The sequence below is a fragment of the Bufo bufo genome, chromosome 6, assembly GCF_905171765.1.
Source record: "Bufo bufo chromosome 6, aBufBuf1.1, whole genome shotgun sequence".
NCBI lineage: Eukaryota > Metazoa > Chordata > Amphibia > Anura > Bufonidae > Bufo > Bufo bufo.
Genome location: NC_053394.1, coordinates 95,044,779 through 95,186,683, shown reverse-complemented (window position 1 = coordinate 95,186,683; position 141,905 = coordinate 95,044,779). Strand labels below are relative to the sequence as shown.

At 44.5% G+C, this 141,905-nt stretch overlaps 1 protein-coding gene across 1 annotated transcript; it reads left to right on the top strand.

Moving 5' to 3' along the window:
- The first annotated feature begins 36,150 nt into the window (after positions 1–36,150).
- On the top strand, positions 36,151–113,955 carry LOC121005551 (protein FAM13A-like). The gene is made up of 6 exons (XM_040438325.1): positions 36,151–36,260; positions 42,461–42,638; positions 50,401–50,610; positions 55,128–55,311; positions 76,403–76,523; positions 113,911–113,955. The coding sequence occupies exons 1-6, from the start codon at positions 36,231–36,233 to the stop codon at positions 113,953–113,955; spliced, it is 768 nt and encodes a 255-aa protein (XP_040294259.1). The 5' UTR covers positions 36,151–36,230.
- Positions 113,956–141,905: the final 27,950 nt, after the last annotated feature.

Below are 141,905 nucleotides of genomic sequence, written 5' to 3'. Positions count from 1 at the left end.
TTGCCAGAAAACACCAAGATTGGCAAATTCGCCACTGGCGCCCTGTGCTCTTCACAGATGAAAGCAGGTTCACACTGAGCACATGTGACAGACGTGTCTGGAGACGCCGTGGAGAACGTTCTGCTGCCTGCAACATCCTCCAGCATGACCGGTTTGGCATTAGGTCAGTAATGGTGTGGGGTGGCATTTCTTTGGAGGGCCGCACAGCCCTCCATGTGCTCGCCAGAGGTAGCCTGACTGCCATTAGGTACCGAGATGAGATCCTCAGACCCCTTGTGAGACCATATGCTGGTGCGGTTGGCCCTGGGTTCCTCCTAATGCAAGACAATGCTAGACCTCATGTGGCTGGAGTGTGTCAGCAGTTCCTGCAAGATGAAGGCATTGATGCTATAGACTGGCCCGCCCGTTCCCCAGACCTGAATCCAATTGAGCACATTTGGGACATCACGTCTCACTCTATCCACCAACGTCACGTTGCACCACAGACTGTCCAGGAGTTGGCAGATGCTTTAGTCCAGGTCTGGGAGGAGATCCCTCAGGAGACCATCCGCCACCTCATCAGGAGCATGCACAGGCGTTGTAGGGAGGTCATACAGGCACGTGGAGGCCACACACACTACTGAGCCTCATTTTGACTTGTTTTAAGGACATTACATCAAAGTTGGATCAGCCTGTAGTGTGTTTTTCCACTTTCATTTTGAGGGTGACTCCAAATCCAGACCTCCATGGGTTAAAAAATTTGATTTCCATTTTTTTTTTCAACTATGTAAAGAACAAAGTATTTCAGAAGACTATTTAATTAATTCAGATCTAGGATGTGTTATTTTTGTGTTCCCTTTATTTTTTTGAGCAGTGTATAACCACTACCCATTCCCTGCAAGCCATGGTCTCACATTTCCATGGATTATATTTCTGATCTGGCCCCCTTCTGAGGGGAAATCAGTGGTGTGGGTAGTGGTTGACCATTTTAGCAAGATGGTGCACTTTGTTCCTTTAATTAAACTCCCTGATGCGAAGACCTTAGCATCCTTGTTCATTGAACATGTGGTACGTCTGCATGGTGTCCCTGAGAATATCGTCTCTGATAGAGGCGTTCAGTTTGTTTCTGGTTTCTGGAGGGCTTTTTGTCGAAGATGCAACATCTCTTTATCCTTTTCGTCTGCTTTCCATCCACAGACCAATGGGCAGACGGAACGGTTAAATCAGGCAGTGGAGCTTTCTCTAAGGTTCTATGTATCACATAACCAACTCTTATGGGTGAGATCAAGAAGTTTCATGATGAGCATCCTGGGAGATTTTTACCCAAGGGCTTGGGTCCGATGGCCCCTCGTAATAAGGGGGGTACTGTAACGGGGTGCTGAAGGCGCACTCGGTCTCCCATCAGCCGCAGACCTGCTGCTTAGCTTCGGGAGCAAGGATCTGTGTTCAGCCTCGTTCCCAGGGCGGCTTTTGCTAGATGGGAGGCTCCCTGCTCCTAGGTCTGCCTTGAGCGCCGAGCTGATCACTCGGTGCTCGACTTGTTTGTCTGTCGGTCATGTGACGCTGGCCACGTCACATGACCCTCACTCCCCACTATAAATACAGGCAACCTGCTGGCTACAGGTTGCCTGTGATTTTAGTCCCTTAGGCTGTGTATTATTATTGTTATTTAGCTTACCTTTGGATTTGACGCTTGATCTGCTTTCTGACACCTCTTCTGCCTGCTCCCTGAACCTTGATGATACCTCTCGGATTTTGACCTCGGCTTGCTTTTGGATTTTGTCTTTGCCTCGTCTCTTGTACTGACGTGACCTCCTGGACTGACCCCGGCTAGTTGACCCGCCTCTCCCTTCCGTTTTTTGGTGGTACTTTGCTTGTTCCACCTCTCTGTCTGCTCTAGTGCTACCTCTCATTGGATGTCCGCTTCCCTGCTGTCTCTATCTCTCTGCTTGCACTTACTCAGGTCAGGGACTGTCGCCCAGTTGCGCCCCGTCACCTAGGGCGGGTGGTGCAAGTAGGCAGGGAGAGGGGACCGGGTGGCAGCTCAGGGGGTGCACATCCGCCCTATCTTTATACCCGCGACTCTACCCCGTGACAGTGTCCACATCGGCCGTTAACCCGATGTAGTCAAACACCTGTCGGTCTAGGCATTCCCTGAGGCTGGATACGGCGGGCGGCTGTCGATGGGTTGGCTGCAAGAATGATCTCATATTCAAAGTGACTAACACATCTTTAAACCGCCCTCTTCTTGCATGCGCGGTGGGATTGGTACCCACAACTGCTTCTCTGTGGGTGGAAATTGCTCTGCCAGCGCCCGCAACAGCAGAATGCAGCATCTCTCGCAGCAAGGCCTGGAAATGCTGCATTCTGACAGCCCTCTGTGATGCTGGTAACATGTCCGCTATTTTGTGTTTGTACCGGGGGTCTAAGTACTTTGCCACCCAGTACTGGTCCTTGCCCTTTATGTTTTTTATATGGGGGTCCCTCTTCAAACACTGGAGCATGAAGGCCCCCATTTGCACTAAATTGGAAGCGGTGGAGCCCCTGGCTCCTACTCATCGCCCAGGAGAATGTCGTCCTCGGTCTCCTCCCCCATTCATAGACAACCCCAGAGATCCCCGAAAAGTTTAAAGCCTGCTCTTCTTGCTCCTCCTCCTCCCCCCAGGCACCATTCTCTGACTCCTCTTCATGCTCCTGCTGACTTGTCTCAGATGGAGTAGCCCCCCCTGGGAATTCATTCAGCATTGCAACTTCCTCATCTTCCAGCTTCTGCTCCTCCAAGGCTTGATCAATGACACGACACAATGCACGCTCCAGAAAGAAGGTGTAAGGTACGATGTCACTGATGGCGCCCTGGCTGCGACTGACCAGTTTGGTGATCTCATCAAATGGCCACAGAAGTCTGCATGTGTCGCAAATGAGCAGCCACTGGTGCAGTGAAAAGAAACCAAGCTCCCAGAACCTGTCCTGTTCAGTTCGTACAGGTAGTCGTTAACGGCATGTTGCTGCTGGAGCAGCCTATCAAGCATATACAAGGTGGAGTTCAAGCGCGTCAGGCAGTCTCAAATCAGACGTCTGACGGGCAGGTGGTGTCGCCGCTGAACCCCGGGGTATTTGGCAACAAATCACTGCACGTGTTCAAGACGTGTGCTATGGACGGCACGTGTGTCATTTTGCTCTGTTTCAGCGCGCTCAGAACATTGGCACTGTTGTCACACACCACTTTACCAACTGTCAAATTGAGCGAGGTTAGCCACTGATCAGCCTGTGACCGCAGAGCTGAAAGCAGTGCAGGACCAGTGTGGCTCATGGCTTCCAGGCACAACAGCCGCAGCACAGCATGGCAACGTCTCACCTGGCACACCGAATAGGTTCTGGGGAGCTTGGGGGGTGCAGTGGAAGAGGCGGTAGCAGTGGAAAAGGAGGAGTCAGCTGAGGAGGAGACAGAGGATGGAGTAGGAGGAGGAGAAGAAAAGGCAGGCCTGCATGCAATCCATGGCGGTAACACCAAATCCACACGGGTGCCACGGCTTGCATGCTTGACAGCCGTCAGAAGGTTCACCCAGTGGGCAGTAAAGGTTATGTACTTTCCCTGCCCATGTTTGCTAGACCACTTGTCTGTGGTCAGATGTATCTTGGCACCGACACTGTGTGCCAGAGATACATTCACTTGCCACTAAACGTGGCCATATAGCTCTGGGATGCCCTTCTGGGAGAAATATTTCCTTTCGGGGACCTTCCATTGCGGTGTGCCAATGGCCGCAAATTTTTGAAAGGCCTCCGAGTCAACCAGTTTATATGGCAGTAGTTGGCGGGCTAGCAGTCCCAACAAGCCAGCGGTCAGCCGTTGGGCAAGAGGGTTATCCGGCGTCATCAACTTTTTACGTTCGAACATTTGGGCCATGGAGGCCTGCCTTTTGCCAGATGAACGCGACGACGGCACAGTGGAAGGTGGAGTGGAGGACAGATGGGAGGAGAGAGGAGAAGGAGAAGAGGCAGAATGTGGAGCGCCGGGAGTGTGGCTTTGTGGGTTCTGACAGTGTTGCTCCCACTGAGCTCGGTGATGGGAGGCCAGGTGCCTTCTTAAGGCGGTCGTCCCTAGGTGAGGGTTGGGCTTACCGCGACTTATGCGTTGAAAGCAGAGGCTGCAGATGGCAACACTATTGTCAGCAGCTGACACATTAAAAAAAGCCCGCACTGCGGAGCCATGTGCCGGCGTCCTGGGAGCGCCAGATGTGACCGTGCATGGTGGATGGCTTCCTCCAGATAAATTTGTAGTCTGTTTTTTGCCTCCTGTGCACTGCGAGTTTTGGCTGCTTCTCCTCCTTCTACCCCCTATCTGCTGCTCTGACTCTCCCTCTGAACTCCCCTCCTCTTCCTCTCTTGTGGGCACCCACGTGACATCCATCGACACGTCATCATCGTCACCTTCACCACCACTGAAATTTGAGATCTCGGAGTAGGCAGAAACAGCGGGGATCTCCGTCCTTGGGCTGATCTGGGTACTGTCGTCAGACCGCTGGGTGGCGGCCGTAGCTACCTCCTCTTCCTGATCCGATGCTAAGAATGGCTGCGCATCAGTAAGGTCTGGGAGTGGATTGGAAAATTATTCCTCTGACTCGAGTGGAGGGCTATGGTGGTGGTGGTGTCTTTGGGGGTGCACACAGCAGAGCGTGAGGAGGGTGCAGATACAGAGGATGAGGAGGGTTCAGCTTCGAGCAAATATTGAGTATTTGCTGGAAGCTGGTATATCAAACCCCTTAATCAATATTTGGTGGAAGGTGTTGTATCACAGACCTCAATCAATATTTGGTGGAAGCTGATATATCAATTCCCTCTATCAGTATTTTGTGGAAACAGGTATATAGAACCCCTTAATGAGTATTTTATGGAAGCCGGTATATCAAACCCCTTAATATTTGGTGGAAGCTGCTGTATAGCAGGCCTCAATCAATATTTGGTGGAAGCCGGTATATCTATCCCCTCTATCAGTATTTTGTGGAAACCGGTATATAGAACCCCTTAATGAGTATTTGCTGGAAGCCGGTATATCACACCCCTCAATCATTATTTTGTGGAATCTGGTATATCAAACCCCTTAATCAGTATTTTGTGGAAGCAGGTATATCGGACCCCTTAATCAGTTTTTTTGGGGGAGTAACAGGTATATCACACCAGTTGCAATTAGTTATTCCAATAGTGTTTGTCCCTCTATCTAGCTGCGGTATCTTAGCAGAACCGCACACAACTGCTGCACAATACAAATGCACTATAATATACTTTCTATGTTGGAAGGTATATTATAGGTATATTACACCCGTCAATCAGTTTTATTTTGGGGGGGCAACAGGTATATCACACCAGTTGCAATTAGTTATTCCAATACCGTTTGTCCCTCTATATAGCTGCGGTATCTCAGCAGAACCGCACACAAATACTGCACAATACAAATGCACTATAATGTACTTTCTATGTTAGAAAGTATATTATATCACACCCCTCAGTATATCACATCTATCGATAGCACACCTATACCAGTCCTTAAAAGGACTTTTGTGGCCCTATTAGCTAGCGTTTGGTGTCACTAACAGCCTGTCCCTGCTCCTCACAGCAACCTCTCCCTACACTGGCAAAAAACTGAATGTAAAATGGCTGCCAGATCGGGTTTATTTATAGGGTAGGGTGTGTGTCCATGTGCTGAAATGTCTCAATTTGCTGTTCTGTCCCACCTGATGGAAGTGTCATGGATCAAAGTTCGGCACGATGCAAAAGAATATGGTGCTGGCGGACATCGCCATATGTTCGCTTGTTCGGCGAACCGCGAACGAGCAAATTTAGCCGCGAAACGACTGCCGGGCGAACCGCAAGGTCATCTCTAATAAAACTTCTTATGCCACTGCTTACCTTTAGGGCCACTTAGAGACTAAACTCTTCCTTCCAGTGTCTCCAGGCATGTGACAGATTGAAAGAAGTGACATCCAGTCAACTCTCCATAATGTAGTAATGGCAGGGGCTCTGTACATAGAGTTGCTGTGATTCTCTGTACAGTCTTTCAGGATTTGCAGACGGCAGACTTGTTATACAGATCCTGTGCCCAGCTGCCTCATTTATTATGACTCCCTACGCCAGTCTTTGGTGTAAAACAAAAATGTACATGTCCCCATTTTGCAACTTTTTAAATGCTTGTGCGCCTGAATTTAGGAAAAGGTGGCATTTTTACAACACCCTCGAAACTTGGTACAATGGTGGGGCAGTATGGTGGCGTGGTGTTGCTAGGGTTATCATCAACCCATGCAAGTTCGCAGACATTTACACCAGTTTCCTGGCATAAATGACATTTGAAATCTCAGTCAGTAGCTGGAGTAGATTTCAGTATCTCAGCAGAACCGCACACAACTGCTGCACAATGTAAGACCATGCGACTGCTATGCGGCCCAGGGCAATAGGGGGCCCAGTCTTACTTAGGATTATTTCCTCTTCTACTGGATGTGAAAACTTGGTCAGGACTCTACCCTCTAAAGGAACAACTTTTAGCAAATGAGGCAGTGGATAAAATGGCCCAAGAGTTAATGAAAGGGGTTTAGACCAGTGATGAGCGGCAGGGGCAACATTCGAATTCGCGATATTTGACGAATATTTGGGCGAATATTCGTCATATTTTAGCGAATTCGAGATTTTGTGATCTCGTCATTATTATCTTGAATGCAAAAATCGGCAGTCGGAAAATTCGCAATAAAAATTCGCGATACGAAAATTTGCGATCAACAGTACTCCTAAAGTCAAAGATATTGCAGCCTTCTCATTAGTTCACAAGCAAGAAGCAGTGAGGGATCATGGGTACTGATGTAAAAAAATCTAGAATATTCGCGATTACGAAGATATAGCACTATATTCTAGATATTCGTGAATTCTCGAAGTGCCAATATTCATGATAACAATTCGCGATTAGAATATTCGCGATCAACACTAGTTTAGACGGAAACCCTTCTGTCCTGTATGGAGGGCCTGGTTTGATACTTGCTATACGGCCCTTACTTCTCTATGTACGCCACTGTTGAGATATATACAAATGTCAACACCGGATCTCCTGCTACAACTGTATTTGTTATCAGGTCATCCTAGGTTGATCACAGGCAGCTTCATATCGAGGGAAGAAATTAGCTATGAGACAAATGACTCATATCATATCTATTAAACTGTGAGAGGGTGGACTTTGGCAATTGAAACAAGATGAACAGGGAACCGGTACTTTCCCTGGATGCATAAATACTGTACAGTTACCAAATAATGCCATTGAGCAAGATGCAATGAATGTACACAAGTGGGCAAAACTGATGGTACCCTTCCGTTAAAGAAAGAAAAACACACAATGGTCACTAAAATAACCTGAAACTGACAAAAGTAATAATAAAAAGCTAATGAAAATCAGACATTGCTTTTGAATTGTGGTTCAACAGAATATTTTATAAAACATACTAATGAAACTGGCGTTGACAAAAATGAAGGTTGCACAACCTGTTGAGACAAACACTGCAATCAGGTGATTTCTGTAACTCTCAATGAGACTTCTGCACCTGTCCACAGGTATTTTGGCCTGAGGGCACCTGTGCAAAGAATTTGGCCCCCCCCTCCCCCCAAGCCAAATTCTAAACCTAACCTATTTTGTCCTAACATTACATATAGTAATACGAAACGGTCAGAGTAAGGCTACTTTCACATCTGCAGCGCTACAATTCGGCGACCAGATCCGGCAGAGAATGCAAGGAATTGGCCGGACACAAACCACAGCATGCAGCAGTTTGTGTCCCGCCGATTCTCTGCCAGATTGTGGCCGGATCTCTGCTGGACCCCATTATAGTTAATGGGGTCGGCGGGCATTCCGTCTGCATCCAGTGGTGCCGGAGACGGTGAATTACGGCAGGCTGTTCTCAGATGGAACAACCTGCCGGAATCACTAACTCAGATGTGAAGATAGACTTATACAGCGCCACATACCTCTTACATTCGGTGATGTCTCCTTTGACGTAGATGTTTTCTGTTCTCATCTTCTCCTTTCAGACCAGACCACCATGATGATTTCTTTCAGACATCTCTTCTCTCTGCAGAGTTTGACAGACAGACATCTTAGTTTCCTAGTTTTCCATCATCCTCCCACCTTTTGAACACTCCACCCTGCCACCCCTAATACTGTGCCTGCTGTACTCCCCAATACTATACTGCAGAAAAAGTCCCCCTGAAAATACTAGTTACACACAGATAGCACTGCCTTCAGTAATTATTGGCACAGTGCCCTGAAAAATAACTGCGCCCAGGAAATAGTGCCCCTTGTACTAACAGTGTAAACATGATGTTCCCCAAACATAATTATACTAAGCTCATACTGTGCCAGGGTGCCCCAAACCCACAGTAATAGTGTTCCCCAAAGTCCCACCAATAGAAATAACTATCTGCCAGAGTGCATGTAGTAGTAACAGTAGAAAAATGCCCCCTTATAATGTGTCCCAGTACATAAAAATGCCCTGTTGTGTGGCATGTGCCCCCAGTAGAGCCAATGTCCCCATAGTGCCCTCATAATGTGTGCCAATACCCCCTGCTGTGTGCCCAAAAAACCCTCTTAGTGCCCCCAGTTGAGCTCAGGTCCCCATAGTGCTCTATAATTTGCGCCAGTATAAAATACTCCTATATAATGCCCCCATAGTGCTCCTCCCCTCGTTCCCATAGTGCCTGACATAATGTACCAGTATAAAATGCCCCCATAATGCTCCTCTCGCCCTTCTCCATAGTGCATCCATAATGTGTGCCAGTATAATGCCGCTATATAATGCCCCAATAGTTCTACTCTCCCCCACTTCTCCATAGTGCCCCCCCATGTGTGCCAGTATATAATACACCCCAGTAGAGGCCCCCATAGTGCTCCACTCCCCCACATCTCCATAGTGCCCCCGATGTGTTCCAGTATATAACGCCCCCCAGTAGATGCGCCATAATGCTCCCCTAGCCCCTTCTCCATAGTGCCCCCCATATGTGGCAGTATATAATACACCCCAGTAGATACCCCCATAGTGTTCCTCTCCCCCACCCCCTCCATAGTGCCCCCATGAGTGCTAGTATATAAGATGGAGCCCCCAGTAGATGCCCCCATAGTGCTCCTCCCCTCCACAGTGCCCCCAATGTGTGCCAGTATATAAGATAGGGCCCCATGCTCCCCCCATAGTGCCAGTATATAAGATACAGCCCCCGCGTAGCGTAAATTAAAAAAATAAACACATATACTTACCTCCATGCCGCTTTCAGCGATTCGATGCAGGCTTCTTCCGGCCTGTATCCCGTGCTGTGTGGCTCAGGCGGCGCAATGTCATTGCGCCCCGCCTGCACCGGCCTCTGATAGGCTACAGGCATCAGGCCTGTAGCCTATCAGAGGAACGGGAAAGGGAGAAGTCTCTCCCCTGCCCCGCTACAGCATCCATCTGTATCGCTGTCCTGAGGACGGCAATACAGATAAATATATATATGAGTGCTTCCACAATGGAATCGCTCATTTCCCGCTGCCCTGCTACAGAGGCTGCACATGGGCCCCCCTCCCGCACTGGGCCCCTGTGCAGCCGAACCAGCTGCACAAGTGGTATGTCCGCCCCTGTTTTGGCCCACTCCTTATAAGCAAATTGCTCCAGCTGTCTCAGGATTGAAGGGTGCCTTCTCCCGACTACATCTTTCATCTCCTTCCACAGATGTTCAATAGGATTTAGATCAGAGCTCATAGATGACCACTTCAAAATAATCCAGTGCTTTGCTCTTAGCAATTCTTGGATGTTTTTAGCTGTGTGTTTTGGGTCATTATCCTGTTGCAGCTATTTGACACGGCGCTCCAGAATGACTTGATACCTTTGAGATATCATTGTACTCTGCACAGAAGTGTTTGTTGCCAGATGCAGTAAAGTAGCCCCAAAACATAATCAAGCTCCTCCATGTTTCACAGTAGGTACAATGTTCTTTTCTATTTACTGTATGCGTCATTTTTGCATTTGTGAACATAGAGCTGATGTGACTTCTCAAAAAGCTCTAGTTTTGTCTCATCTGTACAAAGAACATTCGCCCAGAAGCTTTGTGGCTTATCAATATGCATTCTGGAAAATTCCCATATCGTGTTTATGATTTGCTTTCAACAGTGGTTTCCTCCTCAGATGTCATCCATTAAGTCCACTTTGCTAAAACAGTGACAGATGGTGTGATCTGACACTGATATACCTTGACCTTGGAGTTCACCTCTAATCTCTTTGGAAGTTGTTCTGGGCTCTTTGGATACCATTCGTATTATGCATCTCTTCAATTTGTCATCAATTTTCCTCTTGCCGCCAAGTCCAGGGAGGTTGGCTACAGTCCAGTAGACCTTAAACTTCAGAATAATATGTGCAACTGTAGTAACAGGAACATCAAGATGTTTGGAGATGGTCTTAGAACCTTTACCTTTAACATGTTTGTCTGTAATGTTCTTTCTAATCTACTGAGACAACTCTCTACTTAGTTTTCTTTGGTCCATGTACAGTGTGGTGCACACCATGATACCAAACAGCACACTGACTACTTTTCATCTTTTAAATAGGCCGACTGACTGATTACAAATTTGAAGACACCTGTGATGCCAATAACAGGACACATCTTAGTTTAACATGTCGCTGTGATCAAATTACAGTATTTTTTATCTTTTCTAGGGGAACCCTCATTTTTGGCCAGACCAGTTTTATTAGTTTGTTTTTATAATTATTCTGTTGAACCACAATTCAAAAGCAATGTCTGATTTTCATTACTTGATTTTCAGTAATTTTTTTTATTATTACTTTTGTCAGTTTCAAGTTATTTCAGTGACCATTGGGGATTTTTCTTTCTTTAAAGGAAGGGTACCAACAATTTTGTCAACGAGTATTAACAAGGACAGGCCTTTTAATGCATTTTTTTTGCATCTTTGACTCTCTGTATACCAGGAGCTCATAGCAGTGTGTAGAGTAAATTATAGTAAATCTATTATGGTGTGGGAAGCCAAATCCCCTTTTGTGAGTCACATCCACTCAGGGCCGGATTAAGAGCATCATGGGCCTGGTGCTGAGGATTTTGCTGGGCCTTTTTATGGAACTGCACTCAGTGTCTTAATTACACTTAATTAAAGTATTTTGTTCCTGCAACTACCCCTTCATTTGGCGTCTATCTTGGCAACATGGAGGGGGACCACGGGAGGGGGACCCTGAGGGTGGGGGCACCCTCAGGGCACTATAGTGTCAGGAAAACTGCTTTGTTTTCCTGACACTATAGTGATCATTTAACATGACTATGAAGATTACTGTTTTCTAGCTGCTGTGGACTGTGGACAACAGCAGCTAGAAACAGTAATTTTCATAGAGCTGTGTTATGATTTATGGACACAGCACTCAGCATGCTTAGCCAGCCTTCTATCTGGCTGTGCTTCTTGAGAGTCACAGTCCTCAGGCTCAGAAACAGCCAGATAGAAGGCTGGCTAAGCATGCTGAGAGCTGTGTCCATAAATCATAACAGCACTATGATTGCCCTCCCTTCCAACTGGATGAGTTTATCTGATACCTGCCCTGCTCCAGAAGCTCCTGCTGTCTCGCGGGCTGGTGTGGCTGAGCGCTGTGGGCCATGTGCTGGTCGAAACTGCTGAGCAGGTTGTACACAGCGCAGCGTGCAGGAGGGATAACCGCGGGCGCACTGAGGTCATATCCGGCGGACCGGCATTACAGGAACTGCACCAGCTGCTCTGACGTCCTACCGCCGGATATCCTGTGACGTGTATCCGCAGCAGGACGTCAGAGCAGCTGGTGCTGTTCCTGTAATGCCGCGGCCCGCCGGATATGACCTCAGTAGTGATGGGAAGTTCGGATCTTTCAAATGAACCGATTCATGAATCGGATCTTCGGTTCACTTGCTGAGTCACTGACTGCTGAGCTGACTCGCAAGTGAACCGAAGACTCTAGGTGCCGATGCGCATGCGCAGATGCTATCCATTCGATTCGCTTGCTGCTGCTGACTCAGTCGGCTCTTCAGCTCTCTAATGAGTGAGTCAGGATCAGGAAGAGTGATTGATTATAGTCAGGGCCGGCGCTACCAGTAAGGCGAACTAGGCAGTCGCCTAGGGCGCCATTTTGCAGGGGGCGCCCGTTGCGGCTTAAAAAAAACCCCAAAAAACGTTGGTTATAATTTAAGTTCGGGCGGCCGGCCGGCGGCGCCCCTCATGCTGCGCTGCGCCGTCTGAGGGTGAGCACTTTGCAGCTCTAAAGAATCTCCGGCCGGGCGGCTCACAGTCACTGCTGTCGTCTGAGTCTGACTCCTACTAGTGAGTAGTGAGTCAGTGACTAACTGCAGTCTGCGAGGCTGCGCCTGCTGTGCACAGTGCTAGCTTACCTTACCTGGCTCTGGCTGGCTGCTGAGGGTGGAACGGAGGCGGAGCTCTGCCGCTCTCCCATGCTCCCTGAATGATCTTGAATCGATCTGAACAACCCTGACCCCTCCCACCCTTGAGCACGTCATGTGACACAGAGAATGAGAGGGGTGGAGGCGGAGCGAAGGAGGGAGAGAAGGCTGCACACTGAGCAGCAGCCCAGCAGCCACCAGCAATTTGCCTTCCCCGACCCCCAGTGCGGCAGCAGCGGCGGCAGTGCCTAAAGTCCTAGACAGTTCTTCTGGGACAGAACAGAAGTGGGCTCCAGTCCAGACCATCCTCCCTGGATTGGAGTGCAGCAGGACAGGTGCAGCTGCTTTCTTCTTCCCCAGGATGGACGGATGGACCCCAGGGCGACATTGGTGAATTACTACTTACCGTGTGTTTGTCTCCAGGAGGACCAGTCCCCAGAGCCAGACTGCAGGCGAGACCAGCTCATCTTATTGTCCTGGACTGGTAAGTAGTCAGTAGACAATGCAATATGTTTATTATTTACTGTATTTTTTGCCTTATAAGACGCACTCCCCCCCCCCCCCAAAAGTGGGGGGAAAATGGCTGTGCGTCTTATAAAGCGGATTGCTGATACTTCGCTGGCCGCTATGCTGCACAGCGCGGCCAGCGAAGTATCAGTGTGGAGGGAGGAGGCGGGGACACTCATGGCGGGGCCCGGTGCAGTGACTCTACTCTAATACACCGGGCCCCGCAGCTGAGGAGGGTGCTGCCGGTCTGCGCCGTCTTAATGCTATACATACGTTACTACAGTAAGTACAGTACAGTAATTGCAGACCCATTCGGATTGAATGTACTTAACAGCTGCGGTGGGGCCCGGTGTATTAGAGTAGAATCACTGCATCGGGCCCCACCATGAGTGTCTCCGCCTCCTCCCTCCACACTGATGCATCTGATGGGGGATCTGTGGATGACATAAGTGTCATCCACAGATCCTCCCATAACAGTGCGTCATCCACAGATCCCCCCATAACAGTGCGTCATCCACAGATCCCCCCCATAACAGTGCGTCACCCACAGATCCCCCCCATAACAGTGCGTCACCCACAGATCCCCCCCATAACAGTGCGTCACCCACAAATCCCCCCCATAACAGTGCGTCACCCACAGATCCCCCCCATAACAGTGCGTCACCCACAGATCCTCCCATAACAGTGCGTCACCCACAGATCCCCCCCATAACAGTGCGTCACCCACAAATCCCCCCATAACAGTGCGTCACCCACAGATCCCCCCATAACAGTGCGTCACCCACAGATCCCCCATAACAGTGCGTCACCCACAGATCCCCCCCCATAACAGTGCGTCACCCACAGATCCCCCCCATAACAGTGCGTCACCCACAGCTCCCCCCCATAACAGTGCGTCACCCACAGATCCCCCCCATAACAGTGCGTCACCCACAGATCCCCCCATAACAGTGCGTCACCCACAGATCCCCCCCATAACAGTGCGTCACCCACAGATCCCCCCCCATAACAGTGCGTCACCCACAGATCCCCCCCATAACAGTGCGTCACCCACAGATCCCCCCATAACAGTGCGTCACCCACAGATCCCCCCATAACAGTGCGTCACCCACAGATCCCCCCCATAACAGTGCGTCACCCACAGATCCCCCCCATAACAGTGCGTCACCCACAGATCCCCCCCATAACAGTGCATCACCCACAGATCGCCCCCCATAACAGTGTCACCCACAGATCGCCCCCCATAACAGTGCGTCATCCACAGATCCCCCCCATCACAGTGCGTCATCCACAGATCTCAGTGAAGCCGTGGGGGGGGGCGGCAATTTTTATCTTGCCTAGGGCGGCAAAAATCCTTGCACCGGCCCTGATTATAGTGATAGTGAAGGGAAGCTGAGGCCGGACAGGAGGACTCAGAAGCTGTCACTGTGGTGTGCATTGTTGTCTGTTGTGCATTGTTACCCACAGTGACAACAGTCTGACACTGACAGTAGTACAACGAACCAAGTGAAGTGAAATGTGAAAGCACAGGGAAAACTATGTGCCGAATTGATAACAGTATTACAGTAACAGTTACTGGCTGATAATAAAATAGTCCCCACTTAACGGAATCCATAAAGGAGATGTGAACCCACCCTTAGTTATATAGCTACTGAATGAGATGCCTTTAACATATATATATCTCCTGAGAAGCCAATTTGATCCTAAAGGGTTAATTCAACCTGTAATCTAAACTCTGTGTCATCTGTCACTTCTCTTATCTCTCTGGCTATGAGCTGTGCGCTGCGATTGGCCAGCGCTGCAGCAAGGGACACGCCTCATACAAAAAATCAGTCAGAGGGAGCACAGACACCGGAGCCTATACTGGGCGAACGGAGCGGCGCCCAGACATACTAGTAAGTGCAGGGGGACCCCTGGGCGCCGCTCTGCCCACTGATATAGTTAGTTTTTAGTTTGTAGAGTAGTGAAAGGTCCTCTTTAATCTTATCACTGCTGCAACAAAAGCATCAGCCTCAGTGTAACCTGTTCTAGAGTCTGACAGCCTCAGTGTAACCTGTTCTAGACTCTGACAGCCTCAGTGTAACCTGTTCTAGACTCTGACAGCCTCAGTGTAACCTGTTCTAGAGTCTGACGGTTCTTTTAACTCAAAGAATCGAATGAGTCTCTAAGTCGGATCTTTACATTCTTTTAACTTGTGACTCATTCGATTCATTTCTATTCTTAGACTCCCTGTACTACTTAGACGGCTCAGAGCTGCTAGTGCTTGGCTTGCCTCAGCTCTGATTGGTTGGTGGGTGGGGAGGGGAGGGGCTGGCAGAAGCAGCTTCCACTCTAGGATCATATTACTGACTCCTCCCAGTCCCTCCCTCAGGCTCCTGCTGCCAGCGTGAGGTGAGCGTCTCTGCATTGTCTGTGCTCTATGTGACTGAGCTGACAACAGAGGACTTTTAGCGCGGGCCGCACCCGACGGCCTTTTGGCTGGCGGATGGTCCTATTTTATGGTAGGGGCCTGGAGCTGCAGCTCCATCAGCCCCTACGTTAATCCGGCCCTGCATCCACTTCCAGAAGAGTAGCAAGAGCAACATAAAATTTGTTTGCACCAAAATGTGCAACTTTTATATGCCAGTGTTTTGCCATATAGCCATTAATACATTCCCCTTATAGTACTAATATGGCAGGCTAATAAACCACAATTACGTCTGATAACCCATGGTCCCAGTCATCTCCGTTTGCAATTCACTCCACCATCTGACCTAGAGGATCATGAAAGCTTTCTTAAAATATAACTTGCTTTGGTGGAAATAGCTGCACCAACATCTTTGGGTGATTAATAGAGAGGGGAATCTGATTGTAACAGAATTTTGTAAAATTTTGTAAAAATCCAAATTTTGGGTGGTTTGATTCAGATAAATTTTGGGCAGGAGAGAGAGAGAGAGAGGATGGAATACACTGTATAATAAAAAAGAATAGATTAATAGAGTAGAGAGAACTTCTAGTTTAGGTAGAATTGCTTTGGATCAGAAATTAATTGATCGACGCATTCGGCCTAATCAAACCCAAATCAAATTTTTTGCTCATCTCTAGTGATTAACAATGTCGGCACACCTATGAGCCATGCCTGGAATGCTGCTGGGATCTTGACTACTGGTCAGCAGAACTGGGAAGGACCAGCAATGATGGGGAGGATGCCAATAAGCCATTCTGCCTTGGCCAGAGTATTTAGATACAGGGCTAGGGTAGAAAACTGAATCTTTGCCCTGAGCGGAGGAAAGCCTTTTTATGATTTTGCTTCTTTTCATAGGTGAGATGGACACCCATGGGTTGATTGAACAGTGGTAGGAGCAAGACACTAATGTGAGTGCATGTTAGACTATAATAGGACGCCCAGCGTACAACAGCTGCCAGTTATTCCACTGAACAAATCTCTTTGCACAGGTCAATGAGTCCTATTAACAAACCCTGTTCAGTTGCAGTTACCATGAAATGATGCGGCCGACACAGTGGGGTTATTAGTGCCTGACAGATGCAGCAGTCCTTGTGCAAGGTCCTAATTGTCTGCATCTGGTCACTATAATACAGGAGGAGCAGACTCTGGTGTATTGTCTGTATCTGGTCCCTATAATACAGGAGGAGCAGACTCTGGGGTATTATCTGTATCTGGTCGCTATAATACAGGAGGAGCAGACTCTGGTGTACTGTCTGTATCTGGTCTCTATAATACAGGAGGAGCAGACTCTGGTGTACTGTCTGTATCTGGTCTCTATAATACAGGAGGAGCAGACTCTGGTGTATTATCTGTATCTGGTCTCTATAATACAGGAGGAGCAGACTCTAGTGTACTGTCTGTATCTGGTCGCTATAACACAGGAGGAGCAGACTCTGGTGTACTGTCTGTATCTGGTCACTATAATACAGGAGGAGCAGTCTCTGGTGTATTATCTGTATCTGGTCACTATAATACAGGAGGAGCAGACTCTGGTGTATTGTCTGTATCTGGTCTCTATAATACAGGAGGAGCAGACTCTGGTGTATTGTCTGTATCTGGTCTCTATAATACAGGAGGAGCAGACTCTGGTGTACTGTCTGTATCTGGTCACTATAATACAGGAGGAGCAGACTCTGGTGTACTGTCTGTATCTGGTCCCTATAATACAGGAGGAGCAGACTCTGGTGTATTGTCTGTATCTGGTCACTATAATACAGGAGGAGCAGACTCTGGTGTATTGTCTGTATCTGGTCACTATAATACAGGAGGAGCAGACTCTGGTGTATTATCTGTATCTGGTCTCTATAATACAGGAGGAGCAGACTCTGGTGTATTGTCTGCATCTGGTCGCTATAACACAGGAGGAGCAGACTCTGGTGTACTGTCTGTATCTGGTCACTATAATACAGGAGGAGCAGTCTCTGGTGTATTATCTGTATCTGGTCACTATAATACAGGAGGAGCAGACTCTGGTGTATTGTCTGTATCTGGTCTCTATAATACAGGAGGAGCAGACTCTGGTGTATTGTCTGTATCTGGTCTCTATAATACAGGAGGAGCAGACTCTGGTGTACTGTCTGTATCTGGTCCCTATAATACAGGAGGAGCAGACTCTGGTGTACTGTCTGTATCTGGTCCCTATAATACAGGAGGAGCAGACTCTGGTGTATTGTCTGTATCTGGTCACTATAATACAGGAGGAGCAGACTCTGATGTACTGTCTGTATCTGGTCACTATAATACAGGAGGAGCAGACTCTGGTGTATTGTCTGTATCTGGTCACTATAATACAGGAGGAGCAGACTCTGGTGTACTGTCTGTATCTGGTCACTATAATACAGGAGGAGCAGACTCTGGTGTATTGTCTGTATCTGGTCACTATAATACAGGAGGAGCAGACTCTGGTATATTGTCTGTATCTGGTCACTATAATACAGGAGGAGCAGACTCTGGTGTATTGTCTGCATCTGGTCACTATAATACAGGAGGAGCAGACTCTGGTGTATTATCTGTATCTGGTCTCTATAATACAGGAGGAGCAGACTCTGGTGTATTGTCTGTATCTGGTCGCTATAACACAGGAGGAGCAGACTCTGGTGTATTGTCTGTATCTGGTCTCTATAATACAGGAGGAGCAGACTCTGGTGTATTGTCTGTATCTGGTCACTATAATACAGGAGGAGCAGACTCTGGTGTATTGTCTGTATCTGGTCACTATAATACAGGAGGAGCAGACTCTGGTGTATTGTCTGTATCTGGTCTCTATAATACAGGAGGAGCAGACTCTGGTGTACTGTCTGTATCTGGTCACTATAATACAGGAGGAGCAGACTCTGGTGTATTGTCTGTATCTGGTCACTATAATACAGGAGGAGCAGACTCTGGTGTATTGTCTGCATCTGGTCACTATAATACAGGAGGAGCAGACTCTGGTGTACTGTCTGTATCTGGTCACTATAATACAGGAGGAGCAGACTCTGGTGTATTGTCTGTATCTGGTCACTATAATACAGGAGGAGCAGACTCTGGTATATTGTCTGTATCTGGTCGCTATAATACAGGAGGAGCAGACTCTGGTGTATTGTCTGTATCTGGTCACTATAATACAGGAGGAGCAGACTCTGGTGTATTGTCTGTATCTGGTCTCTATAATACAGGAGGAGTAGACTCTGGTGTACTGTCTGTATCTGGTCACTATAATACAGGAGGAGCAGACTCTGGTGTATTGTCTGTATCTGGTCACTATAATACAGGAGGAGCAGACTCTGGTGTATTGTCTGTATCTGGTCTCTATAATATAGGAGGAGCAGACTCTGGTGTATTGTCTGTATCTGGTCACTATAATACAGGAGGAGCAGACTCTGGTGTACTGTCTGTATCTGGTCTCTATAATACAGGAGGAGCAGACTCTGGTGTATTGTCTGTATCTGGTCTCTATAATACAGGAGGAGCAGACTCTGGTGTATTGTCTGTATCTGGTCTCTATAATACAGGAGGAGCAGACTCTGGTGTATTGTCTGTATCTGGTCTCTATAACACAGGAGGAGCAGACTCTGGTATATTGTCTGTATCTGGTCCCTATAATACAGGAGGAGCAGACTCTAGTGTACTGTCTGTATCTGGTCTCTATAATACAGGAGGAGCAGACTCTGGTGTATTGTCTGTATCTGGTCTCTATAATACAGGAGGAGCAGACTCTGGTGTATTGTCTGTATCTGGTCTCTATAATACAGGAGGAGCAGACTCTGGTGTATTGTCTGTATCTGGTCTCTATAACACAGGAGGAGCAGACTCTGGTATATTGTCTGTATCTGGTCCCTATAATACAGGAGGAGCAGACTCTAGTGTACTGTCTGTATCTGGTCCCTATAATACAGGAGGAGCAGACTCTGGTGTATTGTCTGTATCTGGTCACTATAATACAGGAGGAGCAGACTCTGGTGTACTGTCTGTATCTGGTCACTATAATATAGGAGGAGCAGACTCTGGTGTATTGTCTGTATCTGGTCACTATAATACAGGAGGAGCAGACTCTGGTGTACTGTCTGTATCTGGTCACTATAATATAGGAGGAGCAGACTCTGGTGTATTGTCTGTATCTGGTCACTATAATACAGGAGGAGCAGACTCTGGTGTACTGTCTGTATCTGGTCACTATAATACAGGAGGAGCAGACTCTGGTGTATTGTCTGTATCTGGTCACTATAATACAGGAGGAGCAGACTCTAGTGTATTGTCTGTATCTGGTCCCTATAATACAGGAGGAGCAGACTCTGGTGTATTGTCTGTATCTGGTGACTATAATACAGGAGGAGCAGACTCTGGTGTATTGTCTGTATCTGGTGACTATAATACAGGAGGAGTAGACTCTGGTGTATTGTCTGTATCTGGTCCCTATAATACAGGAGGAGCAGACTCTGGTGTATTGTCTGTATCTGGTCTCTATAATACAGGAGGAGCAGACTCTGGTGTATTGTCTGTATCTGGTCACTATAATACAGGAGGAGCAGACTCTGGTGTACTGTCTGTATCTGGTCACTATAATATAGGAGGAGCAGACTCTGGTGTATTGTCTGTATCTGGTCACTATAATACAGGAGGAGCAGACTCTGGTGTACTGTCTGTATCTGGTCACTATAATACAGGAGGAGCAGACTCTGGTGTATTGTCTGTATCTGGTCACTATAATACAGGAGGAGCAGACTCTAGTGTATTGTCTGTATCTGGTCCCTATAATACAGGAGGAGCAGACTCTGGTGTATTGTCTGTATCTGGTGACTATAATACAGGAGGAGCAGACTCTAGTGTATTGTCTGTATCTGGTCACTATAATACAGGAGGAGCAGACTCTGGTGTATTGTCTGTATCTGGTCACTATAATACAGGAGGAGCAGACTCTGGTATATTGTCTGTATCTGGTGACTATAATACAGGAGGAGCAGACTCTGGTGTACTGTCTGTATCTGGTCTCTATAATACAGGAGGAGCAGACTCTGGTGTACTGTCTGTATCTGGTCTCTATAATACAGGAGGAGCAGACTCTGGTGTACTGTCTGTATATGGTCTCTATAATACAGGAGGAGCAGACTCTGGTGTATTGTCTGTATCTGGTCACTATAATACAGGAGGAGCAGACTCTGGTGTACTGTCTGTATCTGGTCTCTATAATACAGGAGGAGCAGACTCTGGTGTATTGTCTGTATCTGGTCACTATAATACAGGAGGAGCAGACTCTGGTGTATTGTCTGTATCTGGTCACTATAATACAGGAGGAGCAGACTCTGGTGTATTGTCTGTATCTGGTCGCTATAACACAGGAGGAGCAGACTCTGGTGTATTGTCTGTATCTGGTCACTATAATACAGGAGGAGCAGACTCTGGGGTATTGTCTGTATCTGGTCACTATAATACAAGAGGAGCAGACTCTGGTGTACTGTCTGTATCTGGTCACTATAATACAGGAGGAGAAGACTCTGGTGTATTGTCTGTATCTGGTGACTATAATACAGGAGGAGCAGACTCTGGTGTATTGTCTGTATCTGGTCCCTATAATACAGGAGGAGCAGACTCTAGTGTATTGTCTGTATCTGGTCACTATAATACAGGAGGAGCAGACTCTGGTGTATTGTCTGTATCTGGTCACTATAATACAGGAGGAGCAGACTCTGGTGTACTGTCTGTATCTGGTCACTATAATACAGGAGGAGCAGACTCTGGTGTACTGTCTGTATATGGTCTCTATAATACAGGAGGAGCAGACTCTGATGTACTGTCTGTATCTGGTCACTATAATACAGGAGGAGCAGACTCTGGTGTATTGTCTGTATCTGGTCACTATAATACAGGAGGAGCAGACTCTGGTGTATTGTCTGTATCTGGTCACTATAATACAGGAGGAGCAGACTCTGGTGTATTGTCTGTATCTGGTCGCTATAACACAGGAGGAGCAGACTCTGGTGTATTGTCTGTATCTGGTCCCTAAAAATACAGGAGGAGCAGACTCTAGTGTATTGTCTGTATCTGGTCCCTATAATACAGGAGGAGTAGACTCTGGTGTATTGTCTGTATCTGGTCACTATAATACAGGAGGAGCAGACTCTGGTGTACTGTCTGTATATGGTCTCTATAATACAGGAGGAGCAGACTCTGGTGTACTGTCTGTATCTGGTCACTATAATACAGGAGGAGCAGACTCTGGTGTATTGTCTGTATCTGGTCACTATAACACAGGAGGAGCAGACTCTGGTGTATTGTCTGTATCTGGTCACTATAATACAGGAGGAGCAGACTCTGGTGTATTGTCTGTATCTGGTCGCTATAACACAGGAGGAGCAGACTCTGGTGTATTGTCTGTATCTGGTCCCTATAATACAGGAGGAGCAGACTCTAGTGTATTGTCTGTATCTGGTCCCTATAATACAGGAGGAGCAGACTCTGGTGTATTGTCTGTATCTGGTCACTATAATACAGGAGGAGCAGACTCTGGTGTATTGTCTGTATCTGGTCACTATAATACAGGAGGAGCAGACTCTGGTGTATTGTCTGTATCTGGTCACTATAATACAGGAGGAGCAGACTCTGGTGTACTGTCTGTATCTGGTCACTATAATACAGGAGGAGAAGACTCTGGTGTACTGTCTGTATCTGGTCACTATAATACAGGAGGAGCAGACTCTGGTGTACTGTCTGTATCTGGTGACTATAATACAGGAGGAGCAGACTCTGGTGTACTGTCTGTATCTGGTCGCTATAATACAGGAGGAGCAGACTCTGGTGTATTGTCTGTATCTGGTCACTATAATACAGGAGGAGCAGACTCTGGTGTATTGTCTGTATCTGGTGACTATAATACAGGAGGAGCAGACTCTGGTGTATTGTCTGTATCTGGTGACTATAATACAGGAGGAGCAGACTCTGGTGTACTGTCTGTATCTGGTCACTATAATACAGGAGGAGCAGACTCTGGTGTATTATCTGTATCTGGTCGCTATAACACAGGAGGAGCAGACTCTGGTGTATTGTCTGCATCTGGTCACTATAATACAGGAGGAGCAGACTCTGGTGTATTGTCTGTATCTGGTCGCTATAATACAGGAGGAGCAGACTCTGGTGTACTGTCTGTATCTGGTCTCTATAATACAGGAGGAGCAGACTCTGGTGTACTGTCTGTATCTGGTCCCTATAATACAGGAGGAGCAGACTCTGGTGTACTGTCTGTATCTGGTCGCTATAATACAGGAGGAGCAGACTCTGGTGTATTGTCTGTATCTGGTCACTATAATACAGGAGGAGCAGACTCTGGTGTATTGTCTGTATCTGGTGACTATAATACAGGAGGAGCAGACTCTGGTGTATTGTCTGTATCTGGTCACTATAACACAGGAGGAGCAGACTCTGGTGTATTGTCTGTATCTGGTCACTATAACACAGGAGGAGCAGACTCTGGTGTACTGTCTGTATCTGGTCTCTATAATACAGGAGGAGCAGACTCTGGTGTACTGTCTGTATCTGGTCTCTATAATACAGGAGGAGCAGACTCTGGTGTACTGTCTGTATCTGGTCACTATAATACAGGAGGAGCAGACTCTGGTGTATTGTCTGTATCTGGTCACTATAATACAGGAGGAGCGGACTCTGGTGTATTGTCTGTATCTGGTCTCTATAATACAGGAGGAGCAGACTCTGGTGTACTGTCTGCATCTGGTCCCTATAATACAGGAGGAGCAGACTCTGGTGTACTGTCTGTATCTGGTCACTATAATACAGGAGGAGCAGACTCTGGTGTATTGTCTGTATCTGGTGACTATAATACAGGAGGAGCAGACTCTGGTGTACTGTCTGTATCTGGTCACTATAATACAGGAGGAGCAGACTCTGGTGTACTGTCTGTATCTGGTCCCTATAATACAGGAGGAGCAGACTCTAGTGTATTGTCTGTATCTGGTCACTATAATACAGGAGGAGCGGACTCTGGGGTATTATCTGTATCTGGTCCCTATAATACAGGAGGAGCAGACTCTAGTGTATTGTCTGTATCTGGTCACTATAATACAGGAGGAGCGGACTCTGGGGTATTATCTGTATCTGGTCACTATAATACAGGAGGAGCAGACTCTGGTGTACTGTCTGTATCTGGTCACTATAATACAGGAGGAGCAGACTCTGGTGTATTGTCTGTATCTGGTCACTATAATACAGGAGGAGCAGACTCTGGTGTACTGTCTGTATCTGGTCGCTATAATACAGGAGGAGCAGACTCTGGTGTATTGTCTGTATCTGGTCACTATAATACAGGAGGAGCAGACTCTGGTGTATTATCTGTATCTGGTCGCTATAACACAGGAGGAGCAGACTCTGGTGTATTGTCTGCATCTGGTCACTATAATACAGGAGGAGCAGACTCTGGTGTACTGTCTGTATCTGGTCACTATAATACAGGAGGAGCAGACTCTGGTGTATTGTCTGTATCTGGTCACTATAATACAGGAGGAGCAGACTCTGGGGTATTGTCTGTATCTGGTCACTATAATACAGGAGGAGCAGACTCTGGTGTACTGTCTGTATCTGGTCACTATAATACAGGAGGAGAAGACTCTGGTGTACTGTCTGTATCTGGTCTCTATAATACAGGAGGAGCAGACTCTGGTGTACTGTCTGTATCTGGTCCCTATAATACAGGAGGAGCAGACTCTGGTGTACTGTCTGTATCTGGTCGCTATAATACAGGAGGAGCAGACTCTGGTGTATTGTCTGTATCTGGTCACTATAATACAGGAGGAGCAGACTCTGGTGTATTGTCTGTATCTGGTGACTATAATACAGGAGGAGCAGACTCTGGTGTATTGTCTGTATCTGGTCACTATAACACAGGAGGAGCAGACTCTGGTGTATTGTCTGTATCTGGTCACTATAACACAGGAGGAGCAGACTCTGGTGTATTGTCTGTATCTGGTGACTATAATACAGGAGGAGCAGACTCTGGTGTACTGTCTGTATCTGGTCTCTATAATACAGGAGGAGCAGACTCTGGTGTACTGTCTGTATCTGGTCTCTATAATACAGGAGGAGCAGACTCTGGTGTACTGTCTGTATCTGGTCACTATAATACAGGAGGAGCGGACTCTGGTGTATTGTCTGTATCTGGTCTCTATAATACAGGAGGAGCAGACTCTGGTGTATTGTCTGCATCTGGTCCCTATAATACAGGAGGAGCAGACTCTGGTGTACTGTCTGTATCTGGTCACTATAATACAGGAGGAGCAGACTCTGGTGTATTGTCTGTATCTGGTGACTATAATACAGGAGGAGCAGACTCTGGTGTACTGTCTGTATCTGGTCACTATAATACAGGAGGAGCAGACTCTAGTGTATTGTCTGTATCTGGTCACTATAATACAGGAGGAGCGGACTCTGGGGTATTATCTGTATCTGGTCACTATAATACAGGAGGAGCAGACTCTGGTGTACTGTCTGTATCTGGTCACTATAATACAGGAGGAGCAGACTCTGGTGTATTGTCTGTATCTGGTCACTATAATACAGGAGGAGCAGACTCTGGTGTACTGTCTGTATCTGGTGACTATAATACAGGAGGAGAAGACTCTGGTGTATTGTCTGTATCTGGTCACTATAATACAGGAGGAGCAGACTCTGGTGTATTGTCTGTATCTGGTCACTATAATACAGGAGGAGCAGACTCTGGTGTATTGTCTGTATCTGGTCTCTATAATACAGGAGGAGCAGACTCTGGTGTATTGTCTGTATCTGGTCACTATAATACAGGAGGAGCGGACTCTGGTGTATTGTCTGTATCTGGTCACTATAACACAGGAGGAGCAGACTCTGGTGTACTGTCTGTATCTGGTCTCTATAATACAGGAGGAGCAGACTCTGGTGTATTATCTGTATCTGGTCACTATAACACAGGAGGAGCAGACTCTGGTGTATTGTCTGTATCTGGTCTCTATAATACAGGAGGAGCAGACTCTGGTGTACTGTCTGTATCTGGTCTCTATAATACAGGAGGAGCAGACTCTGGTGTACTGTCTGTATCTGGTCACTATAATACAGGAGGAGCAGACTCTGGTGTATTGTCTGTATCTGGTCTCTATAATACAGGAGGAGCAGACTCTGGTGTACTGTCTGTATCTGGTGACTATAATACAGGAGGAGCAGACTCTGGTGTACTGTCTGTATCTGGTCACTATAATACAGGAGGAGCAGACTCTGGTGTACTGTCTGTATCTGGTCGCTATAATACAGGAGGAGCAGACTCTGGTGTATTGTCTGTATCTGGTCTCTATAATACAGGAGGAGTAGACTCTGGTGTATTGTCTGTATCTGGTCACTATAATACAGGAGGAGCAGACTCTGGTGTACTGTCTGTATCTGGTGACTATAATACAGGAGGAGCAGACTCTGGTGTATTGTCTGTATCTGGTCCCTATAATACAGGAGGAGCAGACTCTGGTGTACTGTCTGTATCTGGTCCCTATAATACAGGAGGAGCAGACTCTGGTATATTGTCTGTATCTGGTCACTATAATACAGGAGGAGTAGACTCTGGTATATTGTCTGTATCTGGTCACTATAATACAGGAGGAGAAGACTCTGGTGTACTGTCTGTATCTGGTGACTATAATACAGGAGGAGCAGACTCTGGTGTATTATCTGTATCTGGTCTCTATAATACAGGAGGAGCAGACTCTGGTGTATTGTCTGCATCTTGTCGCTATAATATAGGAGGCGCCTCATTTTTCTGCACTCCATTGCAGTCACATGACATTTTTCGCATTTTTTGACATTATTATCCCAATAACGTCACGTAGACACATCATCACCAATGACCTTGCCTTTCCGGGCTGTGTTCTGCTCATTCTCATGAACCGTCCCCTGTAGATGTGATGTGTCTTTGGGCAGGGTTCTTCCAGCAGGGCTTCAAGTAGTCTTGGATCTGTGATGTTCCAGCTGGAAAGTGAAGGAGAGACAGAGACCTGATGCTCCAGACACTTCCTGGGAGTCTTGTGCCAGGATGTAAACACAGGGCATGAGTCACAGATCGCATTTATGCTGGGATCTGACTTACATGATGCAGTAAACTTTTAGGCTGGTGTTATTTTTTATTTTTTTGTTACCAAAAACCCCTTTAAGAGGCACTGCATCCCATCTTAAACCCGCTGGCCATATGAAACACCTGTCTTAGCAAATCTTTTCAAATGACTTGTTTTATATGTAACTTTGAAAGAATTTAATGCTCATTAACCAGTTTAAGACCCGGTTATTTACCCCCATTCCTGGCCAGGCGCATTTTCAGTTTTTATCTTTACTACATGCATATTTTTTTTTTACGTTTGGTTAACTAAATAATTGTTGCACCGTTTTTCGGTGATACATAGGTATTTATTTTTATGTCATTTTTATTTAAGTATTTTTTGTTTTTGATTTTTATAAAAAGGAAAAATATATTTAAAAAAAGGAGGGACATAATCTGGTTTTTAGATTTTTATTTTTTTCTTAATAACAAACTGTGCAAATAAAATATATTTTTTATTATGTCTCCTTTCCACAACAGCTATTTTTATATAGGTATGTATGGGTTATGGATGACGGGGATTGGGCTAGAAGCTGTGGTACGGCATGTGGTTGTGTTTTTTATGTTTTAAATTTTACATTTTTTGCCCTCTCCATAAGGTCATACAAAATCTCTAGGGAACATTTAAGATTACTTTTTTTAATTTATTTTTTATTGCTGACATAGTAGCCCAGTTACAGGAGGAATACAGCCCCCAGAGAGGTTGTACAGGGCTGTACAGCCTCACTGCAGAGCTCATCTGGGTCTGGTAAGGCCCAGCAGCTCTCATAGACTCTTGGCTCTGGTGATCACATGACCACTGGGATCGGAGCAGGAAGTGGCATAACTGCTACCTGATTTCTATACACAGCGCTTGTTCAGGCAGGGTCGGTGAAAAACTGCCCCTGCTTTCCCTATGGTGAGCCCTGCTGTCACTGACAGCTGGGTTCCCGCTCCCCCACGATTAGCGCTTAGCTTTGGTCTCTGCACGGACGTTTTAAAATGTCCATGCAGATATATGTGCCGACCAGCCAGATGTATAAAACCAGCAGTCAACAGTTAAGACCAGCCCTGAAAACGGTTTGGGTCTATTTTTTACATTAATCAGCTTGGATTACAAAAGAGAAGGTGTCGCCTCTCCAGACATGTCTGTTTAGTAACTTATTTTATTTACTGCATAAAAGGACCATTTGCATACAAAATATCAAGGATAGGGTTAACTGCCTGAATAAGATGCTTAAAATAAACTTTATTCGAATTAATCTAAAATATGTGGCTACCCGCCAAAAACTACACATCAGGCTGACGTGTGGAAGAGTGGCTCACGATCCTGTGTATATATACAGTACAGACCAAAAGTTTGGACACACCTTCTCATTCAAAGAGTTTTCTTTATTTTCATGACTATGAAGGCATCAAAACTATGAATTAACACATGTGGAATTATATACATAATAAACAAGTGTGAAACAACTGAAAATATGTCATATTCTAGGTTCTTCAAAGTAGCCACCTTTTGCTTGGATTACTGCTTTGCACACTCTTGGCATTCTCTTGATGAGCTTCAAGATGTAGTCCCCTGAAATGGTCTTTCAACAGTCTTGAAGGAGTTCCCAGAGATGCTTAGCACTTGTTGGCCCTTTTGCCTTCACTCTGCGGTCCAGCTCCCCCCAAACCATCTCGGTTGGGTTCAGGTCCGGTGAATGTGGAGGCCAGGTCATCTGGCGCAGCACCCCATCACTCTCCTTCATGGTCAAATAGCCCTTACTTTCAAAGTTTTCCCAATTTTTCGGCTGACTGACTGACCTTCATTTCTTAAAGTAATGATGGCCACTCGTTTTTCTTTACTTAGCTGCTTTTTTCTTGCCATAATACAAATTCTAACTGTCTATTCAGTAGGACTATCAGCTGTGTATCCACCTGACTTCTCCTCAACGCAACTGATGGTCCCAACCCCATTTATAAGGCAAGAAATCCCACTTATTAAACCTGACAGGGCACACCTGTGAAGTGAAAATCATTTCAGGGGACTACCTCTTGAAGCTCATCAAGAGAATGCCAAGAGTTTGCAAAGCAGTAATCAAAGCAAAAGGTGGCTACTTTGAAGAACCTAGAATATGACATATTTTCAGTTGTTTCACACTTGTTTGTTATGTATATAATTCCACATGTGTTAATTCATAGTTTTGATGCCTTCAGTGTGAATCTACAATTTTCATAGTCATGAAAATAAAGAAAACTCTTTGAATGAGAAGGTGTGTCCAAACTTTTGGTCTGTACTGTATATGGTGCAGCCAACCTCCTCCACACCAAAGAGAAGTAGTGCATCCAGCTGGAGGAATATAGCCGAACCAGAGCCGGAGGCTAAGCTCTATCTTGCTGCGCGCGCACCAACATTGGCGTGCAGCTTTCTCCCTTTTGTAATAGGTGGTGGAAATATGCCAAGTGTATGGGGCGATCCACTCCTATAATAATCATCCTATGCTCCTGATGACATGTCACCCTGTCTGTGGTGACATAGAAACGCGGCGAGCCAACGCGATATTAGGCAGGGAATAAAACATAGTAGATGACAGTGATGTAAAGCGTGGGGGACTGTAGGGGCTGTTAGATAATAAGTGCAGCATATATAAGGCACTCTGCCTGTGAGTATACAGTCCACGCACTTGCTGTCATCTACATAGTGTTGCGGGGACCCTCTGATATAAATAGTGTGCCTCTTCAGCTGTTGTCTAAAGCAAGAGACAGCAGCTTGTGTCTATTGTTTGGCAGCACGATTTATAGGGTTTACTGGAGTGTTAAAATAAGTTGCTATATTCCTCCAGCTGGATACAATGCTTCTTTTTGGTGTGGAGGAGGTTGGCTGCACCATATACATACAGGATCGTGAGCCACTCTTCCACACGTTAGCCTCATGTGTATTTTTGTCGGTTAGCCACATATTTTAGATTAATTCAAATAAAGTTTATTTTAAGCGTCTTATTCAGGCAGGTAACCCTAAGGGTACTTTCACACTAGCGTTTTTCTTTTCCGGCATAGAGTTCCATCACAGGGGCTCTATACCGGAAAAGAACTGATCAGGCATATCCCTATGCATTCTGAATGGAGAGTAATCCGTTCAGGATGCATCAGGATGTCTTCAGTTCAGTCGTTATGACTGATCAGGCAAAAGAGAAAAACGTAGCATGCTACAGTTTTATCGCCGGCGAAAAAAAACTGAAGACTTGCCTGAATGCCGGCATTTTTCCCCATAGGAATGTATTAGTGTCGGATCCGGCATTCAAAATACCGGAATGCAGGATCCGTCCTTCCGGTCTGCGCATGCGCATATTGGTAAAAATTTGATAAAAGATACAAGACGGATCCGTCTGTCCGCATGACAAGCGGAGGAACGGATCCGTTCTTGCAATGCATTATGGGAGACGGATCCGCATCCGGATGCGTCTCACAAATGCTTTCAGTGACATCCAGATCGGCGGATCCGGCAGGCAGTTCCGACGACGGAACTGCCCGCCGGATCACACTGCTGCAAGTGTGAAAGTAGCCTTATTTTATTCCCCATGTAATGACAGTTCTTGATCATCTATTCTTATGACTGCATACTGTATCATTCCTCCATTATTCCTGCCAGAGGTTAATGAATTACTAGCAGTCTGCAAAAAAAGGTCCCTCTGGGTTTTACCAGTTGGGGATGTGTCCCTGCACGCTCTGACACTGGCAGCATTTATGGGATAGTATCAGACTGTGCAGGGACAAACTTCAAACTGGTAGCACCTAGATCAATCTTTGCTGGCAGTTCATTCCTAAACTTCTAAGAGGAGTAATAGAGGAATGCACAATACATGGTCATATGAATAGATGCTTCAGAATTATTATTATATGGAGAATGCAAGTAGTTACTTAAAATGGACATGTCAGGAGAGGGCTCTAAGGAGAGTGTCCCATTTGGGCCATTCCTTTCATATGCCCTCTCAGTCCCTCGCTTGTGGTTCTCCCCCATATGTCTGCTCTGGTGGACTCTGAACGACCATGGGTTATAAGATCACACATTGTCACAACCATGGTCACTGTGCAATACTACAGTACATTTCTGCTATATGGTAAAGGATGGGACCATAAAGAGGGCTTCCTCGGCAATAACTGGAAGCTATCACCAGGCGGCTTCACTCGGTGAAGAGGCTGATCTTCTCCTTACCAGGTTCCATCTTCCATGTTTTGTTTGTCATTATAGGTTTCATATATTTTTCATGCAATACATTGGATGTCCTATAAAAATATTTTTTTTCTCAAAATGAAAAATGAAGTTGTGCATCACCATCTATCGACTGTACAAAGAAATACAGATGTAAGTCAAGGTCCTCTTGTTTCATTAGTTACTTCAGCAGCTGCAAGCTGAAAGTGATAAAACTATCCTTGTTGCTTTCTTTTCTTCCATCTTGCCTGGTTACACTTATAAATGTGTATTACAATTCCTTTAGAAGTTTAAAGGGGTTATCTGGGAGTTTTTATTGATGACCTACCCTCTGGATATCAGATCGGTGGGGGTCCCCTGCTGATCAGTTCTTAGAAGAGTTGGGTGCTCCATGAGGGCCCCGGCCTCTTCCTAGGCCATATGGCGTCACTGTACATCGGTCACACGCAGTGTTCCCTCTAAGCCTTTGTTGTTTCTGAGCGGAGGTAGGTAGCTGGGAGATACATAATGAAAGGTGGGCAATCTCTTACTAACGGTGCATTCCTATGTAGCAACCTGCAATACTGTGTGACCATCATTTAAAGGGGAATTCTCATCTAATGTTTCTGTGGATTTACAATAAATGTGCGACAGATGCTGAGTCCTATGGCAGTGTATGTCAGTGATCTTGTCAACGGGTGTGCTGCCGCGGGTCGTTGTTCCTTTACAATCATGTGAGCATGTATAGACACATGTACGAGTACACACTAAAATACATCGAAAGTAATGTACTGTAGATTTCTGTATGGTCACAATGAAATCTCAATATGACCAGATATGTACAAATTGTGCAGTTCATCCCACGTACATATTTTCATTTTCAGCTTCTTGTCACCGCCAGCTCTCTGAGAAGGTCTGGCAGACGTTCTTCTGTACCTCTTGCATGATGTTCTTTGTTTTGGTTTCACTTTGTCATCTCCTTTCCTTCTCCCAGCTGTCACCTATTTACACTAATTGCCTCCCTTTATATTCCCTCCCATATTGCCTCACTTTGCGGTTTATACTACTTCCTGGATTGTAGTGTTCACTGCCGGAGACTTCTGTTACTGCTTGTTCAGATAAGTCCTTTCATGTATTGTGTTTCCTTGCTGGCTTGATTCTAGGTGACCCTGACTCCCTCCGTATTAAGTGCAGGGAGCCGGTGGTCGTGTCCCCCCACTATTATAGGGTTTTCAGGTGTCACACAGTCTAGGTACGTGGGCAGGCAATCGTCTACCTCTGAGACCCTTGTATGTGCTTAGCAGTCAGGGAGAGCTCTTAGGGTTTTATAGGGGTCACCTTTATGCTCCTTAGTTTGGGATCAAGCCAGTCGGATGTTTATCCATAACTTCCAGCTATCTGCAACATCATCTGTGACACTTCCCCTTTACTTTTTATTTATTTATTTTTATTATTTTTCATTTCTTCACACATTTTTTATTAAATTGTTATCTTTTACTTTTTATTTTTCATTTCCATCGCTACTATTGAATTTATCAGCTTCCTCACGGCCACTATTCATTTCTACACATATCTTTTAATATTGATTATATGCATAGATATAATATCATTCCACTAGCAAGGTCATTTCTAATCCATATAATGTCCGGTCTTTGCTTCCAACACATTTTGTTTCCGGTAGCGTCTTGGTCCCATGGAAACGGATCACGTGACCGCATATGTAACTATTATGCGGGGAATCACGTGACCCGATCCACTATGTTACCACCATCCTTACTTCCGGACGACTGGCCACAGCTCGCGTGACGTAGCACGACCGTCACATTACCGAGATGGGTCACGAGACGCCACGTGACCACGTGAGATAGGCAGGATCACTACATAGCATCCCAGGTTGCTATGAAACCAGTCACGTGATCGGGAACCTTGCGATCACGTGACAGAGTATCGCCTCAGTCCATCCCATATGCTAATAAGGAGCAAACTAATTAAATTAAATTAACAAAAATAACAACAATAAATCAGCACAGTAGCACTCTTAATGAACGTTTTATTGCTTTATTATATCTATATGGAAATAAATTTATATATATTGATACGGTTTGCATATGTTTATGCTAATGAGACATCTGTGGGTGGTCCCACAAGACAGAAACCACCCACAGGTGCGTTTTTTTGGCGTTTTTTTTTTACTGTGTATATATACCTCTACTTGCACCATATGTATGATTATTAATGCTAACCTGATGAAAGGGACTATAGCTTCTCCGAAACGATTTGTTCTTATTCTGTGCGCATTTTAATGAAATAAAGAAGGTTTTACACTGAAGACTGTCTACACTGGGTTTTGAAGCGCCGGAGCAGGAATCCGATTTTTTTTCTCAAATCAAGTCCTAGGAGGGCGTGGACAGAGCACCCCTGCTCCTAAAGGCTAATTTGCATTAAAAAAAATATATTTTTCCGCAGTAATGGGGGCACGTATTAAAACTGGACTAGGCTAGTGAGCTTTAGCAGACATTAGCACATCTCTAATGTCAGCCAGGTTTTACTGTTATTTCTGCTGACAGAGGCCCTTGAAGTAGTAAGAAATGTACTTTGATATTGTGTGCACTGGGATATGTGCGCCATCTGCTGACCAACTGTATTATTACTGTTGGATAATATGTATGGGTGCCATACCTCTTGATCATGTGACTTGAGATCCTTAGAGGGGTATTCTGGTTAGATCAAGTTATCCTCTATGTCTACTAGACTTGGGGGGGCCTCTAGCTGGGACCCTCACGATCACAAAAACAGGGACCCCATACGTAGCAGGGACCCCTGAAATCAGTTTAAGCATGCACACTGCTGCTCCATTCATCTCTAAGGCCTCATGCACACAGCCGTTGTGCGGCCGTTCCGTGCATTGGGGACCGCAATTTGCACTCCCCAATGCACGGGCAACATCCCTGCGGCGGCGGGACGGATCGAGACCCATTCAACTCGAACGGTTCGTGATCCGTCCGCACCATAAAAAAATAGAACAAGTTCTATTTTTTTTGCAGTGCGGAGGCACAGACAGAAACAGCACAGAAGTACTCCATAGTGCTTCCGTGGGCTTCAGTTCCGCACCACATCGCATCTCCCGGATTGCGTGATGCGGGGTGCACACCGACGTTGTCCGTGTATTGCGGATCCGCTTTATGCGGGCAGCAATACGGCCACGGTCGGGCAACGGCAGCGTGCATGAGGCCTAAGGAACCAACGAATCCAGGAATAGGAGCACAGGGAAGACTGGGAATGTAGAAAGTACAGTAGAAGTGGAGAGGGATGCGTTTCTGCATCAGATCCACATGTGTCACTTCCTGATTATGTTGTAGTTTTTCTCCCATCTTAGGCCGCAAACCGCGGATCCGCAAAAAACGGAAGCCTGTGTTGCCTTCCACAATTTGCGGAACGGAACAGGCGCCGGCAATATAAATGCCTATTCTTGTCCGCAAAGCGCGGAAGGGCCGCGGAACGGAGCCATGGATGCGGACAGCACACGGAGTGCTGTCCGCATCTTTTGCGGCCCCATTCAAGTGAATGGGTCCGCATCCGAGCCGCCAAAACGGCGGCTCGGATGCGGACCCAAACAACGGTCGTGTGCATGAGGCCTTACAATTTCTGCACTGAAAAAAGACACAAATGGGTATATTTACTAAAGTGTCCCCGCTGTCGTCGTTTTTGTGGTTTTGTCTTTTTTTTGTGCCTGTTTTGGGGGCATTTGCACCTGTTGCGCCTGTTTTGATTTTCAAGGCAAATTGAAAGCTTTCTAACTTTTGCACCTAATTTTCATCCTTTTTATGCAGGTGCGCCTTATTTTGCAACAGATTTTGTCGTAAAAGCAATCTAATTTGTACGTCACCCCAGGGCTAGCGTACTTTTCTGTCTCTATTTTGAGTGATGAATTGCGCCACAATTTCATGGAGACGTGCGCCACAATTCAGCGCACTTGCACCACATTTTCATGTGCATACTGTTTAGACCAGTTTAGTGAGTTTTTTAATGTCTTAATAGCAAACCACCACTAGATGTCAGACTTATGCCTCATTCACATGTCCATGATAAAACCCGGGGAAAAATAGTCAGCGATGCATCCGTGAAGATGTCTGTGAAGGATCCATGTGTCGATTTTTTGTTCTCTGTGTTTCAGGGACACTGTACAGCTGAAAATTAATTTTCACAGCATCTCCTCCTGATAGTCAGTGAAACACGGATGGTGTCCGTGTTGCGTCCGTGTTTTTCAAGGACCAATAGACTATAATAGGCATGACGGATCCGTAAACATGGACAAAATGAGCATGCTTCCGTGCTAAAACCGCGGTGTGTGAATACACACATTAAAAGTAATGGGTACGTGTGCTGTCCGTGGAGAACACGTACAGCACATGTCCGTGAATCACTGATGTGTGAATGAGGCTTTAAACCAAAAAATACAAATTAGATTAATTAAGAGATAATAAATGAGGCACAAATTTAGACTTTGGCAATACGCCTGTTTTATAAAATAGGTGAGCTTAGTAAATGCGCTCCAAAGTGTACGTGAGATTTCTCATGTACTGGTTAATACTGTATTGCGCTGCATTTTTTTTTACATGAAAAATGTGCGTGATCTGCAACATGTGCAGGTATTCTTATGTGTTATTGGACACTTTTTTATATATATATATATATATATATATATCAAAAATAAAAATACCTTGGTGGTCCTACCATCACACATCTACAGTACAAAAAAATATGGAAAAGGATGATAAACCTTAAAGGTAAGCAATATATATATATATATATATATAAATATCAAAAATAGGCAGCACTCCAGGAATTAAATGAATAAACAATCACCTTTTATTCACCCATGTGGGCAGCGCAACGTTTCGGTTCAGCACTAGGGCCTTTCTTAAGCTTGAGAAAGGCTCTAGTGCTGAGCCGAAACATTGCGCTGCCCACATGGGTGAATAAAAGGTGATTGTTTATTAATTTAATTCCTGGAGTGCTGCCTATTTTTGACATTTATATATATATATATATATATATATATATATATATATTGCTTACCTTTAAGGTTTATCATCCTTTTCCATATTTTTTTGTACTGTAGATGTGTGATGGTAGGACCACCAAGGTATTTTTATTTTCCTTTTTACAGAATTTGCCAATTTTGATATTTATTGTCATATTTTACAACATTAGTATATTTTAATAACTTGTAATAGGAAGCAGGTGCCGCACTTTCTGTAGGCTGATGGAAAGCCGTATTATAAATGCTAGGTACGATTGCAAAGTGGAAGCAGGCACAGCGCTGCACCTGAGGTGTCTGTGTCACTTTGTCAATCAGGCACCATGGAGACAAGGACAATTGTTCTGCGGCTGATCGAGTCTTGGTCAGGTGACGTGCAATAGCAACGAATGTTTGCCAGAAATTCCCAAACACAACAAACAAGATCTGATAAACTTTTGTTTTACTTGCTGCATATTAATGAGGGAGGATTACAGTCCGATTTTAATGGCAAAAGGCAGGTTATGGAAATTTGTAAACCACGTATAGAAAAGTTGTCAGACATCCTATCGTCACTATGGGATCAGGTGTATCCATTTCAGGATGTGTAAGTAATAACTTTCTGTGTTTTTTGCTTCCTGTGCTGTAGTTAGTATTGTGTTGGTATAACGCAGCATGTGTCTGTATGTGAGTGATAAATGGTGCTGGCTTCTATAAGAGGGCCACTCATCTTTTTTCACATATTAAAATCACTGCATATTATTTCTTTGCACTTTTACCTTTTGACAGTGTCATTATAAACAGTTTATTTTTTATTATATACATTTTTCTTGCTCATATAGCACCAACATATTCCACAGTTCTGATACAGACCGTATCATCACTTGCTGTCTCCAGTGGGGTTTATTAATCTAAATTCCCAATCAAAACCTCAACTATCATGTAGCTCTTACTGTTTTTTACTTTATATATTTTTTCTTATATTGCAATTAGTGTTGAGCGAAGCAAAGCGTTCGAAGCGGAATTTGCTCTGAAGTTTAGGAAAACTTCCATTTGCAACTAATCCGAATTTTCTCGCGCTGCATGTGTTACAAAGCAAAACTAGGTGTAGAGGAGACAAGCCCGAGAACCCTAGATCACTCATAATGCCGTGCAGCCAGCCAATCCGCAGGTAGCCATCACCTGTGATGTCACAGCCTTATAAAAGACTCATCCCCCACGGCCATCCTTTTAGCTGAGCATAGGGAGAGATGTGGCAATTGCTTATGCGCTAGGGACAGTGCTGCTGAAAATGATTAACAGAAGAATATTGGAGAAGGGACAGTGTAGGGAAACTCCAGGAAGAGTGTAGGGAGATTGCAGTGAGAGTGCATGGAGACTTATTCTTTAATTTATTTATTTATTGCTACATTTACTTATTCTTACATCAGCCATAAACTAAGATATGTAATTCTGTACTAATAAGATGGAAGCCTTTATTATTCCACTGCCAGCATGCCAACCAGTACCATCCCGTCTGCACCCCTTAGGGGGGCCAGGTCTTAATGATGACCATCCTCATCTTTTGTTGGCTTTACGTCTTCCAAATCATCCTTCAAAGTCTCCATGTCCTAGGAAAGTCAGCAAGATGCAGAGAGGAGGAACTGGATGTTCCTGATGACATATTCCCATCCATATTAGATGATGTGGAAAAGGAGGAAAAGCAGATGGCAGAAGAAGGGCTCATACCTGTAGAGCAGGAGAGCGCTGGGGTTGGAGAAGTAGGTATGCCAGAGCTGATTAATATTCTGTGTTTACTGTCAAATAACCTGCAGGAGATTGCAGGCAAAAACAGCAATGTTATGTATATTGTGCCCCCATCTAACCGGCCAAACCCCATACCAGCAACAGCCCCTGTATAAAGGTGCCGCACGGCCATTAACAATGAAGAAGGTCTATATAGTGCTGTCTTCATTATTACATGAAAGGCAGCTGCGGGATAATTGGCAAAGCGGTTCTTCACTGCAGCATGGCCGCAACCTGCCTGCAGTTCGTGTGGCCATAACCTAAGGCAGAGTTGCCCGATTTGTGCCAAATTAATTCGGAACAAACCGAATTTCTTGGAGAAATTGCGAATCAAATTTTTCTAAATGTCACTCCATTCTAATTGCAATGGTGGCGAAGCTTTCTGCTGCACCACAACCAAGGTAGGTGATCATACCCTTGTATGCCATAATGTTTTGTGCCAAATAGGGTCTGAGATAATGCAGAACAAGTACTGCAAACACCTTCCCATGGTTACTGTTACATCGATGGCCTATGACTGTCCCTGTTGCTCTCCCTAGTGGCGGGCACGGGTGCCGGTCCACTGACCCTCCTCCTGCTGCAGCAGTCAATTTGGCTTTTTGAATTGTGTGAGGACCACTTTGGCGTATGTACATCTAGACTCTTCACCTTAATTTGCCCTACACACCTTTGTTAGTATTAAACAAGCATGTCATGTCTAGCCTGTTGTAGGAATGCACACTAACTTTCTCAACCCAAAAAAAATTGAAGGCAGCAGCTCAAAAAGACACAAACCATATGGTAGCTTTATTTCAGTGTTGCAACATTTTGTCTAGGTTTAACCTCTTCAAAAAGGCTAAATCCAGACAAAACATTGCATCACTGGAATAAAGCTGGAATAACACCTGGTTTTCATGATTTTCACAGTGCTGCCCATAATTATTCATACCCCTGGCTAATTTTGACTTAAAGTTACTTTTATTCAACCAGCAAGTAATTTTTTGACGGGAAATGACATACAGTCAGGTCCATAAATATTGGGACACGGACACAATTCTAAAATTTTTGGCTCTATACACAACCACAATGGATATAAAATTAAACGAACAAGATGTGCTTTAACTACAGACTGTCAGCTTTAATTTGAGGGTATTTACATCCAAATCAGGTAAACGGTATAGGAATTACAACAATTTGCATATGTGCCTCCCACTTGTTAAGGAACCAAAAGTAATGGGACAGAATAATAATCAGAAATTAAACTTTCACTTTTTAATAATTGGTTGCAAATCCTTTGCAGTCAATTACAGCTTGAAGTCTGGAACGCATAGACATCACCATACGCTGGGTTTCATCCCTGGTGATGCTCTGCCAGGCCTCTACTGCAACTGTCTTCAGTTCCTGCTTGTTCTTGGGGCATTTTCCCTTCAGTTTTGTCTTTAGCAAGTGAAATGCATGCTCAATCGGATTCATGTCAGAAGATTGACTTGGCCATTGCATAACATTCCACTTCTTTCTCTTAAAAAACTCTTTGGTTGCTTTTGCAGTATCCTTTAGGTCATTATCCATCTGCACTGTGAAGCGCCGTCTAATGAGTTCTGAAGCATTTGGCTGAATATGAGCAGATAATATTGCCAGAAACACTTCAGAATTCATCCTGCTGCTTTTGTTAGCACTCACATCATCAATAAATACAAGAGAACCAGTTCCATTGGCAGCCATACATGCCCACGCCATGACACTACCACCACCATGCTTCACTGATGAGGTGGCATGCTTAGGATCATGAGCAGTTCCTTTCCTTCTCCATACTCTTCTCTTCCCATCACTCTGCTACAAGTTGATCTTGGTCTCATCTGTCCATAGGATGTTGTTCCGGAACTGTGAAGGCTTTTTTAGATGTCGTTTGACAAACTCTAATCTGGCCTTCCTGTTTTTGAGGCTCACCAATGGTTTACATCTTGTGGTGAACCCTCTGTATTCGCTCTGGTGAAGTCTTCTCTTGATTGTTGACTTTGACACACATACACCTACCTCCTGGAGAGTGTTCTTGACCTAGCCAACTGTTGTGAAGGGTGTTTTCTTCACCAGGGAAAGAATTTTTCGGTCATCCACCACAGTTGTTTTCTGTGGTCTTCCGGGTCTTTTGGTGTTGCTGAGCTCACCGGTGCGTTCCCTCTGTTTAAGAATGTTCCAAACTGTTGTTTTGGCCACGCCTAATGTTTTTGCTATCTCTCTGATGGGTTTGTTTTGTTTTTTCAGCCTAATGATGGCTTGCTTTACTGATAGTGACAGCTCTTTGGATCTCATCTTGAGAGTTGACAGTAACAGATTCCAAATGTAAATAGGACACTTGATATGAACTCTGGACCTTTTTATCTGCTCATTGTAATTGGGATAATGAGGGAATAACACACACCTGGTCATGGAACAGCTGAGAAGCCAATTGTCCCATTACTTTTGGTTCCTTAACAAGTGGGAGGCACATATGCAAACTGTTGTAATTTCTACATCGTTCACATGATTTGGATGTAAATACCCTCAAATTAAAGCTGACAGTCTGCAGTTAAAGCACATCTTCTTTGTTTCATTTCAAATCCATTGTGGTGGTGTATAGAGCCAAAAATGTTAAAATTGTGTTGATGTCCCAATATTTATGGACCTGACTGTAGGTGTCTCCCAAAAGATAATGAGACGATGTACAAGAGGCATTACTGTGGGAAAAAAAACATTTCTCAGCTTTTATTTACATTTGAGCAAAAAGTGTCCAGTCCACAATTATTCATACCCTTCACAAACTGTCACAGTCTATGGGAAAATCAAATGTTCTATCCCATTCCAAATAGTCCAAGCTGTTCTATAGCATCCTAATTACCCTGATTAATTGGGAACAGCTGTTTTAATCAACTCAACAGGTGAAAAACAGCAGCTCTCTGCAGTTGGTTTGTGGACAGTCATGGCTAAGACAAAGGAGCTCAGTGAGGACCTGCGGATGCACATTGTGGCTGCTCACAAGTCAGGAAAGGGCTACAAGGCCATTTCTAAATGTTTTCAAGTTCCAGTGGCTACAGTGCATAGTATTATTAAAAAATACAAGATGTTCCGCACTGTGGAAAATCTCAGAGGACGTGGTCGGAAGCCAAAAGTGACACCTGTGCTGGCCAGGAGGATAGTTAGAGAGGTGAAAAAAAATTCAAGGATCACCACCAAGGCCATCCTGGTGAATCTGGGCTCTGCTGGTGGCAATGTCTCAAGGCAGACAATCCAATGGACACTGCACACTGCTGGGTTCCACGGATGCAGACCAAGGAGGACGCCACTTCTCCAGATAAGGCACACAAAAGCTCGCTTGGACTTTGCAAAAGCTCATCTGGACAAAGAAGAAGACTTCTGGTAAACAAAAATTTAATTGTTTGGTCAAAATGTTTCCTTCATTTGGCGTAAAAAAGGAGAAGCCTTCAACCCAAAGAACACCATCCCCACTGTCAATCATGGTGGTGGGAACCTAATGCTTTTGGGGTGTTTTTCAGCCAATGGACCAGGGAACCTAATCACAGTAAACGGCACCATGAAAAAAGAGAAATACATGAGGATTCTCAACTACAACATCAGGCAGTCTGCAGAGAAACTTGGCCTTGGGCACCAGTGGACATTTCAGCATGACAATGACCCAAAACACACAGCAAAAGTGCTGAAGAAATGGTTAGCAGACAACAACATTAAAGAGGACCTTTCACCTGGAAAAACATTGTGAACTAAGTATCCTGACATATACAGCGGCGCCCAGGGATCTCACTGCACTTACTATTATCCCTGGGCACCGCTCCGTTCTCCTGTTATGCCCTCCGGTATCTTTGCTCAGTAAGTTATAGTAGGCGGTGTTTGCCCTTGTCCTGTGGGCGTCTCCTTCTCATAGGCTGTAGCGCTGGCCAATCGCAGCGCACAGCTCACAGCTCACAGCCTGGGAGGTTTTTTTCTCCCAGGCTGTGAGCTGTGCGCTGCGATTGGCCAGCGCTACAGCCTATGAGAAGGAGACGCCCACAGGACAAGGGCAGACACCGCCTACTATAACTTAGTGAGTGAAGATACCGGAGGGCATAACGGGAGAACGGAGCGGCGCCCAGGGGTAATAGTAAGTGCAGTGAGATCCCTGGGCGCCGCTCTCCATGGCAGCATACTTAGTTCACAATGTTTTTCCAGGTGAAAGGTCCTCTTTAACGTTTTGGAGTGGCCCAGCCAGAGTCCAGACTTGAATCCAATTGAGAGTTTGTGGAGGGAGCTAAAGATCAGGGTGATCGCAAGAAGACCCTCCAACCTGAAAGATTTGGAGCTCATTGCTAAAGATGAATGGGCAAAAATACCTGTGGAGACATGCAAAAAGCTGGTCTTCTTATAGGAAGCGTTTGATTGCTGTAATAGACAATAAAGGCTTTTCTATTGATTATTGAGAATGGTATGAATAATTTTGGACTGGACACTTTTTGCTCAAATGCAAATAAAAGCTGCGAAAAAATTGTTTCCACAATAATGCCTCTTGTACATCATCTTATTATCTTTTGGGAGACACCTATGTCATTTCCCGTCAAAAAATTACTTGCTAGTTGAATGAAAGTAACTTTAAGACAAAATTTGCCAGGGGTATGAATAATTATGGGCAGCACTGTACATGCATACATGGCCTCCACTAGAAGAAGGGAACTGGCCAGCCAACCTCCACTCTCAGGATTGGTGGGTGTCCCAGTGGCTGAATCCCCAACAATTAGACATCTACTTACCTATACGTCTTATAAGTCCATGGTGGAAAACCCCTTTAATAGTATATGTACCTGTAAGTTGTCCCATTATATTTTCAACGTATTGACTAATTATATTGATGACTACTATTTATTTGAGTACATATCTCAGTTGTTATCCCAGGCAGCAGAATAGAAACGCATATATGGCAACTAGGTATGGGCAAAGTAATGATGGGCATGCTCCAAGTGTTCAACTAGAAGTACTGAGATCTCACTTGGGCATTATATATGTTCTGTTTTCTTCCAGCAATCTCTTTCTGCTGTGCAAGTTACAAACATTACCAACAGGATTACCCCAGAACGTAAGGAGCAGAGGAAGAGCAGAGATCCTGCATGTCATGTTTCTTCTTCAGAAGAGAAGTCACCAGAGGAAGGCGGAATTCCTTTATTGATCAAAGAAGCTGTGCAGTATCTCTCCACCTTCGGTATGTTACAAGATGAGATCGAGAATGTGCAGCGAGCTGCAGAGATGGTCGTGAAGATGGAAGTAGTCTTATTGAGGATAGCAGCTTTCAGTCCGGTGATGGGAGGGTATACCCTTTCTTCCCTCAGGGCACACTCAGATGTTGGGGCCCTTTGCTTAATGGTAGAGATGACCTTGGTGTAAGTGGCTTTGTGGGTACAGGCTGCACAGGCTGGTACCACAGTGTGTTCGTGATGCAGATGGTAGCATGGTACAATAAGAAGGCAGGTTTTTAGTGCAATATGTTCACTGTACCTAACTAAGGCAGTTTTGCAGATGGTTTACACAGGCACTGAATATTTCAAGCACCGTCTTTACAGTTACCATGTGCAGTATCCCAAAATTATGTACAGGAGGCAGTGGGTTAAGTCTCTTTCTTATAATCTTCTCAATCTTCCCAGCTCAACTGAGGGAAGCAACTCACTATATTGGTATCTTATATAGCACAGGTGATCAAGCTGTTCTTTTAGTATGATGGGAACTTGAAGATTATTAGATCCCACCACATGCAGGGAAGTCTGTAGCCCAGGTGAAGGAATTTACCTTCTCTGGCAGAATGCTTTGCACTCCCACTTGTAGGATCACCACAATCTATGTAGAATCCAGTATATCTTTCCCTGAAGGTCTGGCACATATGCTGTCAGTGGATCTACAGTAACTAATCCAGCCTCTTTTATTTGCTATAGAAGAGAACAAGTGAGGAGCAGAGGGGATGTTGGATGCTGGCTCCTGCTGAATTAGTAAGTCCTGTCTCATACCATTAGGAGAAATAGCAGTGATGCTGTGATATTTTGACTCCATGAGTGACAAGAAATGACATTTATGCATGATGGAAACGTTTTTTGCCGTTGGGTAATCAGCCTCTTTCACATGTCAGAAATTACGTCCATGAAGATGTCCATGAAGGGTCCGTGTTTTGTCTCTGTGTCCATTTTTTTCCCTCTGTGGTCCATGTATACTGCTAGGCTGAAAAAGAGATTTATAATGTATCTCCTTCGAATGGTCAGTGAAAAACCACTGACAGAACATGGATGCCATCCGTGTTCTGTCATTGGATTTCACAGACCCGTAGACTACAAAGGGTGTGTTTTGATCTGCATCACGGACCAAAGTAGTGCATGTCACCGTTATTTTTCCCCTGAAACATAATCAGTGGAAAACCACTGATGTGTAAATAAGGCCGAATGCATAGATCATACGAGTGTATTACTGTAGTGCAGCGGCGGCATGAAGCGCACGGCGTCATAGCAACCAATGACGCAGTGCGCTCATGCTGTCAGCAGGATGCCAGGCCGGGATACCACGGACCATTCACGTCTGTGTTCCACAGCTGTGTGCATTCGGCCTAAGGCCTCATATTTTTTGTCTGTGTGCTATCCACATTTTTTAGGGATAGCCCTCTGACTCATTCATTTCTATGCGGCCATGCACACATCTATATGTTTTGCGGATCAGTGTATCCATACCACAAATTATAGAACATTTCCTATTCTGTCTGTATTGCAGATGAGAAGAGTCATTTTTATTGATGGAAGTGAGAAAAATACAGAAAGCATATAGAAATTATGCGTATTTTGCAGATCCGTGGTTTGTGGATCGAATTATGCACACGACCGTGTACATGAGGCCTAAACACATTAAAGTCTATGGATTTGTAACACCCCAGAGTTGTGTTACTACACGCCTCTACCCCGTTACTATCTTCTAAGAGCCTTTACCTTGTCATCTGATATGATTTTGCTCATGTCTTCACAACTGTGCATTTAAAACTATGTTAAATGTAAATTTCCTTGTAATTTTCAATGTTCACCAACAGGTGGCAGCAATGGATTGGTAAGGAACTAGTTTCAGTTTAGTATGTCTAGGCTGGTATGGTTGATTCCAGCTTAGCCCCCCCTTCCTGTGGAGGTGTGGACTGTTCCCACATCCTGCAGTAAGGGAGAGGAAGGAAGTTAGGTCAGAGTAGCACACCCCCTACTAGGGGTAGGGTGTGTGTGTTAGGAGCTCCCTGATATAGGGAAGAAAGCCAGGATCTTGTCTCGGCTGAGACATTGATAAAATTTCCAGCCTGAGCCCTGCAGCCTCAGCTGGATGAAGCAAGCAGACAACCTCCAGAGTTCCAGGACGAAAGCATTCCCTGTATCTGTGAGTAAAGTCCAGAGACCTAGGAGAAGCCATATTCCTCCTCAGCTAGTCAGTCCCCTTAAAGCAGAAGATAAAGAGAAGTGCAGAAGATAAATTCCTGCCACAGTTATAGAGCTAACAAGCAGACGTCTTTTCCTGCAAGCTCCTGATTTATAGTGCAGAAGATTTATTCCTGCCAACCATTGCTGAAAACCTGCTGGGACCAAAGACCAAAGCTGTACATTGCTTGGATGAAAGTTTTTTTCAGTAAAGCCAAGTTTGAACTTCACCTAAAGGTCTGGACATCAATTTCTGCTGCAAAATCCCACTATTACTCCTACTATCACTACACTCAATTTATTGCCAGGTGTCCAGCCGTACCCAGGTAGGAGACACCGTTGACACAACTATCACTATCCTACAGAGACATTATAGGACATTACACCACTCAGCATATACCCGTATCTTGCTCATTGCAGATCCGTGTGCTATGCACAGAGAACACAGGCAGCAGACGTCTGTGATTCACTGACGCGTGGATTTTTAATGGTTCAATACGATTTTATTAAAGTCTGCATAACATTCTTACATTAGACATAAAAGCAGTTAGGTTCAATATATAAAAAAATTGGTCAGAAATGAAGAGACGGGAAAGGGTACTGTATTTTCTTCTGGCACGTGTTCTGCCATTTTTTACAAGTGTTTTTTAGCGGTGTCCTTTATTTAGTCTGACAAAATTTTTCTTGCTGTTTTTTTCAGACTTTTTTTTCTGTTAGCGTAAGTAAGGGTGGGTTCACATTAGCGTTAGAGATTCCGTTATGGCTTTCCGTTATAACATGGTTATAACGGAAAATAACGGAATACCCAGACAGATTGCAAAACGGAAGCCTTTAAAAGGCATTCCGTTTGCTTTCCGTCCTAATAGAAGGGAAAGCATAACGGATCCGCATGGGTCCCGTTATGCAAGACAGGCTTTTTAGTCCTGTCGACATGACTTTGTTTTCCGTCTTGCACAACGGGACCCAGACGGATCCGTTTTGATTCCCATAGACTTCTATTAGAACGGAAAGCAAATGGAATGCCTTTTAAAGGCTTCCATTTTGCATTCCATCATAATACAAGTCTATAAGCAGAAGAACGGATCCGTCCTTCCATCTTATGGATTCCATTATTTTCCGTTATAACCATGTTACAACGGAAAGCCATAACGGAATCCCTAACGCTAGTGTGAACCCACCCCAAGGATGTACTGGCGAAAACCCTGCTAAATAAAATAAAGTATGCTGCTGTGGACTAGCACAATGCCTGATCTGCTATATGTGCATTCCGTATTTTGCGGAACGGAACAGCTGGCCCCTGATAAAACAGTACTATCCTTGTCCGTAATGTGGACAATAATAGGACATGTTCTATTTTTTTGCGGAACGGAAATACGAACATACAGAAACGGAATGCACACAGAGTAACTTCCGATTTGCGGACCCATTGAAATGTATGGTTACGTATACGGTCCGCAAAAAAACGGAACGAACATGGAAAGAATATATGTTTGTGTTCATGAGCCCTAACCCAAAGCTTCAAACTTACACCCTTTGGTAGAATATTCAATGGAAGTAATGTGGACCCTCATCTTTTAAAAGAACCTACAGGTAAATTCTTTACCTATAGGGGTGTTGTCTATTAAGCTCCGCAGGTCTATTCGTTTGATTAAGTGAAGTGTGGAAAATAAGTAATTATTTTTTCTCCTGAGGAGATATCTATGGAAAAACACCTGAAAAAACCCACATCCAGAGCATGCTGCAGTTTTTAAAAAAAAGACACTGACCCAAAAAAGCACACCATAAGGTTAAAAAAACTCCAATAAAAAAAACTAAAAACTTTCATGCAACATCTGGAGCTGTCTTTTTTCAAAACATGCCAACGACCAAAAACTAGAAAGCCCTTAAAAAATACTAGAACAATCTATGTGTGACACATGCCTCAATCAGCTAAATGAGCTAAATCAGGCTAACTACATCCATATTCGTACTCCCTTTTCAGAACTGGAGTAAGTCATATAAAAATGTAAAAGTGGCAACTTTTTGTGCAAATCAGCCCAAAAAAATAGCAAAGTTCTATTTTGCTACTTTTTGGAGCAGAAATTCTGGAATGCAAGGCACGATAAATTCCTTCCATTGTCTTGTGGAGACTCAGCAGTGTCATTCACTGTATAACATAAGAGCTGATTGTGCTCATTAATTCCACTCACAAACACTACTTTTCATCAGAGGAAGGGCGTCTTGGAGCCAGAGCTAGCAGGTGATTTTTTTTAATGCTACAAGAAGCACCACTTAGGAAACCATCATTTCAGCGTAAACATAGTTTTAGCGTACCCTTGGACAATATATTTACAGTCCGTGGTGGACAAAGTATTAAGTGTTTTTCAATTATAGGTAGCCAACTCTATGTACTGTGTTCGGGAGATACAGCACAGAAATGTATGCTGAGCCCATTACTTAGTGAGCTGGTGGGATGTTTAGTCCTTGAAAAAAGGTTACAATCCTTGCTGATTCAGAGATCCTTGGAGGTGCTAGTTACAGGTGACTCCATCAACAAACCTAACCGAATTGAAGAAATGTTTGCTAGTTTGTTAAAAAGGAAAAAATCAAATTTCACATGAACATGAGTATTCAGAGTCAAATACTTGGACACTTGAAATTTAGCTCTGGGGGCCTCCCATTTCTCTTAATCTTTGTTGAGATGTTTCTACACATTGATTGGAGTCCATTTGTGGTAAATTCAGTTGATTGGACATGATTTGGAAAGACACATCCCTGTCTATATAAGGTCTCACAGCTGACAATGAATATCAGAGCAAACCCCAAGCTCTGAGGAGGAAAGAACTGCCTGTAGAGCCCAGAGACATGATTATGTGGAGGCACAGATCTGGAGAAGGGCGCAAAAAAAATCTGGTGTACTGAAAGTTCCCAGGAGCACAGTGGGCTGCATAATTCTTAAATGGACGTATGGAACAGCCAGGACTCTTCCTAGAGCCGGATGCCCCACCAAACTAAGTAATCGGGGGAAAGGGCATTAGAAAGAGAGGTCACCAAGAACCCAATGCTCACTCTGGCTGAGCTCCTGTGTGCAGATGAGAAAAAGGTCCAGCTTTCCACCAATCTAGGCTTTATGGCAGAGTGGTCAGAAATAAGCCTGTCCTCAGTAAATAACACATGAAAGTTTGCAAAAAGAGCATCTAAAGGACTCTCAGACCGTGAGAAACAAGATTCTCAGGACAAAGCCAAGAATAAACTAAGCATCATGTTTCAAGGAAACCAGGCAATGCCCAATACGATCCCCACAGTGAAGCACAGTTGTGGCAGCATCTTGCTGTGGTGGTGTTTTTCAGCTGCTGGGATAGGAAGACTGGTCAAGGTTGAGGGAAATCTGAATGGAGCAAAATACAGGAGATATTCTTAAGGAAAACCTGATCCAGAGTGCTCTGGACCTTGGACTGTGCTGAAGGTTTACCTTCCAACAAGACAATGATCCTAAGCACACAGCCAAGACAACATAGGTGTGGCTTAGGGACAGCTCAGTGCCCAGCCAGAGCCTTGACTTGAATCCAATCTGGAAAACGGCTCACCTGAAAATGGCTTTTCACCGACGGTTACCATCCATTATGGCAGATCTTGATAGTTTCTACAGAGACGAATGGCAAAAAAATCCACAAATCCAGGTGTGCAAATCTTGTGGCATCATACCCAAGAACACTGGAGTCTGTAATCACTGCCAAAGGGGCTTCAAGTACAGAGTCAAGGGTGTTAATACTTATGTCAGTGCATTTTAATGAATTAGCAAAGATGTCTAACATTCTGTTTTCACTTTGTTATTATGGGGTATTGATAGCAGAATGATGGGGGAAAAAATGTGATTTTTTTTTATTTTAGCACAAGGCCGCAACATAACAAAATGTGAAACAAGTGAAAGGGTCTACAGACTTTCTGAAGGCACTGTATGAAGACACTTGAAAAAGAGGGTTTAAAAGGGTTTTCCCACGATGGACATATATCACCTATTCCTGGGATAGTTGATAAATGTTTGATCACTGTGGATCTACCCTGGGATCCCTACTGTTCACCAGAATGAAGCTCCTGAGCCCCCCTTCCTTCTCACTACGGGGAGGCGTTTGAATGAACTAGAGGTCTAGCGTGTGATAAACTTCATTCAAAGTCTATGAGACTAATGGAGATAGCTAAGTATAGCATCTAAGTATAGCTGTTTCCATCAGCCCCATAAATAGAGCAGCAGAGGCCATGCTCGACCACCAATTAATTCAAAGTCCTGGGTCGTACAGAGAGGAGAAACGGAGGTTCAGGAACCCAGTCTAGTGACTGCGAGTGTCCCAGCGATAGGGCAGAGAGACATTTATGACCTTTTCTGTGTATAGGTGATGAATGTCCATTGTGGGAAAACCACAGGAAGACATAGACAGTAGAGGCCGCCTTGCAGTAGTATGTGGGCCCTTTGCTGTTAAATAGCTAATTATTATTTAGACTGTGGAGTTCATCATAGTGCTCCTTACTGCTTTCTTTCATTCCTTATCTCTAGTCAATCCTTCATCTGATTGATCAGAATCCATCATCATTTTACGCCAAGAGACTCTTTTTGTCCCTATTGCTAAGAGGGCCCCTATTTAGCTGCACAGGCTGCACCAGTGGTATGTTCGCCATAGGATCCCGTGCTTTTGGTTTTTATGAAGGAACTCAATCTGTGTGCTTACTTCATGAACATTTTCAATTATATTCTCTTAGGTACTTTGTGCTTAATTGGTCTTAAAGGGTTTCTATCACTTCATATGACATAATTAGCTGGCAGACACTAGCGATCTGCTAGTGTCTGCTCTGGCCAACCATCCTACTATAATCACTTGTGGGGCAACGGTTTTGCTAAAAAACTAACTTTTATAAATATGCTAATGAGCCTCTAGGTGCTATGTGGGCGTCATTAGCACCTAGAGGCTCCGTCTACCTTCATACACAGCGGCCGCCCAGCACGTCCCTCCAGCCCGCCCATGTCCTCCTCCGTGTGACGCAGCGGCCGAATTCTCGCGCATGCGCCGTGCGCGGCTGTATTCGGCGCATTAGAGATGTCTGAGCTCGGAGCGGTCAGACATTCAATGCGCATGCGCGGCTGTATTCGGCGCATGCGCATTGAATGTCTGACCGCTCCGAGCTCAGACATCTCTAATGCGCCGAATACAGCCGCGCACGGCGCATGCGCGAGAATTCGGCCGCTGCGTCACACGGAGGAGGACATGGGCGGGCTGGAGGGACGTGCTGGGCGGCCGCTGTGTATGAAGGTAGACGGAGCCTCTAGGTGCTAATGACGCCCACATAGCACCTAGAGGCTCATTAGCATATTTATAAAAGTTAGTTTTTTAGCAAAACCGCTGCCCCACAAGTGATTATAGTAGGATGGTTGGCCAGAGCAGACACTAGCAGATCGCTAGTGTCTGCCAGCTAATTATGTCATATGAAGTGATAGAAACCCTTTAACCAGTACCATTAATGAGACCGTATTTTGAGATTTTTGCAGTGATAAAACCACTTTTGTTTCAGGTCTGGAGCACACGGGGCTGTTTAGAGTCACTGGTTCACTGAAGAAGGTAACAGCTTTGAAAGCAAAGTATGATGGAGGGGAGTCGGTGGATCTAACACAAGACGGTGATATAGATACTGTGGCAAGTCTTCTAAAACTTTGCTTAAAGGAACTCCCCAAAGGTGTTATCCCTGAAACCACACAGTATTCCTTCATCATTGTTTACAAAGGTAATAATATCAAGGCTGAAGACACAAATGACTTAAAGGGGTATTCCGGGTTACAACAAGTTAACCCTTATCCACTAAACTGGACGATAACTGTTAGATTGTTGAGTCTCCAACTGGTGGAACCTCCACCGATGATGAGATCAAGGGAACCACAACAATATAAACTAACCTCAGAGTCCCCTTTAAAAATTCAGTCAAGTGTTCCCATAGCAGTACTAGCCATTTCAGCTAATAATAGAGTTAAAGGGGTTAGCCAATGAATAATGTAAAAAAATAAATAAATATGAAAATCAGACAACGTGTAGTACATGACAGTCTCGTTCTTTCAAAGTTAGAACCAGCCCTGTATCTCACATGGATCCAGAGATCTCCCCATTCATTGCTACAATGGTTCTGCTAGATTTATATCAAGCTGGCAGCACATAGAAACATAGAAACATAGAATGTGTCGGCAGATAAGAACCATTTGGCCCATCTAGTCTGCCCAATATATCTGAATCCTATGAATAGTCCCTGGCCCTATCTTATATGAAGGATAGCCTTATGCCTATCCCATGCATGCTTAAACCCCTTCACTGTATTTGCAGCTACCACTTCTGCAGGAAGGCTATTCCATGCATCCACTACTCTCTCAGTAAAGTAATACTTCCTTATCTACATGGGATGTGTCCTTTCTGCGGGGGTGTTTTTTCAGCTGCAGTTCTCTCTCCCTATCACAGTTTAGGAGGCAGTTAAAGGATGAAACTGAGCATGTGTGTCCACATCAGTGAGGCAGATTGAAAAAAAAGGAAAAGAACAAACAGCAGGTGGCGCTATACAGATACATTTCATTAACTGGCTCGCTGGCTATACTACATTTTTAATTACATACAATTACAAAAGTAATCAGATCCAGGTGCTGGTTTGAAAACAGCAGAACATTTTTCAGTGGACAACCCCTTTAGGTCATAGTGCCTCCATTGTAGAGTCAGTCTGCTTCACCAGCCATAATAAAATTGTTATAGCGCTCCTTTCCTCAACTACTATTGATAGGATTTGGCACGTGAATGGACAGTTAGTGGCCACTTATATAAATCCCTATTCCTGTGTTAAAGTATTTCTAATTGGGAAAAAGTCTGCCTGGCAGAAGTAGTGTGTTGCAGGGTTTTCACCTACCCACCATGCACTAGGGGGTATACGCGCCATGCATACTCATAATGTGCATAATATATTTCTTATCATATGTTTCTATTTTGGACCACTAACACCTTAAGAACCCAGGACGAGAATGCTCATCCTAAATGGCCGGTACTTTGTGTCCCAAGACGAGCATTCTCGTCCTGCAGTCCTTCCCTCCCCCCATGTGCGGTGCCGCGATCAGCAGCATAGATCCGGCTATTACTGACAGCCGGATCCCTGCTGCATCCACCAGCATTGGTGATAAAACAGATGCTGGTGGGTTAACCCCTCATATGCCGCGGTCATATTGGAGGTTTGTGCTCCCTCTCCTTAGGTGTCGGGTCCACGCGCTGCGGTGGCCGGGACCCGTTGGTTGCCATAGCAGCTCCTTGGGGCCTGGCATGTACGGAGGCCTATGAGGCCTTGGGGCCTGGCATGTACGGAGGCCTATGAGGCCCAGCCCCCAGGCTGTGTCTCATAGGCAAACTATCAGTGTATTACACTGTGAAATACATTGATAGTCAATGCAGTACAATACAGATATATTGTGCTGCATTGAAACAGGGATCAGACCCTGTAATGTTGAAGTCTGGGACAAAAATAAAAAATATTCAAAGTGAAATAAAAGTTTATTTAACAATATAAAATAAATTAAGTTTCAATAAAAAAAAGCCCCTTTCCCATAAAAAGAGACATAAAAAATAGAAAAAAAAACAAAAACAGACATATTAGGTATCACCACGTACGTAACAATCTGTTCTTTAAAAATATCACATGCTCTATCCCGTCTGGTCAACACCGTAATTTAAAAAAAATAAAAACAGTGATAAAAAAAGCCATTTTTTGTCACCTTTCATCACAAAAAGTGTATTACCAAGTGATCAAAAAGTAGTATGTACCCTAAAATAGTACCAATCAAACCGCCATCTCAGCCCGCAAAAAATGAGCCCCTACCTAAGACAGTCGCCAAAAAAATAAAAAAAATACTATAGCTCTCAGACTATAGAGACACTATTTCACTGTTTCAAAAATGCTTCTATTGTTTTAAATGTAAAAAAAATGTAAAAGATGACATATTAGGTATCGCCGCATCCGTAACAACCTGCTCTATAAATATACCACATGACCTAACACGTCAGGTGAACACCTTAAAAAATTTATAAATAAAAAACATGTCAAAAAAGCAATTTTTTGTCACCTTACATCACTAAAAGTGTAATACCAAGTGATAAAAAGTCATATGCACCCCAAAATCATACCAATCAAACCATCATCTCATCCGCAAAAAATTAGACCCAATCGCCCAAAAAATTTAAAAAACTATGGCTCTCAGAATATAGAGACACTGAAAAAAGATTTTTTTTGTTTCAAAAATTATTGTGTAAAACTTAAATAAATAAAAAAAAGGACACATATTAGGTATCACCGTGTCCGTAAGAATCTGCTGTATAAAAAGTCATATGCACCCCAAAATCATAACAATCAAACCATCATCTCATTCCGCAAAAAATAAGATCCTACCTAAGACAATCGCCCAAAAAACAAACAAACTATGGCTCTCAGAATATGGAGACACTAAAACATGATTTATTTTGTTTCAAAAAGTTATTGTGTAAAACTTGAAATAAAAAAAGTATACATATTAGGTATCACCGTGTCCGTAAGAAACTGCTGTATAAAAATATCACATGACCTAACCCCTCAGGTGAACACCGTAAAAAATTTAAGTAAAATTAAAAAAGCCATTTTTTGTCACCTTACATCACAAAAAGTGTAATACCAAGCGATCAAAAAGTCATATGCACCCTAAAATAGTACCAATCAAACTGTCATCTTATACAAAAAAAAATTAGCCCCTACATAAGACAGTCGCCCAAAAAAAAAAAAAAAATATGGCTTTCAGACTATGGAGACACTAAAAAATTTTTTTTTTTTTAAATGCCATATTTGGTATTGTTGCGTCCGTAACAACCTGCTCTATAAAAATACCACATGATCTAACCTTTCAGATGAACACTGTAAATAACAAAAAATAAAAACAGTGCAAAAACAGCTATTTTTTTGTTACCTTGCCTCACAAAAAGTGTAATATAGAGCAACCAAAAATTATATGTACCCTAAAATAGTACCTACAAAACTGCCACCTTATCCCGTAGTTTCCAAAATGGGGTCTTTTTTGGAGTTTCTACTCTAGGGGTGCATCAGGGGGTCTTCAAATGTGACATGACAACTTAAAATTATTCCAGGGAAATCTGCCTTCCAAAAACCATATGGCGTTCCTTTCCTTCTGCGCCCTGCCGTGTGTCCGTACAGCACTTTACGACCACATATGGGGTGTTTCTATAAACTACAGAATCAGGGTAATAAATATTGAGTTTTGTTTGGCTGTTAACCCTTGCTTTGTTACTGGAAAAATGGATTAAAATGGAAAATCTGCCAAAAAAGTGAAATTCTGAAATTTCATCTCCATTTTCTTTTAATTCTTGTGGAACACCTAAGGCCCCTTTCACACGGGCGAGAATTCCGTGCGGGTGCATTGCATGAGGTGAACGCATTGCACCCGCACTGAATCCGGACCCATTCATTTCAATAGGGCTGTTGAGATGAGCAGTGATTTTCATGCATCACTTGTGCGTTGCGTGAAAATCTATATTGAGAGGACAGCACAGCTTGTTGCCTCTCTGTGCCCGCGTGGACAGGAGGTGTCTATGTAAACTGTACCAAGCTGACCTTACATGCTCCTCCAGGAGGGCGTAATGTCACGTCTTGGTAACCAGGGACAATACCATGTCTCGTGAGCTTGACCTAGTTGATGTCAAGTGGGCACGAGGGGTGGTATCCATCACAGGGCCATTTATGGATGGTTTCTATTATGTAAGCCTCACAAAGTGACTTCAGACCCGAACTGGTCCTTAAAAAGTGGGTTTTGGATTTGCTTCTAAACTTCTAAGTCTTCTAACATCCCAAAAAAAAAAATGTCATTTGCAAAATGATCCAAATATGAAGTAGACATATGGGAAATATAATAGTAATAACTATTTTAGGAGGTATCACTATCTGTTTTAAAAGCAGAGAAATAGAAATTTAGAAAATTGCTAATTTTTCTAAATTTTTGGTAAATTTGGTATTTTTTTTATAAATAAAAATGAAATATTTTGACTCAAATTTACAACTGTCATGAAGTACAATATGTGACGAGAAAACAATCTCAGAATAGATAAGTAAAAGCGTTTTAAAGTTATCACCACATAAAGTGACACATGTCAGATTTGCAAAAAATGGCGGGGTTCTTAAGGTGAAAAATGTCCTGAAGGGGTTAAGAATATATATGTTAATACATTGATACTTTGTCTTCAAAGATTACAGATTGGATGAAGAGGACTGCAGCAAACATCTGAAACAACTGATAGAACATCTCAGCCAAACTCACTTTACTGTGCTCCACTATCTATGCACTTTCTTCATTAGGGTGGCTTCTTATAGTGAAATAAACAAAATGACCTTGGAAAATCTCTCTATTGTTCTGGGCCCGAGTTTCTTCAGGTACTATGCTTTCTTATATATAACAGCTTAAGTGCATCTTTACCTAAGTAAAGAAAACATGTGTATGACCGTTTTCTAAACCATTTTATAAGTCGATTAGCATAAAACTTTGTTCTAATACTGTACGGAGACTTCGGGTAATAACTTCATAAATTTATTTGTACTGTAAAAAAACATTTCCCGAACTCGGGTTCGGTTCTAAGTGGTACCTTGGAACTGAACCCGAGTTATGGAAATAAATTTTTACAGTATAAATTAATTTATGAAGTTATTACCTGAAGTCTCGCAAGACTTCTGCTCATCGGAGCCAATACATTCTAATGCTGTACGGAGCTCCTGCTCCGTACAGTATTGAAACAAAGTTTTATGCGAATCGACTTTGGATGTTTCATCCGAAGTCGATTCGCTCATCCCTAGTTAGAATGTAATGTTAAAAACATTGGCAAAAATAAAAGATGACTGCAGGTAACCTATTTGGCTTCTTGTTGACATATTGCAGCATGCCACAGGGGCGTGAATAAGTGGCTGGATGGAAGTTGTTGTAATACTCACGGTTCTGATGCTCCCTTGGCTTGTGCCGTAATGTGAAAGGGAAGCCTTTCTTCTATTAAAATCACTCCCTGCTTGTAGGGTTCTCCTGCCTAATGATGGTTGAGGTACCCTTGGTGTTGTAGATTTTTAGGTACAAGGTAGGGTCCTGGTTGTCATGACACCAACACTTTGCACACATCCACAGATGTTTTCAAGTTTTACGGCTGCACAGGTAGCTGAGAGGCCAAGGTGTCTCTCAAAAGTAGTCTTCCTTACTCCACTTCTTTACCTGACTTGTATACAAAGTATTCAGTTATTATAAAGCAATGCAATCGACCAGGCGGTTCCCCCCTAACAGCAGACAAAACCTCGGCTCCTTTTTTAAAAGGTTGCTCTCCGCAGAATCCACCTTGGCCTGTGGGTATTCCTCACAGTGAGCCAAACTGTGATCTGGTAAGCTCAAGCACCGAAGGCAACTTCTGAATATGAATTCCGTAGAGTCATTAAATCCTTTTAGACAGATTATCTGTACTGGGCTTTCTCTACACCCCTTTGTTACATCTGGCCTGCTTTTGTTGTTCTGGATAGTTCCAGGTCTGGATAGTTCCAGGTCCAGGCTGGCTCACGAGGCTGCAACATGTGCTCCTCTCACTACTGAGCCTGAGCTCAGACCATCTCTGAACGGTCAACTCTATATTCCCTTTAGAACAGGAATGGAATGCACATGCTGTGCTCAATGCCATTCTGTGCAGCCTCCAACCCTCTGATCACAGATATCCTTGTCTGTATCTAGTAGATTCTCACATGTATTTTCTGTGTCAGGGAGGAGTGGCATGCAGTGTGGGAGCATGGACAGATAAGTGTGAATTGTGCAGCTTGTGGCCATGTCTAGGACCACCAATATTGGCACACCAACCGTGTGACACTCTAATAAGAAGTTAATGAGGTGGACAGGTATGCAGCAGCTATCTTTATAGGAGAAATGAAACACACCTATGCCTGTCCTGCTCCATTCTGGAATGTGAACAGACGCCCCAAGATCGGTGGGTTTTCCATGTTGGAACTAGCATGGCAGACAGTTATGACATATACTTTTGATGTGTCATAAATATTTCATTTTGTAATATACCTTTTTTTTTTTAGCTTTTTGTTTGTGGCTGACAATGTGGCCCACAGACCAGGAAAGGTTGTGACAAAGCGGCTTTTAATTAAAGCCTTTACGATACACTCTGGTGCTCCGAATCAAAGTACCCCCAGGGGTTAATATCCACGCGTGGCTGAGAGACTTGACGCTGACACATAGATGGTCAATGCAATCTCTACTTTATTACAGAAAGTAAGCGGTATATACATCTTCAGAAAAGGGCAGTACTTTCTGAGGCCCAGGCATTATTTCATTGGCTCAAAAGGAAGAAGAGATAAGAGAAGAAGAGATAACACTCTAGCATCTGCGCACTGTGCACTACTTTGGAATGTGAACTAATGTAAACATCTGGTTATCGTCGCCATGTTGTAATGGCGTCTATCCTAACAATAATACTGCACACGTCATATATGACACTTCAAAGAGGCGTTCTTCTATAGGCAGTGAGTAATATGTGTGTATCATATTCATCCAGCCAAGGGATTGGATTTAGCATCCTTTCTCAGTGCACACATCTTCTTCAAAGTATCTGTGGGGAGATAGAAGACAAACTCTGCCCACAGGACAGTTCTCTGCCCCCCCCTTCTTCTCCTCATAGCATTGCATAGACAGAGCTCGACTAACAGCAGAAAGGGGAGGGGGGAGGCTCCTGAGATAAGAAGAAGTTTGTAACAACTTAAGTTTAACCAGTTACAGTCCTAGAGATACAAAAAATATAGAATAAAATTCACACATCTCTAACAGTCCCCCCTTGAATTTTAATTCTCTCCCTAAACCTAAACATCTGTCCCAATGCTCCGCCTCCTCTTCACCATCTTCCATGACAAGCCATTCCTAGCGAACAGCCTCCCATGACACTGGATTTGAGCATGGGGAAGTCAGATGATCTTTCCCTAATTTGCGTTGACATCATATGGGGGGGACTGGAGGTCATCAGTGCTTCTGATTTGTCTGGATCGAAGTTTTCATACAATTTTTCCATATTCTTTTGAGTCATGATCATCAGTCACACAAGGGAAAACCAGTCTCAACACTTCCTTGAAATCAATCCAATTATGCTTTTCTTTGAGCTTCACTGTGCTTGTGGTCAACAACACTCGGAATGGACCATCAAACCAGGGTTTTAGGACTTTTCTAACGTGTCTTTTTAATACCACCCAATCTCCAGACACAAGTGGGGGAGTTCCTGGTACTTTATCAAAACCTGGAAGTGAAGCAAAAACTCGAAAATATACTTTAGTCAAATGCTTGTACAAAACTGATCACATAATCTGTCAGACAACCATGTTGCATCTGGAGCTGCTGTGGGAAATAAAATCCTATCCTAGGGGCTGACCCAAAAAGGACCTTATAGGGACAAAGGCCTGTCTCACGGTTAGGCGTATACCTTACTAAAAGAGGGCTACCAGCAGGCACTCTATTAAGGCTTTTTGAATCTTTAACTTTAGTGTCCCGTTCAGTTCCTTTTTCCTACTCTACTGCTGCTTTGTGGATGGTACGAAGCATGTAAGGCCTGTCCTACACCCAAAACCTTCATCATCTCCTGCATCACTTCACCTGTGAAGTGAACACCTGTGTCACTTTCAATGATCTAAGGTACCCCATACCTGCACACAACTTCAGCCATTATCTTCTTTACTTTTTTGGGTACGGTTTTGTCCATCCTGAAAACAAGTCATCACATATCAATACATACTCATACATGCCCACCTTGGGTAGTTGAAGGTAGTCTGCAAACGTTGAAACAGATACAAAAAGCAAGACATGTTTCTTGGGTACCTTAACCACCTTGCCCATGTTGTTCTGGGCACAAATCATTTATCCTTGAGTATATCTGACTGTTACAGTGCTGAACCCTGGGGCGTACCATATGCTACGTACTAAATCACACATAGCAGTTTTTGTCGGGTGCATCACTCCATGGGTTGCCTGAGCCATCATAGAGTAGAGGGACCTGGGAAGGCAAAGTTTCCCTTGGAACTGTTTTAGGCCCTTCTTATTTGTAGTCCCCCCTTTTCCATCCACCAGTCCCTTTCCTCCTTCCCCATCTGGTTCTGTAAGGTCTTAAGAACTTTCGGGAGACAGGAGGAGTTATTTCAGGGACCTGAACTGTGGCCACTTAAGACAGGGGTCTGCTTAAGTAATTTGGCAGCCATTTTTGCCGCCTGATCTGCCGTGGCTTTCCCCTTTGCCTCCTCTGCATCTGTTTACAGTGGCCTTTCGTTGCTATCATCACCCCTCATGTTAGTGACAAGAGGGCTTCCATCAGAGACCTCACTGCTTCCCCATTTTCGATGGGTTTACCTGAAGCGATCAAGGAGACTCTGGCTTTCCATATGGGCCCATAGTCATGGGCTATCCCAAAAGCACATCTGGAATCAGTGTAAATGTTGGCTGTTTTCCCATCTGCATATCTGCAAGCCATCTTCAGAGTTTTTAGCTCCACTTCTTGAGCAGACATGTGTGGTAGTTCACGTTTAATCACCACTGCCCAACCTGTGTAGTACCTGCCATCCTGGCCATACCTCGATCAATCCACAAAGAGCACATGATCTACAGTAGATTACCTAATGGCTGATTTACCAAATCCCACTACCTCTTGTGACATCATCTGAAAACAGTCAGGAGCTTCTTCCTTTGAATCTGGAAGAAATCTGGAAGAAAAGTTTAAAGTGCGGTGCCCTAACTCTTCCCTCCCCCCTTGATCCAGAGGCAACAGGGTGGCTGGGTTCAAAGTCTTACACCTTTGAAGAGAAACATTGTCAGGCAACAAAATGGAACACTGCAGACTCAAATAACGGGCAATAAAACAATCATTTGGATTGTACGTTCATGAGGATAGATGTAATATCACCATCACTTTGTGGTTCAGAACTATCTCAGAGCTTTCATCAAGCATAGCTAGTACAACTACTACAGCTCTGATGCAGAAAGGGGCACCTCTGGCCGCAGGATCAAGTCTGGCTGAATAATATGCTACGGGGCGTTATTGCTGGCCATGCAGTTGGGTGAGGACAGCTGAGTCATGGCCACTAACTTCATAACAATACAATCTAAATGTAATAATCTGATATGCCCAGTGTGGGGGAACACAAAATTGCCAGCTCTAGGCATAAAAAGCATCTACCACCTCATCTGTGAGGCGGTAGGGACTAAAGGACAAATCAATCACAGTGGAGTAAGTAGAGGTAATGGGAACCTGAGCCAACAAGGTGTGTGTATTGGGCACGATGTGGGTGTTAAAAACTGTGGCTTCATTAACGGCATGTAGGTCATGTACCATCCAATGGTGAGTGGGTTTGCTTTTCTCAGCTTCTGGGAGTACTGATACAAACATGCAGTGGCGTAACTACCAGGGAAGCAGGGGAAGCAGCTGCTTTGGGGCCCGGGCTGCCAAGGGGCCCGGGGCCCCGGCAGCGTGTGTGACAGTTTTCAAGTTAGTTAAATATGATCGATTCTTGTCTTAATGTTCAGGGGCGGGCCCCTTCACAGAAGCAGCGGCAGCGGACCAGGCCCCCTCGCTAATGTGATCTAATATTACTGTCTCCTGATGTGTCTGGGATTTGAACCCAGATATAGTACCATGTATCAGAGGCAAAGCATTTACCCACACAACCAAAAGGGCTGCTACATCTATACACATGACAGCTCTGCTACATCTATACACATGACAGCTGCCCCAACACACCCAGCACTGCTATATCTCTATATGACAGCTGCACCAGCACACTCAGCTCTACTATATCTCTATATATGACAGCTGCCCCAGCAAACCCAGCTCTGCTACATCTATACACATGACAGCTGCCCAAACACACCCAGCACTGCTACATCTATACACATGACAGCTGCCCCAACACACCCAGCACTGCTATATCTCTATATGACAGCTGCACCAGCACACTCAGCTCTACTATATCTCTATATATGACAGCTGCCCCAGCAAACCCAGCTCTGCTACATCTATACACATGACAGCTGCCCAAACACACCCAGCACTGCTACATCTATACACATGACAGCTGCCCCAACACACCCAGCACTGCTATATCTCTATATGACAGCTGCACCAGCACACTCAGCTCTACTATATCTCTATATATGACAGCTGCCCCAGCAAACCCAGCTCTGCTACATCTATACACATGACAGTATCACGGCTGTAAGTGAGCAACTAGAGCATACACAGAAAATAGAGCCACTGACCGGACCCAAACTAGGGAGGATAAAGGGTGACCCCTGTCAGACCCTCAAAGCTTTCCCTATGCTGCTAAGCACATACCCGGATCCTAATGGTGGAACGAGGCATTCCCGCGTACCTAAGACTGATGACCACTGTAACCCCTACAATAGTGGAAGGGGCACGGCCACCGGTGCCCTGCTCAGTATATGGAGGGAACCGTGGTCGCCTCGGATCCGGTCAGAAAACAAACAGATACACTACAATGACTGCACACTTAGCTGAAGGTGCTGCGGCAGCAGAGAAGACGGATCCAAAGACAGGTGGCAATATCCGGAGTACTTGCTGCAGCAGAACAAAGGTCCAGTGAAAAGATAGCATACAAGTGAAGATACTCAAGCAAGAGCTACAACTCAAATGAGAAATATAATCCACACTCTACAAAAGGAGGAGGGGTGATTTAAAGGCAGAGAAATCAAACATAGGAGGAACAGCTGGAAGGAAGGAAACAGAAAGTAATGACCTCATCCCAGGGGCGGAGAAACAGAGCAGTGAGAACTCCTCCAAGCTCTGGTAGTGACATCATCACAGGGGTGGAGAAACAGAGCTGTGAGAACGTCTCAAAGCTCTGGTAGTGACAGTACCCCCCCCCTCTACGGGTGGACTCCGGACACCCAGGACCCACCTTCTCAGGATGAGCCCTATGAAATGCCCTGATGAGGCGAGTGGCTTTAATGTCCGACACCGGAACCCACATCCTCTCCTCAGGACCATAACCCCTCCAATGAACGAGGTACTGAAGAGAACCACGGACAATGCGAGAGTCCACAATTCTGGAAACCTCAAACTCCAGATTGCCATCAACCAAAATCGGAGGAGGAGGCAAAGAGGAGGGTACCGTGGGCTGGACATATGGTTTTAAGAGAGATCAGTGAAATACATTATGTATCTTCCAAACCCGTGGAAGATCAAGACGGAAGGCAACAGGATTGATGACTGACAAGATTTTATAAGGCCCAATAAACTTGGGACCCAATTTCCAGGAGGGAACCTTCAGTTTAATATTTCTTGTAGACAACCACACCAGATCACCCACATTCAGGTCCGGACCAGGCACACGTCTCTTATCAGCCACACGCTTATACTTCTCACTCATCTTTCTAAGATTACTCTGAATCTTTTGCCAAATGGTAGACAAAGACGAGGAAAATCTCTCCTCCTCAGGTAAACCAGAAGGAGCCCCTCCCGAGAATGTCCCAAACTGCGGATGGAACCCATATGCACCAAAGAATGGTGACTTATCAGAAGATTCCTGACGACGGTTGTTCAGAGCAAACTCAGCAAGAGGGAGAAATGAACACCAATCCTCCTGATTCTCTGCCACAAAACAGCGCAAATATGTCTCCAGATTCTGATTGAGGCGCTCAGTCTGACCATTCGACTGCGGGTGAAAAGCAGAAGAGAAGGACAGCCGAACCCCCAGGCGAGAACAGAAAGCCTTCCAGAATCTGGACACAAACTGCGTGCCTCTATCGGAAACAATATCAGAGGGAATGCCATGCAACTTAACAATATGGTCGACAAAAGCTTGCGCCAACGTTTTAGCATTGGGTAAACCAGGGAAAGGTACGAAATGAGCCATCTTGCTAAAACGGTCCACCACCACCAGGATCACCGACTTCCCTGAGGAACGAGGAAGATCCGTGATAAAGTCCATGGACAGGTGTGTCCAAGGACGGGAAGGTATGGGTAACGGGAGAAGGGAACCTGAAGGCCGTGAACGAGGGACCTTAGCGCGAGCGCACGTCTCACAAGCAGCCACAAAACCCTCCACCGACTTACGAAGAGCCGGCCACCAAAATCTCAGAGCAATGAGATCTACCGTGGCTCTACTCCCGGGGTGACCAGCAAGAACAGTATCATGATGCTCCTTGAAGAGTTTGTGACGTAGCTCAGGAGGCACAAACAACTTCCCAGAAGGACAACGGGCAGGTGCCTCAGTCTGGGCAGCCTGGACCTCGGCCTCCAAATCAGAATATAGAGCAGAAACAACTACCCCCTCCGCCAAAATGGGACCCGGGTCCTCGGAGTTTCCTCCTCCCGGAAAACAGCGAGAGAGAGCATTAGCCTTCACATTTTTGATCCCAGGGCGGAATGTAACGACGAAATTGAATCTGGAGAAGAACAGAGACCATCTGGCCTGTCTCGGATTCATACGCCTGGCCGACTCCAAGTATGCCAGATTCTTATGGTCGGTAAAAACGGTGATAGGGTGCCTGGCCCCCTCCAACCAATGGCGCCACTCCTCGAAAGCCAACCTGATGGCCAACAACTCCCTATCTCCCACATCATAGTTTTTCTCTGCCGGGGAGAGTTTTTTAGAGAAATAGGCACAGGGTCGCCACCTGGCAGGAAAAGGGCCCTGGGACAAAACCGCACCCACACCCACCTCGGAAGCATCCACCTCAACAATAAAAGGTAAGGAAACATCGGGATGCACCAAGACGGGAGCAGACGCAAAACTCTCTTTAATCTTAGAAAAAGCTGAAAGCGCCACCTCCGACCAAGAGGAAAAATCCGCCCCCTTTTTTGTCATGTCAGTGAGGGGTTTGACAACAGAGGAATAATTCAAAATGAACTTTCTGTAATAGTTCGCAAAACCCAGAAAGCGCATCAATGCCTTCTGATTCTCGGGAAGCTCCCACTCAAGTACAGCACGGACCTTCTCCGGATCCATGCGAAAACCAGAAGCAGAGAGAAGAAAACCCAGAAATTGAATCTCTGATACCATAAAAACACATTTCTCCAGCTTGGCGTACAATTTATTTTCCCGCAGAATCTGCAGAACCTGAAAAAGATGATCCTGATGGGTCTGAACATCAGGGGAAAAAATCAAAATATCATCAAGATACACCAATACAAATTTCCCCATTAAATGGTAGAAAATACTGTTAACAAAATGCTGAAAGACGGCCGGAGCATTCATCAGGCCGAAAGGCATAACGAGATTCTCGAAATGCCCGTTAGGGGTATTAAAGGCCGTTTTCCATTCATCCCCCTCTCTGACCCTGACCAGGTTGTACGCGCCTCTCAAATCCAATTTGGAAAAAACCTTGGCCCCAACAATTTGGTTGAAGAGGTCCGGGATCAGAGGAAGGGGATAGGGATCGCGAATCGTGATACGGTTCAGCTCCCTAAAATCCAGGCAAGGTCTCAGAGAGCCATCTTTTTTTTTAACAAAAAAAAAAACAGCGGCAACAGGTGATTTTGAGGGACGAATATGCCCCTTATCGAGACTCTCGGAGATATAGGTTCGCATTGCGATTCTTTCCGGTTGTGAGAGATTGTAGAGGCGTGCTTTTGGCAGCTTGGCGCCGGGAATGAGGTTAATGGGACAGTCAAACTCCCGGTGAGGAGGTAGCTCCTGAACACCGCTCTCGGAAAACACGTCCGAGAAATCAGAGAGAAATGATGGCACAGTTTTAGTAGACACCTCTGCAAAAGTCGCTGTGAGACAATTCTCTCTACAAAAGTCACTCCACTCATTTATTTGCCTTCCTTGCCAATCAATAGTGGGGTTATGTCTAGTGAGCCAGGGTAACCCCAAAACTAGAGGAGAAGGCAATCCGTTAAGGACAAAACAAGATATATCCTCCACATGAGTGTCACCCACAGCCAACCGGATATTGTGAACAATGCCCTTCAGAGATCTCTGTGAGAGTGGAGCAGAGTCAATAGCAAAAACAGGTATATCCTTTTCTAATGTACAAACCTGAAAACCATGCATGGCTACAAATTGAGTGTCAATAAGATTGACGGCCGCTCCACTATCAACAAAAATCTCACAAGAAATGACTTTGCTCTCTAGCGCCACCCTGGCAGACAGGAGAAAACGGGAACTGCAGGTCAGAGGAAAAGCATCAATTCCTACATCAACTTTGCCCAAAGTAGCAGATGAAGCAGAGTTTGATGATTTACCTTTTGAGGTTTTTCTCTTATCGCTCTTAGTACAGTTCAAGAATCTCCTAGACGGACAAACATTTGCCAAATGACCTATGCCCCCACAACAAAAACACACCATACTCTGAGGACTAAATCCTCTTTTATCAGGGGCAAGTCGACCTAGCTGCATGGGCTCCTCCTCAGAGGGGACCGAGACAGGATGAGGCCCTTGCACACTGAATGAGTCCGCACCACTGCCCTTAGACTGACAATGGCTGGACAGAGAGGTCTCGTTTCTTTCTCTTAGACGCCTGTCAAGGCGTACTGCCAATGACATGGCAGACTCTAAGGACGTTGGTCTCTCATGGAAAGCAAACGCATCTTTCAATCTTTCTGAGAGACCATGACAGAACTGACTCCGGAGTGCAGCATCATTCCAACCTGAATCAGCTGCCCATCTCCGAAATTCAGAACAATAAAACTCCGCAGACAGTTTGTTCTGGCATAAAAAACATAAGTTAGATTCGGCCAGCGCAACACGATCCGGGTCATCATATATCTGCCCCAGGGCCACAAAAAATCTTTCCACGGATCGAAGGGAGGGATCCCCTGATGGCAGCGAAAATGCCCAAGTCTGAGCATTACCCCTGAGCAGGGAGATGGCAATCCTCACCCTCTGCTCTTCATTACCAGAGGAATGGGGACACAAGCAAAAATGGAGTTTGCATGCCTCTCTGAAGCGAACAAAATTCTCACTGCCCCCGGAGAACGTTTCCGGAAGTGAGACCTTTGGCTCGCAACAGACTCCATGGGCCGGAGCAGAGTCCAATGCTTGAAGCTGAGTCATAGATTGACGGAGATCCGCTACCTCCAAAGAAAGACCCTGCATGCGGTCAACCAGGCCAGAAAGCGGATCCATGTCAAAAGAGACGGTTTTGGTGGATTATAATGTCACGGCTGTAAGTGAGCAACTAGAGCATACACAGAAAATAGAGCCACTGACCGGACCCAGACTAGGGAGGATAAAGGGTGACCCCTGTCAGACCCTCAAAGCTTTCCCTATGCTGCTAAGCACATACCCGGATCCTAATGGTGGAACGAGGCATGCCCGCGTACCTAAGACTGATGACCACTGTAACCCCTACAATAGTGGAAGGGGCACGGCCACCGGTGCCCTGCTCAGTATATGGAGGGAACCGTGGTCGCCTCGGATCCGGTCAGAAAACAAACAGATACACTACAATGACTGCACACTTAGCTGAAGGTGCTGCGGCAGCAGAGAAGACGGATCCAAAGACAGGTGGCAATATCCGGAGTACTTGCTGCAGCAGAACAAAGGTCCAGTGAAAAGATAGCATACAAGTGAAGATACTCAAGCAAGAGCTACAACTCAAATGAGAAATATAATCCACACTCTACAAAAGGAGGAGGGGTGATTTAAAGGCAGAGAAATCAAACATAGGAGGAACAGCTGGAAGGAAGGAAACAGAAAGTAATGACCTCATCCCAGGGGCGGAGAAACAGAGCAGTGAGAACTCCTCCAAGCTCTGGTAGTGACATCATCACAGGGGTGGAGAAACAGAGCTGTGAGAACGTCTCAAAGCTCTGGTAGTGACAGACAGCTGCCCAAACACACCCAGCACTGCTACATCTATACACATGACAGCTGCCCCAACACACCCAGCACTGCTATATCTCTATATGACAGCTGCACCAGCACACTCAGCTCTACTATAGGGGTCTGCTCTATATATGACAGCTGCCCCAGCAAACCCAGCTCTGCTACATCTATACACATGACAGCTGCCCAAACACACCCAGCACTGCTACATCTATACACATGACAGCTGCCCAAGCACACTCAGCTTTGCTATATCTCTATATATCTATCTACTGTATAGCAATACTTAGAGATATATAGATGTAGCAGAGCTGGGTGTGCTGGGGCAGCTGTCATATATAGAGATATAGTAGAACTGAGTGTGCTGGTGCAGCTGTCATGTGTATTAGATGTAGCAGAACTGGGTGTGCTGGGGCAGCTATCATATATAGAGATATAGCAGAGCTGAGTGTGCTGGGACAGCTGTCATATAGAGATATAGCAGTGCTGGGTGTGTTGGGGCAGCTTTGTGTGTTGTGTATAGATGTAGACTTAGCCTGCTATAACAGTAGAAGTCTCATATTTTTTCAGCCAGCAGCAAGGCAGCTTTTATGGCCGTGTGGTTAGGTGCTTTGCCTCTGATACAGAAGGTTGTGGGTTCGAATCCCAGCAGAAACTTTTCTGAAATACAAGCACTGACTCCATATATGGACATACAGGGCGGGACACAGGAAGAGGCTGACATGGAGGTAAGTATAAGTGTTTATTTTTTTTCTTTTTAATACCCGACTGTTACTGCCATGGGGGGAGCGGGAGGCACTTGATTGGCTCATGGGGGGAGGGGGGTTGGCACCTGATACTGGCACATGGGGGGGGAGAGAGGCACCTGATACTGGCACATGGGGGGGAGAGGCACTTGATACTGGCACTTTTTTTTGGAGGAGGGAGATGGCACTATGATACTGGGACATGGGGGGGGAGGAGAGAGGCACTTGATACTGGCACGTGGGAGGGGAGGTTTGGCACTTTATACTGGCACATGGGTGGGTTTGGCACTATGATACTGGCACATGGGGGGAAGGCACTTGATACTGGCACTTTTTTGGGGGGGAGATGGCACTATGATACTGGGACATGGGGGGGAAGAGAGAGGCACTTGATACTGGCACGTGGGGGGGGGTTAGCACTTGATACTTGCACATGGGTGGGTTTGGCACTATGATACTGGCACATGGGGGGGAGGCACTTGATACTGACACTTTTTTTGGGGGGGAGATTGCACTATGATACTGGGACATGGGGGGGAAGAGAGGCATTTGATACTGGCACATGGGGGGGTTTGGCACTATGATACTGGCACATGGGGGGTGGGAAGGAGAGAAGCATTTGATACTGGCACATTGGGGGGATGGGAGATGGCACTATGATACTGGGACATGTGGGGGGGGGAGGAGAGAGGCACTTGATACTGGCACATGATGGGGGGGCATCTATGGGGACACTATCTGGCACATTATTGGGGGGCATTATGGGGAACACTAGGCCGGCAGCCTATCAGAGGCCGGACACTGAGGGGCATCTACTGGGGCACAATATATGGGGCATTTTATACTGGTACATTATGGGGGGCACTAGCAGGAAGGGGGGAGAGGAGCACTATGGGGGAATTTACTGGGGGCACTATATAGGGGTATTTTATACTGGGACATTATGGGGGCACTATGGGGACATTAGCTCAACTGGGGCAGTACAAGGGGGTATTTTTGCACTGTCACATTATAAGGTGAATTATTTCTACTGGGGGGGCATTATGGTGGGCTTTATTACTCCCCCATGGTATGAGCCCCTAGTAGCAGCACCAGCCTCTCCCTGCTCTGCTATTCCTCTGCCCCTTCTCCAAATCCTTATTATGAAATCTTTCTCATTAGGGTAAAGCACAACATCAGCTCCACCGAGCCCCCGACCAAAGTGTGGAAGTGGCGTCCGAGATCCCCAAGGGCCAAGTCAAGTAACTGTAAGTTTTCATATGAAATATGTTTATGTTATACACATATAGCATACACTGTGCCACACAATGTACAGTATACCGCTACACTGTGCCCCACAATATACAGTATACCGCTACACTGTGCCAAAGGAGTAGGGTTTACACAGGAGGAGGGAGGTGCGAAGCGCGCTGGGGGGGCCCTTACAAATATTTGCTGTGGGGCCCAGTCACTTCTAGTTACGCCCCTGCAAACATGGACCAGGGAATTTTATCACTAATGGCCAACAAAGTTCCTGGTCATTGAGGGCACCTGTAAGCTTCACAGTACCGTCCTCCTGATATGAGATACTAGCATGTACTTTTGTAAGCAAATCTGCACCCAGGAGGCAACAAGGGGCATTACCACTGACCAGCAAATGGGCAAGCGCATCTTGGTTAGGGGAAAATCTAATATGGATGGTTTCTGTTGAAAGGGGAGTGTACTACTTTCCCATCCACCTCTACCCAAAGACTTGTGTCTTTGGAGAGTAAATCAGGGGAGGCCATGTTTGCTGTGCACAACTGTCTTGGCTGCTCCAGTATCAATCAAAAATGGGACTACTTCTTTATCACCCAGAGTGAGGGATATCATTGGGCCAGACTGAATCTGCTAAAAATGTTTAAAAGTAGAGCCGATACTGGATTTCCTGTTTCCTAATCTTGATCTAACTCCCCCCCCTCCCTGTCTCTGTGTTCTCCTTATGACAAAAAACATGGGTGTCTGTGGGGACGGACAGTGATCCGGGCATGGTCAACATAGAATACAATCCTCTCATGTGGTGTGGACGAGGAGTACCACACACACAGCACAACACTCTCTCTTCTGGGATCTGGGTCCCACAGACTCTGCAGGCCCATCTCCCAGGACGATTATAGGGTGGCAGACTTACTTTTTCCTCACTTCAATGAGGCATTTGACATCAGGGCTGAAGAAATGCCAAAGGAACACTACCTATGGTTGGCACCACTGAACCACCAATGCTGCTTGATGTTACTCTGCATTTTGGCTTACAGAAGTATCCACCTTTTCATATTGCGGAATTAATAGACTGGAAAACAGGACTTCTCATCTTCCATGGGAGTGTCTTATAACTAGGGGGTGGGCAGAAGGGCTGTCGTTGTCTGTAACGTCCACCCCTATCCTCATCCCTCCGCTCTGAGTCATCTAAGTCCACCCCTTTCAGTTGGACGCTGTGGTCCTCCTTTTGTCCGTCAGTAGTGTCCCAGCTGTCCATGAGAACAGAGCTCTGATGTTTAGCACAACACTTAACATGTAACACATAACTTCAAACATTGAAACAAACAGATCTGACAATACAGACATGAACACACAAAGGGCCCATAAGAAACTTTTTATTGACTTCAATTAAAAAAATAAAAGTACAGCTCAATCAACACTGTTGGCACCAATAAAAAACAAAAATCTTCAGAGAAAAATAAAATAAAATTCTTAATGCGCATATTATTTAAAAACAAATATCGTACTCCATACGCATTCACATTTTCATGTACTCATTTTCACAAACAGCTCATAACCACGCCCTTATACATAAAATATGAATTGCATACACAGCTCTGCTAAAAACATCCATCAGTCTTCACACATATTCGCCTCAACTACAACTCAAAGCCACACCCATTCACATTCCACTGAATCATTTGTCTTCCAACCCAGCCACATAGTTTTCTTTGTTTCATCCCAAAGCTTGCAGAACAGACAAACACAGCTTTCCTGGAAACAGATAGCCACACCACACCCAGAATTGCTGATGGTCTATGTCGCTGTTGTGCTGTGTTTTCCAATGTCTTCTGGTCTTCACTCTGTGATTAATCAAATCTTAAAACAAGACAATATACATGTTATAATCATTCAGTCCTTTTGTTAAACCCAAATCATCTTATATGCCATGTTGTCTTAGTTAGTGTTGCACATATATAATAATTTTTGTTGAAAGCTGTTTTCCCACATTACACTGCTTGGGAAAGAAGAAAGAAAATTATTAAACAATTCTTCGTCTTGTATAATGTTATTACATATATAACATCACTTACTCTGCATGATTCCCTCCCCCCTTTTTTCTTTGCCTGCTTCTCTTATCTTAGGAATGTTTCTCTGTTAAGGCAGGGGAAAGTGAATCAGCCCATCACAGGACGTTCAAACGTCTTAAATATTCCACAAACTTTTGCGGATACTACACCAGACAATACTGTGTTTTCTCACACTAGGTACAATACTTATCCATTAACTGACCATCTTTTACTGCTCTAATCTCTAATGCTAGGGCTACGGATCTTCCCTATTTAAACACACACATATCATTAGGGTAACAAAACTTAACCAGTTCATTTCTGAACATTTAACACAAGCGCCTTTCTGATTGCAGACCCTGGGGCACTTTCTTTCTTGCTAGTGCCATCAATTAACTTCCTGACACTGCTCTGTTTTCTCACTCATTAGAACCCCCCCTCAACATCACAGGAGTTCTGATGTACACAGTCTGTAAGCTCTAGCTTCACAGATTCTTACAGATTTTCATCCCTGTTGCCAGCCGGGCGACCTGCTGTCTGGGGCCACACTTTCTCTGTAAAATTATTTTTCACATTTTAACCACCTCCCGTCCGCCCATAGGATATAAACGTCCGGGAGGTGGTTCTCTATTTCTGAATGGACGTTCCAGAACATCCGTTCAGAAACTGGAGCTGCACGCTAATCGTGCAGCTGCTGATCGGGTTGCCCGCTGTCAGTGACAGCAGGGCAGCCCTTAGAGAAGGCAGGGACAGTGCCCAGGTGTCCCTGCCTTCTGGATCGCTGCATACACAGCGCTCACCGAGCGCTGTGTATGCAGAGCAGGAAGCGCTATGCCCTTCCTGTTCCATCCCAGCTGTCATGTGACCGCCGGGACCGAAGAGTGCAGGAGCTGTGTGAGCTCTTTCACAGACCTCGATCAGCCCTGCACTGAGGCTGTAGAGCACAGTATTGCGCTGTACAGCCTCTCTGGGGGGTGTATTTCTCCTGTAACTGGGGCTACTATATCAGCCCCAGTTACAGGAGAAATCAACAGTGGAAAAAAAAAGAACAAGTGAAGTAAATGTCCCCCAGAGGTCTTGTATGACCTTATGGGGGGACGAAAAGTGTAAAATCAAAAAGGTTTCACATGTAAAAAAAGAAATTCCTCAAGTAAGGAATAAAAAAAAAATGAAATAGACATAGACAACTAAAAATAGAAAAAATAAAATAGACATATTTGGTATTGCCGCGTCTGTAAAAACCAGCTCTATAAAAATATCACATGACCTAACCCCTCGGGTGAACACCGTAAAAAACAAAACAAAAAAAAAATGTGTCAAAACAAGCAATTTTTGTCACCTTACATCACAAAAAGTGCAACACCAAGTGATCAAAAACGCGTATGTCCCACAAAATGGTACCAATAAAACCATCACCTCATCCCGCAAAAATTGAGCCCCTACATAAGAAAATCTCTCAAAAAATAAAAAAAACTATAGCTCTTAGAACATGGAGACACTAAAACATCATTTTTTTTGTTTTAAAAATGCTATTATTGTGTTAAAGTGAAATAAATAAAATAAAAAGTATACATATTAGGTATTGCCGCATCCGTAAAAACCATCTCTATAAAAATATCACATGACCTAACCCCTCGGGTGAACACCGTTAAAAAAAAAAAAAAAAAACTGTGTCAAAACAAGCAATTTTTGTCACCTTACATCACAAAGTGCAACACCAAGTGATAAAAAATGTGTATGTCCCACAAAATGGTACCAATAAAACCATCACCTCATCCCGCAAAAAATAAGCCCCTACATAAGAAAATCTCTCAAAAAATAAAAACAATATAGCTCTCAGAACATGGACACATTAAAACATAATTTTTTTGTTTCAAAAATGCTATTATTGTGTAAAACTTTAATAAATAAGAAAACATATACATATTAGGTATCGCCACGTCCGTAACAATCTGCTCTATAAAAATGTTACTTGACTGAACCCCTCAGGTGAACGCTGTAAAAATAAATAAATAGAAACTGTGCTAAAACAACCAATTTTTTGTTCACCTTGCCCCATAAAGTGTTATAATGAATGATCAAAAAATCATATGTACCCAAAAATAGTAGCAATAAAACTGGCACCTTATCCCCTAGTTTCCAAAATGGGATCACTTCTTGGGAGTTCTACTGTAAGGGTGCATCAGGGGGCTTCAAATGGGACATGGCATCTAAAAACCATGTGGAGTTCCTTTTCTTCTGTGCCCTGCCGTGTGCCCATACAGCAGTTTATGACAACATGTGGGGTGTTTCTGTAAACAGCAGAATCTGGGTAATAAATATTGAGTTTTGTTTGGCTGTTAACCATCGATGTGTTAAAGAAAAAATTGGATTAAAATGGAAAATCTGCCAAAAAAGTGGTTAACTTTCAATTCTCCATTAATATCACATCCTATAATCTCCCTCTTCCCTCGCTACTAGCTAGGGGCTGTATTTTCTCCTTCTTCATAATACTGGGACTGGCCCATTTCAACAGCAGTATTTCAGACTGACGCACACAAAACAGAGGAGTAAAGAGGCACCTTTAACCCTTTCCTCCACAGACAAAGGATTCACCCTCCCCTCTGGTTGGCTCAAATCTGACTATCATGTCTGACTAGTCAGCTGGGACTCCCCGCACGTTTTCCCCTCTCCGGGGGTCAGGCGGCTCTGCACGCATCTTCCTGGGGTCAGATCAGGTGGAGAATATCTCCGCAGTCTTCCCCCTTGGGGGTCAGGCGAATCCACGCGTCTTCCTGCCAGGTCAGCCGGAGTTTACTTTGTCCCACACCTCGGCGCTACAGCGCCCCCTTCCAAACCAGGAGGTTACTGTCCCCTCCCTTTGTCTGTGGTCTTACTGTCCATGCTCAATTCACTCCTCGGACCATACTGACACACATAAACACATATACACACCAGAGTGATCTATCAATTCAGATTATGGTTCTATGGACCCCAGGCTTTCAGCATATTAGCCGACTACTATACTTACATGGGTACCACCTCACAGCAGACTAAGCCAACATGAAGTGACGAACTAAATGGCAGAAAGGCGGGTAAGAGTTTTCTTACCATTCTATTAAAGCCGACCATCTCCTCTCTGCCGTTCGTCAAGTCCTGGGCCCTTTTGTGTGTCGGCTGTTGATGCTCCCTTCACCTTGGGGCCCCACGTTGGGTGCCAATTGACAAAGCGGCTTTTAATTAAAGCCTTTAAGATACACTCTGGTGCTCCGAATCAAAGTACCCCCAGGGTTTAATATCCACGCATGGCTGAGAGACTAGACGCTGACACATAGATGGTCAATGCAATCTCTACTTTATTACAGAAAGTAAGCGGTATATACATCTTCAGAAAAGGGCAGTACTTTCTGAGGCCCAGGCATTATTTCATTGGCTTAAAAGGAAGAAGAGATAAGAGAAGAAGAGATAACACTCTAGCATCTGCGCACTGTGCACTACTTTGGAATGTGAACTAATGTAAACATCTGGTTATCGTCGCCATGTTGTAATGGCGTCTATCCTAACAATAATACTGCACACGTCATATATGACACTTCAAAGAGGCGTTCTTCTATAGGCAGTGAGTAATATGTGTGTATCATATTCATCCAGCCAAGGGATTGGATTTAGCATCCTTTCACAGTGCACACATCTTCTTCAAAGCATCTGTGGGGGGATAGAAGACAAACTCTGCCCACAGCACAGTTCTCTGCCCCCCCCCCCCTTCTTCTCCTCATAGCCTTGCATAGACAGAGCTCAACTAACAGCAGAAAGGGGAGGGGGGAGGCTCCTGAAATAAGAAGAAGTTTGTAACAACTTAAGATTAACCAGTTACAGTCCTAGAGATACAAAAAATATAGAATAAAATTCACACATCTCTAACAGTTGTGCAACCCTGCTTTAGAATGTTCCTCCCTCTCAAAATACAGTGGGTGACAGCAGCCATCTAGTGGTGGCTGTGGATATGACCTATCAATACCTTGTGCATACAAACTACAGTAAATATACGTTTTACACAGATATACATTATTTTGCACTTTGCAGTGTACCTCAACTCTGGAGTGGAACACTGCGATATAATGAAGCTCCTTTATTCTCCATCTCCTAGTTGTCTGCCATTTTACCCTACAAGTCTACTTAAACAGATTTTATATTGATGGTCTATCCTTATGCCAGCACTACTTATTTCTTTTCTGTATACAATATACCATATTTTTTTCGCTTTATAAGATGCACCTGATGATACGCCTACGTTTTTGAGGTGTGCTTTTGGTGGGTTTTGAACTTACGGTGGTCTGTGGATGACACTATTATGGGGGATCTGTGGATGACACTTTTATGGAGGGGATCTGTGGATGACACTGTTATGGGGATCTGTGGATGACACTGTTATGGGGATCTGTGGATGACGCACTGTTATGGGGGCATCTGTGGATGACGCACTGTTATGGGGGCATCTGTGGATTACACTGTTATGGGACCTCTGTGGATGACGCACTGTTATGGGGATCTGTGGATGACACTGTTATAGGGATCTGTGGATGACACTGTTATGGGGATCTGTGGATGACACAATGATATGGGGGAGCTGTGGTTGACACCGTTATGGGGGATCTGTGGATAATACTGTTATGGGGGATCTGTGGATAATACACTGCTATGGGGATATCTGTGGATGGCACTGTTATGGGGGAATCTGTGGATGACACTGTTATGGGGGGGATCTGTGTATGACACATATATAGCATCTTATGCTGGTCCCCTGTGTATCTTCTTATGCCCCTGTGTAAATAGTGACCCCCATTTCACCGGGTCTTCATATGTGAAGGCAGGCAGGTTGGCAGCGTAACGTCACTCGCTCAGTCACGCTCCTGCTCTGCCAGTTTTATTATTGAAGTGTGAGTAGCATGACAGAGTGAGTGAAGTTACGCTGCCGGCCTGCCTGCTAGTTTGATAGTGAGTACTACTACAGACGATTACCGTAGTTTAACAAAGCAGAGCCACTGTTTGAGGATTATACATGACTAGACTTTGCATATGAAGACTGCTGTGTGCGGGGCCCGATGTAATGGAGTACAGTGACTCCACTGGGCCCCGCCGCGAGTGCAGCAGCAGTTGCCGGCCTCCAGCTCCCCCTCTCACCCCGCATGATAGAGCTCTGATACATCGCAGGCCACGCTGTGCAGCAAATTGGCCAGCGATGTATCAGTGTCAGCAATGTAAAAATTGCACCATTCACTTTATAAGTTGCACTGCCATTTTCCCCCCACTTTTGGGGGAAAACAAAGTGCGTTTTATAAAGCGAAAAATACAGTAATGTATACACATCCAGCGTTGGACTGAAGTCTCTAGGGCCCACCAGAGGAAATTAATCTGAGGGCCCATCCTCTGTGTACATAGCACCTTAATGGCCCTGATTTATTAGGGGTCCATTATTGTCAGAGCATGAGCCAACCGGAGGATCCTCTGGTACTCTGGTGGGCCAGTCCGACCCTGTACGCGTCCCTTGTTGAGATTCAAGAGTAGACCTTAACTCTTTCTTCATATTGCGGGAAATGGAAGGATAAAATTGTTACTTAAATAGTCTGAATTTGGCTTAATTACTTCATATTGTATTTTCAGGGTCCCATTCAGCCCTAATTTTCAGAAGGATCAGAACCTGTGTAATGATTTATTATTATATATATTGAGGAATTTTCAGAAGTTAACTGCAGATCGAGCTCAACAAGAAAACATTGAGCAGGTACAAATATATTCCCCTTACCTAGTGTTACATGAGCACTGGAATCTTCCATTCTGTAAGGAAACCTATTGCAATATTCTGAAAGTACACTAAACAATACCATGCTGCTAATATTGCAGGCTGTTTAAATGCTGATTTGTATTAAAGAGGTTTTCTGCTGAGATTTTTTTCTTCTATTTATTTTATTTAGGCTGGGTTCACACGGGCGTGACGGATTGGCTCAGGATGCGTTCAGTTAAACTCGCACTATTTTGCAAGCAAGTTCAGTCAGTTTTGTCTGCGATTGCGTTTAGTTGTTCAGTTTTTTCCGCGCGGGTGCAATGCGTTTTGATGCGTTTTTCACGCGCGTGATAAAAAACTGAAGGTTTACAAACAACATCTCTTAGCAACCATCAGTGAAAAACGCATCGCACCCGCACTTGCTTGCAGATGCAATGCGTTTTTCACGCAGCCCCATTCACTTCTATGGGGCCTGTCCTGCGTTACAAACGCAGAATATAGAACATGCTGCGATTTTAAAGCATTGCAGAAGTGATGCGTGAAAAAAAACGCTCATGTACACAGATCCATTGAAATGAATGGTGCCGGATTCAGTGCGGGTGCAATACGTTCACCTACCGCATTGCACCCGCGCGGAAATCTCGCCCGTGTGAACTCAGCCTTAAAGGGGCCAGAACTTGTTAAAAACAACAAAGAATCAGTCCTTACCTCCACCAATTCTGCCTGGCTTCTCTGGTCCCTGCTTCTCTTCACTTCCTGTCCGGGTATGACACAGCCGGAAATGTTAGGATATGCCAATTCAGCCAAACAATGACTGCAGCTGGTCACTGCTAAAGCCAGTGATTGGCTAAAAAGTGCTGTCCTAATGTTTCTGGCTGTGTCATGCCAGAACCGGAAGTGCAGAGCAGCGGGGACTACAGCAGTGACAGAATGGCAGCAGCGGCTATTAATACTACAGATTTTTTTGTTATTTTAATAACCTGCCCCTCACCTTTTTTTTATTTTTATATATATATGTCCCTGGAACACCACCAAACTTGTGTAAGATTAGACGGACACATAGACAGACAGAGACAGATAGTACACTACATTCACCACATCTACTTTCGACAACTTAACTGCTGCTCATCTCTCGCTGCACTACTAAATCTTCTGGAAGTGTACATATAGTTTACTTCCAGCAGGTCAGTATTTCCTTTTGTATACTTTGTATTCCCAGAGCTCAGCTTCCATTTTGTGTCTTTGTATGGCAAATTCTGCACAGTGAAGTGTAAAAAACATAAGGAGCACAATAAAGAAAATAAATTTTTAAAGAGGACCTGTCACTTTTTTTTTAACACCTTCAGCCCCAGCGATTTTCTATTTTTGCGTTTTCATTTTTCACTCTCTGCCTTTACATAGCCATATAAGGGCTTGTTTTCTGCAGGACAAAGCTGTGCTTTTTAATTACACCATTTACTATACATGTAGTGGGAAGCTGGAAAAAAAATTCCAAATAGGGTGGAATTGGGGTAAAAAAAAACAATTCTGCCAGTTTTCTGGGTTTTGTTTTTATGGCGTCCCCTATGAGGTAAAACCAACATTTCAACTTATTTCTACACAATAGTACAATTTCAAAAATACCACGATATATGTTTTTTCTTGTGTTAATACTGAAAAAAATAAAAACTTTAGATTTTTTTTTATTTTTTATTTGGATTGCCATATTCTGACCTCTATAACTTTTTTTTATAGTTGTGTCTATGGATCTGTATGAGGGCTCATTTTTTTACAGGACTATTTGTTCTTTTTATTGATACCATTTTGGAGTGTATTTGAATTTTTGATCACTTTTTTTTTTTTTTTTTGGGGAGGTGAAGCAACAAAAAATGTCAAACGAGCCACAGACTATGTTAATGCTACAAAGTAATAGGAAATAGACGATAATGAAACCTCTGGGCACTGTAAAAGGGCAATAAAAGACAAAAAAAGGGCATTTAAAAAATATGAGGGGTCAGCTGGAGCGTTTTAACTTCTTAAGGACACAGCCATATTTCACCTTAAGGACCAGGCCATTTTTTGCAAATCTGACCAGTGTCACTTTATGTGGTGATAACTTTAAAACGCTGTGACTTAGCCAAGCTATTCTGAGATTGTTTTTTTGTCACATATTGTACTTCATGACACTGGTAAAATGCAGTAAAGAAAAATTCATTTTTATTTATAAAAAAAATACCAAATTTACCCAAAATTTTCTAAAATTTGCAAATTTCCAAGTTTCAATTTCTCTACTTCTATAATACATAGTAATACCTACAATTTTTTTTATTACTTTACATTCCCCATATGTCTACTTCATGTTTGGATCATTTTGGTAATGACATTTTATTTTTTAGGGACGTTACAAGGCTTAGAAGTTTAGAAGCAAATCTTGACATTTTTTTGAAGTTTTCAAAAACCCACTTTTTAAGGACCAGTTCAGGTCTGAAGTCACTTTGTGAGGCTTACATAATAGAAACCACCCAGAAATGACACTATTCTAGAAACTACACCCCTCAAGGTATTCAAAACCGATTTTACAAGCTTTATTAACCCTTTAGGCGTTCCATAAGATTTAATGGAAAATGGAGATAAAATTTCAGAATTAAAATTTTTGGGCAAATTTTTCATTTTAATCCATTTTTTCCAGTAACAAAGCAAGGGTTAACAGCCAAACAAAACTCAATATTTATTACTCTGATTCTGCAGTTTACAGAAACACCCCATTTGTGGTCGTAAACTGCTGTACTGGCACACAGCAGGGCGCGGAAGGAAAGGAACGCCATTTGGTTTTTGGAAGGCAGATTTTGCTGGATTGGTTTTTAGACACCATGTCCCATTTGAAGTCCCCTGATGCACCCCTAGAGCAGAAACTCCAAAAAAGTGACCCCATTTTTGAAACTACGGGATAAGGTGGCAGTTTTGTTGGTACTATTTTAGGGTACATATGATTTTTGGTTGCTCTATATTACACTTTTTGTGAGGCAAGGTAACAAAAAATTGAAATTCTGAAATTTCATCTCCATTTGCCATTAACTCTTGTGGAACACTTAAAGGGTTAACAAAGTTTGTAAAATCAGTTTTGAATACCTTGAGGGGTGTAGTTTCTTAAATGGGGTCACTTTTTGGAGTTTCTACTCTAGGGGTGCATCAGGGGGGCTTCAAATGGGACATGGTGTCATAAAACCAGTCCAGTAAAAACTGCTTTCCAAAAACTATATGGCATTCCTTTCCTTCTGCACCCTGCTGTGTGGCCATACAGCAGTTTACGACCACATATGGGGCATTTCTGTAAACTACAGAATCAGGGCCATAAATATTGAGTTTTGTTTGGCTGTTAACCCTTGCTTTGTTACGGGAAAAAAAGGATTAAAATGGAAAATTTGCCAAAAAATAGCTGTTTTGGCACAGTTTTTATTATTTATTATTTACAACGTTCATCTGACAGGTTATATCATGCGCTATTTTTATAGATAAGGTTCATACGGATGCAGCGATACCTAATATGTATACCTTTTTTTATTTATTTAGGTTTTACACAATAATATCATTTTTGAAACAAAAAAAAATCATGTTTTATTGTCTCCATATTCTGAGAGCCATAGTTTTTTCAGTTTTTAGGCGATTGTCTCAGGTTGGGTATCATTTTTGCGGGATGAGATGACTGTTAGATTGGCACTATTTTGGGGTGCATATGACTTTCTGATCGCTTGCTATTACACTTTTTGATGTAAGGTAACAAAAAATTTCTTTTTTGACACTGTTTTTATTTTATTTTTTTACGGTGTTCACCTCAGGGTTTAGGTCATGTGGTATTTCTATAGAGCAGGTTCTTACGGACGCGGCGATACCTAATATGTCTACTTTTTTTTTACGTTTAACATAAAAAAGCATTTTTGAAACAAAAAAGTCATGTTTTAGTCTGAGAGCCATAGTTTTTTTTATTTTTTCGGCCATTTTCTCATGTAGGGGCTCATTTTTTGCGGGATGAGGTGACGGTTTTAATGGTACTATTTTGGCGTACATACGACTTTTTTGATCACTTTTATTACCTTTTTTGGGAAGTAAGGTGGGCAAAATTTCAATTTCAGCATAGTTTTTATTTTTTATGGCATTCACCGTGCGGGGAAAGTAACATGATAGATCAGGTCGTTATGGACGTTGTGATATCAAACATGTGTAGGGAATATTATTTTTGGATTTTTAATCAGTGATAAATGTGTTTTTTTATTTTTACTTTTATTCACTTAAAAAATTTTTTTTTTTACCCAGATCCACTTGGTTCTTAAAGATCCAGTGGGTCTGATGTCTGTATAATACAGTACAGTACACTATATAGCCTTTAGCAGAAGTCTGATCAGCACATGGACAGCCTCTGATCAGCACAATGGACAGCCAGAAGCCTGTGAAGGCGTCCGGTTGCCATGGTAACCATCACTCGCTGCCACAACAGAGCAGTGGGTGATGGGGAGGGAGGGGGGCCCTCCAATTGGGGGCTGAATCACTCGCTGCCACAACAGAGCAGTGGGTGATGGGGAGGGAGGGGGGCCCTCCAATCGGGGGCTGAAAAGGCACAGCAGCCCCCGATGGGAGAGGGTGGGAGAGGGAGGGAGCTCCCTCCCTGTTAACCTCTTCCATAAAGAAGGGGTTAAACGCCTGACATCTGTGCCAGCACAGATGTCAGGCATTTCAAGCAGAGTGTCAGCAATGTGCTGACACTCTGCAAACCGCTCGGCCATCCTGAGATGCCCGCCCCCCCAGCACCGCCCTGATGATCGCGGCCCTCCTGCCCGCACTGCCGCACCCCCCCCCCAGGCACCGGGTTCCGATCACCGCCCGCCGAGCGGCGGTGATCGGAAATACATAGACGGAAATACATAGCGGCGGTGATCGGAAATACAGGGACATCAGGGCGTACCTGTACGCCCTATGTCCAGAAGAGGTTAAAAATACAAAGGGCTTAATAAAAACTGTAAAAAAGGAGATAAAATTAGCAAAAATACAAAACGAACAGCAGGTAGCAAAAGAGAGTAAAACAAATCCCAAAATATTCTTTAAATATATAAATGCTAAAAAACCTAGGTCTGAGCAGGTAGGTCCACTAAATAATGGTAAAGGGGGGGTAGTCACTGAAGATAAGGAAAAGACAGAGTTACTAAATGTTTTTTTAGCTCTGTATATACAAAAGAAGAGAAAGGAGCTGATATCTGTGGTGCTGGGGCTGTTAGTACATCCAGTAATATACTCAATTGGCTAACTGTAGATATGGTCCAAGACAAGTTAAATAAGGTAAATGTGAACAAAGCTCCGTGTCCAGATGGATTACACCCAAGGGTGCTTAAAGAGCTCTGTTCAGTCATTGCTTTGCCACTGTTTATAATTTTTAAGAATTCTCTAGGTACTAGTACAGTGCCAAGTGATTGGTGCAAGGCAAATGTGGTGCCCATATTCAAAAAAGGATCAAGGTCCTTCACAGGTAATTATAGACCTATAGGCTTGAAAGTATAGTTTGTAATTGGATTGAAAACTGGCTGAAGGATCGTGTCCAGAGAGTTGTGGTTAATGATTCCTATTCAGAATGGTCCCGGGTTATAAGTGGTGTACCCCAAGGTTCAGTGCTGGGCCCTTTATTATTTTATTTATTTAATAATGATATCGAGGATGGGATTAATAGCACCATTTCTATTTGTGCAGATGACACTAAGCTGTGAAGAACTGTACAGTCTATGGAAGATGTCCATATACTACAAGCTGACTTGAACACTCTGAGTGATTAGGCATCAACTTTGCAAATGAGGTTCAATGTGGACAAATGTAAAGTTATGCATCTTGGTAGTAATAATCTCTGTGCTATATATGTCCTAGGTGATGTAACACTGGGAGAGTCACTTATAGAGAAGGGTTTGGGTGTTCTTGTGGATGGTAGATTAAATAACAGCATACGATGTCAATCAGCTGCTTCTAAGGCCACCAGGATATTCTCATGCATTAAACGAGGCATGGACTCGCGGAGCAGGGATGTAATAGTACCACTTTACAAAGCGTTGGTGCGGCCTCATCTGGAATATGCAGTTCAGTTCTGGGCACCAGTACATAGAAAGGACGCACTACAGCTGGAAATAGTACAGAGGAGAGCGACTAAACTGATAAGGGGCATGGAGGGTCTTAGTTATGAAGAAAGATTAAAAGAATTGAATTTATTTAGTCTTGAGAAGAAACGTCTAAGGGGGGACATGATTAACCTATACAAATATATAAATGGGCCATACAAAAAATACGGTGAAAAACTGTTCCATGTAAAATGCGCTCAAAAGACAAGGGAGCACTGCCTCCGACTGGAGAAGAAAAAGTTCAGTCTCCAGAAGCGTCAAAGCTTCTTCACTGTAAGAACTGTGAATCTGTGGAATAGACTTCCTCAGGACGTGGTCACAGCAGGAACAGTGGATAGTTTTAAAAAGGGTTTAGATGAATTCATAAAAGTAAACAACATTAATGCTTATGAAAACGTGTAGAAATCTGAGTCTCAATTCCTTCTGGGATTCACGTCCCCACCTATCCCTTGGTTGAACTTGATGGACTTATGTCTTTTTTCAACCGTATCAACTATGTAACTATGTAATTATGTAAAAGGATTCATCGGCATCTGTCATAATCTGTATTGGTAGCTGTCGGTACTAACTGCAGTAAATGGCAAAGCTCCAATAAATTGTGAAGCCTTCCTTTCTATCCTCTGTAGGACTAAGGGCTCATGCACACAAACGTATTTTCTTTCCGCTTCCATTCCATTTTTTTTGCAGACCGTATGTGGAACCATTCACTTCAATGGGTCTGCAAAAACAACGGAAGGTACTCTGTGTGCATTCCCTTTCCGTATTTCCGTTCCGCAAAAAAGTACATGTCCTATTACTGTCCGCAAATCACGGTCCGAGGCCCCATTCAAGTCAATGGGTCCACAAAAAATACGGAATGCACACGGAACACATCCGTATGTCATCCGTATGTCATCCGTATGTCATCCGTATTTTGCAGATCCATACTGTAGAAATGCTATGCCCAGCCCATATTGCTCATGTGTTTGGTGATTAATAATTTACTGTTTCACATATGGAAACCATACGGATATGTTTTGTGGAATAACGGAAAGGGAAGAGGACTTAGAGAAAAAAAAACCCTCAGATATGGAACAATGGATCAGTGAAAAACGGACTGCAAAATACATACGGTCGTGTGCATGAGCCCTTAGGCTACTTTCACACTAGCATTTTTGCTGGATCCGGTAGGGTTCAGCAAAACGCTTCCGTTACTGATAATACAACCATGTTGCGATTTGCTCTCCAGCATGAGAACGGAACGGAATGCATTTTGGAGCACTCCGTTCTGTTCAGTTAGGTTTTGTCCCCATTGACAATGAATGGGGACAAAATTGAAGCGTTTTTTCCAGTATTGAGACCCTATGACGGATCTTAATACCGGAAAATATTAATGCTACTGTGAAAGTAGCCTTAGTTAATACTTACATTGAAATAGAAGCAAGATGCGAGTGTGAATACTATATCACTGCCTGATTAGACATGATCAAATTTCTTGTAGATTCGATCGGGGTTCGAATAAATTTGACCCGAATCAAAAGTGCCCCAAGTGCCCTGAAAAGTATATAACACTCTGAGGTCTCCTAGAAATGTATAAAAACCCTCACCAAGGTAGCATTAGTAATGTGAGAAAATGTGTGAAAGAGACAGCAACATACAGTATATGGTTATGGGTAAACGGATGGCAGCCGGTGGTTTATTAAAACACTTCACTGTCAATTTTTATATTAAAAACTGTCAAAAAAATTATAAATTTTTCATAGCAGATGCCTTCTTCCCTGTCTTTTGACCTGTAAATCAGTGGCCACCATTTTGAGTGAGTCGTCCAAAACAAATTGCAAACGTTTCAGATTCTCTGGAATCCAAATTTTTTTTTTAAAGGAAATTTTTAAAAAGTTTGATGTGTCTAGAATCATTTCACTCATCTCATTATAATAGTGTCACGACTGTGACTGATCCAGACAGGTCTGGGAGGAGAAGGTCGCAGCGACTTGCTACTCGCGATAGCTTGTTAGTTTGCTCTGTGGTTCAGGGTATGTCATCTGGGTTTTGCCTTGTGAACCTTTTTGTCCTGACTGTGAGTTTGTAGGCATTCTTCTCAGGTGAGTCCTGTCTGCCACTCCCAGCTACTATATTAGTTTCAGTTTCACTTGCAGTCATTGCCAGATATAGTCCTTACTTCCAGTGCTACTCTGACCTTGGAAGGAGATCGTTTGATGGTGTTGCTGTGGAGCACTTGTCCGGCGTGGACTGTCGTGTTTGGGATCGCCTTCTCTGCTCGTGACTAGATAAAAGTGGACAGACTGATTCAGGCTTTTCATAGCTCCCATCCGAAGAGGCCTGGTCTTGAGGGTCCAGGGGCCCCTCGTAGAAAGGGGGGTACTGTCACGACTGTGACTGATCCAGACAGGTCTGGGAGGAGAAGGTCGCAGCGACTTGCTACTCGCGATAGCTTGTGAGTTTGCTCCGTGGTTCAGGGTATGTCATCTGGGTTTTGCCTTGTGAACCTTTTTGTCCCGACTGGGAGTTTATAGGCATCCTTCTCAGGTGAGTCCTGTCTGCCACTCCCAGCTACTGTATTAGTTTCAGTTTCACTTGCAGTCATTGCCAGATATAGTCCTTACTTCCAGTGCTACTCTGACCTTGGAAGGAGATCGTTTGATGGTGTTGCTGTGGAGCACTTGTCCGGCGTGGACTGTCGTGTTTGGGATCGCCTTCTCTGCTCGTGACTGGATAAGTCTATCTCTGCTGTTGTTTGTTTGTTGCTGTCTTCCCCTGTTGTTTTCCTAGACGTGAGTGATGGTGACTAGCGCTCCGATCGGCCTTTCCCCAGTCCAGTCTTGTTAGGGCGACTGACGGTTTAGGCATCCTGCTCGCCGCACGGGTTCACACCCCGTCTAGGGTATCAGGGCAGACAGGTGCCAGCTTAGGGTTAGTCAGGGGTGGCCATTCTATTTCCCATCCGTAGATAAGGGTCCCCCTTCCCCTCCGTCTGGTGCGACACGACTGCTGCTGGGCTAGCGGTCGTGACAAATAGTCCAATCTTTGTGGTGGCACATAGATTCCCTACATTTCGATACTGCAAAGTCATAGGCCATCCGTACTCCCTCATTATGTACCTCCATACGATACTGTATTATGGAGGTATTCTTCCCTAGAAGCAATGCAGAATCCGATTCCTTAGAATTCAAACAGGAAAAAAATTACCTTACTAACTCCAATCATCGACCATGTAGATTTTGAGTTTGCCTCTTTCTCTCTTTCTGTCGATCTTTTAGTAATTCACACAGAAATCAGTTTCTGGTGCATTTTTGGCCTGAGAAGAGGGAGCATAAGGCACCACTTCCTCCCTCTCTGAACTCTCACTAGAACTCCCTAAGGGTGGAGCCAGCCACCTACTTACAACCTGCAAGGGCTGAGTCAGGTTTATTAACCCTTGACCGTGCCACCCATAAATGGCTATACTAGTTGAAAAACATACCATAACATTCAATAACATTACAGTAAAGAACAAACCATTTGCACATCCCCTCTGGTGCACAAGAAGAGAAGGTGCTCCGTTGAAATAAATCAGGCAGTGATATTACAAGCGATGATTTTGTGCTTTACCCAGCATGTCATTGAGCTATTTCTGGGTCGGCTGAGTCAGCGGAGCTTTAGACAAGCCAGATAACCTGAAACATGAGCAGTTGTTTGTTACGACTGAAATAACTGTTCTTAGGGGTAATAAACTGAGCATTAACTTCTGATTCCTGTATCACAGCAGCTGTAACTCCAACAGCCAGGAAAGTTATTGGTATCTTTTTAAAGAGGCACTGTCACCTCTCCTGCCATGTCTAGATTAGTAAATACTTTCAAAAATGCCAAATTATCTCGCTGGTGCTGCTACTATCCCTAAAGTAGTGCTGCAGATACATTTCAGTACTGCCATCCACAAAACACAATATGAAGAGGATGCAGTGTTCTGAAACACACTGCTTAATAATACTGTGATTGTGTTTCATGTAAATTGCGCTTGTATATGAGTTCCAATAAAGTTGCATCGGAAAGGGGAGGTTTTAACAAGCCTCCCAGGGCTGACTCTGCCCTGCACGCAGTACAGAGGAGAAGGAGGTCAGTGTGTGTGTAATGTCTGAGGACAAAGCTGCACCTCAGCAGCCATCTTGGAGAGTTACAAAAACTCCAAAGTTAGTTCCATGTACCAGCCCATAGAAGGGAAAGATTACAGAAGAACCAGGCAACTCAGAGAGGGAGTGAGAATATTGGCAAAGGAAGGTAACTGTCGTTTATCAGGCTCTAGTCTCCTTTGCATTAGGTGGAGAGATTCTAAGCTACAAGCTGCCCACCATAACCAAGGACAGAAAGGCCATCTGTCAGAATATAGTATTCCTAGAGAGGATACAGAAGTATATGATTATACAGTACAGCAGAGATAGTCCATCCCTCCAGCCTGGAGAAACAAGGGAGAAAGATTGATTTTCATAGAAAACTGCCCCTTATGCAACTTCTGGGAACTAATCTGAATCAGTGTAAAAGCTGCCTTGCTGTAAATGCATACATTGATGACCTTTGGATCAGCTTCAGTAAAGTGCTGGGAGTTTGTTAAGAAACTTGGTCTACTTATTCCACATCATCTCCTAATTGCACCTCACGGTGCTGGCATCACGAACACAGGGGCCCAGCCACCAAAGCACCCTAAGCATACCCATTACCATCAAGGGCACCTCAACTTCCATTTGGCAGGTGTTCCCTGCAATAGAGAGTGCCCCGGAGGATTTAGTGCTGTCTTCCTCAGCACTGCACGCCGACCCAGGGAGCTGCAAAACCATGAGTATGACTACTACCTCCATCAGCCCACCGTGCACTCACATACTGCCCCTGCGGTCCGGTCCGCTGCAAGTACAATTCTAAAAAACAGTCTAATGCGTCTGCTCAAACTACCCAATACTGTTCTAGAAGCTCTCCAACCCCCTGATCTATGATAAACTGACGGGGATATTCTATGAAGAGAGAGGAACCAATAATTACCATGATTAGTACTGCTAAGGCTGGGTTCACATCGGCGTTATTGAATTCCGTTATGGGTTCCGTTATAACGGAATATAACGGAATTCTAGGACGGAATGCATAAAGGAAGCCTTTAAGAGGCATTTCGATTTGCTCTGCCCTAATACATGTCTATGGGGGCACATAACAGTTCCGTTTGTTTCCGTTATATATGACGGAAAAAATAGTCCTGTCGTCATGTATAACGGAAACAAACTGAACCGTTATGTGCCTCCATAGGCATGTAATAGGACGGAACAAAACAAAAAAGGGTTCTGTTTTGCATTCCGTTCTAGAATTCCGTTATATTCCGTTATAACTCTGTTATAACGGAACCTATAATGGAATTCAATGTCGATGTGAACCCGGCCTTATCCAGTCCTGTATGGAAATAGGAGACCCCCTTAAGGTGCTTGCAGTTGTGAACTTCCACTATACAATTGTAACCTCCGGTCTGTTTTTTTTTACGGGATCTGAAGCTCCTGGGTGTTTCATTGAGCAGATATACAATTTCTGGAGTGTGCCCCAGCAATCTGAAGCTAGCCCTCTGTAACTGAGCGCCCAGTGACATCACTAGTTCTATAGGTGGCAATGTGGATCAAATCTAGTCCTATGCATTTCAGAAAAATGTCAGCATAGTAAATACTAGCATTTTTTATAAAATAAAAATTCTGGAGTATCCTTTCTCTCTGCATTGACCCATTACTCTGTTAGTCCACCTAGGGGCGCATTCACACACGGCAGATTTTGTTGCTAAAATTTTCACAACTGAAAATCGGTTCCATTCATTTGAATGGGGCGGCGTGCACATGAATTTCTGCGAGCCTCATTCAGGTGAATGGAACTGATTTTCAGGCTTGGAAATGTTGAAACAAAATCTACAGGATGTGAAGGCAACCTGGAAATTTACGAATAAACCGGTAGGGGATGTGGGGAGTTAACATTATCAAATCAGTGTCAGTGTCAGACTCTGAAGGGACATGTGCCCCCCCAGGGTAGTCATAGCACCCAGTGGTCAATTTATTCATATCTATTCAGAAGGAATAACAGAGGAATGGCACAACACAGATTTGAAAAGCACCTTCACCTCTCCCGACATGTCTGTTTTAGTAACTACTTGCATCCCCCATGTAATAACAATTCTGGAGCATCTATTCTTATGACTCTATGTTGATCCATTCCTGTAGTATTACTTTTTGAAGTTATGACCGAATTACTAGCAGTGTAACCAGTTGGGGGTGTGTCCTTGCACAGTTTGACACTATCCAATAACTTCTGCCAGTGTCAAACTGTGCAGGGACACGCCCCCAACTGGTAACAACCAGCTGGACCTTCACTGAAAACTGTTATACATATAAATAGCCAATTAAGCTCAGTTATGATTGTGTCATATATCTCTGCATACAGGACATGATAAGTGGCCAGAAGACTATCACTTCACAGCGAATGATGACTAATATCACAGCTTTTCCATAATCTTACTTTGGCAATTGATCCTGACCTAATTACACCACATATTGAGTGTGATAAATTGGGCAACTTGAAGAATTAGGGTAATGGCTGCAGAGTGAATGGTCATTAACATTCATGCCTATCTGTAATTCAGGACCTGGTCAATGAGATTCCTGTTTACATTGCATTAATGAATGATTATTCATTCTGCTCCCTGTAAATGGAGAGTCCTTGGATCTGATGAGCTGCATAAAACTAACCTTTCTATATTAAGTGCTTTCCAGCTAATGTAGTCTTACCCCAATTCTCCGATGATACTCTCCTATAGAAGTGATGACACAATGTGCACTACATTAGTCAATGAGATCATATCCATCACTGGGAGCAATTATTATGCCAATAAATGGCATCTTCTCTGATATTAATGTCCTCCAACGCGTTTCAAAACATTTAACTGAATCCCTGAGGTCATCACTTCAATGAGATCACACAGGAGGTCTAATGTCATATCCTTTTTTTTTTTTTTTTTTTTTACAATAGTCTATTTTTACGCTATAAAAGAGGAGATTTAAAGGAAATGTGTCACCAAAAATTTTATCTGCCAGTTAAAACCTGATAGTAACACACCTCCTTTTTTCTAATTTGTTTTTATTTTCTGATTGTAGATTTATTTATTTATTTTGCCTGAGCTGTTCTTAACAACAGCATTTACAAAGCATTAAAAAATAGCTTTATGGCAGCCCCATGGTCCATAGACGAAATGGACAGGGTGGGGCCTCATTGACTTCTATGGGAGAGTTTTCTGGGCACGCTCTGTGACCTGTGTAGAGGTCATTGTACAAGGAAAGAATAGAAAAGCTTTGACAATTACTTATTGTGAATGGTGGATTCTGTCTTATCTATACACAGAGGTGATGTCATTATAGGCAGGATTAGAATAACAGATAAGCAGATAACTGCAGTAATGTAATCTGTACAAACCAAGAAGTGGCAACAATTATTATTGGCTTAGTGGCCAGTGCAAAAATTGCAGGATTTTTGGTTTTAGTTTAAATATAAAAAGTGACATAGAAAAGTAACATCATTAAAAATTATTTAAAGGGGTTCTCCTGGAATAAAGAAAATAAAAATAATTAAATATTACTTTATTATAAATATATTCCCAAATACTTTTCATTAGTTATAATGACTCGTTTTGTCTAGGGAGCAATGATTAGGAAAAATAAAATGGCTGCCGTCCTATTAGTACACACAGAATATGTCCTAATTAGGGCTGAGCGAACCCAAACTGCAAAGTTCGGGTTCGTCCCGAACTTTGCGAGTTTGGGTACCCGGACCCGAACCCGGACTTTTTCACTGAAGTTCGGGTTCAGTTTTCGGGTAATTTTATTTTCCATTATAACATAGTTATAACGAAAAATAATAGCATTCCTAAGACAGAATTCTGTCTTAAGAATGCTATTATTTTCCGTTATAACCATGTTATAATGGAAAATAATAAAGTGAAGTTCGGGTTCCCATTGACTTTAATGGGGTCTGGGTTCGGGGTCAAGTTCAGGTCCCGAACCCGAACTTTGTTCTGAAGTTTGGCCGAACCCGGCAAACTCAAACTTCCACGAGTTCGCTCATCCCTAGTCCTAATCACACAGCAGCACAAGTTACTTCACAAGACTGAGCTAAAGAGCCGCCTCATCCTCCTCTCTGCTCTACTTGTCAGGGATTATAATTCTGAACACAGCTGATAAGATCTTCATCTTAATCTCTGTAGGAATAGAGCTCATGACAGGACAGACTGTGGTAATGTGGGGCTGTGGTAATGGAGACTCCATACAAGTGCTGCTGCTTATCAGCCACATCTTCAACCCCTCACTGTACTCTCATGTCTCCTCATGAACTCGATTCCTACAGAGATTCAGCTGAAGATCTTATCAGCTGTGTTCAGGATCATAACCCCTGACAAGCAGAGTCTGCCCCTGATTATGGAATGGTCTGCTCTGTGACAGGCAGATAAATGCTCTATATCCTCTTTCTCCTCATCTGACTACTCTGATGTTTCCTTATCACTTTTGTTTATTATGGCTACAAGTCAGGAGACCTAACCCTTAAACTGCTTTTCTAAAGAGATTACAGTTACATTAGCTATAAGTAAGCATTGTGAGGGTCAACTTTCCTTGTAGCTAAATAAACAAAAGTTAGTGATAAGGAGACATGGGAAGCAGCACTAAAGTGAAAGAATCAACATAAATCATTAGTTTTCTCTGTGAAATGCCAACCCCTTCTTCCTGATGCCCTAGGCAAGTGCCCTTATGTGCCCTGTCTGCCCTGAATACAAGCTATTCCAGTGAAGTTATTCCAGCTCACCTAAGGAATTATCATAAGTTAGTTCTGCCCTCTTCCTGATGAGTTCCTCTTCCTTGTGTGACATCTTCCTAACGCCATTTCCTTCAGAACTGTGAAAAGATTCATTTGCCATGAATATGCTCTGCTGTTGGGGCTGCTTATTGGCCAACTGAATTTTCTGACATTTCTTGCTCATCTGTCCAGCCTTCCCCCCCCCCCCCCCCCCGAATCATTTACTCTCTGTGTGTGTGAAGCAAAGGAGTGCGGTGGTGGCTAAAATTGGCGGAAGGCTTTTGTGGACAAGGGGGGGGGTTCAGTAGCAGGAATAGAAGGGGGTTAGCAGTTGGGGAGGCATTCTGAGTTTTGCTCTGGGGAGCCAGGATTTTTACGTATGCCCCTGCTGAGTGGTGACTTGTCCCCAAGAGGCACCTGACCTAGCAGTGCAGCTTGGAGACACATCACTTCTTGTTGAGGCCAATCACTGGCTGCAGTTGCACACATGACTTTGTCTGCCTGGATGTTTATAGGACAGGGATTGGAAGATGACCGGTGAAGGAGCTAGGGAACGCGGGAGCAGGTGAGTATGATTTTTTTCAACATGTACAAGAAGTTGGTAGTGAAGGTTAATAAAATCCAAAAAGCTGAACAACCCCTTCCATGAGCTCTATACAGTACATTCATATCATGTCGCCAATTTCGTATAGAAGTTTTCAGAGTTTTCTATAGAAAAATTGTTGCCTACTCCATTAATTTTCATATGCACAAAGTTATTCCCCCCTTAGAAGCATTACTTCTAGGGGCGAACAGCTCAGTAGGTGCAGCAGCTGACAGAGCACCCCGTACTAATGAGCCATATACCATGCACTACCATACAGGCTCCATACACATGCCTCTGTCATGTGCTTCAGACTTCATGTGAAGTACCCTGAGGCTGTTTTCCATAGAAATAGTTCTAGGAATATTTTCCTAGATATGTCACTTTAAAAATACTCCAAGTGTGATAAAACTGCAACAAAAACCTTCTTTTATTTTAAATACCCTGAATCCTTTAAACCTCTGTTTAATAGCAATAGAACTGGAACGATGCATTCTCCAGTTCCTGTCCTATGCCACACACATTAACCACTTCCCATCTGGGCCATTTGCCCCCTTCCTGACCAGGCCTAATTTTGCAAAACTGACATATCTCACTTTGTGGTAATAACTTTGGAACGCCTTTACTTATCCAAGTCATTCAGAGATTGTTTTCTCGTGACACATTGTACTTCATGATAGTCATAAATTTGAGTCAATATATTTCAACTTTATTTATTAAAAAATCCCAAATTTACAAAAAATGTTGAAAAATTCGCAATTTTCTAAATTTCAATTTCTCTGCTTTTAAAACAGAAAGTGATACCTCATGAAATATTTTTATTACTTAACATTCCCCATATGTCTACTTTATGTTGGCATCATTTTGGAAATGTCATTTTATTTTTTTAGGACGTTAGAAGGCTTCGAAGTTTAGAAGCAATTCTTCCAATTTTTAAGAAAATTGCCAAAACCCACTTTTTAAGGACCAGTTCAGGTCTGAAGTCACTTTGTGGGGCCTACATAGCATAAATTACCCCATTGTAGAAACTACACCCCTCAAGTTACTTAAAACCGATTTTACAAACTTTGTTAACCCTTTAGGTGTTCCACAAGAATTAAAGGAAAATGGAGATCACATTTTAAAGTTTAACTTTTTTGGCAGATTTTCCATTTTAATCGAATTTTTTCTTTAACACATCCAGGGTCGGCCTTAGGTGTTCAGGCGCCCCCCTCCCCCCCCCCCCCCCCCCGTTCACCTAAACATACACAAAGAGGAAAACAATCTTTGTAACAAACAGTTTTCTTTAATTACAGATAATTTAAGTGCAAGTGCAAACAAGTACAATCATACCCAGTGTCACCCATAGCCAGTCTCCTGCCCCCCTTAATCATACCCTGTCACCTTTGCCCAGTCCCCTGCCCCCCTTAATCATACCCTGTCACCTTTGCCCAGTCCCCTGCCCCCCTTAATCATACCCAGTGTCACCCAGAGCCAGTCCCCTGCCCCCCTTAATCATACCCTGTCACCTTTACCCAGTCCCCTGCCCTTCTTAACCGCCTCCGGACCGCCTAACGCAGGATTGCGGTCCGGAGGCGGCAGCCCTGCGCTCAGCAACGCATATACGCGTCATCTCGCGTGAGCTGAGATTTCCTGTGAACGCGCGCACACAGGCGCGCGCGTTCACAGGATCGGAAGGTAAGAGAGTGGATCTCCAGCCTGCCAGCGGCGATCGTTCGCTGGCAGGCTGGAGATGCGATTTTTTTAACCCCTAACAGATATATTAGACGCTGTTTTGATAACAGCGTCTAATATACCTGCTACCTGGTCCTCTGGTGGTCCCTTTTGTTTGGATCGACCACCAGAGGACACAGGTAGCTCAGTAAAGTAGCACCAAACACCACTACACTACACCCCCCCTGTCACTTATTAACCCCTTATGAACCACTGATCACCCCTGATCACCCCATATAGACTCTCTGATCACCCCCTTGTCATTGATCACACCCCTGTCATTGATCACCCCCCTGTCATTGATCACCCCTCTGTAAGGCTCCATTCGGACATCCGTATGATTTTTACGGATCCACTGATACATGGATCGTATCCGCAAAACACATACGGACATCTGAATGGAGCCTTACAGGGGGGTGATCAATGACAGGGGGGTGATCACCCCATATAGACTCCCTGATCACCCCCCTGTCATTGATCACCCCCCTGTCATTGATCACCCCCCTGTAAGGCTCCATTCAGACGTCCGTATGATTTTTACGGATCCACGGATACATGGATCGGATCCGCAAAACACATACGGACATCTGAATGGAGCCTTACAGGGGGGTGATCAATGACAGGGGGGTGATCACCCCATATAGACTCCCTGATCACCCCCCTGTCATTGATCACCCCCCTGTCATTGATCACCCCCTTGTAAGGTTCCAATCAGACGTCCGAATGATTTTTACGGATCCACTGATACATGGATCGGATCCGCAAAACACATACAGACGTCTGAATGGAGCCTTACAGGGGGGTGATCAATGACAGGGGGGTGATCACCCCATATAGACTCCCTGATCACCCCCCTGTCATTGATCACCCCCCTGATATTGATCACCCCCCTGTCATTGATCACCCCCCTGTAAGGCTGCATTCAGATGTCCGTATGTTTTTTACGGATACACGGATACATGGATCGGATCCGCAAAACACATACGGACGTCTGAATGGAGCCTTACAGGGGGGGTGATCAATGACAGGGGGGTGATCACCCCATATAGACTCCCTGATCACCCCCCTGTCATTGATCACCCCCCTGTCATTGATCACCCCCCTGTAAGGCTGCATTCAGATGTCCGTATGTTTTTTTACGGATCCACGGATAAATGGATCGGATCCGCAAAACACATACAGACGTCTGAATGGAGCCTTACATGTGGGGTGATCACCCCATATAGACTCCCTGATCACCCCCCTGTCATTGATCACCCCCCTGTAAGGCTCCATTCAGGCATTTTTTTGGCCCAAGTTAGCGGAAATTTTATTTTTTTTCTTACAAAGTCTCATATTCCACTAACTTGTGTCAAAAAATAAAATCTCACATGAACTCCCCATACCCCTCACGGAATCCAAATGCGTAAAATTTTTTAGACATTTATATTTCAGACTTCTTCTCACGCTTTAGGGCCCCTAGAATGCCAGGGCAGTATAAATACCCCACATGTGACCCCATTTCGGAAAGAAGACACCCCAAGGTATTCGCTGAGGGGCATATTGAGTCCATGAAAGATTGAAATTTTTGTCCCAAGTTAGCGGAAAGGGAGACTTTGTGAGAAAAAAATAAATAAAATCAATTTCCGCTAACTTGTGCCAAAAATAAATAAATTCTATGAACTCGCCATGCCCCTCATTGAATACCTTGGGGTGTCTTCTTTCCAAAATGGGGTCACATGTGGGGTATTTATACTGCCCTGGCATTTTAGGGGCCCTAAAGCGTGAGAAGAAGTCTGGGATCCAAATGTCTAAAAATGCCCTCATAAAAGGAATGTGGGCCCCTTTGCGCATCTAGGCTGCAAAAAAGTGTCACACATCTGGTATCGCCGTACTCAGGAGAAGTTGGGTAATGTGTTTTGGGGTGTTATTTTACATATACCCATTCTGGGTGAGATAAATATCTTGGTCAAATGCCAACTTTGTATAAAAAATGGGAAAAGTTGTCTTTTGCCGAGATATTTATCTCACCCAGCATGGGTATATGTAAAAAGACACCCCAAAACACATTACCCAACTTCTCCTGAATACGGCGATACCACATGTGTGACACTTTTTTGCAGCCTAGGTGGGCAAAGGGGCCCACATTCCAAAGAGCACCTTTCGGATTTCACAGGTTATTTACCTACTTACCACACATTAGGGCCCCTAGAATGCCAGGGCAGTATAACTACCCACAAGTGACCCCATTTTGGAAAGAAGACACCCCAAGGTATTCTGTGAGGGGCATGGCGAGTTCCTAGAATTTTTTATTTTTTGTCACAAGTTAGCGGAAAATGATGATTTTTTTTTCTTTTTTTTTTTTCTTACAAAGTCTCATATTCCACTAACTTGTGACAAAAAATAAAAACTTCCATGAACTCACTATGCCCATCACGAAATACCTTGGGGTGTCTTCTTTCCAAAATGGGGTCACTTGTGGGGTAGTTATACTGCCCTGGCATTTTAGGGGCCGAATGCGTGAGAAGTGGTTTGAAATCAAAATCTGTAAAAAATGGCCGGTGAAATCTGAAAGGTGCTCTTTGGAATGTGGGCCCCTTTGCCACCTAGGCTGCAAAAAAGTGTCACACATCTGGTATCCCCGTACTCAGGAGAAGTTGGGCAATGTGTTTTGGGGTGTCTTTTTACATATACCCATGCTGGGTGAGAGAAATATCTTGGCAAAAGACAACTTTTCCCATTTTTTTATACAAAGTTGGCATTTGACCGAGATATTTATCTCACCCAGCATGGGTATATGTAAAATGACACCCCAAAACACATTGCCCAACTTCTCCTGAATACGGAGATACCAGATGTGTGACACTTTTTTGCAGCCTAGGTGGGCAAAGGGGCCCATATTCCAAAGAGCACCTTTCGGATTTCACTGGTCATTTTTTACAGAATTTGATTTCAAACTCCTTACCACACATTTGGGCCCCTAGAATGCCAGGGCAGTCTAACTACCCCACAAGTGACCCCATTTTGGAAAGAAGACACCCCAAGGTATTCGCTGATGGGCATAGTGAGTTCATGGAAGTTTTTATTTTTTGTCACAAGTTAGTGGAATATGAGACTTTGTAAGAAAAAAAAAAAAAATCATCATTTTCCACTAACTTGTGACAAAAAATAAAAAATTCTAGGAACTTGCCATGCCCCTCACGAAATACCTTGGGGTGTCTTCTTTCCAAAATGGGGTCACTTGTGGGGTAGTTATACTGCCCTGGCATTTTCCAGGGGCCCTAATGTGTGGTAAGTAGGTAAATGACCTGTGAAATCCGAAAGGTGCTCTTTGGAATGTGGGCCCCTTTGCCCACCTAGGCTGCAAAAAAGTGCCACACATGTGGTATCGCCGTACTCGGGAGAAGTTGGGGAATGTGTTTTGGGGTGTCATTTTACATATACCCATGCTGGGTGAGATAAATATCTTGGTCAAATGCCAACTTTGTATAAAAAAATGGGAAAAGTTGTCTTTTGCCAAGATATTTCTCTCACCCAGCATGGGTATATGTAAAATGACACCCCAAAACACATTGCCCAACTTCTCCTGAGTACGGAGATACCACATGTGTGACACTTTTTTGCAGCCTAGATGCGCAAAGGGGCCCACATTCCTTTTATGAGGGCATTTTTAGACATTTGGATCCCAGACTTCTTCTCGCGCTTTAGGGCCCCTAGAATGCCAGGGCAGTATAAATACCCCACATGTGACCCCATTTTGGAAAGAAGACACCCCAAGGTATTCAATGAGGGGCATGGCGAGTTCATCTAAATTTTTTTTTTTAGGCACAAGTTAGCGGAAATTGATTTTATTTATTTTTTTCTCACAAAGTCTCCCTTTCCGCTAACTTGGGACAAAAATTTCAATCTTTCATGGACTCAATATGCCCCTCACGGAATACCTGGGGGTGTCTTCTTTCCGAAATGGGGTCACATGTGGGGTATTTATACTGCCCTGGCATTCTAGGGGCCCTAAAGCGTGAGAAGAAGTCTGGAATACAAATGTCTAAAAATTTTTACGCATTTGGATTCCGTGAGGGGTATGGTGAGTTCATGTGAGATTTAATTTTTTGACACAAGTTAGTGGAATATGAGACTTTGTAAGAAAAAAAAAAAAATTTCCGCTAACTTGGGCCAAAAAAATGTCTGAATGGAGCCTTACAGAGGGGTGATCAATGACAGGGGGGTGATCAATGACAGGGGGGTAATCAATGACAGGGGGGTGATCAGGGAGTCTATATGGGGTGATCACCACAGTCATTGATCACGCCCCTGTAAGGCTCCATTCAGACGTCCGTATGCGTTTTGCGGATCCGATCCATCTATCAGTGGATCCGTAAAAATCATGCGGACATCTGAATGGAGCTTTACAGGGGTGTGATCAATGACAGGGGGGTAATCAAAGACAGGGGGGTGATCAGGGAGTCTATATGGGGTGATCACCACAGTCATTGATCACGCCCCTGTAAGGCTCCATTCAGACGTCCGTATGCGTTTTGCGGATCCGATACATCTATCAGTGGATCCGTAAAAATCATGCGGACATCTGAATGGAGCTTTACAGGGGTGTGATCAATGACAGGGGGGTAATCAATGACAGGGGGGTGATCAGGGAGTCTATATGGGGTGATCACCACAGTCATTGATCACGCCCCTGTAAGGCTCCATTCAGACGTCCGTATGCGTTTTGCGGATCCGATCCATCTATCAGTGGATCCGTAAAAATCATGCGGACGTCTGAATGGAGCTTTACAGGGGGGTGATCAATGACAGGGGGGTAATCAATGACAGGGGGGGTGATCAGGGAGTCTATATGGGGTGATCACCACAGTCATTGATCACGCCCCTGTAAGGCTCCATTCAGACGTCCGTATGCGTTTTGCGGATCCGATCCATCTATCAGTGGATCCGTAAAAATCATGCGGACATCTGAATGGAGCTTTACAGGGGGGTGATCAATGACAGGGGGGTAATCAATGACAGGGGGGGTGATCAGGGAGTCTATATGGGGTGATCACCACAGTCATTGATCATGCCCCTGTAAGGCTCCATTCAGACGTCCGTATGCGTTTTGCGGATCCGATCCATCTATCAGTGGATCCGTAAAAATCATGCGGACATCTGAATGAAGCTTTACAGGGGTGTGATCAATGACAGGGGGGTAATCAATGACAGGGGGGTGATCAGGGAGTCTATATGGGGTGATCACCACAGTCATTGATCACGCCCCTGTAAGGCTCCATTCAGACGTCCGGATGCGTTTTGCGGATCCGATCCATCTATCAGTGGATCCGTAAAAATCATGCGGACGTCTGAATGGAGCTTAACAGGGGTGTGATCAATGACAGGGGGGTAATCAATGACAGGGGGGTGATCAGGGAGTCTATATGGGGTGATCACCACAGTCATTGATCACGCCCCTGTAAGGCTCCATTTAGACGTCCGTATGCGTTTTGCGGATCCGATCCATCTATCAGTGGATCCGTAAAAATCATGCGGACGTCTGAATGGAGCTTTACAGGGGGGTAATCAATGACAGGGGGGTAATCAATGACAGGGGGGTGATCAGGGAGTCTATATGGGGTGATCTGGGGTGATCAAGGGTGATCAAGGGTGAATAAGGGGTTAATAAGTGACAGGGGGGGGCGGGTGTAGTGTAGTGGTGCAACATATTACTGAGCTGCCTGTGTCCTCTGGTGGTCGATCCAAACAAAGGGGACCACCAGAGGACCAGGTAGCAGGTATATTAGACGCTGTTATCAAAACAGCGTCTAATATACCTGTTAGGGGTTAAAAAAATCACATCTCCAGCCTGCCAGCGAACGATCGCCGCTGGCAGGCTGGAGATCCACTCGCTTACCTTCCGATCCTGTGAACGCGCGCGCCTGTGTGCGCGCGTTCACAGGAAATCTCGCGTCTCGCGAGATGACGCGTGACTGTTCGCAGGGCTGCCACCTCCGGAACGCGAATCTGCGTTAGGCGGTCCGGAGGTGGTTAAAGAAAGATATTTGGTAAAAAAAAAAAAAAAAAGAGTACCGCACCATACCTGTTACATCCAGTGACATCTCCTGTGATGTAGACTTTCCTCAGCATCTTCATTCGGAGATAGGACCGTCATGATAACTTCTTTCAGCCGCGTCTCATCTCTGTAGAGTTTCACAGAAAATTTTGGGGATTTCTCACTTTACTATCATCCTCAGATAACAGACCTCCCCTCCCCCGTAGTGCCCATAACTATAATGCCCTCTGTATAATTATAATATATACTGGCCCCTCTATATTATTATTATTATTATTATTATTATTATAATGGCCCCCTCTGTAGTATTATAGTAATAATTATGCCCCCCCCCCTGAGCCCCTCCAGCATACAGTCCCATGTAAGATGCAACCTTCCCCCTGCCTTCAGCCCCTCTAGCATACAGTCCCATGTAAGACACATTACTTCCCTGCCTTCAGCTCCTCCAGCATACAGTCCCATGTAAGGTAGATCACTCTCCTGCCTTCAGCCCCTTCAGCATACAGTCTCATGTAAAATACATCACTCCCCGCCTTCAGCCCCTCCAACATACAGTCCTATGTAAATAATATCACACTCCCTCTCTTTGCCGCCTGCCTTCAGCCCCTCCAGCATACAGTCCCATGTAAGATACATCACACCCCTGCCTTCCAGTCCTTCTTGCACAGTCCCATGTAAAATGCATCACTCATCCTGCCTTCAGCCCCTCCCGCATACAGCCCTATGTAAAATAATATCACCCCCTTGCCTTCAGCCTCTCCAGCATACAGTCCCATGTAAGACACATCACTTCCCTGCCTTAGCCCCTCCAGCATACAGCCCTATGTAAAATAATATCACCCCCTTGCCTTCAGCCTCTCCAGCATACAGTCCCATGTAAATAATATCACCCCAACTACCCTCTCTTCAGACCCCTCTAACATACAGTCTCCAGTACAAAGATGATTCCTTCTCCCTTCAGCCCCTGCAAAAAGCCCCCAAGTAAAAATAACAGTCACTATTCTCCTCCACATACTTACCTGCAGACTTTGCTCCTGCTCTGTAAAATCTCCTGCACATCGTTAGGCCCCGCCCCCTGGATGACGAGACTCCGCCTCTTTCCCTGACATCATACCTCCTAGGATCAACTACATTCTAGACACTACGCTCGCTCTACTGCATCATAGGCTTCAGGCGCTGAAGCCTATGAGGAAGAACGGAGGGGACTGGAGCCATAGGCTCCCATGATCCTCATTTTAGTGTTTGCTGCCTGGCGCCCCCGGCAATTTTGCGCCCAATCTCGGCTCAGGTCGGGCCGGCTGCTGTAGCCTGTAGAGACCGACTGCGAGCTGTGTCGGCCGCCGGGCGCCCCTGTTGCCATGGCGCCCTGAGCGGCCGCACAGCTCGCACACCCCAAAGGCCGGCCCTGAACACATCAATGGTTAACAGCCAAACAAAACTCAATATTTATTACCCAGATTCTGCGGTTTACAGAAACACCTGTATGGGCACACGGCAGGGCGCAGAAGAAAAGGAACTCCCCATGGTTTTAGATGCCATGTCCCATTTGAAGCACCCTTACAGTAGAAACTCAAGAAGTGATCCCATTTTGGAAACTAGAGGATAAGGTGCCAGTTTTATTGGTACTATTTTTGGGTACATATGATTTTTTGATCATTCATTATAACACTTTATGGGGCAAGGTGACCAAAAAATTGGTTGTTTTAGCACAGTTTTTATTTATTTATTTATTTTTACAGCGTTCATCTGAGGGGTTCGGTCAAGTGACATTTTTATAGAGAAGATTGTTACGGATGTGGCGATACCTAATATGTATACTTTTTCTTATTTATTATAAGTTTTACACAATAATAGCATTTTTGAAACAAAAAAATTATGTTTTAATGTGTCCATGTTCTGAGAGCTATATTTTTATTTATTTTTTTAGAGATTTTCTTATGTAGGGGCTCATTTTTTGCAGGATGAGGTGACAGTTTTATTGGTACCATTTTGTGGGACATACGCGTTTTTGATCACTTGGTGTTGCACTTTTTGTTATGTAAGATGCCAAAAATTGCTTGTTTTGATACCGTTTTTATTTTTTTTTACGGTGTTCATCCGAGGGGTTAGGTCATGTGATATTTTTATAGAGATGGTTTTTACGGACGCAGCAATACCTAATATGTATACTTTTTTTTATTTATTTCACTTTAACACAATAATAGCATTTTTGAAACCAAAAAAATGATGTTTTAGTGTCTCCATGTTCTAAGAGCTATAGTTTTTTTATTTTTTGAGAGATTTTCTTATGTAGGGGCTCATTTTTTGCGGGATGAGGTGACGGTTTTATTGGTACCATTTTGTGGGACATACGCCTTTTTGATCACTTGGTGTTGCACTTTTTGTGATGTAAGGCGTCAAAAATGGCTTTTTTTGTCACTTAGTTTTATTTTATTTTTATGGTGTTTATTGGACTGGGTCTATTATGTGATATATTTATAGAGCGGACCGTCATGGACGCGGCAATACCAAATATGTCTATTTTATTTTATTTTTTCTATTTTTAAATTATTTTTTTTTATTCCTTACTTGGGGATTTTTCTTTTTTACATGTAAAACCTTTTTTTTATTTTATTTTTTGAACACTTTATTTTTTTATTTTTTATTTTACACTTTTCGTCCCCCATAAGGTCATACAAGACTTCTGGGGGACATTTACTTCACTTTTTCTTTTTTTTTTCACTGTTGATTTCTCCTGTAACTGGGGCTGACATAGTAGCCCCAGTTACAGGTGAAATACACCCCCCCCCCCCTTCCCAGAGAGGCTGTACAGCGCAATACAGCGCTGTACAGCCTCAGTGCAGGGCTGATCGAGGTCTCTGAAAGACCTCACAGCTCCTGCACCCTCCGGTCCCGGAACAGGAAGCGCATAGCGCTTCCTGCTCTGCATACACAGCGCTGTGTATGCAGCGATACAGAAGGCAGGGACACCTGGGCACTGTCCCTGCCTTCTCTAAGGGTTGCCCTGCTGTCACTGACAGCGGGCAACCCGATCAGCAGCTGCACGATTAGCCTGCAGCTGCAGTTTCTGAACGGACATTCTGGAACGTCCATTCAGAAATAGAGAACCACCTCCCGAACATTTATAGTCAACGTGCGGACGGGAGGTGGTTAAAGAAGATCTGTTATATCCTGTCGTGTATGTTTTAGTAAACGACTTGCATTCCCCGTGTAATAACAATTCTGGAGCATCTTTTCTCTTAGTTCTACGTTGTTTATTATTTCTACTACAAGTCATTAATGAATTGTCAGCGGTTTGCAGTAAAGGTACAGATGGGTGTTACCAGTCGGGGGGTGTCGCGTCACAGTCTGACACTGGTAGCACTTATTGGACAGAGTCAGACACACCCTCTCATTGGTAACACCCAGCAGTACCTTTCCTGCAGACTGCTGCCTCACAACATAGTCATAAAAATACATGCTCTAGAATTGTTACCACATGGGGAATGCAAGTAGTTACTAAAACCGACATGTCAGGAGAGGAGACAGGTCCCCTTTAAGAACTAGTCTGCTGCCTCATCCACAGCACATTATATGCGGAGGACAATGGAAAGGATATATTTAGCAGATCATGCATAACGTGGAAACAGTAGGTGAAGAATAGCCGGCAATCACAGGGATATATTTAGAGTCCTCTGGAAAAAGTAACACCCTGTAATGTACAGAATATAAAACTGTAGACTGTGCGCACAGAGAACAGTAACCATTTAGATTGTATGTACTGCAAATCCTTTGGCTACTGCCCCGGTGTCTGTGCTTATATAGGTAGTCCTGTTCTTCTATAGACAGTCCCTACATCTCTACTATACTCTTAGGCTGCATTCACAATAGCGTTGTGGTTTCCATAATCGGGGGGCAGGGCCGATCCATTGTACAACAAATTCCACCAGCACTTGGTGAATATCTTATAATGGGGTCCATTGGGTTCCATCATGGTGTCAATTGTTTTGATGGGAAAAATATAGCTACATGCAACTTTTTTTTTCTCATCAACAATGCCAGAATATGCAATGGAAACGGCTGGGGGGGGGGGGGGGGAGAGGCTTCCTATGAAAATGTGAACAGAGCCTAAATCTTTACCAATCTAGACAATGCAGTCTTTTTTTGCCATGCAGTATACACAGTACCTTTGCAATATGCTCATGTCACTCCCAAATAGCTTCTTGGTCCCTTTTTCTAACTGGTAAATGGGCCAGAAAACAACTTTAATCAAAGAGAGAGAGAGAATTTATTTGACCCAAATTAAGTTTTCAGAAATGTGCTCATCTCTCAGCATTACCCTTGTCAATACGGCATGTCCCTGCACAATGTGGCCACTTTCACATGCTCAGTATTTGTCATCAGGACCGGATCCTACAGAGAAAACATAATGGAGATATTTTGCCTACAAATACTGACCAAGGGCTCATGCACACGACCGTTGTTGTTTTGCGGTCTGTTTTTCGCGGATCCGTTGTTCTGTATCTGAGTTTTTTTTCTCTCTGATTTAAGTCCCCTTCCGTTCCCTTATTCCACAAAACATATCCGTATAGTTTCCGTATGCGATCTGTTTTTTTGCGGGTCGGAAACGGAAACAGTAAATTATTAATCACCAAACACGTGAGCCATATGGGCTGGGCATAGCATTTCTACAGTATGTATCCGCAAAATATGGATGACATACGGATGTGTTCCGTGTGGGTTCCGTATTTTTTGCGGACCCATTGACTTGAATGGGGCCTCGGACCGTGATTTGCGGACAATAATAGGACATGCACTACTTTTTTGCGGAACGAAAATATGGAAAGGGAATGCACAATGAGGGGGGTGCACATGACAAATTTTTATAGACAATTGTGTAAGGAGCAGACAAGAGAAGGAGGTCTTCAGAGGATAGAAGATTACATGTGTGAATGTATTGGAAGATTAGGTCCGAGATGTAAGGTCAGGAGGGGCAGATTGTAATTCACTGGGCAATGGGGAGGCCGTGAAGGGATTGGCAGAGGGGAGAGGTGGATTGACCGGGCGGCAGAGTTGAGGATGGGATGCAAGTGTGTTAGAGGGGAGGCCAAAGAGGAGGATGCTGCTGTAGTCCAGGCGGGAGATGATGAGGGCATGCATTCGTTTAGGTGACTCTGGATTGAGGAAGGAGCAGATACAGGAAATGCTTTTGAATTGGAGGCGGATGTCTATGAGGTCTATGGAAAGATGCTCCAGAAATGTTAGTTAATAGGGATCATGGAGAGCTTTTATGCTTCTTAAAATCACAGTTTTCACGATATCATTTTTCTAAAGATCGCTATATTTATTTCTCCTGCAACCACATTTTTTATACAGTTGCTCATCCTAAGCCTCTCGGTTGCCATGGAAACTGACACCGCGTTGAATAGTATATCTTCTTAGAATTAATTGCATTTTGCGTTTTTGTAACACTCGCTGTCTGTTAGGCTGAACCCCAGGGATATATATATACGTTCTGCCAGATAATGAATCGGATTAGCAGAAAAGAGCATTCTCGCTATCTGGAGCTCCACATTTAAATATCTCTTTGCGTGTTTCTGTTTAGTTGACCTTTGCGTTATATAGTAAGCCTTGCCGCTGTTGTATGGAAGCCGCAGCACTGAAAAATCGTGCGAAAAGGGGACAGAAAATATGTGCGCTCATAGCAATAAGTTAAATTCTTTAGCATTTAAATATACTTTAATAGACTTGGCCGTCAATGGGCGTCATCTGTGTTGTGTGTGATAAATGGAGGGAATGTTATGTGAAAACAGTGTAAAAATATAAAATATCTTTCACCGTGTAGCCAGATGGAGATGAAATTGCTGCTTTTCACTGTCGATGTCTTTGGGAAGGTTACATATAAAAGCCTACCTGTATGGCATTAATGGATTACATCTTGTGCTTTCATTGAATCCATTCAATGGCCCTGGAGATTATGTACGGTACCAAAGCCATCCGATTCTGAGGTCATGTGACCACTGGACGTGCCGTCACATGACAACGGCAACCCATTCTTTACATAGCCTTTGCATTTTATACATAGGGACATTCAGGGGGGAATTAGTTAATCATTACTGATTGGCGAGGATCTGACACTCTGCAGATTTTTTCTTTTTTTTGAAAAATCGTAATACGTGGAAGAATTTTTGGTTATCTTGGGACAGTGTGTGGCAGGGAAGGAAGAAAACGACTTGACATTAGCAAAACAATGTCATCCCCTCTCTATTCTTAATACAGTCTTTCTAAAATACAGTTTAGGCGGAAGATCTTTAACCCTTAGGATACCGTTTTTTTGTTTTTTTTTTGTTTTTGCGTTTTCATTTTTCTTCCCTATCTTCCTTGAGCCATAACTTTTTTATTTTTCTGTTCCCATAGCTGTATAAGGGCTTATTTTTTTGCGGGACAAGTTGTACGTTATAATGCCACCATTTAATATGGCATACAATGTAGTGGAAAGCAGGGAACAAATTCCAAATGGGGTGAAATTAGGAAAAAAAACATAATTCCGCCACCATTTTATGGGTTTTGTTCCCATGGCGTTCCCTTTGCAGCAAAACTGACCTGTGCCGTTCATTCTCTGGGTCAGTACAATTACAACGATACCACATGTGTATAGGTTTTTTATGTCCAACTAGTGTAAAAATAAACGTAAACTTTAAAAAATATATATTATTTTACATCACAATATTCTGACCCCCATAACTTTCAGCTGTGTGGTGGCTAATTTTTTGCGGGACAATCTACTTTTGATTGATATTGACTTTTTGATCACATTTTATAAAAAAAAAAAATTGATGAAAAAATTGCAAATTGGCCATTTTGACCCTTTTTTCCGTTACGCCATTCGCCTTATTAGAAAAATATTTTTATATTTTAATAGTACGGGCTTTATCGGATGTGGTGAAGTCTATGATGTTTTTTTTTTTTTGTTATTTATGTATTTATTTTTTTATTCTATGAAAAGGGGGCTTATTTAAACTTTTGTTTTTTTTATTTTTTTATATATTTTTTAACAGTTTTTTTTACTTTTTTATGATTTTGAAGCTCATATTTGAGCCTATAAAATCCATTTTTTTTTTTAATGCTGAACAATTATGGGTCTTTAAAACACTTTATTTGTACAGAATTTCTACTTTCTTATGTTGGCCTGCCACCTGCTGGCCAAAATAAGAATTGCAGCTTCAATATCCTGGTTCTCTTCAGAGAGACCCAGTGTATTGAATTCAATTGCCGGTAAGAAGCCTGGAAGCGCGAGCTTCTGGGTTTTTCACCCTTTAGATGCAGTGATCACTTGATCGTGGCATCTAAAGGTTTTAATGACCACGATCGGCATTATTGCCAGTCGTGATCATTAGCCGCGGGTCTGTGCTGTTTGAAACAGCGGAGACCCGCTGGCCATGACACCGGCAGCAAATCTACATGTTTGCCCATCGCTCCAGCACTGTACATATACGGCGCTGGTAGCTTTGTATGTGTTAATCAGCATCTGTCAGCAGATTTGTACCTATGACACTGGCTGACCTGTTACATGTGCACTTGGCAGCTGAAGGCATCTGTGTTGGTCCCATGTTCTTATGTGCCCGCATTGCTGAGAAAAATGAAGTTTTAATATATTCAAATGAACCTCTAGGAGCAACAGGGGTGTTTCTGTTACACCTAGCTCTCACTGGAAAAGCCACACCCTCTGCACTTTCATTCACAGGGCCAGGTAGTGTAAACATCATCACACTGGGCCCTGTCAATCAGCTGATCAGCAGGTGATGAGGATCGGCCATCAGTATTAATCATGCAGAGCACATGATTGTGGGGTGATGTATGAGTCCAGTCACAGCTGGCAGTTCTGGAGTTGAAAGAACTGTTAATCCTATTATTAGAAATGATATTATGCTATTAGGCCTCTTTCACACGACCGTATGGCTTTTTCAGTGTTTTGCGGTCCATTTTTTACGGATCTGTTGTTCCGTTTTTTGTTTCCGTTGTGTTTCCGTTTCTGTTCCGTTTTTCCGTATGGCATATACAGTATACAGTAATTACATAGAAAAAATTGGGCTGGGCATAACATTTTGAATAGATGGTTCCGCAAAAACGGAACGGATACGAAAGACATAAGGATGCATTTCCGTATGTGTTCCGTTTTTTGGCAGACCAATTGACTTGAATGGAGCCACGGAACGTGATTTGCGGGCAATAATAGGACATGTTCTATCTTTCAACGGAACGGAAAAACGGAAATACGGAAACGGAATGCATACGGAGTACATTCCGTTTTTTTGCGGAACCATTGAAATGAATGGTTCTGTATACGGACCGTATACGGAAAGCAAAAAACGGCCCGTAAACGGAAAAAAAAAAGAAAGAGGCCTTATAAAAGAAGATTTTGGAGCCCTCCCACATCTTATGTTCACTCTCTCATATATTGCCTTCCAGTGTCACAGTGTCACATGAAGGGAGCAGTGCTCCAGTAATGCTGTTGTTATGGAAACACAACAGTGATACTGACGGACCGGAACTATGTTGTCATAGAAACTGAGCAACAGATACCAAACTCCAGCAGTGAATCCCGTACTGTAGCCTCGCTTCAACATGCCACAATAAATTATGAAATAAACATCCTATAATTATTAAGGTCCGTGTTGTCAGTGAGATCCGCTGTGCTCAGCGTTTGTTGTAGCCACCACTGACCGTGTGCAACCGATTTCATTAGGTGTGAGAAGGTAAATGTGTCTGACGTAGTGTGCCTGGGGTTGCCAGCTGGCCAGTATCTCACCAACCAAGCCAGTAATTTAGTGCCCAGTGCCAGTAATTTTTTTATACCAGCAATGATAATTGCCCGTATTTTCCTAAAATGACTGTTACTATTTAACACTTCCATTTTGGAAAGCTCATTGGTACAGCCTTTAACATTCCCCCCCCCCTCCCCTGTGTTAAGGGGGGGGGGAGAACTCACCTCATTCATTTACTCACAGTGCTGTGAATACTCCCCATCCACTAATGGGGGCATTATTCATTCTGTGGGAGGTGCTAATGGGGGCATTATTAATTCTGGAGGGTGCTAATGGGGGCATTAATAATTCTGTGGGAGGTGCTAATAGGGGCATTATTAATTCTGGGGAGCGCTAATGGGGTCATTATTAATTCTGGAGGGTGCTAATGGGGGCATTATTAATTCTGTGGGAGGTGGTAATGGGGGCATTATTAATTCTGGAGGGTGCTAATGGGGGCATTATTAATTCTGTGGGAGGTGCTAATGGGGGCATTATTAATTCTGGGGAGCGCTAATGGGGTCATTATTAATTCCGGAGGGTGCTAATGGGGGCATTATTAATTCTGTGGGAGGTGCTAATGGGGGCATTATTAATTCCGGGGGGGGCGCTAATGGGGGTCATTATTAATTCTGTTGGAGGTGCTAATGGGGGCATTATTAATTCTGGGGGCGCTAATGGGGGCATTATTAATTCTGTTGGAGGTGCTAATGGGGGCATTATTAATTCTGGGGGGCGCTAATGGTGGCAGTGAACCGATTGCAGGAGTCGGTGTAACGTTATATTTCCCTACTTTGTGAGATTTCCCTACCCTCGTGAATTCCGGTCGCACCGGACACAGACATGACGTGAGGAGGCCACGCAGGCGCATAACGACGGAGTAGGGAAATTTTAACTGCAGAGTTAGCTGGACACCAGCCGACACTGCGCATGCGCCGGGAGCCTCACCAGAGGTTAGGGTAGGTAAAAATTATGGGCCAGTGCGCAGGCGTGGTGATCGGATGGATGTTCTCAGCTAGACACCGGCCGACACTGCGCATGCGCTGGGAGCCTCACCAGCTGTTAGGGTAGGGAAAAAGCATTGGCCCGTAATTTTTCCCTTCCCTAACCGCTGGTGAGGCTTCCAGCGCATGCGCAGTGTCGGCCGGTGTCCAGCTGAGAACATCAATCCGATCACCGCGCCTGCGCACTGGCCCGTAATTTTTCCCTACCCTAACCTCTGGTGAGGCTCCCGGCGCATGCGCAGTGTCGGCTGGTGTCCAGCTAACTCTGGGGTGGGGGAGAGCTGATGGCACTGAGGGGGAGAGCTGAAGGCACTGGGTGGGGAAAGCTGAAGGCACTGGGGTGGGGGAGAGCTGAAGGCACTGGGGTGGGGGAGAGCTGAAGGCACTGGGGTGGGGGAGAGCTGAAGGCACTGGGGGGGGGAGCTGAAGGCACGGGGGGGAGAGCTGAAGGCACGGGGGGGAGAGAGCTGATGGCATGGGGGAGAGCTGATGGCACTGGGGGAGTGGAGCTGATGTCACTGGGGTGGGGGAGAGCTGAAGGCACTGGGGTGGGGGAGAGCTGAAGGCACTGGGGTAGGGGAGAGCTGAAGGCACTGGGGTGGGGGAGAGCTGAAGGCACTGGGGTGGGGGAGAGCTGAAGGCACTGGGGTGGGGGAGAGCTGAAGGCACTGGGGTGGGGGAGAGCTGAAGGCACTGTGGTGGGGGAGAGCTGAAGTCACTGTGGTGGGGGAGAGCTGAAGGCACAGGGGGGGAGAGCTGAAGGCACAGGGGGGGAGAGCTGATGGCACGGGGGGCTGATAACACGGGAGGGAGAGCTGATGGCACTGAGTGGAGAGAGCTAAAGGCACTGGGGGAGTGGAGCTGATGTCATTGGGGTGGGGGATAGTAAAGTCACTGTGGTGGGGGAGAGCTGAAGTCACTGTGGTGGGGGAGAGCTGAGGTCACTGTGGTGGGGAAGAGCTAATGGCACGGCGGGCTGATGGCACGGGGGGAGAGCTGATGGCACAGGGGGATAGTGGAGCTGATGGCACTGGGGGGAACGGAGCTGATGGCACTGGGGGGAACTGATGCACTTGGGCTGATCGCACAGGGGGAACAAAGGGTGTTGGGGACAGATGGCCGGGGGTCTGATGTGTTTTTATAAAGGAAAACAGTCTATTAATAAATTTTTTCTTATAAGAGTACTCGATTAATCGTAAAAATGATCGGTAGAATACTCGATTACTGAAATAATCGTTTACTGCAGCCCTACACTAATGAAGGCATTACTATTACTGGGGGCACTAATGAGGGCATTATTAATCCTGGGGGGTGCTAATGGGGGAATTATGTATTCTAGGGTCACTAATGGAGGCATTACTATTACTGGGGGGGCCCTAATGGGAGCAATGTTAATACTGGAGGGCACTAATGAGTGCATTATTCATTCTGGGGGGCACTAATGAGGGAATTATTAATTCTGGGGGCACTAATGGAGGCATTACTATTACTGGGGGGCTCTAATAGGGGACTATTAGTACTGGGGGCACTAATGAGGGCATTATTAATTCTGGGGGGCACTAATAGAGACATTACTAATACTGGAGGCATTATTAATTCTGGGGGGCACTAATGGGGGCATTATTAATCCTGGGGGGCGCTAATGGGGGAATTATCTATTCTCGTGGTCACTAATGGAGGCATTACTATTACTGGGGGGCTCTAATGGGGGCACTATTAATACTGGGAGCCACATTATGACATACTAACTTAACACCCTGTGTTAAACCACACCCCCATTGCCACACCCCCTTTGGGTGTGGCTTATCTTGGCTGGTATTTTGTGTTGGGAAAGGTAGTAACCCTAAGTGTGCCACAGCCAATTTTTCAGGATTTGACCACAACCTCTGCATACATACTTGCAATGTCCCAAGTCGGAAAAGGGCGGGGCTAATGCAAATTCCACCCATAAATGGGTGTTACTGGATGGGGTTGGGGCGTTCCCAGGGATGGGGCTTATATATCCCGATTTTACAAACAAAAACGTTGGTATGTATGTGCATATATGGGCCACAATTCTAAATACATACAGTATATCAGAATATATGTACTGTTATCAAAAAATGTCAATTATGAGTCCAAGGGCTCATATGCACTGTTCTTATTATACATGTTCTTAGTTGTAAGCAGCTATAAAACGGCCCCTATATAAAGCTATGGTTCCACACTATACCGTTGTATTCATCTGAGTTTACATGTAGACATAAGTTTTTTCTCTAACTGGTTGGGTAAAAAATAAAATAAAAATGTTGCCATATTTATGGAGAAACTATATTAAAGGGGTTGTCCCATAAATGTTATTCCACGTTTTTCAAACCAGAACCTGGATCTAAATACTTTTGTAATTGCATATAATTAAAAAGTTTTTATAGCTGCTAAGTTATTCCCTGAAATCTATCTGTATGGTGCCACCTGCTGTTTGCTCTTTTTCTAATTTCTCTGTCCTGCTCACTGAGATGGAAGCACAGGCTCAGTTCCATCCTTCAACTGCCATTAGCTGCAGTAGAAAAGACATCACCCCTGAAAAAGGACATGCCCCCTAAGCTGACAGCTTGAAATAAATCTAGCAGAACAATTCGACCAATAAATGGGGAGATCTCTAGATCCATGTGAGGTACAGGGTTGGTTCTAGCTGTGTTAGAAAGAGGTTGTCATATAGCAGATTAGATTTTCATTTTTAAAATTAATCATGGGATAACCCCTTTAAGGGGAGAATGTCTCTATAATATAAATGATTCATAGAGATCCATTTAGCTCCAAACATGCTCTGTGCAGAGAGCTCTGATGTATGCATGAGGCCTCAAGTATATCTGAGAGTAAATTGAACTATCAGGTCTCCCAGCTATTTTATATGATGGCGGGGGGGGGTGCTAGGTTCAGGTATACTTAGCATCTGTGGTTTTATTCATTATTCATATGTAAAAACTGTTAAAATGAAGAGTCACAGAGAAAGCCTTTCTCCACCCACACAGAATGATTGACAGCACTCCCCTCCATGTGGGCATTTTCTTTAAGAAAACAGAGTAGAATATGCAACGCACCGCCCCCCAGGGTTAATCGGTTAATCGAGTCCCAAGTCTATAGGAATGCCGAGTGGTGTGGTGCGGCCCCAACAGTTTTCTGTGTGTGTCACGGTGCTCCTACCTGGATACCTTCGCTCTCCAGGGTTAGGCTCCAAAGCAATAAAGGGGAATAGGTGAGGTTGGAGATGGAGAATAAATATCAAGTCCAGACCTTGATAAAGTTCAACAGCTTTACTTGGGTAAACTTGGTTCCAAACAATATTCAAGCGTTCTCTGGGTTCCAGCAGGGTTTGGCATAAACTGGCAGGCAAACTTGATAACTCTGCTTTCTCTCTCTGCTGTACTAAACTCGGCTTGGGTCTGGTTACTGGACTTTCGGTCGGTTCTGGTATCCCTGGATTGGGGTGCCTTTGTCTGTTGTCCCCCTCCTGACACTCAGTAAGTAACTTAACAAGGAGTCAGGGGGCTCTATGAGCTACTTCCCTTACGAGAGACCCCTGAGCAGCCGGAGAACTTTTTCCCCTTGCTGCTACATCTTTCATGTCTTCTCAGCTCCACTATCGAGTCTAAACTGGAACAAACTAGAACTGCACCCATCCCTTTGGTAGGAAACAGGACTTGCCCACTTCTGCCCAAAAGGGGGAGAATAGAATGGAAAGTTCCATGCTGTCTAAAGATAGCTCTGCCATACACTCTGCCACCTGCTGGCAAACCAGGCACATTACATGTACAAAACAGTTACATAACAATAATATCAATGCACAATGATGAAGGACCTGGAAATAAATACAAAGATTACGTTCTTGGTAACCATTACAGACATTAGCAGAGAGCAGAAATGGTAATACCACTCTGGGGTATTACAAGTACATCTAATCGATCTGCTTTAAACAGTGGGAGACTATGATTTTTATACAATTCCTGTATATTGCTGTTGTCAAGATGTGCATTATCTGCTGTTTAAAATGTCACCATTGGAAAGCCTAGTACTGTACCGAAAGAAAAATATCTTACAAGACTGACATAGTGTAGGAACCTAGTTTATTAGTTTCCTCGTTATATCTGACCCCAGGATTTTTTCTCTAGACTGGGCCGCCACCAGTAGGAAGAACATATGCGATAAAATGTTTTAGGATCAATCCTTTTCAGTGAAGTCACCATTCGGCTTTTGGGCAGATGCAGAGAAATGCTTTCCCAACTGAAAGCAAAAAACATGTATTTCAGATTTATGCTTACTTATTTCCTTAGAAAAACATCCATAATTGTGGGAAGAAGAAAACAGAAAGTAATTGACGACTGCAAAATTCACTGTTCAATGACAAAGGTTACAGTATGCTGAAAGCTTAGAGCCAAAAATAACACAGCAAAGCAAGTAATGAATAGGCTTTTGTATGGTTGGGGTTAACCTAGTGACACCTAGTCATCAGGTACCTCAAATTACAGGCGCAGTAGAAGATATGACCCAATTGGAAATATCCCGGCACTATAACCCTGACCAACAGTACAAGACAATTCCTCTGTCTTTAACCCTTAGGCTAATGTGAAAACATGCGATGTGAAAACATGCGATGTGAAAACATGACTCCCGCTCGCACGTGCAGCGGGCGTCATGGCCGGCAGTTCTCTGCTGTTTCATACAGCAGAGACCTGCGGCTAATTACCATGACCGGCCGATAATGCCGAAAGCGGTAATTAAATGCTTTAGATGCCGTGATCAAGTGAGATCACGGCACCTAAATATGCAAAAACCCAGAAGCTTGCGCTTCCGGGCTTTCTACCTATGCTTCGTGTGTCCAATCCTGGCATAGGTAGTTGCGCTGAATACTGTAAGCCTTACTGAGTAGGCTAACAGTATTCAAAGTGCAATTCTTAATTTGGCCACCAGATGGCAGGCCAGGATAAGAAATGAGCAAAAGTGAGCAAAATAAGCTAATAATAAATTCCTGATAAACCAAAATTAAAAATTATAAGCTCATATATGAGGCACATAATGATCACAAAATGTTTTAAAAAAAATGTAAAAAAATATATCAAAAATTAAAAATTTATAAAAGTTTAAATCACCCCCCTTTCCGTATAATTAAAAAATAAATACCTAAATAGCAATAAATATAAACATCTTGGGTATCACCGCGACCAAAAATGGCCATACTATTAAAATTGAAAATAAAATTCCAATACGGCGAATGGCGTAACGGGAAAAAGGGTTTAAAAAGGCAGATTTGCCATTTTTTTCATTGCTTCTCTTACCCCAAAAAATGTAATAAAATGTGATCAAAAAGTCACGCACACTCCAAAATGATATCAATTAAAAGTACAGATTGTTCCACAAAAAATGAGCTCCTAAACAGCTCAGTAGACATAAGTATAAAAAAGTTATGGGGGTCAGAACATGGTGATATAATTTATTTTTTCTAAAAGTTAAAATTTCTTTTTACACTATTTAGACATAAAGAACCTATACATATGGGGTATCGTTGTAATTATACTGACCCAGAGAATGAAGGGCATGGGTCAATTTTGCCGTTAACAAAACGCAGTGGGAACAAAACCCGTAAAACGGTGGAGGGATTGCGTTTTTTTTCCAATTCCAAATTTTTTTACCGCTTCCTACAACATTTTATGCCATAATTAATGGTGGCATTAGAAAGTACAACTTGTCCCGCAAAAAATAAGCCCTCATACAGCTATGTGACCAGTAAAATAAAAAAGTTATGGCTCACGGAATATAGGGAAGTAAAGTGAAAACGCAAAAAACCTCCGGTAGCCACAGGGTTAAGATGGATTCATTTCTTGCCAATATCAGATCAGTTCCCAGGCTTCTTAAGTAAACATTTGTTGAGCAGGACTATTGAGAACACATGAAAAAATGTTGTAAGAATGATATCCATGATAGAGACAGCGCTGGAGAACCACTTTAAAGGTAGTCTGTCACTGCAATTTCCCCTTATAGACCGCTTACATAGCACTGTAGCATAACTATAGATCAGTCAAATGTTACCTTTGTCCTTTTGTTTGGATGTTCACTAGTGTTTAGAATATTGTGATATATATTCGTAATTTCGAATATTCTAGATTTTTTTTTTTCCAGCAGTAACCTCCCTTCTTGCTTGTGGGCCAATGAGAAGGCTGCAATGTCTTTGTCTGAGCTTAGCAACCAATAGGAAAGCTGCCTACCCCTTACTATATAAGAACCTCCCCAGCAGTCATTATCTGTAGTTTTATGGAGTTCTGAGAGAGACAGCAGTGTCATTGCTGTGCTCTGTGCTTTCCACATTACAGTAGATAGATAGTTAGATAGCTTATATATATATATATTTTTTTAAAACATAATTTTTTATTGTTTTCCGAAGAAAAAGAACAGGTAAGTGTTACATACAGAGTACAAAATGTATGTTTTGTCTGTAGAATTAACAATCATTATAAATCTTATTATATACTCTGCATGGTGTCATCATTATCACCCTAGCAATTAACAGAGCAGGTTATATAAACATTACTATAAGTAACATTGGGAAAATAGAGGGAAGGAAATAGAGATAAAGGAGTAAGGGGGGGGGGGTGTAAGTGACAAGGAGTGTTAAGTACATCTGAGCCTTACCTATCTGTTAGGACTGTGTTAAATTTGGAGTGAAGCCAACAATCCCATGCAAGTTTAAACTTAGCTCGTTTGTTGGATATGGAAGCATTGAACATTTCACATAGACAGTTGTTATTAACAGCATTTATCATTTCCGTCAGTGGAGGAGAGTTTGGATTATTCCAATAGTAGGCAATTTTCATTCTAGTAGCCACTATTACGTGAGTGACAACTACTCTAATAGTTTGAGGAAATAAGTCTAAATCAACGGAGAGTAAGGCCTGAGCGATAGATAGTGAGATTGGGATATTACATATTTGAGTAAGGCTACTTTCACACTAGCGTTCGGAGCGGATCCGTCTGATGTTTCATCAGACGGATCCGCTCCGATAATGCAGACGTTCGCATCCGTTCAGAACGGATCCGTCTGCATTAAAACTTAGAAAATTTTCTAAGTATGAAAGTAGCCTGAGCGGATCCGTTCAGACTTTGCATTGTAAGTCAATGGGGAACGGATCCGCTTGAAGATTGAGCCATTTGGTGTCTTCTTCAAGCGGATCCGTCCCCATTGACTTACATTGTAAGTCTGGACGGATCCGCTCGCCTCCGCACGGCCAGGCGGACACCCGAACGCTGCAAGCAGCGTTCAGGTGTCCGCTCACTGAGCGGAGCGGAGGCTGAGCGCTGGCAGGCGGATGCATTCTCAGTGGATCCGCCTCCATTGAGAATGCATTGCGGCCGGGCGGCTGCGTTCAGGACCGCTCGTGAGCTACTTCAAACGGTGCGCACGAGCGGACACCTGAACGCAGGTGTGAAAGTAGCCTAAGAATTAGATTAATTGAGTTCCGGACCGGTTTGATGTCTCTGCATTCCCACCATATGTGTTCCATATCGGCTTTAGCTGCAGAACATCTCCAGCAGACATGGGATGATAGAGGGTACATCTTGGATAATCTGTGGGGTGTATAGTACCATCTATAAAGGATTTTCCTGGAGTTTTCAAGATGATTTATACATTTAGAAGAAACCCGTATAATAGAGAATGCAGTTTCCCATTGTTCTAAGGAAATATTCAAGCTTAATGTTGATTCCCATTTATTTAGTAAAGAGGTCAGTGGTGAGTCAGATCTCTCCGCCATAAGGTGATAGCTGAGAGATAGGGCTTTGAGGGTACTTAGAGGGTTTCGTAAGATTTCCACTATTTTACAGGTGTCAGAGGATATGGGAAGGACCACCCCAGACAAATGTCTGATTTGTAAGTACTTGTAAAAATCTCTATGGAGAACCTTAAAGGATAACTGTCACACTTAGACCCTAATTTTAATTTTCATATATGTAGTTACTAATAACATGATATTCCAGAATCAGTTACTATTAGACTGACTTACCCCATATTTAATAAGATTCTGTCCTTAGCAACCAGTCTGCATAAAACTGCAATTTCACTATTCAGTTAAGATGGCCGCCACTGCCCTCACCCTGAGGCTAATCCCGCCTGCCCTCACTAGCCAGTAACAATAGCCCCCCAAAAGTGTCAGTAACGAGAGCCCTCCCCCTAAAGGGTTAATCTCCTGCAGCACAAAGGGGTCCTCTTACCACATGTTGCTTTCATTTATACACTGAGCAGATGGCAGATCTCCCTTCCCTGGTCTGCGCTGCTTCAACTCTGCCTTCTCCAGCTCTGCTGAGTGAGGGAGCGTCTGCCAAGCGCAGGGACAGGGAGAAGTGCACATAGCCCAGGCACTGTTACCAGCTGCTGGGGAGGACCTGGCTTTAATCAATTACTTACAGTCCCTGGCTGTCAGTAATGTGACCTTGCACGCAGCCTGCTTCTGCGTGCTCTGTCCTTCAACAGATAGATGGACCATGCCTAGCAACCCTATTTTAAGCACAGGTAAAAGTAGGCAGTACAGGGAACAAAACTGTGGAATTAAGGGGTAATTGAATACACAGTGAAAAGTTGAAATAGGGCCACCAAGGTGATATTAATCATCACAATCCAATACTCCCAAAAAAAAAAAATATGACAGTTATCCTTTAAATTTCCCTGTTAGGTCTGTGAAGGAGCTTAAAATCTTATTGGTGTAAAGTTGACTCAGGTTTTTAATTCCCAGGTCGGTCCAATTAGAGATCCTTAAGTTTGGGATACACCTCTCCAATGTCCCCAAGGGGATGTCTGTAAATTAGATATTAATAAGTTTTAGTTTTGTCGTCAATAGGGTCCAAAGTTCAAATGCGGCCTGAATTGTGGGAGACAAATTTGGGATGTGAGTATTTCCCAATAGGGAGTTGGAGAAGAAAAATAATTGGGGGGTTTTAACCCCCATGATATAGTTTTCGATTGTGACCCAGTGCTTGTCGGTCTGGTTTAACCAAGTGCATCTCAGTTGTTCTAAAATACACGCCCTATAGTACTTAATTATAGTTGGGCAGCCTAGTCCCCCTTTGGCAATGGGTAGATACATTACATCTGCCTGGATTCTTGGTTTTTTATCTTGCCATACAAATTTAAGAAGTAGTGTTTGGATTTCTTTTTTAAGTTTTTTATGGGAATAGAGATTGGGAGGTTGCGGAATAGGTATAGTATTTGTGGGATGATGAACATTTTTAGGGCCGCTATTCTTCCCATCCAAGATATTTCACAATTTTTTATTTTGTTTAGGTCAAATTAAATTTTTTTTTTTTCGGATGTTATAGTTTACTGTTAGGAGATCAGAGAGTGATGGGGTTAGTTTAATTCCGAGGTAAGTGATATGTTCAGAGTTCCATTTAAAGGGGAATTTAGATTTCAGCGAATAAGGATCCGAAGCCTCTAAGCCTAGATTGAGGACCTGAGTTTTAGCTACGTTCAAGTTGTAGTATGAAATATAGCTAAAGGATTTTAATATTTGCATGACAATAGGCAGGGATGTTGTTGGATTGGTTAGTGCCAGGATTATGTAGTCGGCAAATAAACCGAATTTGTGGTTTGTTTCTCCAATTTTTATACCTGTAACTTGTGTATGGGCCCTGCTAGAGGTTCAATAGCCAGTGCGAAAATGATGGGAGATAGGGGGCACCCCTGTCTCGTTCCGTTGTTAATTCGAAATTGATTAGACAACATCCCATTTATAAGGACATTAGCGGATGGTTCGGAGTATAATGCACTTATTGCTTTATTAATTTGCCCATGTATTCCAAACTTAGTTAGGACTGCCCCCAAATACCCCCAATGCACTCGGTTGAATGCCTTCTCCGCATCCAGAGACAGAAGCAGAGAAGGTATCCGACTTGCCCTGGAAAAATAGATGAGGTCAATTATACGTCAAGTGCCGTCTAGGGTCTGTCTTGACTTGACAAAACCCACTTGATCATGGTGAATAAGATGGGGAATAAGTAACGATAATATATTGGCTAGTAGTTTTGAGTATAGTTTAAGGTCAGCGTTCAAAAGGGAGATCAGACGGAAATTTTCTGGGACATCGGGAGATTTGCCTGGTTTAGGTATAGCTACAATAGTAGCTTGGAGCATTTCTGGTGGTATATTTCCGGTGGACAATATATGGGAAAATGTGGTTAAGAGGAAAGGAGACAAAATATTTCCAAAGGTTTTAAAATATTCGTTGGATAGTCCATCCGGGCCTGTGGATTTATTACTTTTGGATGATTTTATAACGTGCAATATTTCATTGATATCTATTGGTTTGTTGACCTGTTCTAGTTGTTCTGGGGAGAGTTTGAGCAATGAAATATCCGCTAGGAATTTATCGATTAGATCCGGAGTCGGTTGTGGAGTTAGTTTGTTGTCTTTAAGATTGAAAAGATTACAGTAGTAGTTGGCAAAAGTGTTAGCTATTTCTTGGGGGTTAATTACCTTTTCCTTATTGGAGTTATAAATGTATGGTAATTTTTTCCTATTTAATGAGGATTTGACTTTGTAGGCTAGTACCTTACTTGCTCTGTTTCCTTGCGCATAAAATTTCGCTTTTGACCGTCTCAAATTGCGTTCGAATGTATTTTGGTAGAGTTGGTAAAGTTCGAATCTTAGGCCTCTGAGTTGGTTACTAATAGTTTGGGAAGGATTTGCTTTGTCTATAGATTCTAACCTTGTTATCTCCGCGCATAACTGTTCTGTACGTATGCGTTTTTGCTTTTTTAGATAAGATGAAATACGAATGAGGTGACCTCTTATGAAGGCTTTATGGGCGCACCAGATTGTGGTGGGTTGGACGTCTGGAGTAGAATTATGTTTAAAATATTCCAGGAGTGCTTCTGTAATTTGTGATTGAGTAGAAGGTAGGGATATTTGGTAGTTATTGATACGCCAAGGAATAAAAGGGGGATGGTTGAATCGTTCAGAAATTTGACAAGATATTGGGGCGTGGTCGGACCATGTTATGGATCCTATATTAGAGGACGTGACATTTTGAAGAGTCCATTTGTCCACTATCAAATCAATTCTTGAATATTGTTTGTGAGGGTGAGAGTAAAAAGTATAGTCACGTTCTGATGTGTGAAGGACTCTCCATGTATCGTATAAATCTTCAGATAGCAAGTATTGTGCAAATTGTGAGGGAGATTGAGAGGTGACGTGGTTAGATTTATCAATTATTGGTGAAGGAGGTAAGTTAAAATCCCCGCATACAACCAGGGATCCTTGTTTAATGGCTAAGGCAGACGTTAAAACTTCTTTTATAAATGTAAGCTGGTTTGCATTTGGTGCATATAGGGAGACTAGTGTATATAGAGCATTATTAATGTTACACACTAAAATAACATATCTCCCCTCACTGTCACTGGTACTCTGAGCTAGTTGAAAAGAGAGGGAGTCCTTTATAGCAATGACTACTCCTCTTTTCTTGTTCACAGCCGGTGAAACAAATATGTTAGTGAATTTCTTATGTTTAAGCCTATACGTATCAGACTCATTCAGATGGGTTTCTTGAATACAGATCACATCAAATAAAGCTATAAATTATCAAATATGCTGTAGAGCAAGAGCGGGTAGCCTTACTGAGACACCGCAGATGCTCCTCAGCATAAAGCACATATAGATACAGGAAGAACAATTTCACTTGTCACTTAAGTGGTAACAGTGGTGTGAGGGAGTAAAGGAAGTAAGAAATAGAGGTTAGGATGGATAGGAGGGGTTAGATAAAGTAAAACCAAACTAAGTCACTTTATCTATAACAAGTAGAAACAACAAAGTCCGGTTCAAAGAGAACCAACCGGATACCAAAAATTATCCAGGTATTCTCCGTAGAGAACCTGCGGCACAAAATGAAAAACATTTATAGCAGTCTAGTGACCCTGCACAATAGAAAGGATATGTCCTTCAGGAGGATAGGAGTGGTCTTTTCTTGCAAGAAGAGGTTTCAGGTCCACTCTTTGATCAGGGTAGGGGGTCTTTTCTTCTGCGGTGAGATGGTGTCTTCGTCCACCGTAGCTAGGGACCATTTCTGGAGAAGCTTCATGGAGTCGCTTGGAGAAGAGATTACGTGTGTTATTCCATTCTTGAAGATTAGGAGTTTCACTGGATATCTCCATTTGTAAGGGATGTTGTGGTCTCTGAGGATTTTAGTGGCGGTTGAGAATTCTCTGCGTCTGTTTAGGGTGACTGCAGAGAGGTCGGAGAATATTGATATATTTTTGAAACTATCCGGAAGATCTTGTTTTGAGTTCGCTGTCTTGAAGATTAATTCTTTGAAGTGATAAAAGTGCAGTCTGGCGATGATGTCTCTGGGAGCGGCGTTAGGGGCGCTTTTAGGTTTTGGGATCCTGTGCGCCCTGTCAATTAGTAGATCTTTCTGTTCCGCTTCTGGCACTAGGGCGACAAAGAAATCTGTGAGGAAGTCCTTGATTGTGTCAGGGTCGACGGTATCTGGAATTTCTCTAAATCTTAGGTTGTTGCGTCATGAGCGGTCCTCAAGGTCCGCTAGTTTAAGTTTTAGGGCAGAAATTTCATCCTCTGCGTCGTTGTGGGCGTCCACTAGCTGGTTGTGGGCGTTGGTGAATTCTTCCATCTTTTGTTCAATGTGGGAAGTTCTTTCTCCGATCTGGCTTATATCTTTTTGTAATGCTGAAAATGCAGAGGAAATGTCCTTCTGTATAGAATGCCTTAGGTCACCTAATAAGGACCTTAATGTGGCCTCAGTAACAGGGACAGATTGACCATCAGTAGTAGTGAGGGAAGAGGGTGATTTACATTCACTTTTGTGCTGATACATATTCTGACCAGCAGATGGAGCTGCTGAGCTTTTGTGAAGTATGCCTATAACTGGCAGGCAGTGGGTCATGCTGCAGCCTGGGAGGTGAGGAGTTAACAGGACAGGAGGAAGATGAGTTGCTTCGTGGGCTGACAGTACTTGCACTTCTAGTGCGCCTTGCTGGTGTCTCAGTGGAGTATCTTGCCTCCGGCGCTTCATGGTGCAGGGAACGGGCGCCATCTTGATTTTCTCCTGCGGCCCTGAATGCTGTGATTTTGCTCGGCGGGTCTTCATTTTTCTTATTTGGGTGCTGGGCGAAATATAGTGTCGGGTGTTGGGCGGTTCGGCAATTCCCTCTATTAAATTACAGTGTGTTGGGGTACACTATACTGCGCTGTGAGCCGCTTCTTATGCCGCAGGTCACGGAGCTAGCGCGGCAAGCGTCCGCTCAGCTCCACATCCGGACACGCCCCCCGATAGCTTATATATATAATACAGATAGTTAGTGTAGGTTATATCCTGATATAGTGTAGGTAGTGTGATAGCTTCTGCTGTCCATACATACATGCAGACCTGGTAAAATGTGAAGTTTCACGTATTGCGCCAGAATATTCGCATCATTAGTGCCGATTAGCTCAATCGCGAATATATTGGTGCACTCTAACTGCATATAAAGCCATTTTTAATGGTTTGCCGTGACAACCATTTTCTCCAGTCTCTGGAAACGTCTAGCAGCTTGGAAAATGTAGCAAAAGTGACCCACGCCTGTATTTCGCGCGCATTACACAAATATTACATTGCAGATTATTCGCAATCAAGAAAATTATCTCGAATTCGCAAATATATGACAAATATTCGCCCAAATATTTGTGAAATATTGCAAATTCGAATATAGCCCCTGCCGCTCATCACTAATTTTCATCAGGGGCAAAAACCTAGTTTTATTCATATGTAAATGAGGGCTTGAGAGTGCCCAGGGGCGGCGTTTGGGCTGTAAGTGCCCAGGCCGCTCTTCCTTCTTCTCACATAACCCCTCCCCAGCCTGTTGCTTGGCCCGCCCTGTAAGTCTCTTACGTCATCCAATGTACTGGCCGATATCCTGCCGGCGCATGCGCACTGTGATGACCATTGTGGGCAGCAGCATCGTTCCATGCAGTGCGCATGCGCTGGCGGGATATCGGCCAGTACACAGGATGACGTAAGAGGCTTACAGGGCGGGCCAAGCCACAGGCTGGGGAGGGGTTATGTGAGAAGACAGAAGAGCTGCCTGGGCACTTACAGCCCGAACGCCGCCTCTGGGCACTTGCGAGCCCTCATTTACATATGAATAAAACTCAGTTTTTGCCCCTGGTGAACATCCAAACAATCCAAAGGTACCATTTGACTGATCTATAGTTATGCTACAGTGCTATGTAAGTGGTCTATAAGGGCAAATTGTGGTGACGACTCCGTTTAACATCGTTAACAATGCACTGCTGGGCACAGGTCCCTCACATGAGGATTATTTTACATGAGCAAATGTTCTGCCCTAACAAGCACCGATCAATGATGCAGCACAGTGTTCAGCGTTAATAGGCCATCAATATTAGAATGGGTGGGGGCCGACTGCTGGCACACTCAGCAATCAACTGTTGGAAGGGCTGCCGCACTTGTCCATGGTCATCAACATTTAACACCTAGAAAAACCTCTTTAATGCTGCATAAAAGATCTGATGTTGAGTGATCAGAAGTGTGTTAACTCATTCAGTGATCAGCAGCATGGTAACACATTGGGTGATGAGCAGCATGTTAACACGTTTGGTCATCAGCAACTTGTTAAGATGTCAGGAGATCAGCGGCATGTTAACACATTGAGGGATCAGCGGCATGTTAACACATTGAGGGATCAGCGGCATGTTAACACATTGAGGGATCAGCGGCATGTTAACACATTGAGGGATCAGCGGCATGTTAACACATTGAGGGATCAGCGGCATGTTAACACATCGGGGGGTCAGCAGAGTGTTAACACATCGGGGGGTCAGCAGAGTGTTAACATACCTGGTGATCAGCAGCACGTTGACACGTCGGGTGATGATCAACAGTATGTTAACACATCGGGGGATCAGCAGCATGTTAACATGTCAGGGGATCAGCAGCATGTTAATATGTTTGGTCATCAGCAACTTGTTAACATGTCAGGGGTCCATCAGCATATTGACACACTGAGGGATCAGCGGCATGTATATACTTCAGTGGATCAGCAACATGTTAACATACTGGGTGATCAGCAGCACGTTGACATGTTGGGTGATCAGCAGCGTGTTAACATATCCAGGGATCAGCAGCATGTTAATATGTCAGGGGATCAGCAGCACATTGACATTTTGGGTGATCAGCAGCGTGTTAACATGTCAGGGGATTAGCAGCATGTTAACACATTGGATGATCAGCAGCGTGTTAACATGTCAGGGGATTAGCAGCGTGTTAACACATTGGATGATCAGCAGCACATTAACATGTCGGGTGATCAGCAGCATGTTAATATGTCAGGGGATCAGCAGCATGTTAATATGTCAGGGGATCAGCAGCATGTTAATATGTCAGGGGATCAGCAGCATGTTAACATACCGGGTGATCAGCAGCACATTGACATTTTGGGTGATCAGCAGCATGTTACCAAATGTGGGGATCAGCAGCATGTTAACATATCCAGGGATCAGCAGCATGTTAACATGTCAGGGGATCAGCAGCATGTTAACATATCCAGGGATCAGCAGCATGTTAATATGTTTGGTCATCAGCAACTTGTTAACATGTCAGGGGTCCATCAGCATATTGACACACTGAGGGATCAGCGGCATGTATATACTTCAGTGGATCAGCAACATGTTAACATACTGGGTGATCAGCAGCACGTTGACATGTTGGGTGATCAGCAGCGTGTTAACATATCCAGGGATCAGCAGCATGTTAATATGTCAGGGGATCAGCAGCACATTGACATTTTGGGTGATCAGCAGCGTGTTAACATGTCAGGGGATTAGCAGCATGTTAACACATTGGATGATCAGCAGCGTGTTAACATGTCAGGGGATTAGCAGCGTGTTAACACATTGGATGATCAGCAGCACATTAACATGTCGGGTGATCAGCAGCATGTTAATATGTCAGGGGATCAGCAGCATGTTAATATGTCAGGGGATCAGCAGCATGTTAATATGTCAGGGGATCAGCAGCATGTTAACATACCGGGTGATCAGCAGCACATTGACATTTTGGGTGATCAGCAGCATGTTACCAAATGTGGGGATCAGCAGCATGTTAACATATCCAGGGATCAGCAGCATGTTAACATGTCAGGGGATCAGCAGCATGTTAACATATCCAGGGATCAGCAGCATGTTAATATGTTTGGTCATCAGCAACTTGTTAACATGTCAGGGGTCCATCAGCATATTGACACACTGAGGGATCAGCGGCATGTATATACTTCAGTGGATCAGCAACATGTTAACATACTGGGTGATCAGCAGCACGTTGACATGTCGGGTGATCAGCAGCGTGTTAACATATCCAGGGATCAGCAGCATGTTAATATGTCAGTGGATCAGCAGCATGTTAACATACCGGGTGATTAGCAGCACATTGACATTCTGCTAAAAAACTGGTTTTACTAACCTGTCACTCAAAGAAATAAGGTGCCCAAGGGGATGTCAAGGGATGCAAGGTGCCGGCCGCACCCACCGCCGTTCGTGCCCAGCGCCCTTTCCAGACTTCTGCACCGCCTCCTAATCTTCTGTGCCGCCTCTCGCTCTCCCTCCATCCCCCCTCCTCCCTCCCCCCTCCTCCCTGCTCTTTCTTGCTCGAGCTTGAAGTAATGGGGCAATCATATGCCAGTAGGGCCATATGTAGTGGACAGTGGACCCCATGGCAGTGATCAAAATGTCCAGTAGCATTATAGCAATGGGTAATGTTCACTGAGACAGAAAGGCCTGATGCTTAGTTATTCGCCCTTCTAATTACTCCATGACAATTGGGCGGACCCTCCCATCCCTTATTTTGCTAAAATGACTGTGCCTAGAGAGAAGAGAATCCTTCACAGGTCCATAACACCCAATAGAAAATTGACTGGGTCCAACATTGACTGTGTCCTTTCTCTCAAGGAATGGTCTGCTGCTACCTATTTATGTTCTTGTCTACAGTCATAGGGGTACTTCAGGCGCAGATTGTTGCGCTACAATCTGCGACTTCTCCCCGCTACGCCAGATCTAAAATAGTGGGCGTGGCGCAGGCGTAGAAAAAGGTGTGAATTTAGACAGCTCGGAAGCTGTCTTACATTTGGAACTGGCGGAGGATCCGCCGCTGTTATGAATAGGCCGGCTCCTCTTCATAACTTTGGCGGAACCACCGCCAGCTTAGGGGCTTATTAATGCCGGTCTTAATAAATGTACCCCATAGTATCTACTCTTTAGAAGCTAACACGCAGAGATTCCTCTGTTAGTGGTTAATCTTCCATGAGAACAAAGGCTCTAGCATTATGTAATCAGGGGCGCACCACCAATGAGGCCAGGTGAGGCGATATCCTCAGGCAGCACCAGGTAGGGGCAAGAGGGGAGCAGCAGAAGGGCCATGAGCGCTTTCATTGTGGCAAAGGGGTTAGGTTAAGAAATAGCATTTGGGGGGGGGGGGGGGGGGGCGCTGTTTCAGTTTTCGCCTTAGGCAGCAGAAAGGCTAGGTGCACCCCTGTATGTTATCCAACAGGGAGCTTTCCTAAGTGTAGGGGTTTAGCTCTTCTCTGGGGGTGATTCACACAAATATCGCCAGACACCAAGTTTCTGGTCCAAACATCACTTTATTTGGCTCCTCAGCAATCCAAACATAAATGGTACAAAATAAACGCCTGCCCGGCTGGGCTCTAACTAAACATATCATTTCCTGACTCACCTAAAGTCACAGTTCACACCCTGTGAACACATGCGGCTTTGTCAGCCAATGTCCCACAGCCTCCTGGCTGTACAGAGCACAGTACGCCCACTGTCTCCAGTTCAGTATTTCTTGTGGGGGATTGGGGCTCAGTAGTCTGCCTGACTATGGCCCTGCGACCCTCCCAGGCGTCGCTGCGTCACCCAACTCCAGGCTATCTCCCAGCCTTGTGGTCCCTCAGCCGTGCCCAGCTGAGACCACACAGACAGAGCCTCCAGGCCTCTGTCCACAGGTAACACACTACCCCCTTTCTGACACTCTGGGAGGTGCCTTATGCCAGGCTGATTACCTCCAGCTTCTCTCACCTGTGGTGGAACAGGGGTGTGGACCACACTATCCACCCCTTCCTTGCCTCTAACCTGAGTGAGACCTGTCACTGTCTCACATATCCCCCCCTTTTGTTCAAGCCCGTGAGGGTGAACACCTGCATAACCACGGGAGGCTGGTGAGAGGGTATAGACCTGGCCTGGACGTGGGGAACAGCCACCCACCCTGCTCTTTGGCTGCTCCCAATAAGAACCGGCCCAGATTGGCTTTACAGCCACACTAAGTAACCCAGTGTCAGCGAGCACTAGCTGCCGCTGACACAGAAAATTACCGGTTCTTATTTCACCGAGGCCAGGAACCTCGGTGACACGTACCTTCCCTTTGTTCTGCCAGACCCACGCCAGCAGAGCTTGGTTCATCACCAAAACCAACATCTTGCCTAACAGAAACTGCCTAAAGGCCTCATGTGCCCATCTCATGGCCAGATACTCTTTTCTTACTCTTTCCCAAGAGATGATGATGCGCTGTCGTATATTTTGATCTCTCTCTCTTTTTAGATCCTCTGGCTCCTGTACATGCGCCTCACGTCCTTTCTTGGACTGCTGCAGCTCTTGCCTAAACTGTTCCCAGTCATAGTCATATCCCGACACTTTCTCCTTTGCTTTGCAGGGCTCCTTCAGCAGAGCATGCTTGTCCCTACTCGCTTCTTTTACGTGCATCTGGGTCACTTCTTCCTTCTTTCCAACAGTAGTTACTCCAGCTACTATGACAGTTTTAGAGACCTCTGCTTCTTTAGTGGCTTTTTCCACTTCGGCCGCGGCTCCCTTTGGCTTAACTTTGGTCTCTGTAGAACCTGGGGACTTCATGTCAACCAGCATATCGGCCTTAACTTTTTTAGTCTTTGTCTTCTTGAAGTCTCCAGTCTCTTTGCCTGCCTTCTCATCCTTCTCGGACATGGCACCATAAACTTGCCCTGTTAACCCCTCCCCCTCATCGAGGCAGGAGGCACCAGGGTCTTCAGCAGACTCCTCGTCTTCTGTCATTTTCTCCAGAGGCTCACCCAGGACCCTGTTCTCATTTTGTGGAGGAGTCCGGAGATACAGCCCATCGTAATAGCCCGGATCCGAAAACTGATCGTTCACCTCCTCGTACTTCTTCCCCAGCAGGCTGCTGGCTATTTGGAAGGCCTTGTATGCAGAGGGGACGTCTTCCAGGCCTAGGCTACACGCTACCACGGGTCTGAGGTCTTCGGCATCCACATCAGCCCCATCATCTGGTTTAGCAGAAGCATCTTCCATCTTCTCTGCCACAGCCAGCACCACAGTGCCACCCTCTCCAGTCCCATTTTTAACACGCTCTGGCTTCTTGACATCTTCCAGAGAACTCTCCTCTTCAGGTTTCTCACCTTCCACCTGCTGTTTGAGAGCACACTTAGATTTCTCCAACTCATCTTTTAAGCTCATGAGATTTTCATTCTCTGCTCTGAGTTGCTTGTTCAGCCTCTCCAATTCAGCATGCTCCTCAAGCACTTTTTCCAGGGCTTTGGTCTCCTTTTCCCAAGCATCAGTCTCTGTTTGGTCACGTTTTTCACCATATCGAGCCGAGATGTATTTCTCTTCAGCTAGGAGCCAGTCACATTTCTCCTGTTTCTTCGCTGGATTAGACATAACTTGCTTCTGGTGGTCCAGGTCCACCATCAGATCATCCAATCCTCGCTGAAGTTTGTTCTTGGTTTTCTCCACCTTTTTGTATGTCCCACCCTGTTTCTCCAGGCGCTGAACCACCAACTCCATGTTTTTCAGCAGTTTCTTTTCAGCTTTTTGCACAAGCTTGTGGGAAGTGCCCCGCTTTTTGGCCTCCGGTTCCAGCTGCTCCTTGTTCGGCTCTGCTGCAGCAGATGTAGGAGTATCACCATTCTCTTTCTGGCTCTCCTTCTTTGCCCTTTCTGAAGCCTTCTTCAGTTGCTCTGTGAAGACAGCTAGTCCCGTCTCTAACGTTTCTAGGGAGCGTGAGGAGAGAGAGAGATCATCCTCCTGTTTGCAGCTGTACAGTCGTGTCAGGTCACCTACAACTGTCTGGATATGGGCTTCAGACCCTAGGCTGACGTCACCCGACTTAATTCTCATCTCGTCAGATATAACTGTCTGGTCGCTACTAGTAACCACCTTTGTTTCACAGGACCTTGACATGGTAGCTTCACTCTCTGGGTTGCTATCGGTCACAGCACATACGTCACCTATCCTGCTCGTGTCCTTATTAATTCTGACCTCTAGGGGCACCGATGAGCTAATCCCCACCTGGGACACTTCCTTAGTAACCAACCAACATTGTTGAGACTGCATTTCCCCCTCTGGTACGTGCGGTACACCCTCTAACCCTATCATATTCTCCTGCACCTTCAAACACTGAGCTGGAGCTGGGCTTTGCTCCACACTAGTTATAGGCATGTCTTCAAACTTTTTGATTACGTCATATCGCGCTTCATGAAACATAGCAGATGCAGAAAATAAAGTTTTATCATCATTTACATTTTTACCACCAGGGGGCTCTTCTCCCCTGACCACAACCTGCAACGGAAAAGTTATATCACTGTCACCACGTATTTCATATGACATCATATTTTCCTTATGCATTTCCGCACTTTTGTTACCATCACTTTGCACTTGACCAGCACCATTGTTTCCAATGGTCAATATTCTTTCCCCATGCAGGTCAAAGTGCAGCTCCCTTAGATCCTCACTTAAAGGGACAGGTACAGGTTCTGCAGGAGTTTCGTCACTATCTGCAGAAGTGTCTACCTTACCCCACAGCAACACCCCGATATCACGGCCCAACACTCCCTCATGCATGAGCGTATCTGTAACATCAAGTTCATCAGTCTCTGTTCTCAATGGAGTCTCCCGCTCAGTGAAAATCAGCGGATAGTCCTTATCCGCACGACTGTCCAGCACCTTTATTATTTTACCAGTCTCAGGTTTCAATATTGTGCTGCCTCTTACCCGGGCTAGCATGGGATCCCGGATCCTTGTCATCCCAAAACTAGCTTTGGTCATGGGCAACTGAGGTAACACAGAAACCTTCTCCCCTGTAGATTTCTGCGAGGGAGCAATCACAGCAGGCTTATCCGCCTGTCCAGACACAGACTTATTACCTACCGGCCCAGCAGGTATCCCCTGCCGCCGGCTCACGGTCACTGGGTCTGCCACATAGTTAATAACAGGAACAGTCTTACCCTTTGTAATCAACCATTCTGGTAAAGCAGTGACATTCTCTCCCGCAGACTCATCAAGGTTGTGGTTGCTCCTAGCAACAGCTTTACTGCACCTCCGCACTCCCTCTCTAGGACTCCGGACACAGTCGCAGGGAAGATATGCACTCCTGAGAACCACGCAGCTCTCCACCTCTTTGTCTTCCCGACGGTTGCCCTTGGCAACGGCATATCTTTGCCTTTTATCAGGAACTCCGCTCCACAATTGCCCAAACAATGGAAAGTCCTTGCCCAGTACAAATTCCACTTCCAGTGTCTCACATTTTAACAGCTCCCATTGCACAGAGCCATAGTCCGTCACAAAGGTCAGTGACACCGTAGTTTTTGTCTCTGGCCCCCTTGTTACAAAGTCCAGAATATTAGGCAGGACCCGAGACACTTGCTGGCGGGAGTCTAGACTGACCCCCAGCGGGATTCCGACGATCACTAACTCGCAGGATTTCTCCCACGGGCTATACCATTTTGCAGCCATTTCCACTGCTCAGTCTCTTGTACTGGGCTTCTGGCCCTTTAAATCCTGCACTGTTTGCACCACAGAAAAAAAAAGTCCAGTTTAACACCAGCAGTCTCTGCTCTGCAAACTAGCAGGCTTCCAGCATTTTTACTTATCAGCAGGGACACCTGCCCGCATCCGACACCAATTGTAGGGGTTTAGCTCTTCTCCGGGGGTGATTCACACAAATATCGTCGCCAGACACCAAGTTTCTGGTCCAAACATCACTTTATTTGGCTCCTCAGCAATCCAAACATAAATGGTACAAAATAAACACCTGCCCGGCTGGGCTCTAACTAAACATATAATTTCCTGACTCACCTAAAGTCACAGTTCACACCCTGTGAACACATGCGGCTTTGTCAGCCAATGTCCCACAGCCTCCTGGCTGTACAGAGCACAGTACGCCCACTGTCTCCAGTTCAGTATTTCTTGTGGGGGATTGGGGCTCAGTAGTCTGCCTGACTATGGCCCTGTGACCCTCCCAGGCGTCGCTGCGTCACCCAACTCCAGGCTATCTCCCAGCCTTGTGGTCCCTCAGCCGTGCCCAGCTGAGACCACACAGACAGAGCCTCCAGGCCTCTGTCCACAGGTAACACACTACCCCCTTTCTGACACTCTGGGAGGTGCCTTATGCCAGGCTGATTACCTCCAGCTTCTCTCACCTGTGGTGGAACAGGGGTGTGGACCACACTATCCACCCCTTCCTTGCCTCTAACCTGAGTGAGACCTGTCACTGTCTCACATAAGGTACAGTCTTCATCTTGTGTGGATGAGAAGACACTCTCTATAGCTCACCTGCTTTATGGTGCCCGGATGCACGGAGGATGTGTGGAAAACACAAGTGATAAACATGAATCTCAACAGGGGAACTCCAACATCTGATACAAGACCGCGAGGCCTTGATCGTGTGTCTTTAAAACCGAACAGGGAACATCATGGACACTTTAGCAGCCAACGCATTTCTGGTCCCTTACTTATGCCATGAGCCAAAATGAGTAGGTGTTGAAATGTCCATGATGTTCCCTGTTTGCTTTTAATAAAGTAGATGGTGTCTTTTATCAGATGCTGGAGTTTCCGTGTTGATTTTCATTTTCCATCTTGCTTCCCATTTCAGCATCTTGCGCCCCTGTCTACAGATCGGTTCATAGACAGCCACAGTATGTAATTCTAAGAAGTTGAATTTGTGCATTTTAACCAAAAAAAGGATAGGATTTTAAAATAGCTGTTACTGATTCATCACAGACTTACTTTATATTCTTGAACTGTTAATAGCTTTAACACGTTTCATTGAATACATTTTGTGAATGCAGTCATCTCGTTTCCATGTAGAAATCACATGGTAATTCACTTTATTAAACTTTTGCAATTGATATTTTATTTGCTATTCAAAATCATATATGACGTGGGAGCAAATCATACTATGTTGGAAGAATCATTTTCTCAACTTTGCTATAATTGTAAATTCTCAATGGAGAAATGAAGGTTAAATATCCCACATGCTGCACCCATGGGGCCCCATGGTTAATTGTTACACCTCCGTGGGGGAGGGTATAAAATAGTATGATACTCATATGCTCTACTCGTCCTGCCACTCCCCTGAGGACTGAGCATCTGTCACGACCGCTATCCAAGCAGCAGTCGTGTCGCACCAGACGGAGGGGAAGGGGGACCCTTATCTACGGATGGGAATAGTATGGCCACCCCTGACTAACCCTAAGCTGGCACCTGTCTGCCCTGATACCCTAGACGGGGTGTGAACCCGTGCGGCGAGCAGGATGCCTAAACCCTCAGTCACCCTAACAAGCCTAGAGTGGGGAAAGGCCGATGGGAGCACTAGTCACCATCACTCATGTCTAGGAGAACAGCAGGGGAAGACAGCAACAAACAAACTATAGCAGAGATAAACTTATCCAGTCACGAGCAGAGAAGGCGATCCCAATCACGACAGTCCACGCCGGACAAGAGCTCCACAGCAACACCATCAAACGATCTCCTTCAAAGGTCAGAATAGAACTGGAAGTAAGGACTCACCTGAGAAGGATGCCTACAAACTCCCAGTCAGGACAAATAGGTTCACAAGGCAAAACCCGGATGACATACCCTGAACCATGGAGCGAACTCACAAGCTATCGCGAGTAGCAAGTCGCTGCGACCTTCTCCTCCCAGACCTGTCTGGATCAGTCACAGTCGTGACAGTACCCCCCTTTCTACGAGGGGCCCCCGGACCCTCAAGACCAGGCCTCTCCGGATGGGAGCTATGAAAAGCCCGAATGAGTCTGTCCGCTTTTATCTCTGAAGCTGGAACCCACATTCTCTCTTCGGAACCATAACCTCTCCAGTGCACCAGGTACTGAAGAGAGCGGCGAACATATCGTGAGTCAACAATCTTTTCTACCTGAAACTCAAGACTGCCATTAACAACCACCGGTGGAGGCGGTAGTGGCAATGGTTCAGGAGGTTCTACATATCTCTTAAGCAGAGATCTGTGGAAGACATTATGGATCCTTAGAGTCTGAGGTAGCTCCAGACGAAAAGCCACCTGGTTAATTATCTTAATTACCCTATAAGGACCAATAAATCTCGGACCTAATTTCCATGAGGGAACCTTCAACTTGATATTTCTGGTAGACAACCACACCAAGTCATTCACCCCAAGGTCCGGACCTTCAGAGCGCCTCCTATCAGCCACACGTTTGTATCTACCACCCATTCTCTTCAAACTTTCTTGCACACTCTGCCACACTGAAGAAAGTGAAGACGCAAATCGTTCCTCCTCGGGAATCCCAGACGGCCCCCCCTCACTAAACGTACAAAACTGAGGATGGAAACCATACGCACCAAAAAATGGTAACTTATCGGTGGATTCTTGACGACGATTATTAATGGCAAATTCGGCTAACGGTAAATAAGATGACCATTCCTCCTGATTTTCGGAAACAAAGCATCTCAAATATGTCTCTAGGTTTTGATTGGTACGTTCAGTCTGACCGTTGGACTGTGGATGGAAAGATGAAGAAAACGACAGATGAACCCCTAAACGAGAACAAAAAGCTTTCCAAAATTTAGAAACGAATTGGGTACCACGATCCGAAACAATATCGGAAGGGACCCCGTGAAGCTTCACGATGTGGTCAATAAAAACCTGAGCCAGTGTGTTAGCATTAGGCAATGCGGCAAGAGCAATAAAGTGCACCATTTTACTGAATCTGTCAACAACTACAAGAATAACAGTTTTCCCCGCTGATACTGGTAGATCCGTAATGAAATCCATTGATAGGTGCGTCCAAGGCCTGTTGGGGATGGCTAGAGGTAAAAGACGCCCTGACGGACGAGTATGATCTACCTTAGAACGAGCACAGGTAGCACATGCAGACACAAAATTCAACACCTCCTGGCGCCACTTAGGCCACCAGAACCGACGAGACACTAATTCAGAGGTTGCCCTACTACCTGGGTGTCCTGCCAGTGTGGAGTTATGGTGTCCTTTTAGTATCTCCAGGCATAAATTTTCTGGCACAAACAGTTTACCCGAGGGGCAGGAGGCCGGGGCGTCCCCCTGAGCTTCCAACACCCTCCCCTCTAAACCTGAGTGTAATGCAGAGACCACCACCCCCTTTTGCAAAATGGGCTCTGGTACCTCAACATCACCCCCTCCAGGAAAACTTCGAGACAATGCATCCGCCTTAGTATTTTTTGCCCCCGGGCGATAGGTTATTACAAAATTAAACCTAGTAAAAAATAACGACCACCGAGCCTGTCTAGGGGTGAGACGTTTAGCAGACTCCAGATATAATAAGTTTTTGTGATCAGTAATCACCGTGACGGGATGAACCGCCCCCTCCAAAAAATGACGCCACTCCTCAAAAGCCAACTTAATAGCCAAAAGTTCCCTGTTGCCAATATCATAGTTCCTTTCTGCAGTAGACAATTTCTTCGAAAAGAAAGCACACGGACGCCATTCACCAGGGGACGGGCCCTGAGATAGTACCGCTCCCACCCCCACCTCTGATGCGTCAACCTCTACAATAAAAGGAAGCGAGACATCTGGCTGTACGAGAACAGGGGCCGAGGTGAATCTCTCCTTCAGAGATGCAAAGGCAGTTTTGGCTGCATGTGACCATTTGGAAAAATCGGATCCCTTTCGGGTTATGTCCGTCAGTGGTTTGACCACCAAGGAATAGTTCTTTATAAATTTTCTATAAAAATTGGCAAACCCCAGGAAGCGTTGCAATGCCTTCAGGTTCTCAGGCAGATCCCAGTCTATAATCGCCCGGACTTTCTCTGGATCCATGCGGAAACCTGAATCTGACAACACATACCCCAGAAATGGCAGTTCTTTTACGGCGAACACACATTTTTCTAACTTAGCAAACAATTTGTTGGCCCTTAATATCTGCAGCACTTGTCTCACATGGATCTTATGTGTATCCAGATCCGGGGAATAGACCAGGATGTCATCAAGATATATCACAACAAATCTCCCGATAAGGTGACTAAAAATATTGTTGACAAAATGTTGGAATACCGCAGGCGCATTAGTAAGACCAAATGGCATGACCAGATTTTCATAATGCCCTTCCGGAGTATTAAAAGCCGTCTTCCACTCATCCCCCTCTTTGATGCGAACCAGGTTATAGACTCCTCTGAGATCCATTTTGGAGAACCATTTAGCACCAGCAACCTGATTAAAGAGGTCGGGAATGAGAGGAAGAGGATAGGGATCTCGGATAGTTATCCGGTTTAATTCCCGGAAATCCAGGCAAGGACGTAGGCCCCCATCTTTCTTTTTAACGAAAAAGAACCCTGCAGCCACAGGTGAAGAAGAGGGTCTGATGTGTCCCTTAGCCAAACTCTCCAAAATATAATCTTTCATAGCCTTCCTCTCCGGGCCGGAAAGATTGTATAACCGGGTTTTAGGTAGTTTTGCCCCAGGTAGTAGATTACTCGGGCAATCATATGGACGATGAGGTGGTAACCCCTGACAACCCTTCTCAGAGAACACATCCATAAAATCTGACAGAAAGGCAGGTAAAGATGTTACAGAGAGTGTAGGGCACCTACTACTCAAGCAGTTGTCCTTACAATGTTCACTCCACTCCACAATCTCCCCAGCCTGACAATCCACCACTGGATTGTGAGTCACCAGCCAGGGAAGCCCCAATACCATAGGAGCCGGAAGACCGTCCAGGACATAACAAGAGATATGCTCTTTATGGAGGTCCCCTACCTGCAGATGGATATTATGGATGATCTGAGTTAACTCTTTCTGAGTAAGAGGGGAGGAGTCGATGGCAAAAACAGGAATAGTTCTGCGTATCGGTTCCGGAGTAAAACCCAGAGCCTGAGCAAACCGTGAATCCACCAAGTTGACCCCCGCCCCACTGTCCAAAAAGACGGAACAGATCTCAGTCTTATTGCCCGCCTCAACGGTAGCGGACAACAAAAACTGAGACATGCGTATGGAGGAAACGAATACGCCCAGACTGTTATCCTCCGCACAATCTGGGGACTCTAGTTTTCCGGCGGCTCCTTTGTTTGTGGTCTCTTGGGTTCTGAGGGACAAACCTTTACAAAATGACCCCTCCCCCCACAACGAAAACAAACCTCTGACCTACGGCGGAACTTAGGAGGATTCACCCGTCTAGTGGCGCCCCCTATTTGCATTGGTTCGACTGGATCATAACAAACCGATCCCTGCCCTATAGAGGCCTCCGTAAAATTTAATAGTCTCTCCCTGAGTCGTCTGTCGATTCTTATGGACAGAGACATAGCAGCCTCCAGAGACCCAGGGACCTCGTATACCGCCAGCGCGTCTTTTAATCTTTCAGACAACCCCTGGCAGAACTGACTCCTAAGGGCCGAGTCGTTCCATAACGTATCAGTAGCCCACCTACGGAATTTGGAACAATATAGTTCAGCAGACCGGTTCTCTTGCCGAAGTCTACGTAGCTTAGACTCAGCCAGTGAGACCCTGTCCGGGTCATCATATACGAGACCCAGGGCTTCAAAAAACTCCTCCACTGATCGTAAGGCCAGAGAGTCTGATGGTAGGGAGAAAGCCCAAGCCTGCGGATCTCCTTGCAGGAGAGAAATTACAATGCCCACTCGTTGTTCCTCACCGCCGGAGGATCTAGGGCGTAACCTGAAGAACAATTTGCAAGCTTCTCTGAAGGTTACAAATTGGTCTCTCCCTCATGAGAACCTATCAGGTAAAGCCACTTTTGGCTCAGGAGTACCTTGGTTTCCCGTAGCAACGGTGGAACCCAAGGATGGCTGCTGCTGCTGCAGCACTGTTGCTTTTAATCCTGCCACTTCAAGGGATAATCCCTGTAATTGTTTCGCCAAAACCGTAACCGGATCCATAGTGGAACAGAAAAATACAAAGCAAAACAGCAAGCAAAAAAAAAAAAAAAAGAAAAGAAATGTCACTTTTTTTTTTTTTTTTTTTTTTTAAAAGGCCAGATATACTGTCCCAGCAGCAGTCGTGTCGCACCAGACGGAGGGGAAGGGGGACCCTTATCTACGGATGGGAATAGTATGGCCACCCCTGACTAACCCTAAGCTGGCACCTGTCTGCCCTGATACCCTAGACGGGGTGTGAACCCGTGCGGCGAGCAGGATGCCTAAACCCTCAGTCACCCTAACAAGCCTAGAGTGGGGAAAGGCCGATGGGAGCACTAGTCACCATCACTCATGTCTAGGAGAACAGCAGGGGAAGACAGCAACAAACAAACTATAGCAGAGATAAACTTATCCAGTCACGAGCAGAGAAGGCGATCCCAATCACGACAGTCCACGCCGGACAAGAGCTCCACAGCAACACCATCAAACGATCTCCTTCAAAGGTCAGAATAGAACTGGAAGTAAGGACTCACCTGAGAAGGATGCCTACAAACTCCCAGTCAGGACAAATAGGTTCACAAGGCAAAACCCGGATGACATACCCTGAACCATGGAGCGAACTCACAAGCTATCGCGAGTAGCAAGTCGCTGCGACCTTCTCCTCCCAGACCTGTCTGGATCAGTCACAGTCGTGACAGCATCTCACCTGACCCTGTAATCTCATGCCTGTGCCATTGCACCCAGGATCGGCACATGCGCAAAGCCTCTGCTTTGGCTTTCTATGAAGCAGAGATGACCCCTGCGCATTCCAGTCAACTTGTGTCTCTTTCACATGAGCGATACGGAACGTGTCAGGGTCTGTTCAGTGAAAAACTGATGGTGTTGCACACAAGTTGAATCAGCTTTGTCTGCAATTGCATTCAGTGTCAGGATTACATCCATTTTACATCCGTTTTTCACTCTCATAGAGAGAAACTGAAATATAATGCACAGCATCTCCTCGCAACCATCAGTGAAAAATAGACTGCATCCAGATGCCATGCATGTACTGTCAGCTTTTTTCTGTGATCCATTGACTTGCATGGACTGGCCCTGTGTGAAAAACGGATGAAGATGAACATACATACTGCGATTTTTCTTGAACGGACAGATGGTCAGTGAAAAATAATGCTCATGTACATATACCTCTTCGAATGAATGGGTCAGGGTTCACTACGAATGCTGTCAGTTCACAAAATGGAACACATTTGGATGGAAAACTCCCGTGTGTGAAATTAGCCTTAGGCTTTTTTAGGGACTTTGCATTATTAACCAGTCTGTACTCCCTTGTGGGTGTTAAGGGTGACGTTTCCAAGACTCCACACCCTGGTTTAGCCCTAGGTGAAAACAGTGACCCAGTGAACCCACATTATGCCATGTTATATCTTTATTAGTGCCTTAAAGGGGTTGTCTCATGAAAAATATTCTACAGATTTCAAACCAGCGCCTGGAACTGAATACTTTTATAAATGCATGTAATTAAAAATTTTGCATAGCTGCTGAGTTATTCACTAAAACCTGTCTGTATAGCGCCACCTGCTGTTTACTCTTTTTTTTTTATTCTTTGTCCAGCTTACTGAGATGGAAGCACATGCTCAGTTCCATCCTTAAACTGCTACCAGCTGCAGCAGAAAGGACACCCTTCCAGCTTGAAATAAATCTAGCAGAGCAATTGGAGTAACAAATGTGGAGATCTTTGGATCCATGTGAGGTACAGGCCTGGTTCTAAGCTTGTTAGGCCTCTTGCCCACGAACGTAAGGGCTCTGTGCCCTTGCTGCGGGTCGCATATGGCGGTTCCGCAATACACAGGTCACCAGCCGTGTGTATTCCGGACAGATCGCGGACCCCATTCAAGTGAATGGGTCTGCGTTCCGAACGCGGCTGGCCCGCGGTCGGTGCCCGTGCATTGCGGGCTGCAATTTGCGGTCCGCAGCACTGACACAGAGCCCTTATGTTCGTGGGCAAGAGGCCTTAGAAAGAGACTGTCACAATGTCACATACTCTATGATACATGATCATCATTTTTTACATTATTCATGGGATAATCATGCACAGTATTACATGAGAAAGTGGGTAGAAGCCCTAGGAAGTTTCTAGGAAGTTTTACTTGCCCTCAAATGTTCTGCCTATCGCTAAAATGTAACTGAAAAGCTTTACGGCTCTGAGGATTTTTCTGAGACTTTGAATATGCTTAGGTAAGAGAAGAGAATAAAAAATGAATTCATGATAACTTTTTATTAAAACGTAAAGGAAAGGCACAAGAGATAAGTGATTGCCAGATAAAGAGGTTAGAACAAAAGGCCAAGCTCTTGAAATATGCTGCAGAGTGTAGGAGGGATATATGAAATACGAGTGCAGGTGAATAAAGTGGAAATATTTTTATAGTAATCAAGTTATAATTGCTTAAGGGTAATGATGACCAGGAAGCCCCTTAAAGGGTTTCTATCATCACAAAATTCGTTATGTAGCTGGCTGACATTAGCGATGTGCTAATGTCAGCAGTACATAACTGTGTAACTTTTATCTGCCTACATGCCGCCGTTCGCCTGGAAAACGAACATTTAAAATATGCAAATGAGCCTTTAGGTGCTATTGGGACGTTGCTAGAGGCTCCGTCTCCTCACCGTTCGGCACGCCCATTTTGCTTTGATGGACATCTCTGCTCTGCGCTTTGAAAGTAAAATCCCGCGCCTGCGCCGTCCTGTTTAGTATTCGGTGCAGGCGCAGTGAACGATGATAGAAACCCTTTAAAGGAAAATATGGTTAAAAATAAATATTACTTGTATTAGGTTCACATTTCTGTTCAAATTCCAATATTCTGTTTCACCATAGGAACAGAATACCAGAATTTTCAGACACCTCTGGCGCCCAACAGATCCTGTTCACTATAATGGAGTCTCCCATCTTGAGTACCATGGGTTCCCATCTTGAGTACTAGAATTCAGTTTGTCCAGCTGCAACGTGCCGCCTCCCCAGGGCCGATCATGTCCCAGGTCTATAGGAATGCCGAGTGGTGTGGTGCAGCCCTTAAAGTCTCTATGTGTGTCAGCGTGCACCTACCTGGATACCGTCGCTCCCCAGGGTTAGGCTCTGAAGCAATAAAAGGGGATGAGTAGTGGTGGAGAATAAGTCGAGTCCAGACCTTGATAAAGTTCAACAGCTTTACTTGCGTAAACTTGCATTCAGACAATATTCAAGCTTTCTCTTGGTTCCATTAGGCTTTGGCATAAACTGGCAGGCAAACTTGTTAACTCTGCTTTCTCTCTCTGCTGTACTAAACTCGGCTTGGGCCTGATTACTGGACTTTCGATCGGTTCTGGTATCCCTGGATTGGGGTGCGTTTGGCTGTTGTCCCCCTCCTGACACTCAGTAAATAAACTAGCAAGGAGTCATGGTGCTCTATGAACTATTTCCCTTTTGAGAGACTCCTGCTGCAGCCGGAGAACACTTTCCCTTTGCTGCTACATCTTTTATGTCTTCTCAGCTCCACTATTGAGTCTCAAACTGGAATAAACTAGAACTGCACCCCACCATTTGGTAGGAAACAAAACTGGTCCACTTCTGTCCAAAAGGGGGATAATGGAATGGTAAGTTCCATTCTATCTACGGATCTTTCACTCTGCCAGATACACACCACCACCTGCTGGTGAACCAGGCATACTACATGTACATAACAGTTGCATAACAATAATATAAATGCACAATGATGAAGGAAATAAATACAAAGATCACATTCAGGTTAACCATTAGAGACAATAGCAGATTGCAGAAATGGTAATAGCACTCCAGGGTATGCTGGTACTCATGCCAGAAGCATGGCAGACCCCATTATAGTGAATGGGATCAGTAAGGTGCCAGTGGTGTCTGGTATATGTCAGACTTGGGAATTACGGTATTCTGTTTCTATGCTGGAAGAGAATATCAGAATTTAAAGGTGACGTGAACCTAGTCTAAGGATTATTTTTGATTTGTTTTCTTCATTTTTATATAGTGGTTGTATAAAACCCAGAAGTTATCGGCAGACGGATTTTTCTCATCCACCTACAGTAATAAAAAAGTACTTTTCTAGCTGCCTTTGTTAAGGGAGCACTCACTAGACT

Coding starts and splice junctions, on each gene's coding strand:
- LOC121005551 (XM_040438325.1), top strand. CDS start 36,231: ATGGGATCAGGTGTATCCATTTCAGGATGT. Junction 50,611..55,127: donor CTTCATCATTGTTTACAAAG/GTAATAATATCA, acceptor TTGTCTTCAAAG/ATTACAGATTGGATGAAGAG. Junction 55,312..76,402: donor CTGGGCCCGAGTTTCTTCAG/GTACTATGCTTT, acceptor TTGTATTTTCAG/GGTCCCATTCAGCCCTAATT.